This window comes from Lucilia sericata, unplaced genomic scaffold, assembly GCF_015586225.1.
Source record: "Lucilia sericata isolate MDLA Ls3-8-SP2 unplaced genomic scaffold, ASM1558622v1 Contig000615F_arrow, whole genome shotgun sequence".
Taxonomy (NCBI): Eukaryota; Metazoa; Arthropoda; class Insecta; order Diptera; family Calliphoridae; genus Lucilia; species Lucilia sericata.
Window position 1 is genome coordinate 715 of NW_023994621.1, and position 144179 is coordinate 144893.

Below are 144179 nucleotides of genomic sequence, written 5' to 3' on the forward strand. Positions count from 1 at the left end.
GTATGTGCCAAATTTCATTAAAGCTTTTTGATGACACACATAGATGGACATAGCTAAATCGACTCAGTAAGTGATTCTGAGTCGATTGATATACCTTAAGGTGGGTGTATGGTCATTATTTTTGGGTGTTACAAACATCAGCATCAACGCATAATACTCTCCCCATCATAGTGATGTAGAATATAATGACGTTTGTTATCAACTTTGTCATAACGATACTATAACGCTAATAAATGTCATCTGCTAGTTTTTTATCATGATAAAAATTTAACGTTTTGCATGACAACTATTTATCTAGTATAGACATATGGGCATATGGGAAAGATAATCATTCCTATCGCCAATAGAAGTGAAATTTTTGTTCCCTTGAAATTTTCATTTTCCTCGAAGGGAAAATTGCTATCTTGAACTTGTTGTGAACAATTCATTCACAATAGTTGATTTTGTATGGAACAGCTGTTCAATGTTTACAAAATTCCATCAATAAATTTCACAACAGGGGAATTTTTTCAAGACAAAAAAGTTAGTGAACGAAATGGGAACATATTTCACATGAAATGATGATTGGGGATAGGTGTGAATAGCAATTAAAGGTCCCTTCACACGATCACACTTTACGTACGTAAAGTCTAATGAAAATTAAATTCCATCCGTATAACAAAAAGAGAATAAAAATCGTATGATTTATATATATTGTGTTTACACGATTGGTATAAAACAATAACAAAGTAAAATGGAAACTGCCGTTTCAATTTTTCTTAATGCTACTTGATTGTTTTTTTTTTTTAATCATTTCAAAAACTTAAAGGTCCAAACGCATACAATACTTTGCGACGAACTGCGACTGACAGCTACGCAACGTAAAAAATATCGATGCGTTGCCGAAGTATGAAAAACATGTGATTGTTTTTTTTTTTTTGTTTTAATTGTAATAATTTATTTATTCAAATAGAACAAAAATATGAAATAACTTAATATAAAAAATAAACAATTTTAAAATGGTGTTTTCCCACAAAAAAATCTCAATTAAACAAAACAAAAAAGAATAACAATTATTTTGACAGTTTGTTTCTGTTCTCATTTTCTTTTTCTCTTCTTTTTCGTACGCCAAAGTTAAGTTTTTCCCAACTTTTTCTACTTCGTGCACAAGTTTTGTGTATTGATTGTGACGGCTCTCATTTAAATACAGTAAATGCGAGCTGTCAGTTGCAGTTCGACGCAAAGTATTGTATGTGTTTGGTCATAAGAGAGCCATACGACTGTCAAATTCTCCATCCGTATTATCTCTCAATGTGTAATGATTTCATTACATATTGCGTTTAGACATATTTTGTGGTTTAGACGATCCCATCCGTATTCTTCTACATAAAATTTTGACAAATCATATTACTTGTGTGCTCGTGTAAAGGCGGCTCTATAGGGTATCTTTTAGTTGGAAATTATTCACTTATATTATTAATTGTTTTAAAACAAATGTTTGATAATGATGTCACATTTGTTTGCATAATTACTTCATCTTATTTTTTGCAAATAGAATAATCATTGCATCAGCGTATTGAAATTTTTTAAATTTATTTATTTTTCAGTTGTCGATTGCAAAAGTTGTTAAATTAAAAAAAATCTTATGAAATTCTACAAAAGTTTAAAATTTATTTAATACAAATTATAGAAAAAACAAGATTATTTAAAAAGACGCTTTTATTAAAAGCCTCTTTTTAATAATTTGTTAACTGTTTCAGTTTTTGTTTAGTTTGAGCACAAACTAAGAAAATTCAAAGAAATATTATTTTTTGCATTTTGCTTTGAAATTTTAATATCTGGCAATTCCATTTTTTTTTTTTTTTTTTTTTTTTTTGAAATTCACAAACCACTTTTCAATTCAAAAACCACAGGGTGTACATATATATTTTAAAATTATTTAAATTTAAATCTAGTTTAATTTAATTCTTCTTAATTCCGTTTTTAAACATAACATTGCATTGTGTTTAGGTGTCTCTATGTGTACCAAGTTTTAGCCAAATTACGGGAAATGGTCGAAAATTCAGTTACAAAATTTGTACCATCTGACAAAGCAAGTTAAAATTTAACTGTTAAATAAAAGCCTTTAAAAATAAGCTAATATGTATTACTATAATTTGAATACATGTCATCATTGGCAATGAAAGATTCATGATACAATTAATATATATAAGATAATATATTATTATTGTTTCTTTTTCATTGTCCGCATGCAGTTTATTTTGACAGATGGGATTATTTTACAATAACAAATCGCCTGTTGTTTTTGTATTGTTGTAGCGACGAGGCTTTTTAATTTATGCACGATAATCGAATATTTTACTTTAAGTCGTTTTTAAAAATATCGAAATTTTGTGGTTCGAAAATTCCAGACATTATGCTACAACCACCAATACTCTTAAACTTGCAACAAATAAACTTGTTACATGTAAACAAGATTTTTTTTCAACAAAGTTCCAATTGTTTGACTTTTCAAAATTCGAATCAAGATATATTAATTATAAGGTAGTGTCGTCGGCGAATTCAGAAATACGGAGCGAATTCATTTTATTTTTTATATATGGAGTTTGACAGCATGCCTACACTTCAAAGTGCCAGCACACTGTCAAACTACATATAAAAAAAATCAAAAGTGTATTAGCAAAAAATAATCAGCTGCTCTGTTAACACTACCTTATAATTAATATACCTTGATTCGAATTATTTTTACTCAATTTTAAATATTTTTTCTGGCAACACTGTTGTACAGACATTTCCTTTGTAAATTTGCTGGCAACTCTAAAAGGAGCATATTTTTTATTAATGCAAAAAATCTTATTTGGCGGAAATAGTTTGAATTTCTGCGGAATTTATGTGAAATCCAATGTAAAAATAAATGCTTAAGGTATTAAAATGTTATAAATTCTTTTCGTCTAAAAGATGCTACGCTAAAAAGGACCTAAACATCGAAATGAAGTACCTAAATGTGGCAGAGAAAAATGATGCGGCGAAGACAATTGCTGGTCAATTGTCCAATGGAACTGCCAGAAGAGTAAGTTTGTGCCAAAGAATCTAAGTTAATTTTAAGCTAAATTATTTTAATCAATTTCAGCGTGAAGGCCTTTCGGTTTACAATAAAATTTATGAATTTGAAGCAACAGTTCTGGGTAGGAAGAGTAAAATGGTTATGACTTCGGTGTCGGGACATTTGCTGACATTCGAATTTCTAAGTTCTTATCGAAATTGGAATCATGTTGATCCACAAAGTCTATTCGATGCCCCCGTACGTAAAGCTTGCAGTGAAAATTTCGCAGCTATTAAACGCACTCTGGAACGAGAGGTACGCAGTTGTAATGGTTTAATCGTCTGGACAGATTGTGATCGTGAGGGCGAGAATATTGGTTTTGAGATTATAGATGTATGTCGAGCTGTTAAACCGAATATTACGGTTTATAGGGCAATTTTTTCCGAAATTACTAAAGCTTCGGTTAATAGAGCCCTACAAAACTTAACACAGCCGGACAAACGTCAAAGTGATGCAGTGGATGTGCGATCCGAATTGGATTTAAGGACAGGAGCCGCTATAACACGTTTCCAAACGATGCGTTTACAAAGATTATTTCCCGAGAAAATATCTGATAAGTTGATTTCTTATGGCAGTTGTCAAATACCCACATTGGGTTTTGTAGCCGAACGTTATAAGGAAATTGAGGCATTTGTGTCGGAACCTTTTTGGAAGATTAAAGGTAGATATATTTTATCTATACTCATCTTAAAATTTATTAATTTTTTATTTATTTGACAGTAACTCATACCATAGAAGACTTAACGGTAGAATTCCTTTGGGCCCGCAATCGTCTCTTCGACAAACAGGCATGTGAAGACTATTATCTTCTGGTTATAGCGAATCCAACTGCTACTGTAGAAAGTGTAACGGTGAAACCCAAAAGTAAATGGCGACCCACACCTTTGGATACGGTGGAATTGGAAAAATTAGGTTCCCGAAAATTGAAATTATCGGCCAAGGAGGTTATGACTATAGCGGAAAAGCTATATACCAAGGGTATTATCAGTTATCCACGTACGGAAACGAATATGTTTTCCAAGGAAATTGATTTGAAGTAATGAAATAGAAAATCAATAAGAACAAATTTTAATATGATTATTATCTTAATAGATCTTTAGTAGAGCAGCAAACAGGTCATGGAGTTTGGGGTTCATTTGCTCAACGTGTGGCGGAATGGGGACCAAATCCAAGAAACGGCAATAAATCTGATCAGGCTCATCCACCGATACATCCCACTAAAATGGTGCCAAGTAAGTTAAATTTTTAGCGCAATTAATAAACTCAGGACCATTTAGAAAATTTAGGAGCCTTTCCGACAATCTGTTGAAGATCGATACTGAACTAATGAGAAATAAACCGTTCAAATTTTTTTTGGTTAGTTCAGTTTTTTTTCAGTTTTAATTCTAGTACAGTTCATTGTTCAGTTCTACTTTAGTTCTAGTTCAGTTCTAGTTTAGTTCAAGTTCAATTTTAGTTCAGTTCTACTTTAGTTCTAGTTCAGTTCCAGTTTAGCTCTAGTTCAGTTCTGTTCTTTCTGTTCTAGTCCAGTTAAAGTTCAGTTCTAGCTTAGTTCTGTTCTAGTTCAGTTCTAGTTCTGTTCTGGTTCAGTTCTGGTTCTGTTCTAGTTCTGAGTTGAGTTCTAGTTCAGTTCTAGATCAGTTCTAGTTCAGTTCTAGTTTAGTTCTAGTTCAGTTCTAGTTCAGTTCTAGTCCTGTTCTGGTTCAGTTCTGATTCTGTTCTAGTTCTGAGTTGAGTTCTAGTTCAGTTCTAGTTTAGTTCTAGTTTAGTTCTAGTTCAGTTCTAGTTCAGTTCTAGTTCAGTTCTAGTTCAGTTCTAGTTCAGTTCTAGTTCAGTTCTAGTTCAGTTCTAGTTCAGTTCTAGTTCAGTTCTAGTTCAGTTCTAGTTCAGTTCTAGTTCAGTTCTAGTTCAGTACTAGTTCAGTACTAGTTCAGTTCTGGTTCAGTTCTAGTTCAGTTCTATTTTAGTTCTAGTTCAGTTCTAGTTTAGTTCTAGTTCAGTTCTAGTTCAGTTCTAGTTCAGTTCTAGTTCAGTTCTAGTTCAGTTCTAGTTCAGTTCTAGTTCAGTTCTAGTTCAGTTCTACTTTAGTTCTAGTTCAGTTCCAGTTTAGCTCTAGTTCAGTTCTGTTCTTTCTGTTCTAGTCCAGTTAAAGTTCAGTTCTAGCTTAGTTCTGTTCTAGTTCAGTTCTAGTTCTGTTCTGGTTCAGTTCTGGTTCTGTTCTAGTTCTGAGTTGAGTTCTAGTTCAGTTCTAGATCAGTTCTAGTTCAGTTCTAGTTTAGTTCTAGTTCAGTTCTAGTTCAGTTCTAGTCCTGTTCTGGTTCAGTTCTGATTCTGTTCTAGTTCTGAGTTGAGTTCTAGTTCAGTTCTAGTTTAGTTCTAGTTTAGTTCTAGTTCAGTTCTAGTTCAGTTCTAGTTCAGTTCTAGTTCAGTTCTAGTTCAGTTCTAGTTCAGTTCTAGTTCAGTTCTAGTTCAGTTCTAGTTCAGTTCTAGTTCAGTTCTAGTTCAGTTCTAGTTCAGTACTAGTTCAGTTCTGGTTCAGTTCTAGTTCAGTTCTATTTTAGTTCTAGTACAGTTCTAGTTTAGTTCTAGTTCAGTTCTAGTTCAGTTCTAGTTCAGTTCTAGTTCAGTTCTAGTTCAGTTCTAGTTCAGTTCTAGTTCAGTTCTAGTTCAGTTCTAGTTCAGTTCTAGTTCAGTTCTAGTTCAGTTCTAGTTCAGTTCTAGTTCAGTTCTAGTTCAGTTCTAGTTCAGTTCCAGTTCAGTTCTAGTTCGGTTCTAGTTCGGTTCTAGTTCAGTTCTAGTTCAGTTCTAGTTCAGTTCTAGTTCAGTTCTAGTTCAGTTCTAGTTCAGTTCTAGTTCAGTTCTAGTTCAGTTTAGTTTAGTTCTAGTTCAGTTCTAGTTCAGTTCTAGTTCAGTTCTAGTTCAGTTCTAGTTCAGTTCTAGTTCAGTTCTAGTTCAGTTCTAGTTCAGTTCTAGTTCAGTACTAGTTCAGTTCTAGTTCCGTTCTATTTTAGTTCTAGTTGAATTCAAGTTAATTCTAATTCAGTTTTAGTTCTAGTTCAAATCTTATTCAACTCAGCTCAGTTCCTGTTCTATTCAGTTCTTTTCCCCAGAAACCAATTTGTTATCAAATACATTTTTTTACTTTATGCAGATTTAGATGGCAACGAGGGTCGTGTGTATGAATTAATTTGCCGACATTTTTTGGCATGTGTCAGTAAGGATGCTACCGGTTCCGAAACGATAGTGACAATTTCCATTGAAGGTGAAAAGTTCACAGCTACAGGTTTAGTTATTTATGAACGCAACTACCTCGACGTTTATATATACGATAAATGGAATGCCAAACAAATACATAAATACGAACAGGGACAAAAGTTTGAACCAACGGAAATAACAATGCCAGAAGGTGCTACCACAGCTCCACCGCTCCTAACAGAAGCTGATTTAATAGCACTGATGGAAAAACATGGCATTGGTACAGATGCCACGCATGCGGAACATATTAATACTATTAAAGAAAGAGGTTATATTGGAGTGGTGGATAAGGGCTGTCTAGTGCCAGGAGTTATAGGCATGGGTCTCTATGAGGGATATGATGCTATGGAATTGGCTTTAGCTAAACCCATGTTAAGAGCTGAATTCGAACAAGATTTAAAGAAGATTTGTTTAGGTGAAAAGGATCCAAAAACAGTATTACGTGAGCAAATTGTTAAATATAAAGAAGCCTATAAACAAATTATGGACAAAATTAGTGCAATGGATGAAAAAATGGCACAACGTATTTTAGAAACCCCAAACCAGCATAATACCAATACCAACAACAACAACACTACCTCTAATAGCAACACTGAAAGCCGACCAGGAGCCTCAGAAAATCAAAATCGTTTGCAAGAAATATTCAAATGTCCCAAATGTTCCATTGCTCCCATGGCTTTAAAACCTAAAAAGAATCAAACCGGTTTTCTTATCGGTTGTCTAAATTTTCCCGATTGTAAAAATTGCATTTGGTGGCCAGATGAATGTAAAGAACCTCATGCTCTAGATGAAACCTGCAATAAATGCGGTTCTGAAATGAAATTAATAAAATTTAAATTTTCAAATCCCTATCATAAAGCCATGTTTAATTGTCCTTCTGGTTGGTATAAAATCTGTCTACGATGTGATGAACAATTTCGTAATATATTCAATATAAATTTGGATAGTGTTAAAAGAGTTGGTCCGATAGTAGCAGACATTTCATCTATACCTATTAATTATGGTATAACAACTCAACCAGTTCCCGCGGCAGGATCAAACAATAATACAGGTGGTAAAAAATCTAAAAGCACAACTACTAAAACAAAGAAAACTGATGATACTGGCGGGGAAACTGAAACTAAAGCTAAGAAAACGCGTAAACCTTCCACAAAAACAACAACTACAAGTGCTAATCAAAAGAAACAAACTGGAAATACGAATATACGTTCCTATTTTACGGCAGGTGAGTTTAAATGCTTTTTTATATTAGTTATAATTGATTAAAGTTTATTAAAAGCTATTAAAAAACACCATCATGATCCCCTTCAAAAAGGTTTAATTAAAGATATGAAAAAGTTTAGCTAAGAAAATTGTGAACGTGAATCTAATGTCACTTAGAAGTTGAAACAGTTGGTCCTTCTGTTCATAGTCTGATTGAATTCACTATTATTGCATCAATAAAGCCATTTTTCTTATACCGGTACCGTTCGGGATATACAAATCTAGGGCCTCTTTACGAGATATTTATAATATTAGTCGAACGAAGATGATTTAAAAGCACAAAGGAATCTCTGGCTATGATAGCAAACATACATTTCGCAATATTCGATTGATTAAGGGACTTTTTTGATAGGATCCTCTGTCGGAAAACAGTAGGTGGATGCTGCCGTCAACCCGGTAAGTACTTTAAGTCGTCGAACTGATCCACAAACTTTTTAGTTTGTTAGAGTGAAAGTAATGTTGCAATTGCGAAAGCACTTTAATTCGCCCATGCATTCCTCCAACAATGCTTATTTACGCAGTCACCTCGGGAATTGCTCTGGAGCATCATACGCTACACCACCGCCCTGCCCAATACAATATCTGTGTCTCCGGTTTGTTTGAGGGAAGCCAAATTACACCACTATAATATTTCCGCCGGCAGCCTGTTGTCTCTCAAACTACCGTCTCGATATTAGGAACTCACTAGTACCTATGGCACTCTTGTTTAGGGAAGTCCACCTTCTATCAACAGCCTCTAGTATCAGACCACTGACGAGTATCGATCTATGACAGATTGAAATATTCAAGATTCATTCACCATAGGTCTATGGGACGCAAATCTGTAGACTTTGTGGGACAAGAATATCGAAGTGCTTTACATGAACACCTCCATTGACGGCCTTATTTCACTGTGGTCTTTTTTATCCAGACGGTGAGCTGATTCGATTTGAGTCCGACCAAGAGGTGCCAACTACAGTGTGCATGTCGTTGATCAGCATCGTGTGATCGACTGCATTAAATGTCTTGGATAAATCCAGTTTCGTTGTTGATTGAGGTCATTGGAGATCTGGGAGGTTATCAGTGTTAGGGCTGTGCGTTTCCCCGAATCTTTGATTTTCTTTGGCGAGCGGGAAATGCGCTTTAAAGGCTGGTTGTAGTAGAGATTCTAAAATGTTTCTATTGATGATAATTAGGAGATGATTCTCCTTGTAATCACTGATTGATGGATCGAGAGGAACAAAAGGCGTGCGAAACAATAATGTCGTTGCTGTTTAAGGAAGTAATTCCACTTAAATCACGAAGAAATGTGTTGAGCGAAATGTGCCACAAAATAGTTGGTTTTCTAAAACTTCGCTTCAGCTTATAATTATGAGATGGATGATATGTCTGGTTTTGAATGTAGGAAAATAGGGCAACTTTAATTGACATTGTTCCGAGTATCATCAATACTTACAATCCATCCGGACCTAGAACATTCGAGAGGCTTGTTTTGGAGATAATGTTCTCGATTTAATTAATCGATTAAGAAGTGGGGATGAGAATCACGGGTGAGATTCTTAGTTCTCATAAACTAAGTTTTGTTTGTTAGCTTTTATGTAGCACAGAATTTTCTAGAGGGTTGAGTACTACAAAATATTAGGAACCTAAACCATAATTCCAATGTTAGTTAAAGCTTTTCAAAAACTAAAACAAGTTTTCAATTTGTACTCTTGACATGACCAAATTTTTCAAAAATTCCCTTAGCTCGTCAACAAACTGCCGATGAAATTGCTGCCTCTGAGCTACATGATATGCCAATTGATGCCTTTTTCGATAGTAATGATGGATTCGATGATTTAATATTATCGGCCGAAGCAAATATACCAGTAACCACATCCACGACGACGAGCAGAACAACACCACAAACCCGCACCGAAACCGTATTAAGCGATGATTTAGCAGCGGCATTTAATGATGACGATGATGATATGTTTGCGGATTTTCAATGGGGTTCTGGTAATCAAAATGCCAATCAACCAAAGACTCAAAGGACAAATAATGCTACGACAACAACGTCTGCATCATCGGCTTCAGCTAGAAGTAGAGCACAAATAGATGAAAGTTTTAGCGAATGGCTGCAGGATGATAATGATCCCAATGACGATGATTATGTATGGGGTAGTGCTGCAAAAAGTGCTAGACTTTCAGAAGTAGGTCCTTCAGCGAAAAAACTAAAATTACAAAATACGGAAACAACAAATGAAGATAGCTATGGCTGGGGTTCAGCTAGTCGAGTAGTTTCTGAGGAGACTGCGCTTAATGTTAAATGCACGGGATGTCATCAGCCGGCCAAAGAGTATGAATTAAGGACTTATATATTAATGGAAATATTGAGTGATTATATATATATTTTTCAGGTTATCGGTTAAAAAAGATGGTCCCAATAAGGGGAGAATATTTTACTTGTGTGCCAAAAGTAGTAACCCTTGTAAGTTTTTCCAGTGGGCCGACGAAATTGAACAAGAAAGCCATTCATCTACTGCACAAACCTCTACAAGTAGCACTAGCAACTGGGGTTCTAGTGCTAACAATAGAACAAGCATTACTAACAATAATAGCAGTTGGGGTACAGACAATAACAGCAATTGGGGTTCTAGTAGCAGTAATAATAGAACCAATACCACTAGCACTAATTGGGGTTCTAGAGACGCGGACATTCCGGTTAGTAAAGAACAAGTAAATTGTAATTGCAATAAACCGGCCAGTAGCTTGACGGTACGCAAAGAAGGCCCTAATAAGGGTAGAGATTTTTATGCTTGTGCTAATCGTGACAAATCTTGTGGTTTCTTTCAATGGGCCGATCAAACTGAAAATACTGAACAATCAAGTACACATCCTAGAGCAGATACTACCTCAACAAATTGGGGATCAAGTGGTACTAGCAGCAGTAGTGCTAATGCTGCCAGCTCCAGTGGCTGGGGTTCAAGAGAATTTGATGCTCCTGATAATGCAGAAAAAGTAAATTGTAATTGCAATAAACCTGCCAGTAGCTTGACGGTAAGAAAAGAAGGCCCTAATAAGGGGCGAAATTTTTATGCCTGCTCCAATCGTGATCAATCATGTGGTTTCTTTCAATGGGCTGAACAAACTGAAGGTAAACATTTCTTGGAATTTTGTTTCCTAAATAGTTAAACATTTTTGTTTTATAAATTCATGTAGATGACAGTCAACGTTCTTGGGGCAGTACCTCATCTGCCTCCACCAGCACTAATTTTAAACCAGTAGCAAGTAAGTTACATATGGATTTTACTTTTCTTTTAAAAATGTTTACAAAATTTTATTTTATTTAAGATAAAAAAGATGATTCTAAAGCAGCTCCAAAGGGTCGTAAGTGTGGTTTGTGTCGCCAGGAAGGTCACTCGCGCCAAAAATGTCCTCGCAAAGGAGAATTTGAATTTTAAGTTTTTTTGTTTTATTTTATTTTTGTAAATTTTTTTTAAACATATCCTTTGAATTATGTTATGTTTATAAAAAAAATATTAATAAAAGTTGCATATAAGTTTTGTTATATGAAATTATTGATAAATGATAAACTTCCACAGGGTCAATATCTAATGCGGACAACTCTACAATAATGGCGACTGGCCACAATATTGATAAGCTATGTGATCTCAACGAAATACTTTAGGTCTTCATTGCGTGAAACCTGTAATTATTACCACCTGCACGAAAGAAGTAAATCTGTGGAAGTGGTGTCGTAATCGATGGGCCACAAATTCCGACTGAGCATCACACTGAAATATTGGTGGTCACCTTTTTAGAACGTTTTTACTTTGCCAGCTCAAGCCACCCGCAATCGCGTACAAATTGCGAAGTAGAAACAAGGTCCTTTTTTACTACGTATAAAACGGTAAGTGATTAATTGTGATTAATATTGTTGGTTGTTTTCAAACAATTTGATTAAACATGATCTCGAAACTTTATTGGATCTAGTTTTGCTATTTATTTTTTTAACCTCACCAAAAACAAAATTTTTTTTTACAAAAAAACACATATTTATTTATTTATTTATTTATTTACGAAAAACCAACCGAGCCCATAGGGCCACATGTATAGTTGGTTGACAACTTAAATCAATATTACAGATAATTTCATTAATACGTAAAAGGCTGACCACAAAAATATTTTAACTTAATACTAGATTTTTTCAACAAAAACACGTATTTTTACAAAAAAAAAAAAAAGAACTAGACTTTCCACCAAAAACTCGTGCTTTGAATGAAAATTATTATTTTTCACCAAAAACTACATTTTTACTAAAAAAAAGTATTTTTTTTACCAAAAACCCGTATTTTGACCAGAACCAGTATTTTTCTTCAAAATATGTATTTTGACAACTAATATTCCTGATGTTGAAATACAAATAAAATTTGGTTGTTTTACATTCTGGGACATTTTTGGCCAACAAAATGGATCATATGATTGAGTACACCGAACAGAACAACTTACTTTATTGCCATTCCCCGACAGCCGGTTCTACGTACCGGAATGACCCGAATTATTCGGCCAAGGGCTGTCAACCCCAGCAACAACAATACAATTTTCTGCAGCGAAGCAACATCTTCCGGCATTGCTGCTCCGCATTCTTTTGGTCCGTGCCGGAATTGAATTAAATCCCGGACCATGGTTCTGCACAGTTTGCCAGAACCGACTGCACCATATGTCCATCCAATTAAGTTGCAACTCTTGTTTGGGCTGGTGTCATCTCAGGAACTGCTCCGGACTTAATGATCATCGAGAGTGGTCGGAAAATTTCGTCGCCCCATGCTGCTTCGTCGACAACAACATCGCCATCTTCATACGCTACCCCTCCGCCCTCTCCCTTGCAATCACAACAACAGCAGCAGCAACAACAATTACCGTCGCCGCTAACACCCTCGATTGCACTCCGGAGACCTGGGATGATATCCATATTGCAGTTCAACTGCAATGGCCTCCAAAACAAAATTTCAGAGATAACCTGATATATGCAGCACAACAACATCGTGGTCGCTGCGGTCCAGGAGACTAAACTGACGAACAATTCCAGTCTGCAAAGTTGTAACGGATACAACATTCTCCGAAAAGACCGCACCGGAAGTAACGGTGGGGGCATTGCTTTCATCATTCACAACACCGTACAGTATAGAGCTCTTTCTCTCGATTCTAACTCAGGAGACCAATATCTTGAAGTTGAAGGTATTGCAGTTAGATCGGGAGAAACTGACTTAGAGCTCTATAATGTCTATATTCCGCTAGTAGCCAGCTGTCCTGCAGCCTACCGTCCCGACATCAGGACTTTGTTAGACGGCGATATGCGTCTTGTCCTAGGGGACTTCAACGCCCACCATCAACTCTGGCACTCTTCTTTAGGGGAAGACCAGAGAGGTGCGTTGCTGGCGGAACAGATTGACGAGTCCACCTTCTGCACCCTGAATGATGATGCCCCCACGCGGATTATGGGTACCTGCACTAGCTCGCCCGACATCACCATAGCGAGTGCTGGTTTGATCAACTACGCCACGTAGTTGCCGTAGTTTCTCTGGAATCAGACCACTTACCCATAATCGTTTGTCTGGATCGACCTAACGATTTTATCGTCTCTGAACGCCGTCAATACGTAAACCGAAAGAAAGCAGACTGGCACGGCTTCAGAGAATTCACCGAACGCATCTTCAGTGATCTAAATTTTCCCTCCAACGTACACCATTCAGAGAGGAAGTTCCGTGAAACTGTCATCTCAGCAGCTGCTCGCTTTATACCTGCTGGTCGTATATCCGTAGTGCGCCCGCACTTCCCAGCAGAAGCAGCCAGGCTTGCAGATGAAAGAGATGACATCCAAAATACCAACCCAGGTGATCCAAGACTCACCCAGCTGAATATTGAAATCAGCAGGTTGGTAAATGAGGACAAGCGGGAAAGATGGCTAGATCACTTGAAGAACTGCAACCTGAGTTCGGGTGTTAGTAAGTTGTGGTCTACAGTTCGCTCTCTCTCTCTATCTCGACGAAGAAGGATGACAGGGTCGCTATTAAGTTTGCAGATATCCCCATTTCCGACCCTGAAGGGTGCTCGCGCGCATTTTGCCGGCAATTCATTGAGCACCCTGAGAGAGACAAGGCGAAACGAAGTGTTGTTCGTAAACTTCACAACCTTCCAGTCACGGACATACCACAACCCTTCACCCCAGCTGAAGTTGCAGACGTCATCAACAACGCCAAACCATCTAAGGCGATTGGCCCCGACGGAATATCCATGCTGATGTTAAAACATCTTGGCGAGCGGGGAGTTGAGTACCTGACTATGGTCTTCAACAAGTCAGTGAGCAGCCTCCTAATACCCGAAAAAGGGTAGAGTCATTCCCATTTTAAAACCTGGGAAAGACGCGACAGAGGGACAATCATACAGGCCGATTTCCCTCCTATCACCAGTCGCGAAGACTCTTGAGGTGCTTCTCCTCCCCCAGCTGTCCAGCCACCTAACAGCAGCTCGTCACCAGCATGGCTTCCGCAAAATGCACAGCACCACTACAGCATTAACCGCCATTGTTACTCAGATCTCACAAGGCTTAAATCAGCAGAGGCCCTGTGAAAGGACGGTCCTAGTGGCTCTTGACCTGTCGAAGGCCTTCGACACTGTCAGTCACGCCACACTCTTCGAGGATATCCTGCAATCCACAATGCCCAACAACACGAAGAAATGGATCGTAAATTATCTGAGTGGCCGTCAGTCGTTCGTGGAGTTTAGAGACAGACGCTCCAAACCCCGTAGAGTTAAACAAGGCGTACCTCAAGGTGGAGTACTATCGCCACTTTTGTTTAACTTCTACCTCTCTAAGCTCCCCGCACCTCCACAAGGCGTGGAAGTGATTTCATATGCGGACGACTGTAGAATCATGGCGACGGGTCACAACATTGATGAATTATGCGTTCTGGTGAATGGTTGTCTTCACTGCGCGTAACCTGCAATTATAACCAGCGAAGTCGTCAACAACACTTTTTACCACCTGGACGAAGGAAGTAAACCTAAACCTTGGCATCGTGGTCGATGAAGTCCAAATTCCGAACGTGCACCACTCAAAAATATTGGGGGTCACATTTGATAGCCTCTTTACTTCCTCAGCTCACGCCACTGCAATCACGCACAAATTGCGATGTAGAAACAAGGTCCTCAAAGCGCTAGCCGGCAGCACTTGGGGTATGAATAAAGAAACCTTGTTGGCTACATATAAAACGATTGGTCGGTCAGTGGTTAACTATGCTGCTCCAGTGTGGTCACCATCGCTAAGTGATACCCAGTGGAGGAACATTCAAAGCTGCCAAAATGCCGCACTAAGGACTGTAACGGGCTGCCTACAAATTACCTCGGAGCATCACCTGCACGAGGAAACGAAGGTCCTTCCAGTCAAGGAACACAATGTCATGTTGACTAAACAGTTCCTCCTGGGATGTCATCGGAGAAGTCATCCCAATTTTAACATCATACAATTGGATACTCCCCCGAGGCATGTCAGGAAGGATCTTCGTATATACGAGGAAAACATATGCAGATATGTGCGGGATCCACTGGATCAGTCCTCGTATTCGGCAGCTTTGAACGACATTCATAGAGACGCCATAAATTCCGCGGTCGCAGGATACCGCATGAATGTCGTACTTGGAGGTCGCCCACCGCCCATAGCAGACACGGAAGAAAACCTGCCGCGGAAAACAAGAGTAGTTCTGGCACAACTAAGATCGGGATGGAGCAACAGGCTCAATGCCTACTGGTCACGTATAGACCGTGCCGTCCCCAACGAATGTCCTGCATGTGGTCTGGGTCCTCATGACACCCACCACATATTTAACTGCTCAGCCAACCCTACTTCACTCTGTCCAATGGATTTATGGACGCATCCAGTTGAAGTAGCCCAATTTTTAGGCCTGGACATTGATGTAGAACCCCCCAACTAAATTATTGTATAGTTTTAGCTGTTACAACAACAACAACTTACTTTATTGCGATTTTCAGTATGATAATGAACCAAAACCTTTGTCAAAGTTGATCTAAGAATAGTTACCGGGTAATAGAACCCCAATTCTATGATTGTCCATCAAAATCACCTGACTCAAATCCCTTAGAGATGCTGTTCGGCGTTTTGAAGCGCTGGGTCGAAATTCGCCATTATAGAAAACATTGGAGCTGGAGAATAGTTTAAATTGGGATTCATTACACTAGTAACTAATCTATTCCATAAAGGTGTTTGGAACGGAGGGCGAAGTCGACCGGCTAACATGGCTATACCATCCAATTTCTTCATTAAGATTCAAACTTTCGAGCGTTTGTTATAAATCATTTATTATTAATATTTTAAGCAAAGAGACTTCATCCTCTCAGTCTTTAAATTTTGATATTTTCATTCTGGTTTTGAACTCATAAGGACCAACGATTTTCATAAGAAGATCAAAAAGTTGCTTAAGTTTCGAACATCGACTTATGGAGTTAATCAAGTTTGAAATAATCTTATACCGAAAATTATAATTACTCATAAAGCCGGCGTTTAAAAAACACAATCGCACTATTTTCACTGTAATTACTTTTCTTTAAACTCGTCCGGTAAATTAAAACTAGACAAAGACCTTTACTCATCGAAGGCATAAAGCAAATTAATTTTTATTAATGCAACCTACGCGGCTTTTATACTATTTCCAATACGTAGTTGTAGTACAAAAGCAATGACTATAATACATTAACATGGTTGTATAAACATGTAACATTTAATAAATCATAGAGTTGTACCTTAGAAAGGTAGTTAAATTCAAAAATTAAGCGTTAAATTCAAAATGTTGTGATCATATAAACAGTGTTGTATTAAAATGTATAAAAGTAAATTATAGAGTCTCATTTGATAAAAATCAGTTAGTTTTGAAAAAAAAAAAAAAACGTTAAAAGTTAATAATTTAAAAGAAATGATATTAAATGGTATACTTCATGTGTAAAATAAATAAAAAAGGTAAATAAAAATAATGAACTTTTTCAAGTTATTTTCTTGCAACTCTGGCCACAACAAGTTAGACCATTATTATTGAACCGGGACTAGGGCTGGAGAGTGGTTCCTCCATATGGCAAGGCCCTCCCTTTTTATGATTTTTTATGAGGGACTCGAGGCAAATATTGAAAATTTGACCTCCTCCCGATGCTTTTTCAAATGGGGCTTCTACCCAAATTTTTTTTTTTGGCCCCGACTTGAAAATATTCTGCGATCCCACCGCAACAAGTGTTTGCTGTTGAGGTACTGAGTGATGAATGACAACTGCTCTGTTTTTTCTTATACATTCAATAAATGTACGTCGGATCTCTTTGGTATCAGAGAATTGTGATCCAATTGTAATCCAATCGGAGGGTCTTACCATATTATTGGCTATTATTATTGCTTATAATGTCATGTATTTGGTTAATACAATATTGACTACTTCGAATTTCCGATTATTTTGGAAGATTGTTAAGATTGTTCCCATTAAGAAGAATATTGGTGTGGCTGGTGATGATGAGTTTAGAACTAATAAATATATTGCCATTTTTTTTTTTCGAAAATGGTTTAACATGTTCATGGTTGAACAGCGTTTGACTCAAATCATTAATATTTAAATTCTGCATGATTGTCAATCTTGTTTTATTGAGTTAGACAAATGGACAAAAATCTTTCCGGGATCAGCGGTAAGTATCTTCAAGTGCCTAAAAAATAATAAAAAAAAAATAAAAGCATAATTGAACAAGTGTTAAGGGAAAACTTAAAAGTATACTAACGTGAAGTTAGTGGGCGAACAACATTTCATCCTACTGACGCCCGTTAACACCAACTCCGGTTATCGTTTAACCGGTTGTTAATTTAACCTTACGATAAAATATAACCAGACATTGAGATAATGGTGGTGAGTCTAAAAAGGATTTTATTTGCGACAAGATTCCACAGGAGTGAAGAGATGACACCACCTTGTGGTGTGCCCAACTTTCCTTGTTTTGCCAATACCCATATTAGAGTTGTTAAACGCAACCTCTATGTCCAAGAAAGATGACATCTAGTCTCTATAGTTCCGACAACGTGATGCAAGACTGTTTTTACCGAGCTCTTATTAAGGTATGCGTGTTGTGCCCCACAGAAGTGATCAGGAGTCCTAATGATATTTTTCCAGTGTTTTCAATAAAAAAACGATGACAGATTGATTGGTCTATAGTCTTTGGCGGTACTATGATTCACTTTCCCGCTTTGGGGATAAATACCACGGTAACCTCCCTCTATACTTTAGGAATGTATCCTGTTTCCAGGCTGCTCTAAATATCAGAATTAGCCATGGCATGATGGTGGTAATCGGTTTTTGGAGTATGCATTCTGGCCTTGAAGAAATTTTCTCAATACTAATAATGGAGCTGACTAATTCACTTATGTGGATTTGAGAAGTGGATCCTTCATTTTCATCATCCCTGCAACCCGGAAAGTGTGTCCACATAAGCAGTTCCAGAGTTTCGAAGTTACTTTAGGTAAAGTTACCATCCGATCTCACCGTACCGGGGTCTTTGGATAGCACCTTACGCAGATGTGATGTCTCCATGGTACTCTACAGTTCCTCACAGAAGTGCTTCCAAGATTCCTTCTTAGCTTGTCTGGTTTCCCTCCTGAAAGCTTCGACGATAATCGTCCCATTAGTTCCTCTTCGTTTTATTTAAAAGTTTCCTACATTCTTTCCTTAGCTGTATTAGTTTAGGATTCTGCCTTGGTTGTCGGAATTTCTTAGATCCCAGCCGCTCCCTACATGCTGCATAGTAGGTATCGCTTAAAGTCCTGGATAGATAATCTACTGAGTGTTCCAAGTCATGTGTATCATGTAGTCCATCCATTTCTGAAGGTGGTGTGGTATCAATAAGATTACTGAGTTCGACCCGGTCGGTTTTCCTAAGATTTCGAAAGGGGTTTTGCCTATCCATCGTAAGCTGTATCGTAAAAATTATTCTGTGATGATCGGAGAATGAGCACTCGAGTCATAGCTAATCAAAAATTCTGAGTCAGTGTTCCCTACCAAAGTAATATCAGTGATCTGCTCCCTGATCCTATTGATGAACTGTCATTTACATCCGAGCTAAACTAACAAAACTTATAAGTGCGGAAAATGCCTTGATAATATTTCTAAAACTCAGGCTAGTGTACAGTATAATCGATGTGCTCTTTTTATTCATATTAAGGAAGTGTTCCAGGTCTCTCAGTTGGAATCTTGTGAATCTCTTTTTATTGAGATTGATAACAATGGATCAAAGTTGTTATTCAGGGTTGTTTATTTGCCTTCGGGTGAATTTCTTTCATTTGAAAATATTCATAGGAATTTATTTTTGAGGTATATTAATATAGTTGTAATTGGTGACTTCAATACCAACTTGTTTGACTGTAATAAATCAGCATAGGGTCTACTTCACTTATTGACTTTTGTTTGGTTAGTGTTTATTCAATGGTGAGTTTTTCTGATCAATTGCAATGTGATTTAATCTCACATCATGTATTATTATTATTTGCTTATTTCCTGATACTCTCAGATTCGTAGTTCGGAAGAATTTATTGAATATTGGGATTATAACTGTATTGATTGGGAAGGTATTTTATCTTGTGTATCTGATTTTGAATCCGATTTTTATACTGATTGTACTGACGGTAAATGTTGTCGTCTTTCCCCACTTTTTCATTCTATGATGACATTTGTTCCTATTGTAAGGAAGAAAATCTGCCATGGTAATTATAGTAGGTATAACTGCCTTGCTTATCGGTTTTATAAATCTTGCCGTTCTGCAGAACGTATTGTATTTACCCTAATAGAGCCAAAAGTACTGTACGTAGAATTAAGCGGAATTATTATTTGAAGTTTTTCTCAGTAATGGATACTAAAGGCATGTTTTCTGCTCTTAAAGGATGTCAAGGATGATTCTTCAGTTATTGAGGGTGATGTTAATCGTATTAATGATTATGTCGTCGGTAAGGGCAATGATGATCATTCTGATGATATTAATTTCGAAGCCTTTTATTGTGTTGACGAGCTTGAGGTATTGGATGCTTTGAGTAAAATTAGATCACAGTCTCTTGACGTTGATAATATTCCCATTCGGTTTATAAAGTTGGGTTTTCCATTTGTATCTAGCTACATTTTACAATTTCTTAAACTAATTTTAACCACTTCATTGTCTCCATCTTGTTAGAAAACTGCTCGAGTGGTTCCTATACCGAAGCCAACTGTAATTCATGGGCTGGACGACTTAAGATCTGTTTATATTCTTCCTGCTTTATCAAAGGTACTTGAGCATATTATGAAAGAACAGATGATTTCCTTTACGCTATCAATGTTATATGAGGGTCAATATGCTTTTCGAAAAGGCTATAACACAACATTGTTACTTCTTAGCCTCACTGATCATATTAGAAATAATGTTAATGCTGATGAACTAAGTGTGTTTGTTTCTCTAGATCTCTCCAAAGCCTTTAATTCTATTTGTTTCGGTAGTCTATTGGAAATTTAACTTTTCATCGTCAGCTTATAAACCGATACTATCTTATCTTAAAGGTAGTTATCACAGTTCGTAGTATATAATGGTCTCAGCTCATCTTTACGTTTTATTTCTTTATGTGCCACACGTAATAACAAAAACAAAAAATACATATTTCATAATATTTTATTGAAATAAATTATTTTTCTTAACAATTTAAATTTTTTCTTTTATTTTTTTTTTATTTTTTTTTTTTTTTTTGTATAATAAACAAACAATTGATTACGTGTGCTGTGCTGTCAGTATCGCTCTTAGCTTAAGTTATAGTTTGTCACATACATACGTTTTATATGTATTTGCTCAGTTGCTTAAGGTGACTTCAGCTTGTGTAAGCATATTATAGTTAGGTCTTAATAGTTTTTATTGATGCAACTCTGTTTTTCCATAAATAATACTAAAAAATACGACGCAACAAAGAAAGAAGCGAAAAACAAACAAAAAAAAACTGAAATGTCGACAAAATTTTTATAAATTTAAAAACATGAATGAAAAGTTAAGCTAAAATAAAAGGTATTGTTATATTTAAATATCTATTTTTTTATTATATATAAAAATTTAATAAATATCCCATTTTCCTTCTTATTTTTCATATCACACACTTTTTCGAGAAATATTAGGAAAAGTGATATCTTCCTAAATGTTCAGAAGAACAAGTGTAAACGGTCTAGTTTTCGAAAAGATTTTAAATGAAATCTACTAGATTTTGTGTATGTGTAAATGGGGTATTGACCAGTATGGCTTGATATTACTAATAATAAATAAATAATTAAATAAATAACTTTCTTCTCCATAAAGTTTCAAATAATGTATCAATTTATTTGCATAGTTGTATAATCTAATATTTAATTTATTTATTTGCATTTTTGGAAATTATATATATTTACCTTTTCTTTTAAAATTTTATAGATATTAAAAATATATTGTTAAATTTTTATACCCTACACCCCTTTTGGTGGGGAGGGTATATTGGGTTTGTGCTGATGTTTGTAAGGCACAATAATATTGGCTCTATATCACCCTTAAAGTTTACCAATCGATATAGAATTATTTTCTGAGTTGATATTCGTCCGCCTGGCCGACCGTCCATGTAAATTTGAAGATAATTCAATGAAATTTGGCACATGATCTTCTATTGTGCCAGAGACAAAGCCTATTGAAAATGGTTAACATCGGTCCATTATTTCACCTAAACCCATACAACTGAACCCGACGATTAGGGCTTTTAAGTTCATAATTATGTTTAATATACTCGTATCTCGACAAAAAGCTGCAAAACCATATTCTATACTAGCTTTGATGTACCTCATTTGGCCCTAGCCCCTATACAAAGCCCTTTTCAAAATATGACTTAAATGTCCACAATTTTATTTAACAATAAATGGCTTAAGTATATCTTAGGCAAGGTACAATTCCACTTAAATGCTTTATTATGAAAACTAATTCACATTTTATTTTTATAACTGGTGTAGAATATTATATGGTCGGCCTCACCCGACTGCAATTTTTATACCCTACACCACTATAGTGGGGAGGGTATTATACGTTTGTGCTGATGTTTGTAACACACAAAATATTGGTCCTACACCCACCTTTAAGTATACCGATCGACTCAGAAACACATTTTGAGTCGATTAAGACATGTCCGTCCGTCCGTCTGTCCGGCTGGCTGGCTGGCTGTCCATGTAAACCTTGTGCGCAAGGTACAGGCCGCAATTTTCAAGATAATTTGATGAAATTTGGACCAAGCATGTTTTTTGGCACAAGGACGAAGCCTATTGAAAATGGTTGAAATCGGTCCATTATTTCACATAGCCCCCATGCAACCGTACCTCCCGATTTGGGCTTTTTATGCCCTAATTACGTCAAATATGCTATTATCTCTCTAAAAATTGGCACAAATAAGTTTTATATAAGTATACTGCAGATTTTCGTAATGATCGGCCCTTATTTGACCCTAGCCCCCATACAAACCCCCCTTCAAAAAATGTCTAAAATTGACTTGTAACCATTTGTATCGCAATGAAACTCAACATAATTAACTATTATTTAAAAATACATCCTGTTCCCAAATTTAATGAGGATCGGCCCATGTTTTACCTATACTCCTATATAAAGCTTCATTTAGAAAATTTGTTTTTTATCAATAAATTGCGTAAATACTTTGGAATTAAGGTAAAATTCAACATAAAAGTTTCTTGTGAAAAATAAAAATTTTTAAAATATACTCATGGTGTAGGGTATTATATGGTCGGCCATGCCCGACTATACTTTCCTACTTGTTTATTTGTTAAGTTTTTTTTTTTTTTTTTTGTATTGTATTTTCTATATTATAAGAAAATTTTGATGTATTTTAGTATAAATTTGTTGCCGCCTATGGCCTTATAAATGCTAGGATATGGTAATAAAATAAATAAATAAAATAAAAATCCATTACGAATGTCAAACAATAATGAAACAGAAACGAACGCAGCTGATTTCATAGTTATAGGGTGTGTCCTAAAGTAACAAACTTTTTTTTTTTAAATTTTATTATGGCTGTTTTATCAAATGGTTGTTTTATTAACCGTTATATTTTTATATAATTTGGCAAATAACTTTTTCAACATAGTAAAATCGAAAATTTTCAACAAAATTCCAATTGGATTATTCAAATTCGAATCAAAAAATAATTTTTCCTTCCACTTTTGCTAAAATATCAAATAATTTATTCTGGCAACACTGATGTGCAAATATTTTATGTTTATGCAAAAATATTATTATTCTTGTTTGATCGTTCGTGGTGTTTGGACGTGTTGCATTATAGTTGTCGTTGCATTTTCTGTCTCGTTCTTACAAGTGCCTTTTATCATATACTTTTTTTTTTGTGCGAAATACCGTTGATTGTGAGCTGTTATTTTGTAGTTTTTGTATAAAAAAACTGAGTCACTCAAAGTCATAAAATTTATTTGGAATTTCATCATTTTGGAATTTCATCATTTTATCATCTCATTATTTTTCATCATTGGGACATAAAATTTTTGTTGATGATGAACATGGGAAGCGAAGAAAGATCTTGGAAGATGAAACTAATCAGATGTGGATTTGGCGGGTAAGTCGGATATGGCCTTGACACAAATTCGGATAGATAAAAGGAATGTTATTATGATGCAGAACACAAGGGCCCGTTCATAGATTTTATTGTTCTTTACGATGAAAAAGGTATAAGGAAATACCTGGTTTTGGCAGATCTAAGGTCACATTTAAAAACTTTTCAGCGGCTAACGATATTGCGCAAGACAAAGGAATTACTGAAAAGGATTCAGATCCCAAAGATTGGTATGATATTTGACATACCTTTAGATATTTCGGAGAAATAATCCTTAGACTCAGTATACTCTTCAATTGAGATTAATAAGGTTATAAAAATAACACCTAAAAGGGAAAACCCTGAATGCCGTACTGAGCAGATTTTGTCGAGAAATATGAAAATTAGTTTTAAGGGAACACTGAACTCGAAGGAAATCAGTTATGGCTATACGAAAATTAAAGTTAGCTATTATATCCCGTTTGGTCAATGTTTTCGTTGTAACAGATTCAACCACTTTTCAGAACACTGCAAGCAAAGTTTCAAACTATGTCGTAAATGTTGTAATCAACATGCTGATGAAGATAATTGTTTTAAAGTAAGACGCACAAACTGTAAGGATAATCATCCACCTAACTTTAAGGATTAAACGGAAAGGTCAAAGGCGTATGTCATTAAAAAAAACTTATGACCATAGAAAATCTTACCATTCAGGAACCCAGAAAAGTTTCAAATAAGTTTGCAAACAACAATCTGGGCAAACATCAAGACAAACATCAAGATCAAAGGCCACAAACTTAAACATGATTGGAGAACGGGAGGAAGTTAATTCACGTAAAACTAACAAGGAGTATCGAAAAGTTTTCATTTTCATTATGATCGCCAGTCGAACTCACAGTCAAAACCATGTACCAGCAAAAGATGCGAACACGAACATTCCATTTTGGATTCGGCAGATCTATTGGCAAACCATGAGAAAACTGAAGACATTTTATCGAAAGTCTACAGGGACACTACAAATATAATCACTTAATAGGAGGCTTAACCCAGATCAAATAATATTTTTTTTTTTTTTACAAATATGAGGAAATATAAGGGGTTGAAACTTATTGATGCTGAAAGGATAATAAAAGAAACATTTTAAATTATTGGTCAACAAAATTAAACTACAAGTTAACGTACAAAGCTTAAGGAAAAAGGGAACAAAGAACTATTGGAAATCTATATAAGAAATAATAATATCGATATCCTATTAGAAACGTGACTATATACATATATAATTTTGTCTGAAAGAATAGAAACGATGGCTTTTGGAGGTGTAGGGTTCTACATCAAAAAATCCATCAAATATATTGTGAATGTCTGAACTTTGATACTCTCTCAATCTCTGCTATTAACTTGAAACACAAGGTCACAATTATAGTCCTCCTAAGTTGAATATGGAAGATTTCGCCTTCGAAATGAGACTTTCTGTTTGGTCACGTTCAAAGGAACTTAACATTAATATGCGGAGATTTGAACTCAAAATCCAACCTCTTGGATACAAACTGAGGACCGCAAGTGTAAAATTTTGGAAGATTTAATGAATATAACAAACTTTAACTGAATCAATGACGGATCCTTTAAATAGCCACTACGAACTGAAATTCCTCAGCACTATATGTAACATTTTGTAACAGGATTGACGACAAGCATTAAGCATTTCCCTATAATTATCGAACTAAAATTCTCACCCGATTTGACAAAAAATGAATAAAATACTGGATAGAACAAACCTTTACAAGGATATATGTAAGCAAATTGCAAATTAAAGGGGACATAGATGATTTCCAAAAGAGCGTTGGGAGACTAAGATCTAAGAACACGATTAACATTTCCTACAGAAAGAAGCCAAAATGTTGGTGGAAAATAGAGGCGAACATACTTTTTAGTCCAAGAAACAGATTTTTTAAATGTAAGAAAATTGAAGACTATAATAAATATCAAGAAGTAGATAAACAGTTATACCTATATATATCAAGGAAAAAAAAAGAAAGCGTGCACTGAATTATTAGATGAGATTTCCAATCCTACATCTATTAAAGAGATGTGGAAAAAGCTGTCGAATTTAATAAAGTATAAGCAACCCCAAAAAAGAAGAAATTCCTCAACATGGAAGCCATTCAGGACAACCCTACGACTGCAAATACAGCCATAATCTATAATGAGCAAGACATTGCTAATTCCAATATCCATATCTTATCGTTTGACGTTTTTGAAGATTACATTAACTAATCTGGATAAAACTTAGACATAACTAAAAGAAAAAAAACTGTTTGATCTATTGAATAAGAATTGGGAAAATTATACTATAATATATAAATGAAGAAAGATAAAAATCTGCCATGTTCCCAAGAGAAATAAAGATTTTACCCTGATTCAAAATCATAGACCGATCTGTCTGCTATCAGTGCTATTTAAATGTCTGGAGGCTATGATATATTGAAGAACATATTGAAATCAACAACATCTTGCCTGATAGATCATATGCTTTTCGCAAGAAAAGATCAACTGCGCAATGTATCAACGAGTTATAAATTCTGTAAATAAGGCGTTTAACCAGCGTATAGTTAAATAACTATACGCTGGTTAAGCGCATCTTGGTACTAGGTGAAGAGAATATGAAAACGTGCAACGGTCTAGCTGAAGGCAGCTCTTTATTCCCGGTCGTTTTTAACATATTTATGTCCAAATTACATAATATTGACGATGATAAAACGTACTCTCAGATAAACTAAGTGAATTTATGTTAAAAAGTAATAATCTGGGATTTTCATTTAACTTCGAGAAGATAAATCTATCCAAATCTATACTGGATGTCAACACAATTAAGTATTTGGGACGAACAATCTCTCACAACAACTCCTCCATGAACCATATTAAGTCGACATTTAACGATATAAAACGAACCTGTAATTTGTATCGTTTACTGAATCATCGGAACAAAGGAATTCAAAACTCGAAAAGCTCTTCAGACCTAGACCTCGGATAAAGTATGCAGTTTTTACATTTGCCGATCTCGAGAAAACGGCCTTAAAATTTGTCTCGACGAAAATCAACATACATATTTTTGAGACAAGCTCCAGGTTTATTGAAATCCACACCTATATAGTTTATATAATCACTCTGCTGAACTTCCTCCTAAATATCGTTTTGTCCTAGCAACAGGTAGAGAAATACTCAGAGCTATTGTCTACAAATTACCAATTTCTGATTACCCGAATAAATTAGAAGAATATAAATTCATCTTTGATGGTATTAGAATCCCAACTGGAAGGAACGTGCGACAAGAAAGAGCAAGCCAACACCGAAATCGTGAACAGTATCTTTTCGCAGAAATTATTTACCCTCGAACAGAACGACTATGAGATCTTATTCACCGATGGCTCAGTGACTATCAATTTAACCGGATTTGCATATTTTCATCTGGGATCCAATACAACAGGATCGGGACTTAGCCACAAATTATTCTCTTCTACTTCAGCTGAACTAATTGCCATAGAATTGGCGACTGATTTTGCGATACGAAATTGTTTTAGGAAATTGCCATTTTTACTGATTCAAAAACCAGCATGTTTTCACTGAAAAAAAAACGAAATTCTAATAATTATATCATTGGAAGAATTCTGTACAAGATGAACAAGAACTCATTCGATAAACTATATTCCCATTCTTACAGGCATTTACGATAATAAAAAAGCGTATGATGCAGCATACAATGCAAGGAGAACAGGAGAATAGGACAGTCATTGAAAGATGACTTGTTGGTTAAAGAATCTATGCTTAAAGGTGAATGGAGCACGGAATATGATGGAATAAAACTCACAAAGTGCATTGCATTTGGAAGACATTTCCCTAGGACATTGAATGACTTATGGACTAATGTCAATGACACACAACGTACACAATGGCCTCCGACTTGAGAATGCCGAACACAGTGGTCAAATATTAAATAAAATAGGTGTCGCAATCTCTGCTGAGTGCAACCTTTGTAGAGTGTTGGACGATTCTTCTCATGTCATCTTTTCATGTCTAAAACACTCATTTCATAAGGTAAAATTTCCGAAAATAGTATAATATGATCATCTGAATTTCATCTCAATCATTAGCTATTTATAATTTAGTAATTCTTAGTGGAGCTAAGTAACTTAAACAAAAACAAAAATATTTTTATTTGGCGGAAATATTATAATTTCTCTTTGTCTAAAAGATACTACGCTAAAAAAGACCTAAACGTGGATATGAAGTACTTAAATGTGGCGGAGAAAAACCGTGCAGCTAAGGAAATAGCTGATAAATTGTACTATCCTGGAACGGTCAGAAGAGTAAGTTTGCAGCAATAAAATAATTCCGGAATAAGTAGGTAAACATTATTTTTAAAATCTTTTAGAGTGAAGGCTTTTCGGTTTATAATAAAATTTATGAATTTGAAGCAACAGTTCAGGGTATCAAAAGTGAAATGATAATGACATCGGTGTCAGGACATTTGATGTCATTCGAATTTCCTAGTAATTATTCTACTTGGGATGACGTTGATCCACAAAGCCTATTCGATGCACCCGTACACAAAGCTTGCAGTGAAAAATATATAAAACACACTCTGGAACAGGTGGTACGCAGTTGCAATGGTTTAATCGTATGGACAGATTGTGATCGTGAGGGCGAGAATATTGGTTTTGAAATTATAGATGTATGTCGTGCTATTAATCCTAATATTACCGTATATAGGGCGAAATTCTCGGAAATTACTAACGCTGCGGTTAATAGTGCCCTACAGAACTTAACACAGCCGGACAAACGTCAAAGTGATGCAGTGGATGTGCGTAGAGAATTGGATTTAAGGTCAGGAGCGGCTATAACACGTTTACAAACAATGCACTTAAGAAGATTATTTCCCATAAAAATATCTAATAACCAATTAATATCTTATGGCAGCTGTCAAATACCCACATTGGGTTTTGTGGCCGAACGCTATAAGGAAATTGAAGCATTTGTGTCGGAACCTTTTTGGAAGATTAAGGGTAGATATATTTTCTCTATCCCAATCCTATAATTTATATTTTTTATACCCTCCACCACCATCAGTGGTGATAGAGGGTATATATAACTTTGTCATTCCGTGCGTAACACCAAGAAATATTCATCTGAGACCCAACAAAGTATATATATTCTGGGTCCTTATGAAATTCTGAGTCGATTTAGCTATGTCCGTCTGTCCGTCCGTCTGTGTAAAACACGCTCACGTTAAAACGAAGCAATATAATTTAACCAAATTCACCCAAAATATTCACTATTATCCGGTACAGTTTGGTATTGAAAATGAGCAAAATCGGTTCACATCGGGAAAAGTTATGAATCAAAATTTAAAACAACCTCGAAAAAAATAAGCATTTTTTACACATTCTAATGTAATTTTCTCAAAAACTATGCAAGATAATTCCATGAAAATCACCATACATTCGTTTCTACACAAGATCTTGATCCGTGCAGAAAATTGCCAGAATCGGTCCACAATTTCATATACCTCCCATACAAAAGTACATATTCCCGGAAAATGGGTTTTTCGTTAATAACTTCCATCACAATGTCGATATCTTCACAAAATTTTACAAATTAAAATCTTATGTCAATAGAATTCTTTCAGAGAAAAATTTTCTGGATCGGTCCATAATTGGACATAGCTCCCATACAAGGTCCCCTCCCGAAAATCACTTAAACGCGCATAACTCATTACTAAATTAAGATATCCATATAAAATTTGGTATAAGTATTGCCCATATGCATAGAAATATAACTGTGAAATTTTTTTCCGATCGGTTCAAAATTGGTCATAGCTCCCATACAAGATCCCCTCCCGAAAATCACTTAAACGCGCATAACTCATTACTAAATTAAGATATCCATACAAGATTTGGTATAAATATTGCCCATATACATAGAAATATTACTGTGAAAGTTTTTTCCGATCGGTCCATAATTAGTCATAGCTCCCATACAAGGTCCCCTCCCGAAAATCACTTAAACGCGCATAACTCATTACTTAATTAAGATATCCATATAAAATTTGGTATAAGTATTGCCCATATGCATAGAAATATAACTGTGAAAGTTTTTTCCGATCGGTCCAAAATTGGTCATAGCTCCCATACAAGGTCCCATCCCGAAAATCACTTAAACGCACGTAAATCGTTACTTAATTAAGATATCCATATAAAATTTGGTATAAAAATTGCACACATGCATAGAAATATTACTGTGAAAATTTTTTTTGATCGGTTCAAAATTGGTCATAGCTCCCATACAAGGTCCCCTCCCGAAAATCACTTAAAGGCGCATAACTCATTACTAAATTAAGATATCCATACAAAATTTGGTATAAGTATTGCCCATATGCATAAAAATATTACTGTGAAAGTTTTTTCCGATCGGTCCATAATTGGTCATAGCTCCCATACAAGGTCCCCTCCCGAAAATCACTCAAACGCGCATAACTCATTACTAAATTAAGATATCCATATTTGGAATAAGTATTACTCATATGCACAGAAATATTACTGTGAAATTTTTTTCCGATCGGTCCATAATTGGTCATAGCTCCCATACAAGGTCCCCTCCCGAAAATCACTTAAACGCACATAACTCATTACTAAATCAAGATATCCATATAAAATTTGGTACAAGTATTGCTCACATATACAGAAATATTACTATGAAATTTTTTTCCGATCGGTCCATAATTGGTCATAGCTCCCATACGAGGTCCCCTCCCGAAAATCACTTAAACACACATAACTCATTACTAAATTAAAATATCCATATAAAGTTTGGTACAAGTTTTGCTCATATGCACAGAAATATTACTGTGAATTTTTTTCCGATCGGTCCATAATTGGTCATAGCTCCCATACAAGATCCCTTCCCGAAAATCACTTAAACACACATAACTCATTACTAAATTAAAATATCCATATAAAATTTGGTACATGTTTTGCTCTCACATATATAAATATTACTATGAAATTTTTTTCCGATCGGTCCATAATTGGTCATAGCTCCGTACAAGGTCCAATCCCGAAAATCACTTAAACACACATAACTCATTACTAAATTAAAATATCCATATAAAGTTTGGTACAAGTATTGCTCTCACATATAGAAATATTACTATGGAATTTTTTTCCGATCGGTCCATAATTGGTCATAGCTCCCGTACAAGGTCCAATCCCGAAAATCACTTAAACGCACATAACTCATTACTAAATTAAAATATCCATATAAAATTTGGTACAAGTATTGCTCACATATACAGAAATGTTATTATGGAAGTTTTTTTCGGATCGGTCCATAATTGGTCATAGTTCCCATACAAGGTCCCCTCCCGAAAATCAATTCAACGCACATAACTCATTACAAAATATTGATATATAAACATTTAGCACAAATATTGCTCTTATATACATAAATTACACTATAGAATTGTTTTGCAATCGGTCCATATTTGGTCATAGCTCTCATACTAGGTCCCCTCCAGAAAATCACTTAAATGCACAATATTCATTACCAAATAATTATATAGATACAGAATTTTGAAATTTTGTCTTTATATACATAATTGGTCATAGCTCCCATACATGGTCCTTTTACGAAAATCTCTTAAACGCACATTACTCATTACCAAATAAAGCTATTGATACACAATTTGGCACAAATATTAGTTTTGTATACAAAAATTATATTTCAAGATTTTTTCACGATCGGTTCATAACATGGGTGCGGTCGGTCCTATACATGTTTCCCTTCAGAAAATCACATAAATACTCATAACTTATTACAAAATTAAATAAATCTTGGGATTTTTTCTATTTAAGACATGAGAAAACTTATTTCTACAAATATTTGATCAATTAGAAAAGTATTAATATAAAAGTAGCTGGTGGAGGGTATTTAAGATTCGGCTTAGCCGAATATAGCACTCTAACTTGTTTTTATTTAACTCAGTAACGCATACCATAGACGATGTTACGGTAGAATTCGTTTGGGCCCGCAATCGTCTCTTTGATAAACAGGCCTGTGAAGACTATTATCTTTCGGTTATATCAAACCCCATCGCGACTGTGGAAAGTGTTACTATAGAACAAAAAACCAAATGGCGACCCACACCTTTGAATACGGTGGAATTGGAGAAATTAGGTTCCCGTATATTGAAATTATCCGCCAAAGAAGTTATGACTATAGCGCAAGATTTATATAACGAGGGTATCATAAGTTATCCACGTACGGAAACTAATATGTTTTCCCAGGCAATTGATTTGGAGTTAGTAACAAAATAAAAAAATCTATTAGAAAAACTTTAACGTAATAAAATTTATATAGTTATTTAGTTAAGCAGCAAACGGGTCATGCAGTTTGGGGTTCATTTGCTCAGCGTGTGGCAGAATGGAGACCTAATCCTAGAAATGGCGATAAATCTGATCAGGCCCATCCTCCGATATACCCCATCAAAATGGTGACACGTAAGTCAAAATTTTACTACATTTAATAAAGTTAAGTCGCTTAGAGCCAACTTTATACTTATCGTTCTTTCCATTAGAATAATACCGATTAATGACATAATCATGATGGTATATATTCGTGCTAAAAGTTTACTTCAACTTCTTAGTTGCTTTCTAATTAGGGATTTACCAGACTTGTTTAATGAAAACGTTCTCTTTGGTGTTATAATATTGAATATTGCTTTAGTTCAGTTGTAGCTAGATCTGTCCATGAGAAACCCTGGGTAAGTCGGGAGATCCGGAACTTTGGAAAGACTCTTCGCAAACTATTTAACCGTTCGAAAAGCCAAACGAGACTCCTGGAAACTCTTCAGTGAACAGGTAGATTGCGTCAATGAGGTATCGAAGATAAAAAGTTCATATCCAAAACTCATGTCCAGCCGGAATCTATGATCGATGACACGGGCAAGAGGCTGGAGGATATGGACGACACACTGAAACTCCTAATAAACCCTCATTTTCCATCCGGTATATCGAATAGCATAAATGAGCCGATATTGGAGGAAGGGGAGGCTAATACGGAAATAGTTATTACATCTGACATGGTTAAAGGGGCAATCAAGAGCTTTGCTCCCTATAAAGCTGCATGGCTGGATGGCATTTTCCCGGCGCTTTTGCAGATGGAGGCGGGACTGGTTTCCGTACATCTGTCACAGATGTTTACTGCATGCTTGAAATTAGCATATACCCAGTTAAATGGCAGGATGCAAGGTAATATGCATACCCAAACCTAAGTCCTAACGACAGATAAGTCTTACGTCTTTCCTACTTAAAACCTTGGAACGGATAGTCGATAGTATGGTTAAAAGCAGTATACCAGACAAAGACCTTACATATAAGCACCATGCTTATGTAAAGGGACGACCGGTGCAAACCGCTTTAAACGAAGTTGTCCACTACATAGGTGAATCCTTTGATAGCAAACTGTATACATTGGCGTTATGCATTGACATCGAAGGCGCCTTCAATAACGTGCACACTGATACTCTTATCCATTCCCTAGACCAGCTTTATGTTGACCTGGTACTCCGTAACTGGATCAAGTACATGCTAAGGAACAGATGGATAAGCTGCCAGATGTAAGATATAACTATCAGGAAAAAGGTTATACCACAGGGTGGCATTTTGTTACCTTTACTCTGGGTTACCACGATTAATAGTCTCCTAAGGACCCTAAATGATAAAGGACTTAGTCCTGTCTGTTATGCAGACGATGACGTAATACTTTTAAAGGAAAAGGATCCAAATTACTTGTGTAGAAGAGCAGAGGAGGCCTTGAGCTGGGCTCAACCGAGAAGCCTCAATGTTAACCTGGCGAACACGGAAATCTGCCTTTTCACACGAATGATAAAAATTTCTACGTATACTGAACCCTGAATCCTTTGCAAGAAGATACCGTTGACGGACAAAGTTAAGTACTTAGGTGTAATCCTTGACAGGAAATTAAAATGGAGACACCATATAGAGGATACAATCAACAAGGCACTTAGGCGCTGGGCGATATGTAGGAGAACTATACGCATGAAATGGGGTCTTAGTCCTACTATGACAAATTGGCTTTAAAAAAGTGAAATTAGACTAATTCTTGCTTATGCTTCAATAATCTGGTGGACTGTTTTGGACAAAAAGTGTAATATCAATCTACTACAGGGAGTTCAGCGTACATGCTACTTGGGTATAAGTGGTGGCATATGTACTACTTCAACCAAAGCTAGAAAAGTTGATAGATATTCCACCCATGTAAACATATTTAAGATATGAGGCGGCGCTCACAGCCGAACGGCTCTTTACTTTGGGCGAACTGGCCAAAAGCGGTTATAGGTTATACTGGACACATTGGAAGGTTATACACAATCATCGAACATGCCTGATCGCATACCAGACACAGAATATGTCGGAAACTTTGAAACGCTGATCCCAGATAGAATGTCTTGATAATGAGGAACACTAGAGCAAATAGCAGCAGAAATCCGTTGTTACACGGAAGGCTCTAAATTAGGGGATAAAGTGGGCCTCGGGTTCTATATTGAACACCCAGAAACAGAAATATACCATCGTTTACCTAATCATAACATAAGCTTCCAGGCAGGAGTCCGAACAATAAATATGGCGCCCACAGCCCAGTAGGCAATTAGGGCGATATCAGGTGATAGAATTAAATCTAAGACCGTATTGGGTTGTAAGAAAGCTTTAACTGAATACTCACCCAGAGGTAATGTTTACATCATATGGGTACTAGGCCACTCGAAAGTTGGCAACGAAAGGGCGAATGTAATAGCTTTAAAGGGAAGGGAGCTCGAGGTAGTTAACCTGACAAAAGCAAAATCATTTGACGCAACAAAAGCTGAATTAAAAATATGAGTGAGAGAATCCTTTAAGGCCTCTTGGTAGGTAGAACCACAAACATCCTATGGATGACCCTGATGAGAACAAGACGAGAAATCTCCTCAAAATGAGAAAGTCTGAAGTTAGTATGATGGTACGAATTCTGAATGGACACACATGATTACGAGCACATTTATACAAAATTGGCCGTGCGGATTCAGACGAATGTAGAGCATGTGGAGAGGACAGTGAAACTCTGGACCACTTTCTTTGCCACTGTCAGGAATTATTCGAAGATAGATCCAAGTATCTTGGAAGTGATGTTATTCCGGATATAACATTCCTGACTAACACTGATTGGAAAATTCTTAGGAATTAGGTCCAGGAAACTGAGTTTCTGAACATTAAAAAATGATATACTCGGTCAACAATTGTCTATATTAGACAAATATTTATTATGCTAAACGTCAAATTGTTATCATGATACAAAATTAACAGGTAGAGACGGCATTTATTAGCGTTATAACGTCGTTATAACAGTGTTGTCTAAACAATTGTTTAGACAACGTTGTCTTGATAACAAACGTCATTGTTTTTGTAAAATTTGTTTAGAATTTTATTTGTGTACAATTAGAATTAATTTTAAACATAAGTTTTAGTGAAATTAGCGTTTATTTAAAAAATTTACATTTAATTTTAATTGTTTTTATAAAATATAGCATTATTTCAATAAAATTATCTGTGAGTTGTCGTGATAAAATCAGCATTTTGTTACCCCTATGCATTAACATAAACAAAAAACTGAAAATGTTACTGCCTACGTTTTTTCAAGTGCCGTGATAAATATTTATCTAATATAGACACGGGGATATAGGAGCTCTGACGTCACACAATCTTTGTTTCTATTGGTTAATAATTTAACAGTGGGACAATTTATTATTTTTATTTAAAAATTAATGGATAGTATTTTACATACATATGTCCACTGTTCACTCCATGTTTATGTTTTTACCTCTAAATTTTGTTTTCGTTTTTCTATGTTCTGGAATTTTTACCTCACTTCACTACCAGGGCTGCCAGATAATTTTTTGAAAAAATCGTCAATTTTCCGATAAATTTTTAAATAATCGTCATTTTGGTTTTCAGAAATCGTCAAAAAAAAATCGGAAAATATGAAAAACTTAAAATTTTTATAAAAAATTAAAAATATTGCAATATTTTAAGATGAAATATATTAAAAAATTTATAATATTTATAATAATTTATGTAAAATACGGAAAATACGGAATATTATTGCTCAAAATTCAATAAACTTTAAGTTTTGAAGAATATTCGACAGTAATGTTAATTCTTTTCTAATGTTCTCTTAATGTTTTCAACGTTCTGGCGTCTGCTTCTGAGGAAGCACTATTTTTTGCTGTGTATATATAAAAAGATTAAACTTGGTGAGATTTATTCCTAAAATTTAGTTCTTTTACAAAACTTGTTTGTACTGGATTTAACTTATACAGTGTAAAAATTTGGTTCAGATATGTCGACCTCTTCAAAAGTTATAAGAAATAATGTAGATACACTGAAAAAAATCCATGCCTAATATATACGAAAAATGTCGTACATTGTACGAATCGCTCGTTGTTTCGCACCACGAAATTCTTTCGTAATATATAAGAAATTGTACGAAATATTTTAGTATAATACAAAATAATCTTGGAAAAATTAATTTACATACATAAATTGAAAAAAGTGAATTTTGAATAAATATGGTAAAATTTACGAAATATTAATTTATGCAAACATTTTTGTTCATTTTAAAATAATTTTTCTAATTTTAGTTCAAAATTATTCTCCACACGAATTTTTAATTTTTTTTTTAAGAAAATAATTCGTGAATAATATTATACTTTTTCTTAAATTTTATAAAAATGTAGTTTTATTTAATGGTAATATAATTAATATCATTATGTTTAATTTCGCTTAAATTTAAGAAAAAAATATTACGAAAGGTTTTCGTACTTTCGTAAAAATAGAAAAGAGTTTTATGAAATAATATTTCGTATTATACACGAAATTTTTGTAAATATTACAAAAATAGAAGTTAGGAAATTTTTTTCGTAAAGTTGATCATGGATTATTTTCAGTGTAGCATACACATTTAGAATGTTTTATAATAGCTCTTCTAGAATTTAATTTCTAGTTTTCATTATAATATAAATTTTTACTGAATTCCAAGTTTAATATTAATTTCCTTTTTTCACTGTAAAATAAAAAAAAATATAAATCTTTAATTTTTTTAATTTTTAAAAAATCGTCATTTTCAATTAAAAAATCGTCAAATCGTCACTTTGCTATTTTTGAAACGAAGAATCGTCAAATCTGGCAGCTATGTTCACTACACTTATTTATCATTTTATATTTTTTAATGTTATACACATGATAAAAATATGAAGGTAGTGTCATTCCTCTCTCTCAAAAAACTTTTGAAAGTTTGCTGCAAAGAATAAATAAGAAATGAAACTGTTGTCAGAAGTACCTAAGTCTACTGTCATCCGGTACCTAACTCTAAGAATGTATTAGTAGAATTCTCAAGTCAACATAGTTGCAAAAAATCGTATTGAAAAATATTGAAAAAAAATATTACATTTCAATTTATACTTTGAAAGGTTTCTTAAGATATTTTCCACATATTTTATCTACAAACATTTTATAAACACGTCTATTTGTTTTTTAATCTATAATATTGAACAAATAAATTATTTATTTATTTGAAATATCTTTTTCGTTCGAATTGACCTCTATTTTCCATTTTCTGCAAATAAAATTTCCATTTACTGAAAATACAATTACCATTTAAAAGAATTTTAAAAACATTTTTCTTGATGGTGTTACAGTTAGCACAGGTGCATGTCTTAGCATCCTTTCTCTTGGCCAATTATCTTTTTTTAAGGATATGAAAATACAGGATCACTAAATTTTAACCTTTTTTAGAAAATATTATCATATTTATATTATTATTTTAACATAGGCCTAGTTAAAATATTAAAAACCTCGCACAAAATTTAGAAATTTTGGATCTATCAAGGAAATATTCAAAAAATAACATTGACTAAATTGTTATCAAATGTTTATAAATTATATAATGATTGATTGATTATCGATTCATGTCTTCAGAATTGAAAATAGCTGCATAAATTGATTGTAAAATGCTAAAAAATGAATTTGGTAAAAAAAAACCCAAAGTGTTCGCTACACTTTGGCAACTCAATACCAGGGCAGTAGTATTTTATCATCCCGAGATCCAATATTGAAAAACATTTCATATAAGAATATATTATTGCCAATTTGATTATAAATGCGCTATAATTTTGAATCAATAATTAAGGACTTGCTATTTTAAATATAAATTTCAATATTATTTTAATAAACTGGTCTATATGCTTTAATTTACCATATACAAAATTTTTTTTGTCTTAAGTTTTTTTAATGGTATAAAAAGACAAAATAATAAATAGAAAGTGCGCTATATTTTTGAGCAGTACTTTATTTGGAAACCTTTTTAATAAGTTCAAGTTCAGTCCTCGTTCAGTCCTCGTTCAGTTCTAGTTCAGTTCTAGTTCAGTTCTAGTTCAATTCTAGTTCAATTCTAGTTCAGTTCTAGTCCAGTTCTAGTTCAGTTCTAGTTCAGTTCTAGTTCAGTTATAGTTCAGTTCTAGTTCAGTTCTAGTTCAGTTCTAGTTCAGTTCTAGTTCAGTTCTAGTTCAGTTCTAGTTCAGTTCTAGTTCAGTTCTAGTTCAGTTCTAGTTCAGTTCTAGTTCAGTTCTAGTTCAGTTCTAGTTCAATTCTAGTTCAGTTCTAGTCCAGTTCTAGTTCAGTTCTAGTTAAGTTCTAGTTCAGTTCTAGTTCAGTTATAGTTCAGTTCTAGTTCAGTTCTAGTTCAGTTCTAGTTCAGTTCTAGTTCAGTTCTAGTTCAGTTCTAGTTCAGTTCTAGTTCAGTTCTAGTTCAGTTCTAGTTCAGTTCTAGTTCAGTTCTAGTTCAGTTCTAGTTCAGTTCTAGTTCAATTCTAGTTCAATTCTAGTTCAGTTCTAGTTCAGTTCTAGTTCAGTTCTAGTTCAGTTCTAGTTCAGTTCTAGTTCAGTTCTAGTTCAGTTCTAGTTCAGTTCTAGTTCAGTTCTAGTTCAGTTCTAGTTCAGTTCTAGTTCAGTTCTAGTTCAGTTCTAGTTCAGTTCTAGTTCAGTTCTAGTTCAGTTCTAGTTCAGTTCTAGTTCAGTTCTAGTTCAGTTCTAGTTCAGTTCTAGTTCAGTCCTCGTTCGGTTCTAGTTCCAGTCTAGTTCTGGTTCAGTTCTATTTCAATTCTATGTAGTTTAATTCTAGTTCAATTTTAGTTCAGTTTTTTACTTAAAGTTTTTTTTTTTCCACCAGATTTAAAAGGCAACACGGGTCGAGTGTATGAATTAATTTGCCGGCATTTTTTAGCTTGCGTCAGTAAGGATGCTGCCGGCTCCGAAACGATAGTGACAATATCCATTGCAGGTGAAAAGTTCACAGCTACATGTTTAGTGTCTTGCGTACACTACTACCTAGACGTTTATATATACGATACATGGAATACCGAACAAATACATATGTACGAACAGGGACAAACATTTGAACCAGAAGAAATAACCATGCCAGAAGATGTGACTACAGCACCGCCGCTCTTAATAGAAGCCGATTTAATAGAGCTTATGGACATAAATGGTATTGGTACAGATGCCACGCAAGCCGAACATATTAATACCATTAAAATAAGAGATTATATTAGAGTGTTGGATAATGGTTGTCTAATGCCTACATCTATAGGCATGGGCCTATATGAAGGTTATAATGCTATGGAATTAGCTTTAGCTAAGCCCATGTTAAGAGCTGAATTTGAGCAGGATTTAAAAAAGATTTGCTTAGGTGAAAAGGATCCGAAAACAGTATTACGTGAGCAAATTGTTAAATATAAAGAAGCTTATAATCATATTAAGGGCAACATAAGTGTACTAGTTGCAAAAATGATAGAACGTTTAAACTGTGATGAATTGGATAGTATTAATTATGGTATAACAACTCAACCTGCGCCTGAATGTGGATCAAATAATAATACAGAAGGTAAAATAATAATACATAAGGTAAAAATGCTAAACTATACAAAATTATATTAAGAACTGCTGATTACTGCATAATTATCATCAAGAAGGTTTGTTAAAATATTACTAAATAGGTCCTCCTTTAAGCGATATGCCGACATTCTCATCCACAAGCTATTAAGGTTGTTAGAGTAAGAGCGATGTCGCAACTACTAAAGGTCTTGGGAACAAGTTGTAGAAATACATAAACTAGTTTCCGACAGGGCTATTCATTCCATAACGGTCTGCATTGAGCGCAAATATTAGTATTACCCTCCATAGTGTGTATTTTCCCTAGGGGCTATCATACGCTCCCATGGCTATTTCTCTCTCAATGAGGCGGCCATGGTGAGCTGGTGTACTCTTAGGTCATAGATTTTAATGTGTTTGAATCCGTTTGAATCCACCAGCGTGGACTGCGTCTGCAGATTAGCGGTACCTGCTATTCGAATTTTGAGGATTTCGGAGAAAACACATTTTTGGTAATATTTTTGTAAAACAGGCTTTATTTCTTTATAGAATATGTTAACCCATAAACTGTGAATGTCAAGATCAAGCTTTGTAATATTGGGCAATTTACTTGAAATCATAGTGAAATATTATTTTGTTATCAACCGATTTAAATGAAACTTAGGAAAAATTTATAATGAAGCCCCGTATTTATGATGGCATCGAAAAAATCGAAATTGACCCTTAAACGTAAATATATTTTTATAATTATATAAAATGTCCGTAATATATGCACAAAATAATAGAGAAAACCCGATGTCAGATTCGGTTTCAGCAGCTAAAACATTTAAATCAGTCGAATTGTTTTCAAAAGATTTTACAGACCTTCATTTCTTTAACCTGAGTTATCAATTTCAATTTGTTACCACGACAATCATCGCTCCAGAGTAAGATCGAGGGAAAGCAACTGATTACACTACAATATCTACATTCCGAAAGTTGTCTATCAGGCTACCGTCCTGATATCAGAAGCCTACTAGGCGATAATATACATACGTCTGGTAAACTCTAACTCTTTAGCCTAGGGGAACACTAGAGAGGAGCATTACATGATATATCTTCTACATTCTTAATCTATATATATATAAAATTCTAACGTTACTGACTGACTGACTGATTCATCATCGCACAGCCTAAACGGTTAAAGCTAAAGAGCTGAAATTTGGACAGGGGGTTGGTCTCCCACCAAATAGATCCACTAAGACGGGATTTTTGGAAATTCGAATGTTTAGGGGGTAAAAAAGGGTAAAAACGGGTAAAATCGGTAACATAGCTTAAAGCTTCTCGTCGTTCATTTAAAAAATAAGCGGACAGGTGTCTGGTACTTTTTTCAATTTCGGCCCCTTTAGGGAATAAACGGGTAAAAACTGTATTTTGGTACTTTTTTGCACCCCATGTATCTTTTAAACCAGTGAACATTCAAACAATATTTTTAACTCCTTCATAACTTGACGAAAAAATATAAATTAAGTACTTTTTGGTTATTCGGATGTTTAAGGGGTGAAAATTGTACCTATTTTTGGTACTTTTTTCATAAAACATTGATTTCGGTTTATTAACTTATACATATAAATACATAATAACGGGCTCCCACTACGATGTTGCAACATTTTGGAATAGAATTTTTATTTCGTTAATGGGTAGAAAAAAAAGTACCAAAAGGGGTAAAAACGGGAAATTTGATTTTATTCAACCACAATGATCCAATTTAGATAAAATTTTTAGATTTAGAAACACTAAATATGCTAATGAGGTGTTATTTGGAACCCCGGTACCAAGTGATATTTTTTGGTACTTTTTCATTCTCCATCTGGTACTTTTTGAGTTTTCTTTGATATTGAAATCGAAACATGAAATTAATAATAAAGGGACTTTTCGGTACTTTTTCGTTCTACAAAAGGTACTTTTTGAGTTTTCTATAAAATTTAAATTTAAAGGGGGACTTTTTGGAACTTTTTCGTTCTTCAAAAGGTACTTTTTGAATTTCCTATAATATTGAACCTAGAAACATGAAATTAAGTATGTAGAGCCTGGATTAAGTGAGAACCTATAAAAGGGGACTTTTTTGTACTTTTTCGTTCTTCAAAAGGTACTTTTTGGATTTTTGTATAATATTGAACCTAGAAACATGAAATTAAGCATATAGAGCCCGGATTAAGTGAGGACCTATAAAAGGGGACTTTTTGGTACTTTTTCGTTCTTTAAAAGGTACATTTTGAATTTTCTATAATATTGAACCTAAAAACATGAAATTACGCATTTAGAGCCTGGATTAAGTGAGATCCTATAATAGGGCACTTTTTGGTACTTTTTCGTTCTTCAAAAGGTACTTTTTGTGTTTTTTATAATATTGATCCTAGAAACATGAAATTAAGCATGTGGAGTTAATTAGAATCTATAAAAGTGGGCCCTTTGGTAGACATAAAACTAAGCAATCAGGGACTTGAGTGAATGAAAATTTAAACTGGAATATTTTCTGGTACTTTTTCGGTCTTTAATTGGTACTTTTTGAATTTTCTATAATATTGAACTTAGGAACATGAAATTAAATAAAATAGGTCTTTTGGTACTTTTTCGTACTTCACACGCAGTATCCTAAAAGGATAGAATTGAAGGGATACTTTGGTACTTTTTTTGTTCTTTTACTAATACTTTTCTATAATATTGAACCTAAAAACATAAAATTGGACATGCAGCTTCCTGATTGTATAAAAATCTGTATGCGATTTTTTTAGTTTCCGGTTGCAAATTAAGCATGCGTCATCCTGATTTAATGAAAATATATAAAAAGGCACTGTCTGGTACTTTTTCGTTCTTCAACTGTTTTTTTTTTTAATTTTCTGTAATATTGAGACTAGAATCATAAAATCAAACTTAAAGATATTTATTATATTCCATTGAGGGTAGCGAAGCACACTGGGTATAGCTAGTTAATGATAAACCTGCACGGATTATGGGTAGCTTTGACTTCTTTTCGCTACGACATTGACTTCTTTTCGCTACGACATCAGAATCTGGTGGTTAGGGTAACTACGTCAACAAGAGGCGTTTAGTCAACAACACATTATGTTGTCTTTCCTGAAGTCATATACGTAAATAGATGCTCATATGCATAGCTACTCTATATTCAGTATCTTCGGCCATTAGTTTGGAATTGGCACTGTATGACCATTGGTGCTCATACTGGTATTACGTGATCTTACATAGATTATGTTATCGGAATCATGAACTGTTTTTAATCAACAATATATTATGTTGTTTGAACTGCAGCCAGACCACATATAGAAACTTTACATTGTAATGATGTAACTTTCTTCGACATTGATAATAAGGAGTTAGACGATATATACTTCCGAGTTCCATCAATACATACATTTCGAATAATAATCTAACTGTGTGAGATTGTGATTCGGCTGGTTCCTAATATAGATTCTATATAACTGCAATTTTAAAGCTTATCGAAAATAAAAACCATTTTCAAATCAATGTTACTTTATTTGAATAAATTTTTTAACATTTTTTATGCATCTCAACAAACAGCCGATGAAATTGCTGCCTCCGAACAGCAAGATATTGCTGCTAAAAGTTCTATACTTGGAGAGGTAGGTTCTTCAGCTAAAAAACCAAAATTAGAAAATACGGAAACAATAAATGAAGATTGTTCAGCTATTCGAGTATATACTGGGGAATCCAATTGGTATTCTGGAGACATGTACATTTCGGATAGTGAAGAAGAAGTAAATTGCAATTGCGATATACCTGCCATTAGGTTGACTGTAAGAAAAGAAAACCATAATAAGGGGCGAAAGTTTTATAAATGTTCTAATCGTGAATGTAATTTCTTTCGATGGGCTGATTAAACTGAAGGTAAACATTTCTGGTAAAAAAATATGGAATTTTGTGTCCTTAATATTTAAACTTTTTTTTATTAATTCATGTAGATTGCAGTCAATTTTCTTAGGGCAGTGCCTCCTCATCTGCCTTAGCCAGTTTAATCAAAAAAACGTTTTTTAACGAGAAACCTACCCGTTTCTAATTTTCCACAAAAAGCTGAATATCTAAAAACTAGTTTTATCAACACAACTACTTCTTTTTAATATTATACTCATATTTTAATCAAAATTTAATTTATATTTGTAAGAATATATGTATGTATTTTCATATTGTATTTTATATTTAATTTTTAAGAAAATAATATAAAACTTAATAAAAAATTTTATATTTCAAACAAAAATATAAAACTAAAAAAAATTACTATTTTATTTTTCAATAAAAAAAAATAATTAACCAAAAACCCGTATTTTTTTACCAAAAACCCATAATTTGACTAAAAACCTTTTTTTCATTAAAAACTAGTATATTTTTCAACAAAAACCAGTATATTGCTCAAATACTAAAAACTGTTTTGTTTCACCAAAAACCACTATTTCACAAAAACCTGTATTTTCATTTAAAACTGCTTTACGCAATTTTCTTTCTTATTTCTTGTTGTTATTTCAAACACTTGTTTTTAATTTATGTTACAAATTTATATATTTGTTGTTGGTTTTATTTCTTTTTTACATTATTTCTTGGTTTATTTATCATTATTCTCATCTTAACTTAGCAATTATAGATGTGACCTAAGATTAAAAGTGTTATAAACTAAAAACAAAAAAAGCCAATTTTTCATTTTTAAATTCAGCTTTTATGTTTAAATATTGAGAATTTTCTTTTTTTTAATTTTTTTTATAAATAAAACAAACAGAGGAATACGCTTAAAGTTAGAAAGAATAGGAAGAGATAGAAAGAGAGATTAGAATAGTAAATTAAATTAATATTAAATAATAATTAAATTAAAATAATTATAGTTAAACAATTAATTAAAGTAATTAATTTACTTAAACATAAAGTTAGGTATAAATTTAAAAAGAAACTAATTTATAAAACTAAAAATTGTAGAAGAAATATTGTATAAAATACAAGAGTTTTATATGTTGTATTCAATTGCATTTGGATTGGATTTAAGTTGTTTGTTTTTTTTTTTTTGGTTACATTAGAATACCGTAGAATTTGTTGTTGTTATGTATGTAGTGTTGAAAATTTAAATGTTTTTGTAGTTTATGTTGGCGGGTTGTATGATGAATTTTATAATGAAATCAATCAATTTTTACAGCACTATAGATTTTACGTATAAAACTATAGGCGGCAAAGAAACCAATTGTCCCTGTCAAAAGCCAAAATGTTAAAACCATAAGACCTGTAGAAAGTAAAACAAAACAATTAAAATAAATTGTTTACATTTTAAATCATTAGAAATACTTACTGGTATAACCAAAATACAATAATGTGGGTATAAATTCGGTAATTTCCAGTTTAGTAAAGAAATAGAATATACTATAGAATAGCACATAAACGGCGGAGCCACCCGAAACAATAAAACTACGCCACCACCAACGATAATCCTGTTACAAAAAGAAACATTTTATTTATTTAAAAAAAACATTTAGGTTTCTTTAAGATTTCTTACCTCTCCACACAATTGAAAATAGGTCATGACTATGGAAATTTGGGCACAGCTTACTACCAGTATACAAAATACCAAAAATAGAAAACCAAATAAGTAATAAAATTGATTCTGCCAAATGGCAGTGAAAACAAAAAATAATTCTATAAATACAGCACCAAATGGTAAAATACCAGCCATTAGAGTACTGAAAAAATGGAAAGAGTAAAGAAAAGATTATTTTTTTGTAATTAATTCCAGTTTGTTTTTTTCTTTTATACCTTAATATTGCATTCATATACCAATGCTGTGTTGGTACTTGTCTTGGTATCATATTTGTGCGTACTGGATGCTGATACGGTTGCTTGCGATAACCGAAATAGTAGCCCAAATACACAAGAGGCACTGAAATGCCAAACCATAATAAAAGTAAAGATATCATAGTCTTAAAGGGTACAGCTCCACTTGATTCTTTGTCCCATATAAAGAAGTTTAGGAAAAAGCCAGTTCTATAGAAAATCAAAGGTTTCAATGTATAAATATATTTAAATACATTGTTGTAAAAAATTTACTCACCCAAATACTATGCTGGGATATAAAGTGGCTGTTAAGAAGGCCGATCTCTTCCATTCACGTCCTTTCATAGTTTTATAGAGACGAGCAGCAAAGTAACCAGCAATAATGCCCATAAAAACATACATGAAAATGCCAGAAGTCATGAGAGCACCTCGGGAAGAGGGTGACAACATACCCAACATAGCAAAAACTAAAATGAAAATAAAAGTAAGTAAGTACAATCGTTGCAAAATATGTCATGTTGATCTGATAAAAGATCTCTTTATCTTTTATCAGACCAGCAATTTTCTGAGGTGAGGTAACTTACATATTGTTATTAAAGCCATAAAAAAGATTTGTATGCCACTGCCAATAACAGCAGAAAAGAAGCGGGTATTTTTCGGTGGACGGAATACATCACCATGTACCAATTTCCAACCAGTCTCCTCCAAAGTATCTTCGATATTATCATCGGTATTATAGCGAGCTATATCACGTCTTAAAGTTCGTATCATAATCATAGTTAAAATACCTAAAAAATAAAAACGAATAGAAAATGTAAAAAATAAACAAAATAACAAAAAAAAAAAAAAAAAGAAACTTACCCGATAGGAAGAAAACCACTACCAAAGAATTGATAATGCTAAACCAGTGAATTTGTACATCTTTCATACCCAAATAGATGTCCCAACGTGAAGCCCAACTAACTTTGGACTCTTTCCACTCCACCGAATAGGTAAAGTATAGCTGAGTATTGGAATTACCATTAACCAACTGAGGACGAGCATTATCGGGGAAATTACAATTGTCGCCCTCAAATTTAATATCCTTATAGTTAACAGAAGCTGTTTCTACTTCAAAACCCACCACACGATATTTATCTCTAAAGAAACAAATAGATTTAAATGAAAATACATAAAAATACCACAACTCAACTTACTTGGTGTGCATGTGATATGATAAAATGAATTTCAAATGATTGTTTATATACACATTATCACCATCAACTTGACCCAAACGATAACCATGCTCGTACGTCACTTCATTGGGATTATTTAGATTGACAATGCGCGTTGCCACTGGCAAGTTATCGACCAATAAATGCACGAAATACTCATGTTTTATACGTTCGGCCACCATGGCCGACTGTGGTTGCTCCCAATTCAGCGGGCTATTGTCCTTTTTGTTGCACAGCAATTTACAATTAATATTCACTGCCATTTGTACTTCATAGGGGGTATTAACAATACGATCACCCCGCAAGACTTCACCCAGATTCTCAGATTTATAGATTAAAGTACCATTTTTGGGTAAACAAAATTGCAGTGAATAGTACTGATAAGGTAATTGGGTACGACTACTGGTCATTTTCACTGCTTTAACGTCAATTTTCTGTCCCTTGACAAATTCTACCGGCGCCACTCCGGGTACATAAAAGCAATGAGTCCCACACACTGAAAACACACATACACATAAATATTAGTCTTTGTCCTTTTAACTTACAACTTCTAACTTACCCACTGCCAGCAGGATGGCAAACGCCAGCGTGTAGTACTGTAATAATAAGAGGAAAACGTTTTATTTTAATATTAGTCATCTTAATATCTTATCCACTATATTTTTTCTTGCGTGTGGAAAAAAAAATCAGCTTGCGTGGCGGAGTAGTATCCCTTTTCGCAATTTCCTTTTTTATTTAAAGGATTTTCAATGAACAAACATTTGCTAAGGGAAAAAACATACCTGCATTGTTATGGCTGCTTTAGATGACTATTAATTATTTAATTTTTATGTTTTATTATGGAAAAATTATGCTAAAAACACTAGCTGAAAAATATAATTTCTTTTCTTCTGTCACCGTCAGAGCCCTGCGCCGACAAATATTAACGGCGGCGGCGACTGAATCAAAATATGTCGGCGGCGGCTTAAAATCGACTGTAAGCCGGCTAAGTTTTCAACTACGTTTAGTTTTTAAATTTTCAACGATTTTAAATAAAAACGGATTCCGAGAGATCAGAAAGTGGGATTTTGGAAGCAAATATATTGTTTATAACAACAAAACAGAGCAAGCATAAAAGTTGTGTGAGAAATTATGCAGGGATGGATAAAAAATTCTTAAAAATTAAAAACAAATCCTTTCTCCAAGTTTTACGAGGATCGGCCTATATTTGACCCTATCCTCCATATAAAACATCTTGTAGAAAATCAGTTTTATTCAGTATATTCAGTATATATTCAATATTTTAGAAAACTCAAAAAGTACCAGTTGAAGTACGAAAAAGTACCAAAATACCTATTTTAATTAATTTCATGTTCCTAAGTTCAATATGATAGAAAATTAAAAAAGTACCAATTTAAATTTTCATTTCCTCAAGTCCCTGATTGCTTACACCCAATTTACATGATGATTTTTTTCATGTTTGCCCAGACGTCTGTTTTCATGTTTGTCGATGATTGGTGGTGAGCGGGGTAGAGAAGAATGGGGGGTAAGAAAACAAACATGATTTGGGATTTTTATGATTGTTTTTGACATTCCTCTTTAAACTCATTCGTACTGTTGATATTATGCTCATGTAAAAAAATAATTATGTCTTTTTTTACATGAAAACATTAAAATTTGCATTAAAAAAATACTATAGCGTGTAATTAAATTTTTTTAAATCAAATTAAATGGTTTTTATGTTAAAAATTTCATTTTATTTTTATTACGAATAAGTAATTAAAAAGGATTATACAATTAAACATCAAAAAGAGACATGCATATTGCATGTAAAAAATCACCGTATAAATGTTCATGATTTTTTGGAAGATTCTCAAAAGAGAATTGGAAAAAACAGACGTCTGAAAAGTCTTCATGTAAATTGCGCCTTAGTTTTATATTTCTAGGTTCATTATTATAGAAAACTCAAAAAGTACCATTTGAAGAACGAAAAATTACCATAGGGCGCCCTTCTTATGTATGAGTTAATAAACCAAAAACAATGTTTTATGAAAAAAGTACCAAAACTAGGTACAATTTTAATCCCTTAAATGTCCGAATATCCAAAGTGCTAAATTCATATTTTTATTTTTTCGTAAAGTTATGAAGGTGTCAAAAATATTGTTTAAATGTACCAGACACCTTTCCGATAATTTTTAAATGAACGATGATAAGCTTTAAGCTACACGGCCACTCATCAAATTTGTTTGACTCAAACGGTATGTTTTTTGATTGTGCTAGTGAAGAAACTCACATGTATATATGCGGTGTGAGTTTTTTTAATAACACAACCAAAAAACTTACCGTTTGAGTCAAACAATTTGATGTGTCGCCAAGGCGCTTTAAACTGTTTTTGTATCTTTTCTAGTTTAGAAGATATGAGGTTACCGAATTTACCCGTTTTTACCCTTTTTTACCCCCTAAACATTCGAATTTCCAAAAATCCCGTCTTAGTGGTTCTATTTGGTGGGAGACCAACCTCCTGTCCAAATTTTAGCTCTTTAGCTGCAACCGTTTAGGCTGTGCGATGATGAATCAGTCAGTAACGTTAGAATTTTATATATATATATATATATATATATATATATATATATATATATATATATATATATATATATATATATATATATATATATATGTAGATGTAGATAGATTTCGTGCCTTGAATTATACTGTAAAAACATTGTAATGTTCGACTTGAATTCAAGTTTCCTTTTCACTGGAGAATGCTATTGAATTAAAGTGTAATGAAAGTGTATTTCAACAATTGAAATTTGAATGTTTGACTGGAATTAAACTTGTTTTAAACTTTAATTCCAGCAAGAATGCATATTGGGTATAGTGTGACAATTATAAGGGATCTAAAGTCGACATAAAGCCCACAATGGTTAGTACCGATATTTTGCCCAAACAACATCTACATACATATATAAGACGACAACCTAGCTAGGTTATATCCTCTAGGTCCGGGAAGACATTCTATACAAAGCTATAAATTCGTATAAAAGGCGGATTACCAATTGTTTCTTGTAAATATTCGGCCACCATAGTGTTTGGAGACAACAAGAGCATCACTGAAAGGCACACCAGACAGACATCGCGCTCTATTATAATAATAAGTATGTATCCTTGTGGTAACTCCTGGATACGGCAATCAGCGTCCGTCCATTGCCTCTAGGTGATAATATACCATATCACCACTAGCCGACCGACCACCACCCGCCTAGGTGACTAGGTAGGTATACAATTGCCACTCTCTTGTGGGCATTCTTCCAGGAGACCATCATGATGCCCCCTCTTTCTTAAAAAGAAAGACGTTCTTTAGAGACAAATAAATAATTAATTAACATCATTACTTACATTTTTTAATCTTCTAGATCTCACAAACATGCCAAATCAATCAATATTTTTAGTATTTACACAAAACTAAAATTACATATATTTTATAACTTTAAAAAAAAATTCAAACAATTTCCAAACTCAACACGTTCTACACTTGTTACAAAATTCTTTAATTTTTGGGTTATTGGAAACACTATTTTACGAATTTTCATTTCCACACAATACAAAATCGCTCTAATTTATAATATTGATGTTTTAAACATCAATGAATGTATGATATGAAATCGCTGATTTACCATCATTGCATTTGTGGCTTAAATAGTGCTGCCACATGATTTGTTATAAATCCCACAGGGAAAATATTTTTTCCCGTATAAAATGTGAAAATATATTTTTACTTTTTAGCAGGACTTTAGCCGCGACAGCTTTTATCAATCGAGGTAAAATTAATCCAACGAGTTATCAAAACATTCTTCAGATACACAAACTACTAAAATACAAGGAAATAAATTCCAAAATATGTACACTAACCCAAGCAAAGTTTTGTTTATAGTAAATATACCAAGATCGTAAAACTTATAGAACAACAAAAGTTCTAAATAAATATGACTAAGCAAAGCTTAATCATTTACTTATTCAATTAATATCACTAAAATTCCTCCACCAAAATCAGTCATACATTTTTAAAGTGCCATAAATGGAAAACACAACTCTCCTAAAAAAGCAGGCATCACTGTTAAAAACTGCTTGCACTTGTTGTTTGTTTGTGTGTTTGTGTACAACGGAATGAAGTAACGAAGAAGAAGAGCAAAAAAATTTGTGAGCCGTACAAAAAAAGAACAGATTAATTATCTAGACAATATTTAATTAGATTACCTTAAATCAAAGTTTTATAAACAAAAATTAAAACAATAAAATGTATTTCAAGTGTCTGACACTGAAAATATAAAATGCAAAAGAGCATAAAGTGAAAAATTCTAAAACTAAAAAAGAAAAACTCATAATGAATAGAGAAATTTTAATGAATTGAAAAAACAAGAAAAAAACAAAATTTTTCACCTTTTGATTTTTTTTTATAATTTTGCAAACAGCCGTATAGACAAAGTAAAAGAAAAATTTAATTGATATTACAATATTAAAAATTCAACATAATACGGTTTATTTTTATAAAAAGTTTTTGACCATTTTTGTAAATTGGCAAAAAAAATTAAAAAAGAAATAATTGAAAGTTGTGGGTTGTTGGAATTTGTTGGACGTATCTTTTTATGTGAGTGCGTTTGCTTGTGCAGTTCCTCCTCTCGTCGTTTGCGATTTTTGTTTGTGGTGTGTAAATGTATGTAAATGTGTGTGCGTTATGGAAGCAACAAATGCCAATTTAAGAAATTAACAAAAAAGAAAAGAATTGAAGACACCACACAACAAAAAAAGGGAAGTCAAGTCAGTCAATCGTCATTATATTTGTATTCAGTACTACAATAACTAATATAAAGTAGAATAAAACAAAAGAAACAGGTGAGTTGTTTTTTGGAAAACAATTTTGTTACGAGGGTTGTTCCTAGTATATAAAAGATACATTTGTATCTTTAAAATTTTCTTATTTGTTGTATTTAGCGGTTTATTTTAAGAAGAGTGTCTGGTACAAAGACACTTATTCTTCCCTATATTAATTAATTTATTGGTGAAGTTATTATGCATTTCGGTAAATGTTTTGTACTCCAAAGTTTGGGGTTATTTTTTTTTAATTGTTTAATTTTTACTAATTTTTATCTATTAGCTCTGCTAATAGAAAGTTATAGGGAGAGATGTACATACATATAATTTGATCAGCAGCAATAATAACACAATTTCGACCTTTGAATCTCCACTCCACAACGAACCGATTCTTAATCGGCCAAAGATTGTCAACTCAGCAATAGCTGTATCAGCCGGAAGTTTTTCTCCCAGGGAACAACATCCAGTCACAGCCAATCTGTTCCAACAACACAATTTCGATGTAAATGGTAATAATATACCCTACATTACTGTATTGCGGAGCAATTGGAATCGATTAGTGAAGGTGAATCCATATAGGGATTAGTTACTCTAGCGAATTTAGAAAAACAGAAGCGAATTGGTTTTCTTTTTTTTTTTTTTATAAATTTACAATAAGAGAAAAACGGTCAATGAAATTACTTTATAACCGATTCGCTGATTTTCACACTACAATTATATTATTTTCTTCCTTCTACCTGCCATTTGTATCTTCATTATTATGTTTAAAAACAAAAATAATGGTATCTAAAATACAAGACTACATTATAGACTAGACTACAGACTAGACTATAGACTAGACTATAGACTAGACTATAGACTAAACTATAGACTAGACTAGACTATAGACTAGACTAGACTATAGACTAGACTATAGACTAGACTATAGACTAGACTATAGACTAGACTATAGACTAGACTATAGACTAGACTATAGACTAGACTATAGACTAGACTATAGACTAGACTATAGACTAGACTATAGACTAGACTATAGACTAGACTATAGACTAGACTATAGACTAGACTATAGACTAGACTATAGACTAGACTATAGACTAGACTATAGACTAGACTATAGACTAGACTATAGACAAGACTATAGACTAGACTATAGACTAGACTATAGACTAGACTATAGACTAGACTATAGACTAGACTATAGACTAGACTATAGACTAGACTATAGACTAGACTATAGACTAGACTATAGACTAGACTAGACTATAGACTAGACTATAGACTAGACTATAGACTAGACTATAGACTAGACTATAGACTAGACTATAGACTAGACTATAGACTAGACTATAGACTAGACTATAGACTAGACTATAGACTAGACTATAGACTAGACTATAGACTAGACTATAGACTAGACTATAGACTAGACTATAGACTAGACTATAGACTAGACTATAGACTAGACTATAGACTAGACTATAGACTAGACTATAGACTATAGACTAGACTATAGACTAGACTATAGACTAGACTATAGACTAGACTATAGACTAGACTATAGACTAGACTATAGACTAGACTATAGACTAGACTATAGACTAGACTATAGACTAGACTATAGACTAGACTATAGACTAGACTATAGACTAGACTATAGACTAGACTATAGACTAGACTATAGACTAGACTATAGACTAGACTATAGACTAGACTATAGACTAGACTATAGACTAGACTATAGACTAGACTATAGACTAGACTATAGACTAGACTATAGACTAGACTATAGACTAGACTATAGACTAGACTATAGACTAGACTATAGACTAGACTATAGACTAGACTATAGACTAGACTATAGACTAGACTATAGACTAGACTATAGACTAGACTATAGACTAGACTATAGACTAGACTATAGACTAGACTATAGACTAGACTATAGACTAGACTATAGACTAGACTATAGACTAGACTATAGACTAGACTATAGACTAGACTATAGGACTAGACTATAGACTAGACTATAGACTAGACTATAGACTAGACTATAGACTAGACTAGACTAGATATAGACTAGACTATAGACTAGACTATAGACTAGACTATAGACTAGACTATAACTAGGCTATAGACTAGACTATAGACTAGACTATAGACTAGACTATAGACTAGACTATAGACTAGGACTATAGACTAGACTATAGACTAGACTATAGACTAGACTATAGACTAGACTATAGACTAGACTATAGACTAGACTCTAGACTAGACTATAGACTAGACTATAGACTAGACTATAGACTAGACTATAGACTAGACTATAAGACTAGACTATAGACTAGACTATAGACTATAGACTAGACTATAGACTAGACTATAGACTAGACTATAGACTAGACTATAGACTAGACTATAGACTAGACTATAGACTAGACTATAGACAAGACTATAGACTAGACTATAGACTAGACTATAGACTAGACTATAGACTAGACTATAGACTAGACTATAGACAAGACTATAGACTAGACTATAGACTAGACTATAGACTAGACTATAGACTAGACTATAGACTAGACTATAGACTAGACTATAGACTAGACTATAGACTAGACTATAGACTAGACTATAGACTAGACTATAGACTAGACTATAGACTAGACTATAGACTAGACTATAGACTAGACTATAGACTAGACTATAGACTAGACTATAGACTAGACTATAGACTAGACTATAGACTAGACTATAGACTAGACTATAGACTAGACTATAGACTAGACTATAGACTAGACTATAGACTAGACTATAGACTAGACTATAGACTAGACTATAGACTAGACTATAGACTAGACTATAGACTAGACTATAGACTAGACTATAGACTAGACTATAGACTAGACTATAGACTAGACTATAGACTAGACTATAGGACTAGACTATAGACTAGACTTATAGACTAAGACTATAGACTAGCACTATAGACTAGACTATAGACGAGACTATAGACTAGACTATAGGACTAGACTATAGACTAAGACTATAGACTAGACTATAGACTAGACTATAGACTAGACTAAGCTAGACTATAGACTAGACTATAGACTAGACTATAGACTAGACTATAGACTAGACTATAGACTAGACTATAGACTAGACTATAGACTAGACTATAGACTAGACTATAGACTAGACTATAGACTAGACTATAGACTAGACTATAGACTAGACTATAGACTAGACTATAGACTAGACTATAGACTAGACTATAGACTAGACCTATAGACTAGACTATAGACGAACTATAGACTAGACTAGACTACTATAGACTAGACTATAGACTAGACTATAGACTAGACTATAGACTAGACTATAGACTAGACTATAGACTAGACTAAGACTAGACTATAGACTAGACTATAGACTAGACTATAGACTAGACTATAGACTAGACTATAGACTAGACTATAGACTAGACTATAGACTAGACTATAGACTAGACTATAGACTAGACTATAGACTAGACTATAGACTAGACTATAGACTAGACTATAGACTAGACTATAGACTAGACTATAGACTAGACTATAGACTAGACTATAGACTAGACTATAGACTAGACTATAGACTAGACTATAGACTAGACTATAGACTAGACTATAGACTAGACTATAGACTAGACTATAGACTAGACTATAGACTAGACTATAGACTAGACTATAGACTAGACTATAGACTAGACTATAGACTAGACTATAGACTAGACTATAGACTAGACTATAGACTAGACTATAGACTAGACTATAGACTAGACTATAGACTAGACTATAGACTAGACTATAGACTAGACTATAGACTAGACTATAGACTAGACTATAGACTAGACTATAGACTAGACTATAGACTAGACTATAGACTAGACTATAGACTAGACTATAGACTATAGAATAGAATTTATGCAAAGCTTATATAATGACTTCTAAAGAAGTTGTGATCATGAATATGAGTTCGAGAGACGGTATCTCATTTTCTATGTAATTACCAAACTCTTTCGAGAGCATTCTTAGATTTGCCAAATTGGGGTTGATTATACAATCCTTGTTCTTTTATCTTCTTTTCGTTACCAGTCGCTTTTTCTTGTTTTTTTTTCCATTCTTTGTATTTCTACTTTTTTCTTTGTCTTTCGTCACTTTCTTTCCTTTTTCTTGTAGATCTTTTTGAATCCAAGTTGAGCTGTAGTACTCATTGTACATTAATTGCATGTGACACATAATTTTATTACATTTTTCACAACATTCTGTTTATTTGGGAACGATTTAGTTATAGAAGATATGTCATTTGTTGTTCATACATTTTAAGTTATAACTTCATAGTATGTAATTTATTACAATGTACTAATTACGATTTTAGAAAACATTTAGATGAATTCTGCAAATGTAATTAATGTCCATATTGGAAAATAAGCCCCCTGCTTTTGCCAGTTCTGTTGGTATTATATATTATTATAGGTTTTAATTTCATAAATCAATATATTTATGTTTCCTAATCTTAACTTGACGTTCATAGTATCACTTTTCATATTTGAAATTAGTATTTAGAACATTTCTAATACTCGAAAGATTTTGTGTCCCATTACTTTCTTAAATATGTGTGTTAAGTAGTCTACTCTCTCCACTATTAGCTAGTACCTAAGGAGAAATATAAACTATATGTTAGTACGATTCTGGATTGGTATTAAGTACATATTAGAATTAATTACTAATAAGTATATTTTAAATTTACAATTGGCATTTTATTACCATTGACTTTGAAAAGGAACTTCTTCTCTTTTTTTGGGAATTAAAAAACCTAGAGTTATGCTAATATTTTAGGTTGTTCTATTCTAGGTAATCTGCTACAAGAGCTTAATTCTCAACAACATTTTTTTTCAAAAAGTATGACCTAAAAAAGGAATCATTAGCACAAAGAAAACTGAAGGGTTAACACTTTATATGTATGAATATTATTTACCAAAACCTATTTATTTTTTTTTAATATAAACACAATACATATATATGTCTGTACATACATACATATGTATACGATCTACATGCAACATATAAAATCAGCCAGACAGCAATTCTGCTGTTTAGCTGCCTGAGAGCTTCGAAATCAAACCACAGTTGAGTATTTTGTTTCATAGACAAAAGACGTGTTTGTCGAACTCTCTTAAACATTTTAGATAATAACAAAAGTGCTACAAAAATTAAGATTAATCAAAACTAACAAAATGAGCAGAAATAAAATACAAATATTTATTAAAAATTTTTATGGAAATAGAAAATTTATTAATTGCAAAAAGAAACGTTAGATGTTTAAAAATGAAATTTTTTGTAAAAATTATTTAAGTGAATATTTCTTTTACAAAAATTGTTTTTTGAAGTGGTAAGTTTAAGTTGAATTTAGAAGATAAAATATCTTTTTTTTTATAAAGCGGATTAATTGTATCATTGTAGAAAAAAATTAAAGGTTTAAATTCGTTTTACAAAATGAAGTACAGTCCTTATAAAAGTTTGGCAGACGGAGCGGGCTCCAACAAATTTATTCTATTCTGCTTATGTAAGGTTTAGCTAAATAAGGGTTTGGATCATAAATAAGTGCAACTTCACTCGAAAACCATAAGGTCCATTGTGAATCCCTACGTAGAAACACTAAGAAAAACAAGAATGAACATAGTAGAGGTTTCAAAGCAAAAGATTTATCAAGTCGACTGCATAAAGAAAGAAATGTGAGAGAATCGTAGTCTCTTTATAAAACCTAGTGGAAGAAATGACTATCTTGGCAGCATACCACAGTCAAATTCAAAACATGCTTATTCCTCTTTTCATGCTTTGTAATAAAAAAATACATTTTGACACTATATGCCTCAAATTACTTTCTAAGGGTTAAAGCACTAAAATTTTGAGTAGTTTTTATGTATAACAATTTTTTATTGATATTTTATATATTGATATTGAAATCGCCCAAACACAATAACTAATGCTTTGTTTATAATTTGCGGTACATGCTTTTAAATGGTAAAGCATTTACTGCTTAAATCAGCAATTTATGCTTTTTAACTTAAAACTAATATACATATGTAATCTCTTTTAAAAATAATAAGCGAAATTCATGTTTTAAGAGTAAAGTAATAAAAGACAAGAGTAATAAAAACATATAAGAGTCCAGAGAGAATGTTTACTTTATTTTATACTATAATAGCGTTTCTTCAGTAACCCCAAAGATTTGGTGACGATCTGTAGAGTACATCAAAGACTTGTTTATTAACTTATCCATTTATTAAATAGTCCATAGACTAGTCCATACTCTAGTCTGTCAACTAGAACTAAACTAGAACTAAACTAGAACTGAACTAGAACTGAACTAGAACTGAACTAGAACTGAACTAGAACTGAGAACTGAACTAGAACTGAACTAGAACTGAACTAGAACTGAACTAGAACTGAACTAGAACTGAACTAGAACTGAACTAGAACTGAACTAGAACTGAACTAGAACTGAACTAGAACTGAACTAGAACTGAACTAGAACTGAACTAGAACTGAACTAGAACTGAACTAGAACTGAACTAGAACTGAACTAGAACTGAACTAGAACTGAACTAGAACTGAACTAGAACTGAACTAGAACTGAACTAGAACTGAACTAGAACTGAACTAGAACTGAACTAGAACTGAACTAGAACTGAACTAGAACTGAACTAGAACTGAACTAGAACTGAACTAGAACTGAACTAGAACTGAACTAGAACTGAACTAGAACTGAACTAGAACTGAACTAGAACTGAACTAGAACTGAACTAGAACTGAACTAGAACTGAACTAGAACTGAACTAGAACTGAACTAGAACTGAACTAGAACTGAACTAGAACTGAACTAGAACTGAACTAGAACTGAACTAGAACTGAACTAGAACTGAACTAGAACTGAACTAGAACTAGAACTGAACTAGAACTAGAACTGAACTAGAACTGAACTAGAACTGAACTAGAACTGAACTAGAACTGAACTAGAACTGAACTAGAACTGAACTAGAACTGAACTAGAACTGAACTAGAACTGAACTAGAACTGAACTAGAACTGAACTATAACTGAAATAGAGTATTAACTTTCTCATAATCTAGTCCTCAATCTTGCCCATAGACTAATTCGTAGACTTGTATATGGGCTGGTATACAGGCTAGACCGTAGTTTATAACATATTTCTATTCTACAACAAATTAAGAATTTATTAAACATTTAATAAAATTATATTAACACTTTTCTTTTCATTTCAGCGAAGAAAACGAAAAAGGAAAAAAAAACTATTTAACTTATTGTTTTATAGCATTAAACTGTTAAGTTGTAACTCTTAACTTAATATGGACAACAATGCTGTACAATGCATTAGTACAACAACGGCAGTGGCAGATGATAGTGACAATGATGAAGTAACGGATTTCTTAAATTCCAATTCTTCCCCAAATGCTCTTACACCCTTAAGTACTGTTGCTACTTCTATAACTACTACTACTACTTCTTCGATAGCAACTGCAAACATTACAACTGAAACTGCTACCTTAAATACTACAACAACAAGCTTTAATAATATTGTGGAAAATTCTAAAGCTAATTTGAATAATATAAATCGTACTAATACCGTAGAAAGTCAAAATTATTGTATACCTGTTATCAATACACCGCCACCCAATAATAATCAACAACATTCCACTCAATCTCGTCAATCTGCTTTAACCTCATCTTCTTTCACCTCCTCGAACAATAACAATAATAACAACAATAATAATACTTTTAATTCTCAACAATTGTTAGCAACTAAAAACGACAATAACATGATACCCATTATAAATGTTACACCTCATAGTCCTGCCAATGTCTCGAAATACAATAACATTTTCGAGGACACTCTCTCACAATTGCAGAATATACGCGAAAGTGTAGTGCAAATGAAAAATTCTTCAACTCACATGAATGATAGCCTTTCCAATTATGGTTTAGTTAATGCCACCATACTTAGTGCTTCTCTGCCGGATCTTTCGGCTACGGGAAATGGTGGTGTGGGTTCATCGGGTGTTGGTCCTTATGGACCATTGGCTGCTCACTTTGTTATGTGGTCGCCGCAGCAACAACAACAGTATTTATTAAATGCTGATCGCCGTAAATCATGGACTGGCATTGATGACTTAACAGCTGGTGGTGATTGCACGAATAAAAGTGTTAGTCTGTCGAGTTTGGATAGTGAGGAGCAGGAAACGATAAGGGTTACTGAGCAACGAAGACGTTCCGCTAGGAATAGCACTGGTGGTAAGTTAATGTTTTTTTTAATTGTAGTTGTATATGAAGTGATTTAAACTTTGTGAGAAATGTATTAAAAAATAATTCGAAAAGTTTTAAATTATAATTTTTCTAATACTGTTATTAAATTATAGTCCAGCATGAAGCATCAATCGCAATCCAAAACGATAAATAAGAAACTAAGGATAAAAATCAAACTTAACTAGAACTGAACTAGAACTGAACTAGAATTGAACTAGAACTGAACTAGACTGAACTAGAACTGAACTAGAACTGAACTAGAACTGAACTAGAACTGAACTAGAACTGAACTAGAACTGAACTAGAACTGAACTAGAAACTGAACTAGAACTGAACTAGAACTGAACTAGAACTGAACTAGAACTGAACTAGAACTGAACTAGAACTGAACTAGAACTGAACTAGAACTGAACTAGAACTGAACTAGAACTGAACTAGAACTGAACTAGAACTGAACTAGAACTGAACTAGAACTGAAACTAGAACTGAACTAGAACTGAACTAGAACTGAAACTAGAACTGAACTAGAACTGAACTAGAACTAGAACTGAACTGGAACTAGAACTGAACTAGAACTGAACTAGAACTGAACTAGAACTGAACTAGAACTGAACTATAACTGAACTAGAACTGAACTAGAACTGAACTAGAACTGAACTAGACTGAACTAGAACTGAACTAGAACTGAAACTAGAACTGAACTAGGAACTGAACTAGAACTGAACTAGAACTGAACTAGAACTGAACTAGAACTGAACTAGAACTGAACTAGAACTGAACTAGACTGAACTAGAACTGAACTAGAACTGAACTAGAACTGAACTAGAACTGACTAGAACTGAACTAGAACTGAACTAGAACTGAACTAGAACTGAACTAGAACTGAACTAGAACTGAACTAGAACTGAACTAGAACTGAACTAGAACTGAACTAGAACTGAACTAGAACTGAACTAGAACTGAACTAGAACTGAACTAGACTGGAACTAGAACTGAACTAGAACTGAACTAGAACTGAACTAGAACTGAACTAGAACTGAACTAGAACTGAACTAGAACTGAACTAGAACTGAACTAGAACTGAACTAGAACTGAACTAGAACTGAACTAGAACTGAACTAGAACTGAACTAGAACTGAACTAGAACTGAACTAGAACTGAACTAGAACTGAACTAGAACTGAACTAACTGAACTAGAACTGAACTAGAACTGAACTAGAACTGAACTAGAACTGAACTAGAACTGAACTAGAACTGAACTAGAACTGAACTAGAACTGAACTAGAACTAAACTAGAACTGAACTAGAACTGAACTAGAACTGAACTAGAACTGAACTAGAACTGAACTAGAACTGAACTAGAACTGAACTAGAACTGAACTAGAACTGAACTAGAACTGAACTAGAACTGAACTAGAACTGAACTAGAACTGAACTAGAACTGAACTAGAACTGAACTAGAACTGAACTAGAACTGAACTAGAACTGAACTAGAACTGAACTAGAACTGAACTAGAACTGAACTAGAACTGAACTAGAACTGAACTAGAACTGAACTAGAACTGAACTAGAACTGAACTAGAACTGAACTAGAACTGAACTAGAACTGAACTAGAACTGAACTAGAACTGAACTAGAACTGAACTAGAACTGAACTAGAACTGAACTAGAACTGAACTAGAACTGAACTAGAACTGAACTAGAACTGAACTAGAACTGAACTAGAACTGAACTAGAACTGAACTAGGACTGAACTAGAACTGAATTAGAACTGAACTAGAACCGAACTAGAACTGAACTAGAACTGAACTAGAACCGAACTAGAAGTGAACTAGAACTGAATTATAATTATAAACATTTGTCTTATAAAACTGATCGTTTGCTGATATTAGATCTTTCGTTATTTATCAACTATTTAATTTTCTTACATTTATTTGCCCTTTAAACGTACGTGCTTTCCTTTTACATTATTATCGAAATCAAACATTTAATAAAAATTTGAAGCACCAGGCCCCTCAAAGATAAAATATACTTACATACCATACAAACTGAGTTTAGTCACCCATATAAAACTCAATGTCTGTTCCACTATAAACACTCAAAAATTATACACATTATCTACTATTTCGTCACCAGTATTTATTTAGTTTTTTTAATCAATGCTTTTAAAGAATTATCATTATCAAATAAATTAGCAATATTTTAAACAAAAGAAAGAAAACGAAACTGAGTGAAAATGTTTTTTTCATATCATTATTACTTACAGGTATTTCGACGCATTCTTTGAATGAGGCAGAGCTAGCAAGAGATTTTGAACGCATTGCCGCTAAAAGAAGTTTGGCCACCGAAATTATTAGCCGCATACCTTTGCAGAAAAGTATTTCCACGTCTTCGATAGTAGCTAAGGAAGATATTAAGGCTATAGCTAGACATCTAACCGATAGTGAAGATGAAAATCAAAGTCTTTTGAGGGCACATGCTAAAATTGAAGTATACGATAACGTAGAGAAGAGACGTAAACGTGGTTCATTGTTTTTCCGCAAGAAAAAAGATAAAACAAAAATGAAATCAATTGGTGGTCAGGTGGCCAATTGTGATGTTTGTGGTGTTAGTTTGTCCTTGGGAACTCTAAAAGATCATCAGCTGGAGTGTAAGGGTGGTGGTAGCGGCAGTGGCGGTAAAAAGGGAAGTACTGCTGGCCTAGTAGGCGGTTTAAACAAAAAATCGGATAAAAATGAAATGGGTCAAGATTTCTATGATGGTACGGAACAAAATTCCAATTATAATGATGATAATACACCTTTAATAAGATCCGAGTTTCTAAATGATGCCCCCATAGAAGCTCATGATCTAAAAGCCGATCCTGCTTTGGGTATATGCTTAAAAGAGCATGATTCTTGGTCTCCCGGTATACCCAAGGATATATTGAAAACCCTTAAGGATACACAAATCAAAAGACAAGAACATATTTATGAATTTATAATGACTGAAAAGCATCACTGTCAAACGTTGTTGGTCATGCAAAAGGTGTTTGTAGAGAGTATGGAACGTTATTTTCCAGCACTTAATTGCAATAAAATGTTTCCTAGACTGCAGGAGTTAACGGAATTGCATTGTGGTTTCCTGAAAAAGTTGAGGTTAAAACAAAAGGAACATTTTGTGGTGGATTCCATAGCTGATATTTTATTGGAATTTTTCTCCTTGGAAAAGGCGCAACATTTGCGTCTGGCTTATGGCGAATTCTGCGCTAATCATCGTTCTGCTTTGGAACAATTTAAATCCTGCATGACTAGCCGTGATCCCACATTCTCTGAGTGGTATAAACACTGTCTAACTAATCCTCTACTGAAAAAGAAGGGCATACCCGAGTGTATATTGTTTGTAACACAACGTTTAACTAAATATCCCCTGCTAATAGAGCCTTTATTGAAAAGTGCCCGTGAAGATAAATTAGAATGTGATAAACTGCAGCATGCTTTGGCTTTAGTTAAGGAACTGCTGGTCGATGTAGATGCCTGTGTGGCCGAAAAAGAGCTAAGAGAACGCCAAATCGATATCTACAATCGCATAGATAATAAATCATTTGCTATTTACAAAAATAAACCTTTCCGCAAAACAGATGTGGGTGTCGAATCAAAACGTAGACTTAAATTTGAGGGTTTGGCCACTTTAATGCAGGGCAGATCGAAAATGCAATTGGTGCTTGTGGTGGTGCTGACAGATTGTTTATGTTTCTTAAATGAAAATTCGGCTCATAATAAATACATGTTTTTCACACCAGAACACAAGGCGGGTGTAGTGCCTCTACAGAAACTATTGATAAGAGAAAAAGCGGGTACAGAATCTCGAGGCATTTATATTATCTCATCGAATCCTTTGTTTCCCGAAATGTACGAATTAAAAGTACAAACTCCCAAAGATAAAAATGTTTGGATACAATCCATACGCCAAGCAGTACTTGACTGTCCCTCTTCCGATGTCATAGAATCGGAAGATCTAACTCATGAGGAGAAATTGCGTATAGGTGTTAATAAAAGAGAAATAATAGAGAAAATAAGACAAAAGGACATAGAGCAGGCTATATTGCTAGAGGAAAAGATACTCTTGCAATTGAATCTAATACAAAAAGATCAAAAACTTTTTGCCGAACAACAGCCCCAAGAACAACAACAGCAGCAGCAAATTAATAATGCCAGCAACATGAGTGCTGCTCAATTTCTAACTACATTTGGTTCTTATAAAGATCTGTCAGTGGGAGCCGATTGTGATACTGGCGAATTGTGGAAAAAGGTATTGAATACCGTACAGGATATAACACAATTGGCTTCCACTGTTTATACAGCTGCCACAGGACAACCAGTCTCAAGATCTGTTAGTTCGGTGGGTGAGAAGCACAGTGATACCTACAACTCTCCTACCCTACCTAAAAGAGCAGAAACTTTTGCCGGTTTCGATGAGAAAAGAGCAAAAAACAATTTCCCCTGTAGAGCCGACAAATTGGGCACATTACAAGTATTATCGCCACGTTTACAAGAACTAGAGGAAACTAAAAAAGAAACCAAAAACTCTTCAATAATATCCACACTTCTAGCAACGGCTGGTGGGGAAATGGACTCGCAAATATGTGATACATTAAACCCCAGTGGTGGTAGCCTAGCTGTAACCAAAGATAATAATTTAGCTTTACTACAAGTTACCCACAATCTACACACTCTGCTGTGTATCATTTCACAGCAAATGACCACCATACAATCGCTGCAGCTGCAGTTAGCTCTTTACCGTGAAAGTCCCCGAGCCTCGTACACCCACAATGATCAGTTGGAGGAATTGAGAAATTTACAAGATAAACTGCAAGAAGAAAAGACAGCTTGGATGCGTCAGAGGGAGCAGCAAGAACAGGAATTGAATGAGAAAAAAGAAGCACTCGATAAAATGCAAGAACAAATCAACACCCAGCAGGAAGATATCAAACAGCAGCGTGAACAGTTGTATAGAAAAATGGAAGTGTTGTCAAGTCAAGGTCTGCTCATTTCACCCAATACACCACTCAATATATCTACACAACTTTTACAAAGCTCGACAGCAAATAATGCCAATGAATTGGATAATGATGTACATGACTCGAATAGTGCGTCAAATGTACATGATTTAACAGCTATGACAAATACCGGCTCTTCTAATGCAAATGCATGCAACACCCCTACGCTAACCTCTGTGGCAAGTACAGTGGACAGACGTAAAGATAAATGGCGTACTGCTTCGACAATATCAAAAACTCCACCTGTTAATCTGTTAAGTGCTACAAATGCTCCAAAAACTCAAGCCAATGTGGTAAAACAAAAAATACCCATGAAACTATCATCCCTATCATCGACCACATCGAATTCTTCATCTAATGCGGGTGCAGCAAATAAAGTGGATAAATCTAATAGTTTTACCACCAATAATCATTACAACTCTTCCTCAGCGGCGGGTATAACACAAATGTTTCCCCTTAAATTGGCCGATAAACGTAATAATTCCTCAACTCCCTTAGCCTCTCAACTAATACCACAACATTCACGTACTGGCAGTTCTCCGGCCATTATACAACACCCACAAACGCCCCATAATAGTGCTGCAAATTTAACCTCACCCACACCACCCTCCTCGGCAGGAGTAACACGCACCGATTCTTCGGCCACTTTCACATATGGTCAACGTTATTCTTTGGGTTCAGCCAACGCGGCAGTCACTTCTACTCCCACCTCCAGTCGCATAATTTCCCATACTTCAGCGGCACAAACAAAAATACCTCATATGTCAACTGTAACAGCAGCAGCATCAACAACATCTTTACCATCTTCCACAAATCCAGCAACTTCCTCTTCAACAGCAGCAACATCAAATCGTCCAAATGTTCAAACAAAACCCGAGGAAGAAGAAATCTATTTTTGACGTAAGTTTTCTAAAGAAGTGGAAATATAAAATTAATAATAATCTAACAGCTTATCATAATACTAAGAAGGGCTTAATTGATATGTTTAAATAAGTAAATATCTTAATTTATACATCATATACATACATACATATTAGTTTATGTATAGACTCAGTATTGACTTAAAAGTATTATTAAAAATTTTTATTTTTTTTTAACAAAAAATTTTTGCAAACTTTGGATTTTTAAAGATTTATGGTTTTTTAAAGTTTTATCATTTATTAGTTCGTTGTGATCTTTTACAAATTTTGCATTTAGTAAAATAAAAACTATTTCTATAAAATTTTATAATTTTCAGTTAATTTATTAGTAGAATATAGTCGGAATTTGAAACCGAATCACCGTATACATGATCATAACGTTAACACTTTTCGAAAACGAAAATTGGGTAAAAAGTGCTAGTATTTCTTCTAGATATCGAATGCCATCCATCGTCTCAAAAAGGAACATTAAGATAAATTTTACTAGATCAAGAATGCGATAATTTAGCCCCAGAGTTTTGTTCTCTTAACACAGAATGTGTGAGTTGTATCAGGATATTTTAAATTCTTAGTTCTTATAAAATTAATAAATAAGTCAGACAGGACTAGCCTTATTTCAATAATTTCCGACTTCTTATTGAATAAGAGATGCATATGTATATAGAAAGTCTGGCATCGTTCAGTAGAAGATGGTTTAGATTGAAGAAGATGATCTATCCGCTTACTATGCAGATCGTTTTTCTAATTGTTTTTGTATATTTGGTCACATTTTAAAACAAATTGATTGAATCATCGATAGAAAAGGAGCTGGTTAAAGAGTTTTTTTATTTTATGTTTTGTTTACGTTTTTCATATGTGGAATCTGTCTGATGTTTAAAGATCCTGATTAATATTACAGCTGTATTTTTCAAATAGTTTCTTTAATTCAGTTGATGATATCATTGATGTTCTCTGTATGATGATTAAAGTATAACTAATTAAAATTTATAAAGACAAGGGTATTATCTTCTGTCTCTTTCTGTTTTACCTGTGTACTTCACTGCACATCTTTTTCTCAGCTTGTTTGGGCGCTTCCTTATTGAGTTTGCCCTTCCTCTTTAAGTATTCTTCAACGGTTAAAGTTTGAGGTCCTACTTTCATGTTGGGTTCTCCTTTTAAGCACTCCAAACTTCTAAAGTTCGAATTATTTAAACACTTCTTTAAATAGGCAGAATCGACATGTGTTATAACAGAAACGATTTTGTCCTCATGATCTTCATTAAGGTATTAAGCCCCGTTCTTTATTCTTATATACTGGATGACATCGTCAGGCATAAAACTGTACTTCTCTGGTAAGAAAATAACATTGTTTTCTAACTCCAACATTGTCTTAACTCCAAATGTTGTTATCTTCCTTTCACATTTCCATATTATCAACTTCTTGTTTATGGATAAAACTGTACTTCTCGGGTATTGTTTTCTAACTCCAAATGTTGTTATCTTCCTTTCACTTTTCCATAATCTCAACTTCTCGTTCATAGGAATATCCTTTAAGGATAAAACTGCAATTCTCTGGCAAGAAGAATAACATTGTTTTCTAACTCCGACATTGTCCTCCAAATGTTGTTATCTTCCTTTCCTTTTCCATAATCTTAACTTCTCGTTCATAGGAATATCCTTTAAGGATAAAACTGCAATTCTCTGGCAAGTAGAATAACATTGTTTTCTAACTCCAACATTGTTTTAACTCCAAATGTTGTTATCTTCCTTTCACTTTTCCATAATCTCAACTTCTCGTTTATAGGAATATCCTTTAAGGATAAAACTGCAATTCTCTGGCAAGAAAAATAACATTGTTTTCTAACCCCAACATTGTTTTAACTCCAAATGTTGTTATTTTCCTTTAACAATTTCATAATCTCAACTTCTTATAGGAATATCCTTTAAGGATATAACTGTACTTCTTTGTTTTCTAACTCCGACATTGTCTTAACTCCAAATGTTGTTATCTTCCTTTCACTTTTCCATAATCTCAACTTCTCGTTCATAGGAATATCATTTAAGGATAAAACTGTATTTCTCTGGCAAGAAAATAACTTTGTTTTCTAACTCCAACATTGTTTTAACTCCAAATGTTGTTATCTTCCTTTCACTTTTCCATAATCTCAACTTCTCGTTTATAGGAATATCCTTTAAGGATAAAACTGCAATTCTCTGACAAGAAAATAACATTGTTTTCTAACTCCAACATTGTCTTAACTCCAAATGTTGTTATCTTCCTTTCACTTTTCCATAATCTCAACTTCTCGTTTATAGGAATATCCTTTAAGGATAAAACTGTACTTCTTTGGCAAGAAAATAACATTGTTTTCTAACTTTAATATTGTCGTAATTCCAAACTTTGTTATATTTCTTTCTTTAAACTCTTAAGAAATAGTACTTTAATTCAGAAACTTTAATATCAGGCTGATGATATTTCTATTTCGATTCTCCAATTTATACTAAAAATTGTAGATGAAGAGATGTTAAAATAAGCTGTTAGTTAGCGCTATATTTTATAATTTTTACATTTTATTAAAATGTAGTGGTAAAAATGTTTTTATATAAGTGAAAAAAAAATAGGATTTAGTTTTGTAACCGGCAGTGTTTGCCGTTGGTTACGCTAACACTTTTGCCGATCTTACCTTGATAAGGGCAAAAGGAGATTTATGAAATAAAATTCAAGGCAATGTAGCTGCCGATTTGAGTCTTAGTTTCAATCTGCTTTATTTGTGGCCAAGGGGCTCTTTTTATATAAAATTTACATATGTTCTATACTATTCTAACTTATTCTAATTTACATTCTATCTTACTTAATCCTATTCCATACATGTACTTATTGTAATTTCGATAGTCGCAACTTGAAGAATTGACCAATCATATTGTCTTCAAATTGGGGAATTGAGTGACTTTATCAATGTCACTCAAACACCAATATGATCCCTTTAAGCATTCGTCACATTTCATTCAAGTGCAGCTTGATCGATTCATAATACCATCTGTTTCAATTGGAAAATCTGTATCTACCAGTTGAAATGTATGTTTACATTCTATGTTTGTTAAATTTAGATTAAGGTCAATAGTTCCTATTGAATTGATTTCCTGATTTGTGATACCTGTTAATTTACATCTTTCTTCTGGAAAATATTCTTCATTTTCGAAATATTTGTTCATACGGCATAGGGATATGTCGGCACCTGTGTCGACAAGAAATGTTAATGTTTTATTTTTGTATGTGACAGTAATGAAATTTGTATTATTTTCAGTTAATTTAAAAATCCTTAATTTTGGCTTTCCGGAATATTCTCGTATTCTGAGCCTTCTATGTTTCCCGTGTCGTTTATTGTACGTATATATCTTCTGTCTATGTTAGTGCTATTATTATTATTCCTATGTGTATAACTGTTATTTCTGTTGTTAAAATCGTTGTTCCTAACATTTGTGTTACTGTTATTATTTGACCTAAAACTGTTGTTTCCAGCATTATTGTTACTTGTCCTGAAATTATTGTTTTGTCCTGAAATTGTTGTTATTTAGTCTGCAATTGTTGTTATTCTGTCTATAATTGTTGTTAATTGGTTTATAATTATTATTACTATTAGACCTATAATTGTTATTATTAAAATTTTGTCTATTCGGTCTAAAGTTATTGGTTTGCCTATAACCTCTTTCAAAATGCATAATAGAGCTTGGGTTTGCTTTTTGCTCATTTTCTAATTCAAGAGCAAGTTCTGTTGCTTCTTGAAGATTTTTGGGACGTGCAGCAAAAATTGCTGTTTTTAAATTGTCATTTATGCCTCTTTTAAATGATTCAAGGGCTAGTTTATTATTCAGGGTAATTATAACATTTTCTCCGGCTCTGTGGCATTATTTCCCAATTCTTCTATTCCCAATTTATTAAGGTTATCTATTATATCAGTTAATCTGTTCCTATAGTTATTTACTGTTAAATTTCTTTGGTACAAATTGTTTAACCTATCCTGTAGTTGTGGAATTGTCTTGTTACTTCTGTATCTTTGCTGTAATGCATTCTTCAACGCGTCAAAAGTATCAGGCACAGCAACAACACCAATAGCCGTTCTAACATTTGAAGTTAGTTTAGCATGAAAAACGTACTGAAGGAAATCCTTTTTAGCTATTTCTGATAAGGTCTTATATATGAGGTCACCTGTCACCATAAAACATTCTAGTTCGTTGACATTTCCAGAGAATAATGGGAGAGTTTTGGAAGTTGTTTCCAAACTAAATGCCGCCATGATGAATTCCTTATCTTCTTGCATTTGGGCCTTGTTCAAAAATTCTATTATTGTTTTACATAAATTATTAAATTCAATTTTCAGTGCAACTGTATTCTCAGTGTCACCTTCTATTTCTAATGCTGTCTGGAAACCTTCTTTAATATCTTCTATAATATCTAATTTTTCCTTTATGGTCTTTTTTGTATATTTTCTATTGGGACTTTTCTTTAAATTTGCCCAAATATCTTTTAATTTTTTTACAAATTCCTCCATATATAATTTTTATCTTATTTTTCTATAAGTCATACTATTACATATATATATATATTTTATTTTTTTATTTATTTATTTATTTTTTTTTTTTTACATATATAATTTTATATATAAAATTAATTTTTATACCTCTGTTATAGCATTACTATTAACAGGGTTATTATTAATACCAGCCACCCTTTTCCGGACATAATCCTTGAAATATTTGTTAATTTTGTATATGATAAATACAATAATTGCAATTATTATTATTATAAATTCTTTGTCAATTTCCTGTTTATTTTCTAATTGGCTATTATTATTTACTATATTTTCTTCTACCACCACCTCTTTACTTTGAGGTCTTCCCATTTTTTATTTCCTCTTTCAGCTTTTCTATTTCCACCCAGATTTCTTGAGCTCTTTCCCATTGGATTGGGTTTTGCTCGTCTTTTACAATTCTTATATTCTCCGCTAGTTTTCTTCTTAATTTAACTAGTCGTCCACCTCTTTATTTATTTATTTTCGTATCTATTTTTGGGATCGCTGTTAGTTTTTCCTCATTTAATCTTCCTTGCCTTCTTTTGTATTCTTCTATAGTTAATTTTTTAGGTCCTAATTTGGCCGGTACGTATTTTGGAATGTCTTCTTTTATTCCTGTAGGTTCATATTCTTCCATCTAAAGAAAGAATATGAACCTACAGGAACATTGTCTGCTTCCAATCCAAAAACTTTGAGGCTGATGTCGTGGTTATTTTCTTCAAATATCTTTATCATATTAACGGCTAACGAAAATTTTAAATTTTTAAAATTTAAAGCCCTCCCATTTTATCCTTAATTATAAAAAAAGACTACCGACATTATTATACATTCTTAAATCATTGATCATTTTTAGAATAAAGTCTTTATGAACCTGATCTATATTACAGCTGTATTTATCCAAATATTCGAAAATATTACGCTTCGAATTCTTCATATTCAGCTTCACGGTCAGTCATTTGTTCATCTACAGCAGACATTGTATGTCTAATGAGTGAAATTGGTCATAAATGTTCTCTAGTTTTTCTAGACGCGACTTATGTATCTTGTTTTTTTTATTTAAATAAAAAACAAAATTATCATTTTTATTTTCTGGTGTTCTTCAGAACATCCTCTTTTATTTAATTGAATCTTAAGATTAAAAAACTTAATATTTAATTTTTATTTAAATTAAGCTAAGCAACGAAGACTTTTTATGCTTACGTAAACAAAAGTGTAATTTAAAACTATTAAACTAGCCTACACTACTAACTAGCCGTTATTATTAATCTAGGGAGTGGGTATGTAACTCGCGCGCTTTAATCTAATAGGAAGGTTTGTTCATTAGCTTGCGATACGAAATATAATTAAGATTTTCAAGATTGAAAGATCAGTAACAATTTTTACATCTTTCCTCTTGTCAACATTTTCCATTGTTTTTTCATATACTGCGTTGTTGAGCAATTTAAAGAAATTTTGTTCAAATTTGAAATTTTGTTCAAATTTGAAATTTTGTTCAAATTTATTTTTTGCTACAGATCTATACATTGTATTCAAATCAATATATATATTTTTTAAGCCATGTCGACTACTTAAATGTTAAAATTCTATGAATCTTTTTTAAAATTAATCCATTTTTCAAACATTGTTTTAGTACTCTATAATGGATTACATAGGAATATTCTATAGAAAAATCTGCAATTAACTTTTTATATTTCGACTTTTCTACTTATCCTATTTCCTGTGCAAAATGGTAAATCATTGTGTGAATCATGTAAACTACTAGGATATACTTAACCAATTTCATACATATATCCATCATCAGAATTATCTTCAATATTTGTAATATCAATGTCAAATTTATCTTTTGACAACCATCTAAAACCTCCATAAGGAAGATATTTGGACATTGCCCAACCGTATAGGTTATTAGCATCTAAATATATTAAAAAGGAGGAAGGAGTACTATTGTCACCGTCAGCTAAATATTTATTGTTGGCTTTTGAATATCTATACACATTGTACTAGTCCTTTACGTATGCCTTTCTTTGTTAAAGAAATTATACATATATGAGTTAGCAACTCCAACTCTGTATTTGTATACTTCAATATATCCCAGGAGAGGCCAGGCGCAGTATAATGCTGACAGGGATCTAAATTATAAATATTTTTACAGACTTTTCTAAAGTTTTTAAATATGTTACATATTAAAAGAACATTTACCTTCAAATATAATTTCATATAATCTTCTAAAGTTAAACACTTAAATGGTATTCCATATTTCTTTAGCATGTGCATAATCTTCATCACTACATTCTTTATTATTTAATTTACTAAAGAATTCATTTTTATTTAGATGTTATTTGCAATTAAGTTTTTCAAACGAATTTAAATGATCATATGGAAAAACTCCCTTTCTTTTCATAAGACGAAATTCGTTTTCAGTCTTAAAATATCGTTGTCCGTAAGGTTCTAATATAATATTTGCCATAAAAGGCATTTTATCTAGAAATTAATTTCTAAATATTGATTTTCACCCTTTTCAGAAAAATGCGATAAGGAAAGATATAGAGTAGCACTTACGTTTACGGAGAACAACTTTTATTTTGGAAGAATATTTTCCTAGTTCTTTTACGAAAAGATGTGAATCATATGATGAGTAGTTATGGAGATTAATTGAAGCAGCTTCTCTAAATTTACCACTTATAGGACAATTACCACTTATAGGACAATGATCTGTGAATCGTTCATTTTGTAAAATTTTACTGCTTCTATGATAATTTAAAGGCTTTTCATAATTTTCCTTTTCCTTGTCAGTCAAAGGGGCCTTAGAAATACAATTTTTTCTTAAATAATTGCTAAAAATATCCGCACAATCTTTAATTTAAAAATTTTCCAGCATCTGTTCCACAATAACTTTTAAACTTATTTAAAACATCTAGACATAACGATGATTTTATATAGTAACTAAATGCATATGGAATATGTTTTGAAATAAATTTGATATTTCCACTTACATTTGTATATATTGTCTAATATGAAGAAATTTCTATTACAACATTATTCTGTAGCCTTATTATTTCTCTATGCATGTTATTAATGTTGTAGAAGGATCCATTTACCAGCATTATAATCTATTTAAATCAATATATCTGACCCTTGTCCTTGGATGACACCACAAATTTTACGGCTACTATTATAGGATAATAGTTAATCGAGCCTCTGGTTGCCGGCAATTAGCTCCCAATATGAGATCTATACATAATGAAGTATGTCATTTAGGATCGGCGAATACGACAAATCGCTTATTTCACCATATTCAATCATCACATATTGTGGAGGAAAATGTTTTTATATAAAAATAAGTAAAAAAGGAGTTTATTTTATAACCGACAGTGTTTGCCGTTGTTTATGCTAACACTTTTGCCGATCTTACCTTGATCCTTGTAGTTGCCGATTTGAGTCTTAGTTTTAATCTGATTTATTCAAGGCCAAGAGCCTCTTTTTATACATAAATTTTGAATACATTCTAACTTATTCTAGTTTACACTTTTGCTTTACTTACTCCTATTCTAAACATGTACTTACTTCAACTTTACAGTCTCAGCTGGAAGATAATGTTACTTACTGGATAATGTTACTTCCGGCATTTAATGCAAACAGCTTATGAATTAAGGTTCAAGTTGTGTTTCATTTCTGTTTCTTAACTTTTGGCTGTCGTAGTTATTTTTGCATTACTTTGCTCTTGTTTCTTTATATTTTGTTGTTGTTTTGTTTCTTATTGGTTATTGTTCATCTTCATCTTAATTGTTTTTTGCATTCACTTCTTTGCACTTCATTGATTTGGAAGGAGAAGATTAGATGACATCTTCATTCATAAAACTGTATTTCTCTTGTAAGAAAATAACATTGTTTTCTAACTCCAACATTGTCTTAACACCAAATGTTGTTATCTTCCTTTAACAACTTCATATTCTTAACTTATCGTTCATAGGAATATCCTTTAAATATAAAACTGTACTTCTCTGGTAAGAAAATAACATTGTTTTCTAACTCCAACATTGTCTTAACACCAAATGTTGTTATCTTCCTTTCACATTTAGGATAAAACTGTACTTCTCTGCTAATAAAATATCCATGTTTTCTAACTCCAACATTGTCTTAACTCCAAACGTTGTTATCTTTCTTTAAACTTTTAGGGAATAGTACTTTAATTCAGAAACTTTAATATCAGGCTGATGTTATTTCTATTTCGATCCTTCAATTTATACTAAAAATTGTAGATGAAATGATGTTGAAATAATTCACTATAGGGCTCTACGTATATTTAATTAAAAATGCTGAAGTGTTTGTGAATAACCGATTAATAAAACGGATTTCTTATCATTTTCTAAACTAAAATATATAAATATTTTTGGAATGACGATTACTACATTGCTTAATATCTCCTTTCATTCCTTGTACGATAATATTGTACATTATTAATGTCAGTCTTTAACATTTCAATAGCAATATTGACAAGAATTCAAGTTGTAAATGTTTTTTACAAACTTTTTTAAAATGTTCAAAGATATCAGAAAATAATATGTACAGTATTATAGAAAGATTGGTAGGATCGCTATATAATGTAAGAGGAATTTTGTCTTCAATCGGCTCTGAATTTCATGTCTGTCCTCGTCATCAAGAGTTCTAAACAAAAATTTAATTCCACTACCTAATGCGTTGAAAAGTCCGCATTTGTGTCTAATGTTGAACAATTTCCTTTCAGTGTCAGCTATTTTAAGGTATCTCCTAATCATAGTTGTCTACAAAAATTCATTTTCATTAAATTCTGTTTCAATTAGCATATGAATGCTAATTGAATTTCTGTTTTATTACTTTTTATTATGAGTTCATTATACTTATCAGGTATGTCTATTGTTCCTTTCTGCAGCAGTATTACGTAACCCCTGTCCTGGATTTGTATCGTCTGAGTAGCTACTGTCGTTACTAGTAAAATATATATCAGGATCGTGATTCCAAATTCTTCTATTAGTAGCTGTTTTAAAGTGATCCAATCCGTTGGTTGTTCTCTTCTTAATACGTCTAAAGCGGGTCCCCTTAGAGTAGTTTTTATGCAATTGAAGTAGAATCTCCTTTCCTCAGGATTTGTGGCTTCTGATGGTATCATTGCGGAAACACTGTCTACAAATAGTGCCAAATAGGTCTTGTTCCCATCAAACGGTTGCAACAGTTTATAGAGCTTTTCAATTAAAAGAAGTTTATGTTATATTTTAATTCTTCGCAAGAGCTAAATTACAGCTCTCTTGGTGTTAAGCGAAGTGTGTCTTTATTGAAAAAGTTCTTAGATTATATAGCAATTAATTGCTTACACAGCATTATTCATAAAGTGGATAGTGTAACAATTGGACAGAACATTGAACGCAAGAAATACATACAAACAAAGCCACGATCAATAAAATATTAAAAGTATTGACTGATTTATCGACTTTGTAATATGATATTATTTTTAATTACTAATTTTTTCAATATTCTGTCGGCATAAGCGATGCCTGTTTTGGCAAGTTGACAAGCCCGTACGATTTCCGAAATGTCCTCCTTTATTGTCATCACCTGGTTGAGTGCTTTATGAACAAAACTTGGTCCGGAAAATTTATTACTTGCTGGTAATTGAAACGTTTAGACCAGTTGAAAGAATGTCTGACGGTTTTCTTTTAATGACCGAGTGTTTTAATGGCCGAGTGTTGTTATACCGATCTACTGCAAGATTTATTAAGTTTTTTGTAGCATGATTTCGTATTTCTCTTGATAAACACCTGTAAATTTCAATAAGATCATGGAATGGAATCTTTCCATTTGCTCAATTACTTCACTTTTTTGCACGAGCATAATATATACCTCTATATTTAGGGATCTTATAAAGTTTAGAATAATCGGACTCATAAATCCTCTTTCATTATCGGACACTATCATTCGAGGTACAATGAAATAATGACATTACAGCCCATTTTTTGGCTCTGCGGTCACCACAAAATCAAGAGTAAAATAGAATAATGTTAAATGCAATGCAAGCACTTCCTTGGATAAATCCACCGTACAAATTGTTTCCTGAGAAATGTCTTCTGACATTGTTGTTTGTTTATTTGAAACACTTTAACTTTTTTAGTTCCTAAAGACATTCAGAAGAGCTTCATCACGTAGAATGAGATCACTACTATCTTGATCGGCACTGTGCATTGTGGCATCAGACCGAAATGTTTCCTCCTTCAAGCCTTCCTCAGCTTTCACTATCCCAGATCCAATTTCTGAAGCTGTAAATGTACCTGAAGCCGTTAGAGTACCTTCTTCGCTATGCGCATCGATTTGATGTAAACCCGAAAGTCTGGAAAGAGCATCTGCTACTACATCCGACTTACCAGTTTTATATACAAGTTCATAATTATACTCTTCTATCCTTCCTTTTTTAGCCTTCCACTTTTTTAGTTTGGCATTAGGGTCTTGGTTTCCAAGAGCGTAGGTTAGCGTTTGATGGTCGGTGAACATTGTAAATTATCAAGAGTCAAAACGATGGCTAGGATTTCTTTCTCATTAGTTGAATAATTTTCTTCCGTGTTACTAAGAGAACGGGAGATATATGATATTGGTTTATCAACTTAGCCCTTCTGGTTTCCCTCTTGAAAGTATTGAAGCTTTGACGATAATCGTCCCAGCTTAACGGGTTCTGATCCCTCTTCGCTTTATTAAATAGTTTCCTACATTCTTTCCTTAGCTGCATTAGTTTAGGATTCCACCATGATTGCCAGAATTTCCTAGGTACCTGCCGCACCCTACATGAAGCATAGTAGGCTTCCCTTAAAGTCCTGGATAGATAATCTACTGAGTCGTCCAAGTCTTATGTACCATGTAGTCCATCCGTTTCCGGAGGTGGTATGGTATCAATCAGATTACTGAATTTGACCCAGTCGGTTTTCCTAGGATTTCTAAAGGGGTTTTCCCTAGCCATCGTAAGCTGTATCGTAAAGATTATTCTGTGATGATCGGAGAATGAGCATTCGAGTGATACTCTCCAATCAAGAATTCTGACTGAGTCAGTGTTCCCTACCAAAGTAATATCAATGACCTGTTCTCTGATCCTATTGAAAAACGTTGGTCTATTATCCCTATTGCAAACACTAAGGTTAGTAGTTAGAAGGTATTGAAGTAAGCACTTACCCCTGTCATTAATATCCGAGCTCCCCCACAGAGTATGATGGGCATTAGCATTAGCATCACATCCCATGACAAGATCATGGCCCCTTGTATTACACCATTCTATTAGTGTGCGTACGGCACGTGAGGTCGGATTGTCTTCGTCGTACGGTAGATACGCAGATGATATAATTAGAGTTGGTAGCCCTTGTCGCTCTAATGCAACTACCGTTAAATCACTAGAACTGTAATTAGATAGAAGAAAAACTTTAATGTCTTTCCTGACCAAAATACAGCTCCTTATTTTACCTTCAGGGATTGGAGAGAGGAGCACATAGTTTCGCGACCGGACGCCTCGAACTTTACTGACTGCAAGCCAGGGTTCTTGGATAAAGGCCACGTGGATAACTTCCTTCTCCATAAAGCGCAGCAAGTCGTCCGTTGCTGCTTCGGAGTGGTGTAGATTAATCTGTACCACCCTCAGGCAGCTTGGATTCATCACTGCGTTTCTCTGTGGGCGAGATCAACCGAAGTTGGTTGAGCACGTATTTTATGACGCCTTGAGAGGAACGAAGGAGTCGGAGGGATTCTGAACCAATTTGGATCCAGAGATCCTTACCTTCTCCCTTGTCCCAGTCGTCAGTACCAAGTTCCTTATTCTGACGCTTAATTGGTGTTAGTATGGATTTGTCCTCCAGAATAGGAGGAGGAACCCACACTCTTTCCTTTAAATCGGGAAAAAATCCCTCTGCCGCAGTTTGATGTGCTTTATAATTTACGTTAAGTATTACTCTTATATCCTCAAAACAACGTAGCAAAGTTTGCATATGGTGGTGAATTGTTTCTTCCTTAGTTGGTCTATCAATATTCAAACATTTGTAAGATCGGTCAAATTCATCTCTAATTATTCTAACCCTATTTACTATATCCGACCACTCCATCTATGCTCTATCCAAATCGTTAGCTCGGCTTGTATATTTCTTCTTTAATCTTTTATTATGTAAGGCGTAAAGACGCAACATTGTATTTGAACCTATTAAAACAGTTGTTATTATTAAACAACATTCAATTAATTCAAGATTTGTATTTCCCTGTACTACCTCTACTTCATTGACCACATTGGCCGAAGGATTTTCTATTTTGGATTGGTGTTTTCCCATTACAAAGGACCTTAAAAAATTTTAATTGTGCTTAAATATTCTCTATATTATTTTATTATTCATTATTCTTATTTATATGTATAAAGTAAAAAAAAATCTTTGTCAAATGGCGGTTAACGCCTACTGACCTAAATGTGCAACTGAATGCACAATTATTTTTTTTTTTTATTATTTTTTTGTTTTTAATAGAAGATCGATTCTACCGATCTTTTCCCACATGGCCGACGCCTGGTTCCAAGGAGGTGGTGGATCCTGGTTTATCAGCCGGATCAGGACTGCCCTTTCTCGTCTTAAAACCACCCCTTCGTTTTGGTTTTGTTGTTGGTGGTATCTTTGTTAGGTCTTCTACTAGTTTATTTTTCCTTTTAAAATACTCATCCAGTGTTATAGCTCTTGGGCCTGGTGTACCCATTCTATACCTTGGCCGTACAGACTTCTGACGGAGACTTAGCTGTCCGCCAGGAACCACAATTTTGCTTTTGGGTGTCCTTTTATTTTCTGGCACTCCAAAAGACTTTTTATAATAAAACAATTGCCTTTAGGTGCTTTAGAACAGCACTCCCAAGGTCTTTTTTTTTTTTGGGTGCTTATTACTTTTTTTTAGCACTCCAAAAAGGCTGGCAGGATCGCCATATAGTATTTTGCAAATTAAAAGATGTTTTAAGTTCTTTTATTTCTTCGCAAGAGCTAAGTTACAGCTCCCTTGTGTTAAGCGAAGTGTGTCTTTATTGAAAAAGTTCTTAGATTATATAGTAATTAATTGCTTACACAGCATTATTCATAAAGTGGATAGTGTAACAATTGGACAGAACATTGAACGCAAGAAATACATACAAACAAAGCCACGATCAGTAAAATATTTAAAGTATTGACTGTTTAATCGACTTTGTAATATGATATTATTTTTTATTGCTTTTTCAATATTCTGTCGGCATAAGCGATACATGTTTTATGCTACACCATGTCCTGTCCTTTGTTTGTCTGTTTTTGGTCTCCTTTAACAGAGTTTCCCTTTGCAGGGTCTCCTTTTACAGGGTCATGGGCCTCCGGATTTTGTCCGTTTTCCTCCGCGTTTTGCGGCTCAGAAGACAACTTGCGCACATCCTCCTCATCAGTCTCATAAAGATTTAAATCTTTCAGACCTGAGAGGTTGTCGTCACTGTCGTCCGAGGTTACTTTGTCCTGTCTAGTAAGAAACTTGTCCGTTTTGTCTACCCGACTACATGGGGTACTTGTCCGTTTCGTCGCAGTCACAGTAGCTCCAGTGGCACTCAGACCTGTGGCTTCCACCTGAGTACTCACGTTACCCTTGGAGATTTTAGCACCATTGACCAAGGACATAGGGCCGTCTTTATATTCTGACATTTCATGGGGGGTTTGGTAGTTTATACCTCTACCACAGGTGTGAAAAAAGACACTGCCGCCCCTCTGGAGTCAGACGCAGACCAGGATGCCGCTCAATATGAGTCAGACGCACCCTGGATTTTGTTACGACCAAAAACATTCAGACTGACAGAACCAGATTGTACCTTCCAGCCGCCCTTAACATAGGGAACAAACGCTAGAAAGATACGGTTATGTTGCCTAGGTAACAAAAACCACAGTCCCGGACCGACATCAAAAAAGAAGGGGGGAGATTTGGTAGCCGCCCTAACTAAGGGAACAGACGCTACCAATTTGAGGTCGTGATCGCTAGGCGACCGAAGATGGTCATTACCCCACAGCCGCTCTTAACATAGAGGACAGACGCTGTGAGGTATGGGGAGGGTAGTTCTTAGTTCACATCCTTAGGATCAATTTTCTCGGAAAAAGCATTCTTTACAATAATTGTTTTTTCGTCAAGATCAAATACAGAAGTAATATTATTAAATTCAAACTTACAAGTACTGTAATAACTACAATGATTACTTTTTTTTAAAAATTTTCTTTATATAATTCTTTTCGATTTTTGTAAAACAAAAAAAAAAAAAAAAAACATTTTAAACTATTTTTTTCCGACTGCGCCACTTATGTATCTTGTTTTTTTTGGTGTTCTTCAGAACAACCTTTCTTTATTCAAATGAATCTTAAGACTAAAAACTTAATGTTTAATTTTTATTTAAATTAAGCTAAGCAACGAAGACATTTTATGCTTACGTTGCATGTAAACACACTTTTGACATATGATACAACTCTGTTACAGAGTTGAAATTATACAGAACAAATCATTCATAATAGACCACTATTTGAATTTAACGGACAAACACATTAAATTAAATAAAAGTTTATAATTTTAATTATTTTGGTGGAACCAAAACGATAGTACCAACTTTGGTCCTCACAAAGTGATACATGGTTTATCACTAGGTCTAGAGGGAATATTCATAATTAACTTAATTTGTGTTAACTGACATGTTCGCCTTAATTTGTGCGTTTTCACCTCTGGTGAGGTTTGTCAGTGGCTAAGCGACTTTTGCATAATCTTTTATAAATTTCCTGTAATAGGCTGTCATACGGAGAAAACTATTCAAGTCTTTAAGTGTTGCAGGTGGAGTTAAAACTTCTGTATCAGTGATTATATATCCGAGAAACGATACTTCCGTTTTTTAACTTATCAAGTAAAGCAAAATCTAAAGGATTTCACTTTGTGGACTTTTCCAACTTTTACTATATTACCAGTCAAAAAGAATTAGCTCCAACCCCACTAAGATAGTTTTATGGAGTGCTCTTTAGCCCTGTGTAATCTCCTAAATTAAGGAAAGGGTATTTTGAAGGAAAGTCGCACATTTTTTCAGAGGTCTCGGTATTTATCGGACAGAATTTTTTCTTTTCGTTTGCGTTTTTTAATTTCCTCTTTATTTAGGACGCTTTTGTTAGAACATCTTGGTTATATGTGACCTTAAATTTTTATTTATAATAGTATATTTTGAACCCACATTGTGTTCACTACCTTTTATCCCACATTTTAGGGAGGCTTTTTTGGAACATTTAAACAATGCATGTACTTCAAAATATCCCTACTATAATTATTTTTCAGGGTTTTCTTCTCGAAGGATTTACCACTTTTTGTCTTGCCTTCAAAGACTTGTTTCCCTTTTTTTCTCGAAGGATTTACCAAAGCTTTGGCTTGCCTCAGAGACCTTTTCTCTAAGGATTTACCACGTTTTGGCTTGCTTTCAAAGACCTTTGACATGAACCTTGAGGATTTACCAGTTTATTATCACCCTTTGTGAAATATTGGCGTACCTCCAAAGTCTTCGTCTTACTCCTAGAATATTTATTATTCCTTAATCACCCATTGTGGTATCTTGGATTACCTCTAAGGAGTACTTAATTTTGTTAAAGAACTTAAATTTGACGACCTACTTATGGACGATTTTTTCACGCTTAGTTTCCCATCCTTTGATGGTAACTTTAAAAATTTCCTCTCCTATCAATTTTGCTTTTCAAAATAAATGAGTATATAAAAAAACGGATATTGATGAACCAAATACATAAAACATGAGGAGTTCACAACATCCCCAATAATTAAGGTTCCACTTATTGAACCTCACTGTCTCTGAAGGAAGTGAATTCCCTATCCTTTCTTACCCAATATCCGGTTCAGTCCACGCTGCGTCTCCGTACTCCGATTCTCTTCTGAATGTTTTGACATCTTCCAAGGCATTGTGTCATATCCACCAGTGAGTATTACAAGTTCCTTACCACTGGTGGGGGGAAACTTGAAATTTCACTGGTGTTTTTAGGGGTCACCAAATGTTTAACTAATCACATAGAAAAACTCCCTTTCTTTTCATAGGACGAAATTCGTTTTCAGTTTTAAAATATTTTCTTATGATAATGAAATCGTTGTCCGTAAGGTTCTAATATAATATCTGCCGTAAAACGAATTAATTTCTAAATATTAATTTTTACCCTTTTCAGAAAAATGTGATAAGGAAAGATATAGAGTAGCACTTACGTTTACGTAGAACAACTTTTATTTTGAAAGAATATTTTCCTAGTTCTTTTACGAAAAGATGTGAATCATATGATGAGTAGTTATGGACATTAATTGAAGTAGCTCCTCTAAATTTACCACTTATAGGACAATGATCTGTGAATCGTTCATTTTGTAAAATTTTACTGCTTCTATGATAATTTAAAGGCTTTTCATAATTTTCCTTTTCCTTGTCAGTCAAAGGGGCCTTAGAAATACAATTTTTTCTTAAATAATTGCTAAAAATATCCGTTATAAGCTTTAATTATAAATTCTCCAACATCTGTTCCACAATAATTTTTAAACTTATTTAAAACATCTAGACATAACGATGATTTTATATAGTAACTAAATGCATATGGAATATGTTTTTGAATAAATTTGGTTTTTCCACTTACATTTGTTTGTCTTTATTGTCTAATATGAAGAAATTTCTATTACAACATGATTCTGTAGCCTTATTATTTCTCTATGCATGTTATTAATGTTGTAGAAGGATCCATTTACCAGCATTATACTCTATGTAAATCAATATGTCTGACCCTTGTCCTTGGATGACACCACAAATTTTCCGGCTACTATTCCAGGATAATAGTTAATCGAGCCTCTGGTTGCCGGCAATTAGCTCCCAATATGAGATCTATACATAATGAAGTATGTCATTTAGGATCGGCGAATACGACAAATCGCTTATATCACCATATTCAATCATCCCATATTGTGGTGAAAAATGTTTTTATATAAAAATAAGTAAAAAAGGAGTTTATTTTATAACCGACAGTGTTTGCAGTTGTTTATGCTAACACTTTTGCCGATCTTACCTTGATCCTTGTAGTTGCCGATTTGAGTCTTAGTTTTAATCTGATTTATTCAAGGCCAAGAGCCTCTTTTTATACATAAATTTTGAATACATTCTAACTTATTCTAGTTTACACTTTTGCTTTACTTACTCCTATTCTAAACATGTACTTACTTCAACTTTACAGTCTCAGCTGGAAGATAATGTTACTTACTGGATAATGTTACTTCCGAAATTTTTTGCAAACACCTTATGAATTAAGGTTCAAGCTGCGTTTCATTTCTGTTTCTTAACTTTTGACTGTCGTAGTTATTTTGCTTTACTTTACTCTTGTTTCTTTATATTTTGTTGATGTTTTGTTTCTTATTGGTTATTCTTCATCTTAATTTTTTTTTGCATTCACTTCTTTGCACTTCATTGTTTTGGAATGAATAGATTGGGTGACATCATCATTCATAAAACTGTGTTTCTCTGGTAAGAAAATAACATTGTTTTCCAACTCCAACATTGTCTTTACTCCAAATATTGTTATCTTCCTTAAACAGTTTCATATTCTTGACTTATCGTTCATAGGAATATCCTTTAAGGATAAAACTGTACTTCTCTGGCAAGAAAATAACATTGTTTTCTAACTCCAACATTGTCTTAACATCAAATATTGTTATCTTCCTTTCACATTTAGGATAAAACTGTACTTCTCTGCTAATAAAATATCCATGTTTTCTAACTCCAACATTGTCTTAACTCCAAACGTTGTTATCTTTCTTTAAACTTTTAGGGAATAGTACTTTAATTCAGAAACTTTAATATCAGGCTGATGTTATTTCTATTTCGATCCTTCAATTTATACTAAAAATTGTAGATGAAATGATGTTGAAATAATTCACTATAGGGCTCTATGTATATTTAATTAAAAATGCTGAAGTGTTTGTGAATAACCGATTAATAAAACGGATTTCTTATCATTTTCTAAACTAAAATATATAAATATTTTTGGAATGACGATTACTACATTGCTTAATATCTTCTTTCATTCCTTGTACGATAATATTGTACATTATTAATGTCAGTCTTTAACATTTCAATAGCAATATTGACAATAATTCAAGTTGTAAATGTCTTTTACAAACTTTTCTAAAATGTTCAAAGATATCAGAAAATAATATGTACAGTATTATAGAAAGATTGGTAGGATCGCTATATAATGTAAGAGGAATTTTGTCTTCAATCGGCTCTGAATTTCATGTCTGTCCTCGTCATCAAGAGTTCTAAACAAAAATTTAATTCCACTACCTAATGCGTTGAAAAGTCCGCATTTGTGTCTAATGTTGAACAATTTCCTTTCAGTGTCAGCTATTTTAAGGTATCTCCTAATCATAGTTGTCTACAAAAATTCATTTTCATTAAATTCTGTTTCAATTAGCATATGAATGCTAATTGAATTTCTGTTTTATTACTTTTTATTATGAGTTCATTATACTTATCAGGTATGTCTATTGTTCCTTTCTGCAGCAGTATTACGTAACCCCTGTCCTGGATTTGTATCGTCTGAGTAGCTACTGTCGTTACTAGTAAAATATATATCAGGATCGTGATTCCAAATTCTTCTATTAGTAGCTGTTTTAAAGTGATCCAATCCGTTGGTTGTTCTCTTCTTAATACGTCTAAAGCGGGTCCCCTTAGAGTAGTTTTTATGCAATTGAAGTAGAATCTCCTTTCCTCAGGATTTGTGGCTTCTGATGGTATCATTGCGGAAACACTGTCTACAAATAGTGCCAAATAGGTCTTGTTCCCATCAAACGGTTGCAACAGTTTATAGAGCTTTTCAATTAAAAGAAGTTTATGTTATATTTTAATTCTTCGCAAGAGCTAAATTACAGCTCTCTTGGTGTTAAGCGAAGTGTGTCTTTATTGAAAAAGTTCTTAGATTATATAGCAATTAATTGCTTACACAGCATTATTCATAAAGTGGATAGTGTAACAATTGGACAGAACATTGAACGCAAGAAATACATACAAACAAAGCCACGATCAATAAAATATTAAAAGTATTGACTGATTTATCGACTTTGTAATATGATATTATTTTTAATTACTAATTTTTTCAATATTCTGTCGGCATAAGCGATGCCTGTTTTGGCAAGTTGACAAGCCCGTACGATTTCCGAAATGTCCTCCTTTATTGTCATCACCTGGTTGAGTGCTTTATGAACAAAACTTGGTCCGGAAAATTTATTACTTGCTGGTAATTGAAACGTTTAGACCAGTTGAAAGAATGTCTGACGGTTTTCTTTTAATGACCGAGTGTTTTAATGGCCGAGTGTTGTTATACCGATCTACTGCAAGATTTATTAAGTTTTTTGTAGCATGATTTCGTATTTCTCTTGATAAACACCTGTAAATTTCAATAAGATCATGGAATGGAATCTTTCCATTTGCTCAATTACTTCACTTTTTTGCACGAGCATAATATATACCTCTATATTTAGGGATCTTATAAAGTTTAGAATAATCGGACTCATAAATCCTCTTTCATTATCGGACACTATCATTCGAGGTACAATGAAATAATGACATTACAGCCCATTTTTTGGCTCTGCGGTCACCACAAAATCAAGAGTAAAATAGAATAATGTTAAATGCAATGCAAGCACTTCCTTGGATAAATCCACCGTACAAATTGTTTCCTGAGAAATGTCTTCTGACATTGTTGTTTGTTTATTTGAAACACTTTAACTTTTTTAGTTCCTAAAGACATTCAGAAGAGCTTCATCACGTAGAATGAGATCACTACTATCTTGATCGGCACTGTGCATTGTGGCATCAGACCGAAATGTTTCCTCCTTCAAGCCTTCCTCAGCTTTCACTATCCCAGATCCAATTTCTGAAGCTGTAAATGTACCTGAAGCCGTTAGAGTACCTTCTTCGCTATGCGCATCGATTTGATGTAAACCCGAAAGTCTGGAAAGAGCATCTGCTACTACATCCGACTTACCAGTTTTATATACAAGTTCATAATTATACTCTTCTATCCTTCCTTTTTTAGCCTTCCACTTTTTTAGTTTGGCATTAGGGTCTTGGTTTCCAAGAGCGTAGGTTAGCGTTTGATGGTCGGTGAACATTGTAAATTATCAAGAGTCAAAACGATGGCTAGGATTTCTTTCTCATTAGTTGAATAATTTTCTTCCGTGTTACTAAGAGAACGGGAGATATATGATATTGGTTTATCAACTTAGCCCTTCTGGTTTCCCTCTTGAAAGTATTGAAGCTTTGACGATAATCGTCCCAGCTTAACGGGTTCTGATCCCTCTTCGCTTTATTAAATAGTTTCCTACATTCTTTCCTTAGCTGCATTAGTTTAGGATTCCACCATGATTGCCAGAATTTCCTAGGTACCTGCCGCACCCTACATGAAGCATAGTAGGCTTCCCTTAAAGTCCTGGATAGATAATCTACTGAGTCGTCCAAGTCTTATGTACCATGTAGTCCATCCGTTTCCGGAGGTGGTATGGTATCAATCAGATTACTGAATTTGACCCAGTCGGTTTTCCTAGGATTTCTAAAGGGGTTTTCCCTAGCCATCGTAAGCTGTATCGTAAAGATTATTCTGTGATGATCGGAGAATGAGCATTCGAGTGATACTCTCCAATCAAGAATTCTGACTGAGTCAGTGTTCCCTACCAAAGTAATATCAATGACCTGTTCTCTGATCCTATTGAAAAACGTTGGTCTATTATCCCTATTGCAAACACTAAGGTTAGTAGTTAGAAGGTATTGAAGTAAGCACTTACCCCTGTCATTAATATCCGAGCTCCCCCACAGAGTATGATGGGCATTAGCATTAGCATCACATCCCATGACAAGATCATGGCCCCTTGTATTACACCATTCTATTAGTGTGCGTACGGCACGTGAGGTCGGATTGTCTTCGTCGTACGGTAGATACGCAGATGATATAATTAGAGTTGGTAGCCCTTGTCGCTCTAATGCAACTACCGTTAAATCACTAGAACTGTAATTAGATAGAAGAAAAACTTTAATGTCTTTCCTGACCAAAATACAGCTCCTTATTTTACCTTCAGGGATTGGAGAGAGGAGCACATAGTTTCGCGACCGGACGCCTCGAACTTTACTGACTGCAAGCCAGGGTTCTTGGATAAAGGCCACGTGGATAACTTCCTTCTCCATAAAGCGCAGCAAGTCGTCCGTTGCTGCTTCGGAGTGGTGTAGATTAATCTGTACCACCCTCAGGCAGCTTGGATTCATCACTGCGTTTCTCTGTGGGCGAGATCAACCGAAGTTGGTTGAGCACGTATTTTATGACGCCTTGAGAGGAACGAAGGAGTCGGAGGGATTCTGAACCAATTTGGATCCAGAGATCCTTACCTTCTCCCTTGTCCCAGTCGTCAGTACCAAGTTCCTTATTCTGACGCTTAATTGGTGTTAGTATGGATTTGTCCTCCAGAATAGGAGGAGGAACCCACACTCTTTCCTTTAAATCGGGAAAAAATCCCTCTGCCGCAGTTTGATGTGCTTTATAATTTACGTTAAGTATTACTCTTATATCCTCAAAACAACGTAGCAAAGTTTGCATATGGTGGTGAATTGTTTCTTCCTTAGTTGGTCTATCAATATTCAAACATTTGTAAGATCGGTCAAATTCATCTCTAATTATTCTAACCCTATTTACTATATCCGACCACTCCATCTATGCTCTATCCAAATCGTTAGCTCGGCTTGTATATTTCTTCTTTAATCTTTTATTATGTAAGGCGTAAAGACGCAACATTGTATTTGAACCTATTAAAACAGTTGTTATTATTAAACAACATTCAATTAATTCAAGATTTGTATTTCCCTGTACTACCTCTACTTCATTGACCACATTGGCCGAAGGATTTTCTATTTTGGATTGGTGTTTTCCCATTACAAAGGACCTTAAAAAATTTTAATTGTGCTTAAATATTCTCTATATTATTTTATTATTCATTATTCTTATTTATATGTATAAAGTAAAAAAAAATCTTTGTCAAATGGCGGTTAACGCCTACTGACCTAAATGTGCAACTGAATGCACAATTATTTTTTTTTTTTATTATTTTTTTGTTTTTAATAGAAGATCGATTCTACCGATCTTTTCCCACATGGCCGACGCCTGGTTCCAAGGAGGTGGTGGATCCTGGTTTATCAGCCGGATCAGGACTGCCCTTTCTCGTCTTAAAACCACCCCTTCGTTTTGGTTTTGTTGTTGGTGGTATCTTTGTTAGGTCTTCTACTAGTTTATTTTTCCTTTTAAAATACTCATCCAGTGTTATAGCTCTTGGGCCTGGTGTACCCATTCTATACCTTGGCCGTACAGACTTCTGACGGAGACTTAGCTGTCCGCCAGGAACCACAATTTTGCTTTTGGGTGTCCTTTTATTTTCTGGCACTCCAAAAGACTTTTTATAATAAAACAATTGCCTTTAGGTGCTTTAGAACAGCACTCCCAAGGTCTTTTTTTTTTTTGGGTGCTTATTACTTTTTTTTAGCACTCCAAAAAGGCTGGCAGGATCGCCATATAGTATTTTGCAAATTAAAAGATGTTTTAAGTTCTTTTATTTCTTCGCAAGAGCTAAGTTACAGCTCCCTTGTGTTAAGCGAAGTGTGTCTTTATTGAAAAAGTTCTTAGATTATATAGTAATTAATTGCTTACACAGCATTATTCATAAAGTGGATAGTGTAACAATTGGACAGAACATTGAACGCAAGAAATACATACAAACAAAGCCACGATCAGTAAAATATTTAAAGTATTGACTGTTTAATCGACTTTGTAATATGATATTATTTTTTATTGCTTTTTCAATATTCTGTCGGCATAAGCGATACATGTTTTATGCTACACCATGTCCTGTCCTTTGTTTGTCTGTTTTTGGTCTCCTTTAACAGAGTTTCCCTTTGCAGGGTCTCCTTTTACAGGGTCATGGGCCTCCGGATTTTGTCCGTTTTCCTCCGCGTTTTGCGGCTCAGAAGACAACTTGCGCACATCCTCCTCATCAGTCTCATAAAGATTTAAATCTTTCAGACCTGAGAGGTTGTCGTCACTGTCGTCCGAGGTTACTTTGTCCTGTCTAGTAAGAAACTTGTCCGTTTTGTCTACCCGACTACATGGGGTACTTGTCCGTTTCGTCGCAGTCACAGTAGCTCCAGTGGCACTCAGACCTGTGGCTTCCACCTGAGTACTCACGTTACCCTTGGAGATTTTAGCACCATTGACCAAGGACATAGGGCCGTCTTTATATTCTGACATTTCATGGGGGGTTTGGTAGTTTATACCTCTACCACAGGTGTGAAAAAAGACACTGCCGCTCCTCTGGAGTCAGACGCAGACCAGGATGCCGCTCAATATGAGTCAGACGCACCCTGGATTTTGTTACGACCAAAAACATTCAGACTGACAGAACCAGATTGTACCTTCCAGCCGCCCTTAACATAGGGAACAAACGCTAGAAAGATACGGTTATGTTGCCTAGGTAACAAAAACCACAGTCCCGGACCGACATCAAAAAAGAAGGGGGGAGATTTGGTAGCCGCCCTAACTAAGGGAACAGACGCTACCAATTTGAGGTCGTGATCGCTAGGCGACCGAAGATGGTCATTACCCCACAGCCGCTCTTAACATAGAGGACAGACGCTGTGAGGTATGGGGAGGGTAGTTCTTAGTTCACATCCTTAGGATCAATTTTCTCGGAAAAAGCATTCTTTACAATAATTGTTTTTTCGTCAAGATCAAATACAGAAGTAATATTATTAAATTCAAACTTACAAGTACTGTAATAACTACAATGATTACTTTTTTTTAAAAATTTTCTTTATATAATTCTTTTCGATTTTTGTAAAACAAAAAAAAAAAAAAAAACATTTTAAACTATTTTTTTCCGACTGCGCCACTTATGTATCTTGTTTTTTTTGGTGTTCTTCAGAACAACCTTTCTTTATTCAAATGAATCTTAAGACTAAAAACTTAATGTTTAATTTTTATTTAAATTAAGCTAAGCAACGAAGACATTTTATGCTTACGTTGCATGTAAACACACTTTTGACATATGATACAACTCTGTTACAGAGTTGAAATTATACAGAACAAATCATTCATAATAGACCACTATTTGAATTTAACGGACAAACACATTAAATTAAATAAAAGTTTATAATTTTAATTATTTTGGTGGAACCAAAACGATAGTACCAACTTTGGTCCTCACAAAGTGATACATGGTTTATCACTAGGTCTAGAGGGAATATTCATAATTAACTTAATTTGTGTTAACTGACATGTTCGCCTTAATTTGTGCGTTTTCACCTCTGGTGAGGTTTGTCAGTGGCTAAGCGACTTTTGCATAATCTTTTATAAATTTCCTGTAATAGGCTGTCATACGGAGAAAACTATTCAAGTCTTTAAGTGTTGCAGGTGAAGTTAAAACTTCTGTATCAGTGATTATATATCCGAGAAACGATACTTCCGTTTTTTAACTTATCAAGTAAAGCAAAATCTAAAGGATTTCACTTTGTGGACTTTTCCAACTTTTACTATATTACCAGTCAAAAAGAATTAGCTCCAACCCCACTAAGGTAGTTTTATGGAGTGCTCTTGTGTAATCTCCTAAATTAAGGAAAGGGTATTTTGAAGGAAAGTCGCACATTTTTTCAGAGGTCTCGGTATTTATCGGACAGAATTTTTTCTTTTCGTTTGCGTTTTTTAATTTCCTCTTTATTTAGGACACCCATTATGCTCCCAATCTTTATCCTACATCTTATGGATGCTTTTGTTAGAACATCTTGGTTATATGTGACCTTAAATGTTTATTTATAATAGTATATTTTGAACCCACATTGTGTTCACTACCTTTTATCCCACATTTTAGGGAGGCTTTTTTGGAACATTTAAACAATGCATGTACTTCAAAATATCCCTACTATAATTATTTTTCAGGGTTTTCTTCTCGAAGGATTTATCACGCTTTGGCTTGCCTCAGAGACCTTTTCTCTAAGGATTTACCACGTTTTGGCTTGCTTTCAAAGACCTTTGACATGAACCTTGAGGATTTACCAGTTTATTATCACCCTTTGTGAAATATTGGCGTGCCTCCAAAGTCTTCGTCTTACTCCTAGAAGATTTATTATTCCTTAATCACCCATTGTGGTATCTTGGATTACCTCTAAGGACTACTTAATTTTGTTAAAGAACTTAAATTTGACGACCTACTTATGGACGATCTTTTCACGCTTAGTTTCCCATCCTTTGATGGTAACTTTAAAAATTTCATATTGTCCTCTCCTATCAATGTTGCTTTTCAAAATAAATGAGTATATAAAAAAACGGATATTGATGAACCAAATACATAAAAAACATGAGGAGTTTACAACATCCCCAATAATTAAGGTTCCACTTATTGAACCTCACTGTCTCTGAAGGAAGTGAATTCCCTATCCTTTCTTACCCAATATCCGCTTCAGTCCACGCTGCGTCTCCGTACTCCGATTCTCTTCTGAATGTTTTGACATCTTCCAAGGCATTGTGTCATATCCACCAGTGAGTATTACAAGTTCCTTACCACTGGTGGGGGGAAACTTGAAATTTCACTGGTGTTTTTAGGGGTCACCAAATGTTTAACTAATCACATTGAAAAACTCCCTTTCTTTTCATAGGACGAAATTCGTTTTCAGTTTTAAAATATTTTCTTATGATAATGAAATCGTTGTCCGTAAGGTTCTAATATAATATCTGCCATAAAACGCATTTTATCTAGAAATTTATTTCTAAATATTGATTTTCACCCTTTTCAGAAAAATGCGATAAGGAAAGATATAGAGTAGCACTTACGTTTACGGAGAACAACTTTTATTTTGAAAGAATATTTTCCTAGTTCTTTTACGAAAAGATGTGAATCATATGATGAGTAGTTATGGACATTAATTGAAGCAGCTCCTCTTAATTTACCACTTATAGGACAATGATCTGTGAATCGTTCATTTTGTAAAATTTTACTGCTTCTATGATAATTTAAAGGCTTTTCATAATTTTCCTTTTCCTCGTCAGTCAAAGGGGCCATAGAAATACAATTTTTTTTTAAATAATTGCTAAAAATATCCTTTACAATCTTTAATTATAAATTCTCCAACATCTGTTTCACAATAACTTTTAAACTTATTTAAAACATCTAGACATAACGATGATTTTATATAGTAACTAAATGCATATGGAATATGTTTTGAAATATAATTGGTATTTCCACTTACATTTGTATATATTGTCTAATATGAAGAAATTTCTATTACAACATTATTCTGTAGCCTTATTATTTCTCTATGCATGTTATTAATGTTGTAGAAGGATCCATTTACCAGCATTATAATCTATTTAAATCAATATATCTGACCCTTGTCCTTGGATGACACCACAAATTTTACGGCTACTATTATAGGATAATAGTTAATCGAGCCTCTGGTTGCCGGCAATTAGCTCCCAATATGAGATCTATACATAATGAAGTATGTCATTTAGGATCGGCGAATACGACAAATCGCTTATTTCACCATATTCAATCATCACAAATTGTGGAGGAAAATGTTTTTATATAAAAATAAGTAAAAAAGGACTTTTGCCGATCTTACCTTGATCCTTGTAGTTGCCGATTTGAGCGTTAGTTTTAATCTGATTTATTCAAGGCCAAGAGCCTCTTTTTATACATACATTTTGAATACATTCTAACTTATTCTAGTTTACACTTTTGCTTTACTTACTCCTATTCTAAACATGTACTTACTCCAACTTTACAGTCTCAGCGGGAAGAGCTGACCAATCATATCATTCTTCAATTGGGGTTGAGTAACTTTTTGTATTTTGGATAATGTTACTTCCGGCATTTTTTATCCTTAATACTTGTCAATAATATTATTCATTGGAATTGCTGGATTTTTTTGCATAAGTTCAATTTATGAAAACTATTATACAAATTTATAAAAAGACTACTAACATTATTATACATTCTTAAATCATTAATCATTTTTAGAAAAAAGGCTTTATGAACCTGATCAACATTATAGCTGTATTTATTCAAATATTCCAAAATATTTTGCTTCGAATTCTTTATATTCAGCTTCACGGTCAGGCATTTGTTCATCTTCAGCAGACATTTGTATGTCCAATGATTGAAATTGGTCATAAATGTTCTCTAGTTTTTATAGACCTTGGAGGGTCCCGTGGAATTCGCAGGATTTACTTTAGTTATTTCTTTTTATTTTTTTATTTTTAGGTACGTTTCACTAGATCCCGTTCACTGACATTGGGATCCTACCGACTATTGTATATAATTGCTTACATTGCATTTTTTCCTAAAGTGGATAGTGTTACAGTTGGACAGAACATTGAAAGCAAGAATTACATATATGGTCTCCTTTTTTCTGAAACAATTGACAGAATTTTCATTTCACTTCCATAGGCTTTAAGTGAGGTTGTGGATACAGAATTCTCAATATTGTGAACGAATTGTCTGTAAAGAGCATCGGCGATTACATTGTCTTTGCCGGGTTTATAGAAAAATGTTGGAGAGTACTGTTCAATGAAAGCCCTCCAACGTTTCATATTTTGAACCTTATTGGAACTTGGACTTTTTTCTGGCTATTGACGGAGTGCAAGGAGATCTGTCTCCTGTAATTTGTATATCTTAATTCTGGACATTGTGAGTATGCTTCAGGGAGTGTCATGTGCTTCAGGAGCATTATCATTTTTGACAGCTCGCCGGTAAGAACCCTTATGAAGACTTCTAGAGTCCTGTTCCTGTAGGTCTCTATTAAGACGTTAGTTGTCTCCTCAGAGTAGGTTTCTGTCTTTAGTTTATTTATAATCAGTGAGAACTAATGATTGACCGTTGCGTAGAACTCATCTACGCTTATACCCTTCTGGTTTAGTTGGGTTAATTGATGTGCTAAGGTAATTGATTGGGTTGTTTTCTTCTGCCTTCTGGTATATTCCTCTATGGTTATCGCCTTTGGGCCCGGCATGCCCATTCTGAACTTTGGTAGAGACTGTCTTATTCTAACCAGACGTTTTGGCTGTCTCGTCAGGATTTTTTCCAATATATTTGATGGGTGCTCCTTTTTAGTACCCCTCTTTTTATTTTATTTTTGTACTGGCGGTATCCATAAATAAATTTGCTTTTGGGTACTTTTGAGGCAGCACTCCAAAAGCCTGGCAGGATCGCCATATAGAATACAATGCGAAAGACTTTAATATGCATTCACACACTGTTGAGTATTTACAACTGTTTTCGTTCTCGTTGGCTCAAAACAACTCAAATATCTTCACTCATTCTTATTCTGATGAAATATGTATCAGTGGAGTTTTTTTTCTCTCTCTCATTTATCCTATTACAATTTCACTAAGTGTTTAAAATGTAATTACAAAACAACACTCACATTATCACAAATTCTCTCTTTTGTGTCTCAGCAAAAGTTTCACTCATTTATCTTGAGGAATATGTGTGGAGCTTATGTCACTTCTTATATCTCCCTGCTCGTTATCGTCCATTCGGGACTAGTCCCCATTTGTAGGTTTATTTACCCATTAATCCATTTATTTTAAAAGAAAACTTAAATTGATCTGTTATGTTGATGGACCTTCTTTGTTGTGTACAAGCAATTTCATCACTTCATGACACTTACATGAGTTGCTTTGGTTCTAGGAGTTCCGTATCTTCGTTGTTATACAAAGATATTCATGGACGACTATTCAACCTAAATAGTATCTAAAGAACTGCATATTATCCTTATCATCTGATGGTCCCTCTTCATCGTGTATTTTGACATATTGTTGATAACTCCAGAAGTTCCGTTGTTACTCAAAGATGATGATGTTTGACTATCCAACCTAAGTTGTATCTAAAAAACGATCACCCTGGTTATCCCTATCGTCGATTATGTTGATGTTATTTCTACTCATTGATGTTGATGGTCCCTCTTCGCTAATATTAGGGCAAAATTCACAAGTAAACGTATTTGAATTCATTTTTATATTAAAAATTAATTATTTGCTAAATATTCTAAGCTGGAGGCCATAAAATGAAAAGAGTCTAAAAACCGTATTTTAAATCTCTCATTTTCATTGACTGTTATAAACTTTAATAATGATATACATACATATATAATTGCTTATTGAGGGGGATAATCTTTATAATACCCTCAAATTTTGAAAGTATTGGAATGAATTTCAACTACTTTATAATTAATATTACATGAGCTATGGGCTGTTCCTCTAAATGTACCAGTTAAATGACAATGGTCTCGTACTTCAGTTCCTAAATTTTTCACATATATGACAAGTTGTCGAGAGATTATATAAAACTGCCTTATCATAGGTGAGTGCTGTCATTGATACGATCTTATTTAAATAGTTGTTGTAAATTTCTTTTGCTTAATTAAATTTTCTATGAATAGAGTAGGAGCATCATTACCAAAATATATATTAAAATTATCTAAGTTATCGTTAAAATTTCACTTGATATAATAGCTAAATGCACAAGCAATATGCTTTTGAATACCTAATTGCTTTTGGTAGTTTTTAAAATACAGTATGCATTCATCATTCTTCGATATTTTTAGAACAACTTTTTGGCAATTAACAGCATGGTCTTGCATTATCTTCTCATTTAAGGAGTACTGAAAACATGCATTTCATATACATATGTAATTTTTGAAATATTTTAATAATAACTGTTTGCGGCCAAATCGGTAATCAGGGCCAAATGTGTTTTAAATCCGAGAGCGTGTAGAAAAAACGACTTATTCCTTCTTGTATAATGTATTGGCTGAACCAATACATTCTTATTTTCTATGAAGATGTCGATTGTGCATTTTTAAACAAAAGCATCTTTGGTGAGTATATTGTGACAAATCTTATTTTCTATAAAGATGCCGATTGTGCATTTTTAAATAAAGGCATCTTTGGTGAGTATATTGTGACAAATCGTACGATCAATCCAAATCAACAGTATGCAAACGTTTTGTTTACATTAACCATCTTGGTGGTCTTTGATAATACTAGTTAAAGGATTTTAAACGGAATGAATTAAAAAAAATTTATTTTGAGAGCGAACCACGGCTCCTTATTTTAAATAAATAAAAATTCAGACACTCACAATTTGATTTACACAATTTTTTATTTTATTCAATTCAAACATTCACAGGATTTTTGATATTAAAAACTTATTACTTTTATTAACTTTAAAATTGACAAAATATTAATTATTAATTCAAGAGTTAAAATTCAGCTCGACGTTCGATTAGATTCGCACCGCAACCAAGACTGCTCATTTCAGGCCAGCTTTGTTGGCTCATTCTCATGAATCGATCACGTTGCACCTACATGTGCAAGTATGCAGACGCTGACTGTGCAAAATTAGTTTCTTACAGAATTATTGCAAGAAGACAATTTTGTAATCGGATCGGATGCGCGTGTAAAAGTAAAAATATAGAAAGAGCTGACAATTAATTATTTTTTAGGCGGCAGCGTTGCCAGCGGTGTTAACTCCTCCCTCCTTAAATGTCTGCGTCCCGCAGATCTCGGAATCTACTGTTGATAGTTGGACTCGTACTTTTGGGAGATTCAATTTTTTTGTTTGTTGGTACCAAAGCCATCCAACGCAAAAGATTATGAAGGCAGTAATAATTACGTTGATTCCAATAGTGCTTTCAAATTTTGTTCCTAGCTGGTTTAATCGGTTTATATTGTTCAGGCTCACTCCATGGACGTATTTGATGTCCAGCAGCAGGTCGTCATGAGTTACGTTCGCTAGTACGGGTGGTAGGGCTTGAATCTTTGTAATAGAACTGCTTGAATACGTATGGTTCCTTATCACTATTGACTCATTAGAAAACTGCAGGAGATAGCTACCATTCAGATATTCAGTTTTGTCATTTGACTCAACCAAACCCTTAAAGTTCGTTAAAAAGATAACATCGTCACTCAGCAATTCGACAATTTCCTCCTGGGTAAGTCTATATTTGCACCTTGCTGATCCTCCCTTAAGAATACGGCTTAAGCAGTCCTCGTCTTCTAATTTAGTTAGAGATGATCTTTTGCAAACTGTTGAATTATTAATTAAAAGGCAGTTACCCTTGATGCCATAAGTCTCGGCTTCATTGACAAGCACCTTTTCAAACGGCAATTCTACTTGCTTTCCTTCAACAATAGTGGCTCTAGTAAGAAGTAAATTATAGAAGCTTCTTTCAAGCTTTGGAATAGATAGGATGTATAAAAGCGATGAGCCGTTCGTATAAATTGATGGCGTTCCGTACTCCACTGCTTCTATCGCATTGCTGTAAGGCAAGGTTTCCAATTCGTCAATTATTCTATTTATTTCTGATTGATCCAGTAGATTAGTGTTGACAATTCCGCTCTTAGCCAACTGACAAGCTCGAACAATTTCGTTTATTTCGTCCTTTAAGATAATTATTTCATTGATGGTACTCTGCTCTAATAAGGTGTAGTCTTTTCCGCTCGTAATGTTATTTAATCTAGAGGCAATTTCATTAATCTTTTTCACTGCTTGATTTGTAGTTTGTTGAAGCTCTTTGTTAATTTTATATTGCTCATTGTTGTTCGCGATGATATTCTCTTGGCTCTCAAGTACCCTGTTCCAATCTGTAGCATCAGGGCTTCCAGCTACCCATTTCCAGGCCGATCCGATCCAATCGATTGATCTTTGCGATCTTCTTTTTGCATTTGTCAGTTCATCAAGGCGTTCTTGCATTTGCGACATGTGGTGCAAAATGAATTCTTTATTTTTACTCGGTGGAATGTTCTTCAGTATAAGAGATGATATATTGGTTGTCATTTCCCTATACTCCTCCAAATTAATAACGTGAATTAACTTAAAGTTTCCATCGACTATCCATCCCTTTCCAACCTTGAGTGAAACCACAGGTGTTTTGTATTGGTAGATTTGTAAGCTGCTCACAAAAGCAATCAGGTTGAGTATGGTCAAAAGAAACTTGAAATGCATGATTAAAATAAATGTAATTTCTGGAAAAAATATAAATTTAATATGTAATTGAAAATGGGGTGATGTCATGACAATGAAATGTTTAAATGTTGTTTAATATGGCTTAATTTTAGTAGTAGTTTTTTATAAAAGTACCCTTCCCCTTTTTTTCTTTTATTTATTTTTATATTGTTGTTATTGTTTTATTATTTTTTTTATTATTTTTCTTCCACTCCTTGTCAGCACAGTTACCCTATTATCTTTTACGACTACTTCCTTTCTATATAAAGCTTTGTTTTTACCCTTAATAGTTTTAATAGCTACGTAAATTCTATCGCCCTTCCTATATTTTTTAGGGCTTTGTCTTTTTCTATTCATTTTTGCATTGCGAACTGCCAAGTTTCTTTTAAGCAAATGTCTGAGATCGGTATTAACTCTCTTTTGTTCTGATAATAACCTTTCAAAGTTTGCACCGTTGATTCTATTAAAAAATAAGTCACGAGGTCTTTTCTTTGTTGTCGAATGAATGGTATTATTGTACCTATCAAGACAGATTTCAATTAGTTCTTTTACTGATAGATCTGGGTATTCAACTCTTAAACATCTATAGATTTCGATAATTGTTGAATGTAGCCTCTCCACCTGTCCGTTCACCTCGCTTCGTTGTGTTGGCGTGAGATATAATTTTATACCTAATGACTCAATGAAAGTTTTAACCAAAGGACTTAAAAAGCTACGTTCATTGTCAGTGACAAGAATTTTAGGCACTGTAAAATAATGCAAAACTTTTATTAGTTTTTTCCTGATTTGAAATAAAGATCTATCCTTGATACTAAAAAATTTGGCAAACTTTGTAAACTTGTCTATACATGTTATAAATTTCTGTCCCTGAATCTCCATAATGTCCATATGAAGAATCTCGCATGGATATTTAGGATCAGGCGTCTGTTGACCTTGTATCTGAGGAGGTTTCCTATCGTATTTGCATTTATTACAGACATCGCAACCGGCAACGTATTTCCTAATACTAGAGTGCATATACGGAAAATAATATTGTTCTAGAATTTGTTCTCCATTTTCTCTAGGATTACGGTGTGCTCTTCTATGCTCAGTTTCTATTATTTCAAATTGGCGTTCTTTTGAAGTAATGTCTGCGACTAGTTTTCGCGCAATTCTAATTTTATACCCGGAAAAATTATCAATGCAAAAGTTAAGGGTTGATGATCAGTATAAATCCTGATCTTTTTCACACCATATAAATAGTTTCTGAGATTGTCTAAAGCCCACACAATGGCGAGCATTTCTTTCTCATTCGTGGCGTAATTTTCCTCAGTTTTGCTGAGCGATCGAGAAATGTAAGCTATTGGTCTGTCTTTGCCAAGTTCGCCTTGAGACAAAACGGCACCTAGCGCAGTGTTAGACGCATCCGTTGTCAAATTAAACGGTTTTTCGAAGTCTGGGAAAGAAAGAATTTCGGCTGTAGTCAACATAGATTTGAGTTTGTTAAATGACTTTAAGGATTCATTATTTAAAGTAATTGGCACTTTCTTGGACTGGGTGGCTTTAACCTGTGCATATTCTCCTCTTGTGAGATTTGTTAAAGGTTTGGCTACCTTTGCATAATCACGAATGAACCTCCTATAGTAAGAGGTCATCCCCAAAAAACTCTTCAATTCCTTCAAGTTTGTAGGTGACAATAAATTTTCGATGGATTTAACTTTAGCAGGATCTGGTTTAATTCCTTCAGACCCCACAATATAACCAAGAAATTCTACCTCAATTTTCATAAAATGAGTTTTATCGAGGTTAACCTTAAGATTTGCTTCCCGCAGCCGTGCAAAGATTGTATCTATGTTCATCAAATGATTATCTATACTTTCGCCGATTACGATGATGTCGTCAATGTAGACGAAACAAATTCTTCCTATGAACTCGCGGAGGACATCGTCTATCATCCTCTGAAATATTGCAGGAGCGTTCTTCAGTCCAGACGGCAACCTCAAGAATTCAAACTTACCATTCGCTGTGGAAAAGGCAGTTTTTGGGATTTCCTTTGGCTTCATCGCTATTTGATGAAAGCCCGATGTAAGGTCTATTGTTGTAAAAAACTTCGCTTTCCCTAAACTTGCTAAAGTGGACGTAATGTCTGGAATGGGATAGGTATCTGCGATTGTTACGGCGTTCAAACGCTTAAAGTCTACTACCATTCGATATTGCTTTTCGCCGTTGGGTTTCGGTTTTTTGGGCACGACCCAAATAGGGGAATTATATGGACTTTTGGACGGTCGGATTACTCCCTCCGAAAGGAGTTCGTTGATCTGTTTTTCTACTTCTTCCCTCATACAAACTGGGTAAGGGTAACTTTTTGTATAAATTGGTTCTTCAGTACTTGTTCTTATTTCTGCCTGAACATTTGTAGAGGCAAGTTCACTACCATCAAGTGGTCCAAAAAGTGGAGTGTATTTTTTAACAAGCTCTTCAATTCTCGTCCTAACTTTTGGAACATGTTCATCACCTAATATATAATTTGACTCTGTAGCTTCTTTTTCTTTTAACGGAATCTTATATCTATTTTTCAAAACAAAAATATTTTCTTTTCTATCCACTAAAGCATCTAACTCCTTGAGGGTGTCGTCACCAATTATTCCATCAAATGCCTTTAATTCAGGCAATACATAAAACTGAATAGGTTCATCTATTCCTAAAAATTTAAAGAATGGCCCAATCACATTCCTATCTATATTTACATCTCCTCCAACTGATCGCACTTTTATTGGATTTACTAAATTTATGCTACCATGTGATAACATTGGGCCGCCAAAGGTTTTGTTAGAGCCAGTGTCGATCAAAAAACATAAAAGATCACCAGTAGCCGAAGGATATTCTATATAGGGTAGGCTTGAGGGCCTTCTCCCATAAAATTTACTTCACCTACGGTTTCCTCTTGACGAGTATCATTTTCCAAACCATTCTCAGCTATGTGGTCATCATCAGAAAAGGTTTCTATGTGGTAAAGCTTGGGCTGTTTATTCCTCGTGTTCATTTCATATAAACCTCTTTTTTCGGCTGTCCTTGGATTGTTGATGTAGTTTACTTGCCGCGATTGAATGGATCTGTCCACCATCATCGGTTCATGCTTAATGGCTGGATACCGTGGTGGTAACGCGGGCCTATTATAATTGGAATACTTGTTCACTTGGAAATTAGGACCGTTATTGTAGTTTTGGAAATTTCTAGGGCGAGAGCTTTGATTCTGCCAGATTCTGCTTGATCGTGGTGGAAATGATTTAGGTGGTCTTGAAGGACCGGGACGATAAGTTGGCTCTGTTGTTTCGCATAGTTAAGTTTTGTAGTTCTAAACAAGCGGAATATGCTTCCGGGAGCGTTCCTGGACGCTGAATAATAATCATTCGCGAAAGGTCTGGTTTTAGTCCGCGTATAAAGATGTCCAATGACCTATTCCTGTAAGTTCCAACTAGAGCTTTTATAGTTTCTTCGCTGTAAGACTCCGTCTTAAGCTTATTAATGATTAGGGATAGTTGGTGATTGACCGTTGAATAGAACTCATCAACGGTCGAGTTTCCTTGGGAGAGTTGGTTCAGCTGATGTTCCAGAGTCTGTATATCACGCTTATCTGCGTAATGCAGCGAAAGTATTCTTTTAATCTCAGCCCAATCACTGTCAAATACGTTGTAAGACACAAGAGCTGTGTCCGCAGCACCAACAATTTTTTGGCGCACGCTTTGAATAATAGCGCGGTATTTGGGTTTTTCTTTTACTATTTCAAAATCTTTTAGGATTGTTTCTACTGAGTGTACCCATGAAACGTACTGAGTTGGGTTACCCTCAAATGTTCTTAGCTCCTTAACGCTGTCTGGCAACCTGCTTATATCTTTCAAATCTGTTTCCTTACGTGGTCGCTGGAGAGATCCTTCTTCCGACACATATGTCACATCCTGTCTATTTTCCAGATGCTCCAACCTACTCAAAACTTGTCCAAGTGCATTATTGCTTAGACTCGCTTCTATTGCCCCTATCCTAGCTTCTACTGACTTGATCTGTTCCATAAATCTGTTTATGGCTCCAGTCATAGTGATCACTGTTGTTTTTAATTCTTCCATTCTACCTTAGGTCTTATGCTATTAACTGACTGACAAGGAAAAAGAAATTTCACTCACCTTAAGTACCCGAAGTTCTGGCTGAAAATCCTTGATCGTCGCACTATTCACTTCACCTAACTTCTTTTTCAATATTTTTTAATATATTTTAAATACTTTCTTTATTTAACAATTTTTTATTCTTTTCCCCTTTGCGGCATTTAAATTTTTTCAAAATTTTAATAAATTTCAATAAATTCTTTATTTCCGATTCTTTATTATATTATATTTTCTTTTTTTTTCTTTTCGACAATTATTTATTTATTTAACAATTTCTTTTTGGACAATTATTTATTCTTTAAACTTTTCTTTAACAATTTATTTTTGGACAATTATTTATTGTTTAAACTTCTCTTTTGTACAACAATTATTTCACTTTCAATTTTGTATTTTATTTTTTCTCTTTTTTAGTTACTTTTTCTTTTGTTGAAAATTTTGTATTTATATATATTTTTTTTATTTCAATTATTATATTTGGGATGAAAGGTAAATAAATTACCCTTTTACAATGAGTCTTGGCTACGTTTCGCGGCGCGACGCGTCCGTTTAAAACCCTTTGCTCCTCGCGAAAGCTCCGTATGATTCCAGTTTGGAACTCCACCACTATATTCCGTGGATTCCTACTATGGTACGGTTCACTTCACGTTCGCCTCGGTAACCTTCTGTGATTCTTTTATTTTTACCACCAGGAATACCGGATTAGCGAAGGAGGAGTTAACCTTTAATATTTATAAAAACTTTTTTGTTTTATAAGCCCTGGAGGGATACGTATATTTCGCAGGACTGTTATTACTTTATAAATATATTTCCCGAGGGAAATATTTCTTACTTTTTATTTCAAGGACTCCGTACCTTTAAACAGGGTCCCTGCTCGGGCACCAGTTAAAGGATTTTAAACGGAATGAATTAAAAAAATTAATTTTGAGAGCGAACCACGGCTCCTTATTTTAAATAAATAAAAATTCAGACACTCACAATTTGATTTACACAATTTTTTATTTTATTCAATTCAAACATTCACAGGATTTTTGATATGAAAAACTTATTACTTTTATTAACTTTAAAATTGACAAAATATTAATTATTAATTCAAGAGTTAAAATTCAATGAGCAACCAAGACTGCTCATTTCAGGCCAGCTTTGTTGGCTCATTCTCATGAATCGATCACGTTGCACCTACATGTGCAAGTATGCAGACGCTGACTGTGCAAAATAAGTTTCTTACAGAATTATTGCAAGAAGACAATTTTGTAATCGGATCGGATGCGCGTGTAAAAGTAAAAATATAGAAAGAGCTGACAATTAATTATTTTTTAGGCGGCAGTGTTGCCAGCGGTGTTAACTTACTTATTAAATAAAAGAATTTGTTTACAAATTCGTCAATACAATATTTGGTTACAAACAAAAATTAAAGCAAAATAAAACAGTAGGGCAGCACTTAATGCTTCCCACTATGTTTTGTCAATTCATACCGGAATTGACATGGGAAAACTGGATATTGGATTGTCCGGAGGACTCGCACACATAACTAGCTTCACAAAAACAACCCTTATTTTTAGTCGTTTGGTTTTTCTTTTATCTATTTTAATTTCAACTTTAATTTGGTGTTAATATGGTTTTTTGTTTGTTTATTTTTAATTATGTTTCTTTTTATTTCACTTTTTTGTTTATTAATTTTTAAATTTAATTTATTTTGTGTGCCTCTTAAGTTTACAGCAGCCAAAAAAGTAATGAATGTGTCAAGCTCTTTTTCTTATTGAGCAACGCAAACTCACCACACTGAAGTGGGGAGTTGCCGTACAGTATTTTAATTGGAGGGATTTTACACGAAGGTCAAATGTAGTGTATGAGTACTAGATAGACACAAACAATAACAATAACTTAATTTATTAAATATAAGTTAAGAATTTCCAACCTTTTTAATCAAAAAATTAAATTTTAGGGCTCAACCGACAGCCTTTTAGTAAATTAAACAAAGATTAATTTTATATTAACTATAATTACTATTGACTTATACAAAGATTTATATATTTTGAACAATATTTAATCTATTTAATACCCAAACGTACGGCCTCGAATCGCAGCTAAAATTAACTTCACTCAATCAGCTTTACCACCAGCAGAGCTCCGATCGTCACGTTGCACCAGCATGTGTGTGCTTGCACAGCAATATCGATTTATTGAACTATTGTCTAATTAGACCGTATGCATATTTGGGAGTTTAGTTGAACTTCGCCTTATGCAGACTTTACCAAACGTTGTTTATTGGTAAAGTTAATTTAACTTAGTTTAATGCTGATTCTGGCAGTATCAGCGCTGTCATTAACTTGCGCATAACTATGTTATTGTTGTTTCAGCTGATGTACTTGCTATTTCAGAATATTTTAAAAATTCTACATAATCATTATCTATATTCATGAAAATATCATCGTCCTCGTCCTTAAAAAAGGTGTCAAAATTATGTTGAAGTTTATAATGTCCACGGGCATATGTATTTATTTCGTCGGCCGCAATAATTCTTTTGTCATCTGCATAACTCAAAACTTCTGTGTATACAGCTGGTGAAACTTTGATCTAAATGTATTCATTGAATCATAAATATTGTTTTTTCAAATAATGTTTTTTTTTTATAATCTTCAATTGACAAATTTTCCATACAAGACTTTTTACTCCTTTAGATTTTTTCACCTCTTAGACCGAAGTCCCACAAACTCTTTCATAATTTTTCCATTATTCTCATCTTTCACCATACCAATGACTTTTTTATTTAATAGAGGAATGTTAAATATATTATCAGGTTGGTACTCAGATGTATCAAACTTTAATGGAATGTCTTCACGGATATCACTATAGAAATCCTCCGTCTTTATGGAGTATACGAATGAGTCCGTGTACATATAATTCAGAGCTATATTTTTTTTGGAATTGCAAATCGTACATTTTCCATTTTGAGAGTTCCAACACAGCAAAGCCTAAATAAATAGGTTTATTATATGTTATTTGCATAATTTTGAGTTGGACTGCACAAATATTATCAGAAAATTGGCATAGGCATGAAAAATTTGGCTTTGAAATTAGTGCTCTAGCTTCTAAATGGTTCCGCCTGGTTGTTTCCCAGTCGGTTACAATTTTTACATCTTTCCCTTTGTGTACATTCTCCATGGTTTTTCCATAAACGGAATTATTTAATAATTTGAAAAAATCTTTTTCAAAATAATTTCTATGGTGAGTGTTAAGGTCTATGTACTCTTTTAGCCATGGGGATTGTCTAAATTTTAAAGCTTTATGATTTTTTTTTTTTAATATTAATCCATTCCTTAAACATTGTTTTAGAACACTATAATGAATTGGATATTTTGTTTTATATGTTAAAGTCTGCTATAAGCTTCTTACATTTAGAATTACCAACAATTTTGTTTTCTGGACAAAATGGAAGATCGTTGTGGGTTTCATGTAACTTTTGAGGATACTCTAAGTCTAGCTCCAGGATATATCCAATATTGGAAGTATTTGAAATATTATTCAAATCAAGATATTTTAGCGTGTCCTCATCGTATACCCATTCAAATTCTTCGTATGGGAGATATTCAGACATTGCCCAAACGTAAAGGTTATTAGCATCTAGGTATAATAAGAATTCCGAGGGTTTGGTTTGATCAAAATCGTCCATGTATTTATTATTTGCCTTGGAATATCGTTAAGAGCATTGGACTAGACCACCTCTGATACCATCTTGTATAAAGTTATACAAATTATACTTTTGTATTTTTATATTTTTATAATATTATATTTTTATTAAAGGCAAATCCAGTTTTGGATTTGTCTTATTTGAGCGCTGGTTACAGACTAACTAAAACTGACTACAATAATATAAAAGAATCAAACAATAATATAAAAAGAATCAAAAGTAAAGCAAGCTTATTGTTCCCATACTATTTACATTGCTGACCATGCATCTCGTGTGGAGAATCAGGTTACACCAAAAGTGTCTCGGATTTTTGCTCATATCTCCGGTATTAATATGGACCGATTTTGCTGATTTTAAATAGCGATCTTCTCGAAAGCATGTCTAACATAATTATTGAAGATTCGGATCTCGCCGATATATGGGGTCCTCTAAAAACTGATTTCAACAAACACACAGACGGACAGATAGACAGACGGGCAGACAGACGGACATAGCTTAATCAACTCCGCTACCTATAAGGATCCAGAATATATATACTTTATAAGGTCGGAAAATTATATTATAGAAATTACAAACGGAATGACAAACTTATATACATATACCCTTCTCACCAAGGTGAAGGGTATAAAAATTATGAAAGAGTACCGGTATAAATTTAGCTGTTCTATAAAGAAGATTACAAGAGTTATGGGTAAAATGACAATGGTCTCGTACTTTGTCAGTTCCTAAGTTTTTCTTACAAATCTGATAATTTGTTGAGGAGTCATATAAATGTTGTTCGTCACTGGAACGTGTTGTTATAGGTGTGTCTTTAACTAAATAATTTGTATAAATTTCTGTAGTATCATGTTACACGCTTGGTTTTCATTTATATGAATAATAAGACGACATCAATCTTGAAAGAAAATAATGCATTGGTTGAAGATATACAGAGTTAAAGAGGCATTTACATAGATTTTCCGACTAGCTATATTTGGCAGTTTGGCTCTTAACCCGTATAAAAGCGCATAAACATATAAATACTCTTAATACCTATCATTGCCAAAGAGTATCAAATTCGAATCAAAAAAGAAATACTGAAATGCAGAACCAAATCATGGTGAGGTGTGATACCATAAAGGGTAATTTAATTCCCATCCAAATGACTAACAGTCAACGCCTTGACAGACAACTTAACCTAGATTATATTTAATATCTGTTCCTAATATATAGACTGACAAACTACATTACATTTTGTTACAATTTACCTTTAGTTTTCCTTCCCTTTAAAGAAAAAAAGTTATAGTTGTATTTTACAATATCTAACAAAATAATTTATTGAATGTAAACAAAATATGTATAAAGCAAAATAAAGAAAATAAGAACAGGCTTAAGTCTAACTCTTGAACATTACACATAGGGTGATGATATGAAACTAAATCCAGACTCTTTTAAATATTATATTGAGAGAGAGTAACTAAGTGAACATACACTTTTACATAGATATGTACATATTTTTAAATTTTTACATAACTTCGGCAAAATAAACAGATTTAGGTGACCCAAATTCAAGAGAAAACACCACATATTCTTACGAATATATGGGTGTGGCGAGGTCCATATACCCTTGATTCATTCTGTAACTTATTCCTTTGGCACCAACTCTTCCCTATCTTGATGTTGTTGCAATCCGGTGTGCCGGGACTATTAACTGGTAATGTTAGGTGTATCCTCGGGCATTCCTTGAAATTATTTGAACAGCCTTATAATTTGATTCCACGGGGCTTAGTTTCCATCTTTGTCTTGTTGCGGTTATTGGAGTGTTTCCTTCGGGATGTACGTGTAGGCTGCGGTTTAAACCCATACTCGCGGGAAGAGAATATCGGCTAAAAGACTGGTGCACGATAAAGTCTATAATTCGGGATAGGTTCGGTGCTGTAGCTGAGACAGATACCACGAAGAGCGTTGGAAATGAGTTGTTGTCAAATGTATATCATACGGGATGGATGTAGAGTTAAACGGACCTTACTCACTCAGATGTTGTTCTCAATGAGTGTGTGTTGAGTTGAATGGTGATGTATGATAATTATCTTATAAATGTGATACCAATGAATTTGCCTTCCATGTAAGGGTATATTTAGGTTTTACTCTGTCCATACCAGACTTACCACAGTGTGTTCTCTGTGAGTAAGAACAATGTCTTTGGCTTATGTGATGGATTCGTATTTTGATTCACCGATTACGTCTCTAGGTGCTATCTCCGAAGTTAAGCAATGGTCAGAGATTAGGTAGCTTGAGTACATGAGCAAAGTGTAAGAAGCACAAAAGGGGCGGTGCTGAGTCGTCTAACAAGCTCACCCAGTGGTCGTATAAGGCGAACACGACAGGTGTTCACGTAAAGCAAATTCAATTACATATGTATCTGTTGTCTTTTCGGTAACAGCACCGAACTTATCCAGAAATATAGATTTAACTCGCAATTTTGTATTCAAACCACAGGCATCCCGAAGGGACCTCTGCAATAACCGGGACAAGACAAAAAATGGCAATCCAGACGAGCACGGGAACTTACATACATATTATAATTTTGATTTTTTTTATATAAAATTAAAAATATTTAATTTATTTACATTCAATTTGACAAATGACTGTGGGGAAACGTAACAGGTGGTATGTTGAATACACAGTACCCATATGTGTGAATAGCCTTCCTCTCTATGTTTCTCTATGATTTTAACTTTGAATACTTTTCAAAAAAAAGGAAATCGTAACAATCGTTAATTAAATTATCAATAAATATAGTAGGAGCATCATCTCCAAAATAAATATTAAACTTATCTAAACTATCGTCAAAACTACATTTAATATAATAGCTAAATGCACACGCTATATGTTTTTGAAAATTATTAGTTTCGGAGTTTTCAATTTTCTCCAAGTAAGCTTCAAAGTCAGCATACACTCCCGCTCACTTAAATAGGTTCATTGTTTTGTTTACATTCAAAATAATATTTTGCAAAAAATAATGGACTAATTGGTTATATTAAAATTTTAATTAATACCATGATGTATTATATATCACTAGATAGAAAAACATTAGTGCAATACTTAATAACCGATTTTTAATATTTTTTTTCTAAAATACTACGTTTTTGAACAATATTTTTTTGGCTCATTTGAATATGTTCGACATCTTTAATTGACAAAAACAACAACAAATTACATTCTTCATGAAACTTTTTTATTTTATAAACATTTTTACAAGGTTTTAGAAAAGATTTACTAAGGAAAATATCCGCCGTTACTTGATATAACTCCGAGAATTCGAGATGATAAACAGTTATAAAGATTCTTAAGTAACGGCAAGAAAATTTCGGTCCAATCCTTTTTAGTTCCTTCAATTTAGGTTTCTTTTATGTCATACTATCTGCCCGACCTATACACATTACGAGAAAGAATATCCGAAACCTTTTCAATAATAAATAGGTGAGAAGATTATGGAGGCCACTCGAAAATTTTTACATTTTGGCTTCAAATCCACCCTTTTACAGCCCTGGCGGTAGGGGCATTATATTTTTGAAATATCAAAGATATCCGAAAATGTAAAAAAACGGTTTCCAGTATGGTATTACAATTATTACAATTCTTACTAGATGAAAGAAATTTAAGCTCACATGTTTCATGATACGAAATTGCTCCCCCACTACATCCCATATCCTCAATAGCTATGCAAACGACTCAGGTAGAGCTCTTCCTTTCAAAAATCATAAAAATGATGATTATAGCGATCTGGACCTTCTAAATTAAACATTTTTCATCCGAAAAAACAAGATGTTGATATAGCTTTTTATAACCATGTGTTCACGTGCAAACTGAAGAAGATTTCTCTTTACGAGTGGCAATTGAAGTGGCTTTTATTAATTTTTTAATATTTCTAAAGCCTTGGCCCTTCTTACAATTCGTTTTACTGTAGCTAGGCTTGCTGTAACATCCACTTTTTCTCTAATTTTTGCTACAGAATCACTTGACTTGTAGGCAAATTTTATGAAATCTCTTCTGTCCGCTTTTGTTTTGACTCTATATGTAGTTCCATTTATGCTTTCTTAATATTCAAACTGTTTTCTTATACAATTGCGAATAACATTCTGAATTTGCCCATTTTTTTGCCAAATTCCTGTGATTTTGGACAGTTTCAAAAAACGCTTGAATTTTTTCATTTTATTCTTTAGTTAATGCCTTACCGCAACCTATTTGTTAAAAAATATATTGTCTATATTCACAGACACTAGAATATGAATGGATTTTACTCACTGCCAGCAGTAAACTGATTTTATTCTGATTGAACCTAATCAAGTGAGCCAAAAAAATATGGCTAAAAACGTAGTATGTCAGAAAAAAAATTATTAAAAATCCGCTATTAGGTATTGCGCAAATTTTTGTCTCACTAGTGATACCTAAGACATCATGTTATTATTTAAAATTTTAATATTACTAATTAGTCCATTAGTTTTAGCAAAAAATTAATTTGAGTGTAATCAAAACAGTGAACCTATTTAAATGAGCGGGAGTGTATATAACAAAAGGAACATCCAACTGTTTATGATGATTTTTAAAACGTAATATATTATCATCTACATTAGGCATATTTTCTTCACACATTAATACTAATGTTGGTGTTGTTTTTTTTTTTTCAAATTTGCTAATATCTTTTGATTTTAAAGGAAATTCCAGTCCTTCAAAATTAATTAATTGATCTTCTACTTGTATGCAGTTTTCAGCTATATTAATATTATTTATTATGTTCAGCTTGTTTCTTGAAAATGAAGCAATAACGCTCCATTTAAAGCATTAATCATCATCATCATCATTTAAAATATTGAAGCATGCTTGTTTTTTCATTAAACATTGAGGTAATAGGATGTATTTTGATTCTCGTATAAAAGAAGCCATATTAATGTTTTACTTCTAGCTTCTTTATCCGAATAAGTGACCATCCACTAACCCTTTCTTGAAATTCACTCATTTTGTTGATTATTTTATCATAATGTACTTTAAGAGATTCTTCAACATGGTCACTCAGTGGGTGGGTGATGGAGGTTAATTCTATATCTTCATCTCTTATTTTTATGTTGTCAATGTATATGTTTATATGAAAAATAATATAAGTATTTGATTTTGTAACCGGCAGTATTTGCCGTTAGTTACGCTAGCGCTTTTGCCGATCTTACCTTGATAAGGGCAAAAGGAGATTTTTTGAATAAAAATCAAGGCAATGTAGTTGCCGATTTGAGTTTTAGTCTTAATCTGGTTTATTTGTGGCCAAGGGGCTCTTTTTATATAAAATTTACATATGTTCTATACTATTCTAACTTATTCTAATTTACATTCTATCTTACTTAATCCTATTCCATACATTTACTTATTCTATGTTCGATAGTCGCAACTTAAAGAAATGACCAATCATATTGTCTTCAAATTGGGGAATTGAGTGACTTTAACAATGTCACTCAAACACCAATATGGCTATGTAGTTGCCAATTTGAGTCTTAGTCTTAATGTGGTTTAATTGTGACCAAGGGGCTCTTTTTATATAAAATTTACATATGTTCTATACTATTCTAACTTATTCTAATTTACATTCTATCTTACTTAATCCTATTCCATACATGTACTTATTCTAATTTCGATAGTCGCAACTTAAAGAATTGACCAATCATATTGCCTTCAAATTGGGGAATTGAGTGACTTTAACAATGTCACTCAAGCACCAATATGGCTATGTAGTTGCCGATTTCAGTCTTAGTCTTAATCTTGTTTAATTGTGGCCAAACGGCTCTTTTTATATAAAATTTACATATGTTCTACATTATTCTAACTTATTCTTATTTACATTCTATCATACTTAATCCTATTCCGTACATCTACTTATTCTAAGTTCGATAGTCGCAACTTAAAGAATTGACCAATCATATTGTCTTCAAATTGGGGAATTGAGTGACTTTAACAATGTCACTCAAACACCAATATGATCCCTTTAAGTATTCGTCACATTTCATTCAAATGCATTAGCTCCTCCAATTCCAAAACATATAAACCATTTTCTATCTTTCTCGTTAAAGTAAATTGTCCATTATTAACGCCATCTATTACTTTATCCTCCAAATTATTATATCTTTTTGGGAAGATAAAACATTCCCTCTTCAAGATCGACCATCACCACATTTATTCTTATGGCGGAACATAGTTAATACTTTATATGGCGTTGATGGTAGTAAATCCTTTGCTGCTAGATATGGTCTTGTTTTTAATTTATTGAAAACTGCAACAATATCAACATTTGTTATTTTATTAGATTCCATTTTTTTTTTGTTTTGTTCCACCTTTTAAGAACTAATAAAATATTTTTACTTCAGTCATTTATATTTATAGCTAATCTACAAAGAATGATTTTGAGTTTGAGTATTTAATTTAATATGAGTCAATATTGAGCCATATACTCTAATATTCTAGAGAAGAAAATGTTTACTGTAAATAGAATAGAATTTTGCTCTTATTGCTCTTATGAATGGGGAAGCAGAATTTCTCTGCCTTCATTTTCCTTATACATTGCTCTTATGAATGGGGAAGCAGAATTTCTCTGTCACCATTTACTCTTGTTTAGCTCTGAATGAATGGGGAGGCAGAGAAAATTCTGCCTCCCCACTTCCATACTACTTTTAAAGTAAAAGATTTTTCTAATTGTTTGTTTGTGCCCCCAGTTGAGTTTCCTGGGGGTCCTGTTGGTTTCCCTGAGCGTATCTTACTTGGTGGTGTCCCTGTTGTCTACCACGTTGGTTATAAGAATTTCGTCCATTATAGAAACCACCACGGTTATTACTACGATTATAACCTCGATTGTAATTCTGACCGTGACTGTAGCCTCGACCATGGCCATAATTATTTCGGTTACGTCGAGAACTATAATTCATTATACTGACAGTATTCGTATTATTGTCAGTACAAGCATTGACAAATTTGGATGCGGCCTTATTCATGTTATTGAAGGTAATAGCCTCCATGACAAGTTTTACCCTTTCATTTGAAACGTTCCTACACATTGCTTTTATGGCACTTTGTGAAGAATACTTCTCCGCAAATGGATTCGATAATCCGTCCAAAATATATGCATTTGTCAATGCTTTAGTTAAATTTTCCAGTTCCTCTATGAACTGGTTGGCAGACTTATTTGGTTTGCTTTACATTTAGGATCTTGGCAGTGAGAACTTCAGTCGATTCTCCCTTTACCGAGACCTTTAGTTTTTCTACTATAGCATTTATTGTCTGCTCAGTGGATATTAACGTTCTTGCGGTACCTTTCATGTGTTTCCTTAATGGAAACCATAAGTTGCAGTGCGTCTATAAATGCCTGTAAATGTTCGGATTTACCGTCAAACTCAGGAATAAGTTTAGCGGATAATCCTAAAAATTCAGTTACTGATAGTGTCATATTTTTTGTCTCGGAATCTAATTCAATTTTCTGTTTCTGTTCATGAGAAACAGTTTTACCAATTGGGTCTCTTGACACCAAGTTATATATTACTTCCTCGTAGAATGTCGAGCTCGAATCCTCTCTTTGACAGTACGGTAATTAATTTATCACGAACGTCTGTGAAAAAATAGTCAGCTGCCGATTTGTGGTATTGGGTCATCCGAGAGTAATTTGTATTAAATATTATTCTTATGTCTTCGAGGCGTTCGAATAGAATCCTATAATATCAATTTTTCATTCTCACTATACCTCTAGAGGGACTCGTAAGTATCGCAGTGGTTTAAAATGGGTCAAATTATCCTCCTTCTAACAAGTTATTATACTTTTCCTTTTATGCTAAATTTAGCAAGTGAAGCTGCTCTATCAAAATTTCATTTTCAGGATCCCCATGTAATTGAAACGTCCGCTTTGAGGGTTTAAAAACTATTGACTTTTTTTTAACGTGAGAACACAAAAATGTTGACCAAGTGATATTCAATGATAGCACATATAATATACACGTTACACTACAGTATATTATGTTCTTTTTTTTTCCATACAATGCGAAAAACTTTAATATGCACTCACAAAGTGTTGAGTATTGATTTCTGTTTTTGTTCTGACGTTGGCTCAAAACAACTCAAATAACTTCACTCATATCAGTGGAGTTCTTTTTCCCTCATTTATCATATTAACAATTTAATATAGTGTTTAAACTTTAACTACAACACTCACACTATTACAAATTCAGTCTTTTGTGTCCCAGCAAAAGTTTCACTCATTTATTTTGAGGAATATTGGGGGAGCTTAAGTCACATTCGCATCAACTCCTTTCGCTCTTGTTCAAGGACTATTGTCTCTTCATCAAAATTTCAAACATCTTATTGTTCTTCTTTAATTAAAATTTCTTCTGCCTCCATGATGGCTCGTTATCGCCCATTCCGGACTAGTCCCCATTTGTAGGTTTATTTAGCCACTCTTTTTCCTGGGATCTTAAACGATGCCACTCGTTAATATTAAAAAACGAACATTAAATTAAAGCGTCCGTTGTTCATTAATCAAGCAGGACTCTCCAACTCTAATATGTACTCTTAAGACTAAACTTAAAACTTCTTCTTAAACTATAATCGACGACCGTCTATGGCAAGTTACTCAACCTATTTCACTCAACTATATTTCTCTCTCTCTCTCTCACTTCTCTGTCTGGTTGACTTTCTTAACCCATTAAGACCCTTGATTTTTTTAATCTATTAGATAGTTCTTCTTTCATAAATTTTCTTGACTATCTAAACTAAATCGTATCTAAAGAACTATCGTCCTGATTATCCGTATCATTTGTTATGTTGATGGTGGTCCCTATTCATCATGTACATTGATAATGTTGTTGATTACTGATGCTGGTGGGGTTTGCATTAGTTCCAGGAGTTCCAGATCTTTGTTGTATTCAAAGATATTGATACCCTTAGGGGTATCTAAAAAAATATCATCCTTATTATCCTTATCATCGGTTATGTTGATGTTTTCGGCCCTCTTCGTCGTGTACATTGAGAATGTTGTTGATTACTCCAGGAGTTCCGTATCTTCGTTATTATTCAAAGTAGTGTCTAAAGAAATATCATCTTGATTATCCTTATCATCTGTTATGTTGATGTTATTTCTACCCAAGATGGTTATTGATAATATAACTGATGCTGATGAGTTGTGCATTAGTTCCAGTAGTTCCTGTTTCTTCGTTGTTATTCAAAGATGTTTATAGTTGACTATCCAACCTTTGTCCAGTTTCAAACATCTGGGTGGCTGTATGCATATTGTCTAGCTGCTTCTGTTACTCCCAAGATACCACTTAATTATTCAATCTATAACATATTTATTATACAATCTATGTAACCTATTTGTAAGAGCGTTTGTATTGAAGGTTACTCCCCTAAGTTCATTGAGTAATTCATTCCTATCTTCCTTTCTATGTCCAAAGTTGAACTCACTTTTAACCGATGATGAATTTTTTAGATCCTTAGTTGCTGTCACTTCACAACTTCACTGCAAGGTTGACACTTCACAGTTCACAGCTCTCGAACCTTGTTGCGACTTTCTTCGATAAGAACTTGTTTTTACTATTTTAATTTTTCTACCAGTTTTGACTTCATTGCTGTACAAATGTACAGCTTCTTTTGATTCCATAGCATGGCACGATCGGTGTTGTGTGTGTGGCTCGAAGGACCAAATGTAAAGAAAGTTTTAATTTTTCTATTTTCAGACTCCATTGTTCCAAAAATCACTCGTTAAAGTGATCCAACAAACACAAAGAATCTTTCGGGAATCTAGAAGAGATAGAGCCAAAATAGAGCACTCCTCAGGGGTTATTGAGTCTCATATTTCCTGGATTTTATCTTTAAATCCGCCAACGCTGTGGGTCATTTCGTAGCTTCTTTTTCATGATGGCCCAGAGATTTTCGAGGGCCAATCCAACACCTCTATTCCATTTTATTGCAGCCATTTTTTTTGTTGTTTTTGCTATATGGGAAGATGCACCATCATATTGGAATATATATTCGCCACAGTCGGCTAGTTTTGGTATTGATGGGAGTAGATTTTCTTGTAATATTTTAATATATTTTTCTGCATTTACTATTCCATCAATGAAGTGAAGCTGACCAACACCCTTTGAGGACATGCATCCCCACACCATAAGACTAGCTGGGAAATTAACAGTGCGCTTTAAGCTGTCTTTATTATATGCCTCTGTGTTTTTACGAATTACCCTTTTTCTAGCATCACCGACACATACTTAGATTCGTCGCTAAAAATAATGGTGTCTCGTAGAAGATATAGGGCCGAAACAATGATAATATGTAATCACTTACATTTTCAATCAAAACTCAATTTTTCTTGGAAACTAGAAGAGATAGAGCTTGGTGATCCTTCTGGCCCTCTCGTAAAGTTTCGGTTTCATTTACTTTCCTTATGACCGCTTTTTCGTGGATTGGTTCCTCCGTCTTCTTCGGAGTATACTCTAGCATTCTAGGAGCATTCTCTGGTTGTTATCGAACTCTTTTTGGCTTCTTTGAACTCTTTTAAAGGATTTTTTCTTTAAAGGATTTTCTAGTTCTTCTTAAGGGAAAAATTGCACTTTAATACTATACAGATCCGGCAAGAAGGACATTCTTTGAATGTTATAAGGTTTTAGCGAGAAGTTTTAAGGCACTCGTCCGTAGCCCATGAAACACTTAACTGAATCCGTGTTTTGAACATTAAGCAACGGCTTTTGACTTTCAAAGATAATTTTATAGTAAGAACTCTTAATACCTCTTTACCTTTTTGTGGACATCCAATCAGGCAGCTGTATTACCTTATACAGGAACGAGTAAAATTGTTCGTACTTTTCTTTTTTGATACATTGGCACTAAATACCGAGCAAAAGAAATCATCTACAATGTTTTAGAGTGCATTAGATATCAAAATTTGTTTTCGATCAAGTATATGGTAGTTCGGCCTGAGTTGGTCGTTGGCTGTTCTATGATCATTCCATTTTTAAGTATTTTTTCTTAAATTTAACAAAAACAGACTTTTAATTTCTTAAGCATTTATAGCAATTAATAATTTAATTTAGATGTATTAATAAACATAAAAAACATTTAAATTTATTAAAAATAATAAAGCTTAAAAAACTTATAAACATTTTACAAAAACTAAGAGATTTATTAAAAAAACAAAATTATGTTTAAGAAAATCTAAATTTATTTAATTTGCTTTTTTTTTTCTAAAAAACCTCAAACAACAGCAATTATTTTTAAAATTTAATTAAATAAAATAAATATATATTTAAACTTAAAAACACCATGTAAGTAATATGTTGACAAAAATTTAATATTAAAAAAAAACGAAAAATTAAATGTGATGATGTATATTATGGCTAAATATATTTAAATAAAAAAAACAAAAACATTTTATTAAAATTCTTATTTACAATTTAAATAAAATAAATATTTAAGTTTATTAATAATTTAAAAATATATATTATAAATAATAATAAAACATTTTAATTATATTTATGTATAAGTACATTTAAATGTATATGTATGTATACTTATTTATGTGTCTTTCCATAACTGAATTATTTCTAATAATAAATTAATTAATATAACAACTAAATAAAATAATATACTTTAAAAATTAAAAATAAATTGTTTCATTTATTTACGAAGAAAAAATTTTTTTGATTGAAAACATAAACGTCCATTTATCTTGGAAACTAGAAGAGAAATGATATTCTGTGATCACTTCTATTTCTTAAGAAAAATCCATTTGAGTGAAAACATAAAAGTCCATTTATTTTGAAAACTAGAAGAGATAGAGCCAAAACAATGGTAATCTGTGATCACTTTTATTTCCCAAGAAAAATCCATTTTTTGAGTGAAAACATAAAAGTCCATTTATCTTGGAAACTAGAACAGATAGAGCCAAAACAATGATAATCTGTGATCACTTCAATTTCCAAAGAAAAATTCATTGTTTGAGTGAAAACATAAAAGTCTATTTATCTTGGGTACTAGAAGGGATAGAGCCAAAGCAATGATAATCTGTAACCACTTCTATTTCTAAAGAAAAATCAATTTTTTGAGTGAAAACATAAAAGTCCATTTATCTTGGAAACTAGAAGAGATACAGCCGAAACAATGATAATCTGTGATCACTTCTATTTCTCAAGAAAAACCCACCATTTGAGTGAAAACGTCTATTTATCTTGGAAACTAGAAGAGATAGAGCCAAAACAATGATAATCTGTGATTACTTCTATTTCTTAAGAAAAATTCATTTTTTGAGTGAAAACATAAATATCCATTTATCTTAGAAACTAGAAGAGATAGAGCCAAAACAATGATAACCTGTGATCACTTCTATTTCACAAGAAAAATCAATTTTTTGAGTGAAAACATAAAAGTCCATTTATCTAGAAAACTAGAAGAGATACAGCCAAACCAATGATAATCTGTGATCACTTCTATTTCGAAAAATCCATTTTTTGAGTGAAAACATAAAAGAGCCAAAACAATGGTAATCTGTGATCACTTCTATTTCTAAAGAAAAATCAATATTTTAAGTGAAAACATAAAAGTCCATTTATCTAGAAAACTAGAAGAGATAGAGCCAAAACAATGATAATCTGTGATCACTTCTATTTCCAAAAAAAAAGTTTTGAGTGAAAACATAAAAAAAGTCTATCTATCATGGAAACTAGAAGAGATAGAGCCAAAACAATGATTATCTGTGATTACTTCTATTTCCCAAGAAAAATCTATTTTTTGAGTGAAAACATGAAAGTCCATTTATCTTGGAACCTAGAAGAGATACAGCCAAAACAATGATAATTGTGACCACTTCTATTTCCCAAGAAAAATCCATTTTTTGAGTGAAAACATAAAAGTCCATTTATCTTGGAAATTAGAAGAGATAAAGTCAAAACAATGATAATCTGTGATCACTTCTATTTCCCAAGAAAAATCCATTTTTTGAGTGAAAACATAAAAGTCCATTTATCTTGGAAACTACAAGAGATAGAGCGAAAACAATTTTAACCTATGACCACTTCTATTTCCAAAGAAAAATCCATTTTTTGAAAGAAAACATAAAAGTCCATTTATCTTGGAAACTAGAAGAGATAGAGCGAAAACAATGGTAATATGTGATCACTTCTATTGCCCAAGAAAAATTCATTTTTTGAGTGAAAACATAACAGTCCATTTATCTTGGAAACTGGAAGAGATAGAGCCAAAGCAATGATAATCTGTGATCACTTCTATTTCTAAAGAAAAAATCCATTTTTGAGTGAAAACATAAAAGTCCATTTATCTTGGAAACTAGAAGACATAGAGCCAAAGCAATGATAATCTGTGATCACTTTTATTTCTTAAGAAAAATTAATTTTTTGAGTGAAAACATAATTCCATTTATCTTGGAAACTAGAAGAGATAAAGCCAAAACAATGATAATCTGTGATCAGTTTTATTTTCCAAGAAAAATCCATTTTTTGAGTGAAAACATAAAAGTCCATTTATCTTGTAAACTAGAAGAGATAGAGCCAAAGCAATGATAATCTGTGATCACTTCTATTTCTAAAGAAAAATCCATCATTTGAGTGAAAACATAAAAGTCCATTTATCTTGGAAACTAGAAGAGATAGAGCCAAAGCAATGATAATATTAGATCACTTCTATTTCTAAAGAAAAATCCATCATTTGAGTGAAAACATAAAAGTCTATTTATCTTGGAAACTAGAAGAGATAAAGCCAAAACAATGATAATCTGTGATCAGTTTTATTTCCCAAGAAAAATCCATTTTTTGAGTGAAAACATAAAAGTCCATTTATCTTGGAAACTAGAAGAGAAAGAGCCAAAACAATGATTATCTGTGATCACTTCTATTTCTAAAGATAAATCCAACATTTGAGAGAAAACATAAAAGTCCATTTATCTTGGAAACTAGAAGAGATAGAGCCAAACCAATGATAATCTGTGATCACTTCTATTTCCCAAGAAAAATCCATTTTTTGAGTGAAAACACAAAAGTCCATTTATCTTGAAAACTAGAAGAGATAGAGCCAAACCAATGATAATCTGTGATCACTTCTATTTCTAAAGAAAAATCGATTTTTTGAGTGAAAACATAAAAGTCCATTTATCTTGGAAACTAGAAGAGATAGAGCGAAAACAATGGTAACCTGTGATCACTTCTATTTCCCAAGAAAAATCCATTTTTTGAGTGAAAACATAAAAGTCCATTTATCTTGGAAACTAGAAGAGATAGAGCAAACCAATGATAATCTGTGATCACTTCTATTTCCCAAGAAAAATCCATTTTTTGAGTAAAAACATAAAAGTCCATTTATCTTGGAAACTAGAAGAGATAGAGCCAAAACAATGGTAATCTCTGATCACTTCTATTTCCCAAGAAAAATCCATTTTTTGAGTGAAAACATAAAAGTCCATTTATCTTGGAAACTAGAAGAGATAGAGCCAAAAAAATGGTAACCTGTGATCACTTCTATTTCCCAAGAAAAATCCATTTTTTGAGTGAAAACATAAAAGTCCATTTATCTTGGAAAATAGAAGGGATAGAGGCAAAGCAATGATTATCTGTGATCACTTCTATTTCTAAAGAAAAAATCCATTTTTTGAGTGAAAACATAAAAGTCCATTTATTTTGGAAACTAGAAGGGATAGAGGCAAAGCAATAATTATCTGTGATCACTTCTATTTCTAAAGAAAAAATCCATTTTTTGAGTGAAAACATAAACGTCCATTTATCTTGGAAACTAGAAGAGATACAGCCAAACCAATGAAAATCTGTGATTACTTCTATTTCCCAAGAAAAATCCATTTTTTGTGTGAAAACATAAAAGTCCATTTATCTTGGAAACTAGAAGAGATAGAACCAAAACAATGGTGATTTGTGAATTCCCAAGAAAAATTCATTTTTTGAGTGAAAACATAAAAGTCCATTTATCTTGGAAACTAGAAGAGATAGAACCAAAGCAATGATAATCTGTGATCACTTCTATTTCTAAAGAAAAATCCATTTTTTGAGTGAAAACATAAATGTCCATTTATCTTGGAAACTAGAAGAGATACAGCCGAAACTAGGATACTAGAAGAGATAGAGGCAAAGCAATGATAATCTGTGATCACTTCTATTTCTAAAGAAAAATCAATTTTTTGAGTGAAAACATAAAAGTCCATTTATCTTGGAAACTAGAAGAGATAGAACCAAACCAATGATAATCTGTGATCACTTCTATTTCTAAAGAAAAATCCATTTTTTGAGTGAAAACATAAAAGTCCATTTATCTTGGAAACTAGAAGAGATACAGCCGAAACAATGATAATCTGTGATCACTTCTAATTCCCAAGAAAAATTCATTTTTTTAATGAAAACATAAAAGTACAATTATCTTGGAAACTAGAAGAGATAGAGCCAAAGCAACGATAATCTGTGATCACTTCTATTTCTAAAGAAAAATCCATTTTTTTAATGAAAACATAAAAGTATATTTATCTTGGAAACTAGAAGAGATAGAGCCAAAACAATGATAAATTGTGATCACGTTTCTTCCCCAAGAAAAATCCATTTTTTGAGTGAAAACATAAAAGTCCATTTATCTTGGAAATTAGAAGAGATGGAGCCAAAGCAATGATAATCTGTGATCACTTCTATTTCTAAACAAAAATCCATCATTTGAGTGAAAACATAAAAGTCCATTTATTTTGGAAACTAGAAGAGATACAGCCAAACCAATGAAAATCTGTGATCTATTTTTTGAGTGAAAACATAAAAGTCTATTTATCTTGGAAACTAGAAGAGATATACCCAAAGCAATGATAATCTGTGAACACTCCTATTTCTTAAGAAAAATCCATTTTTTGAGTGAAAACATAAAAGTCCATTTATCTTGTAAACTAGAAGAGATAGAGCCAAAGCAATGATAATCTGTGATCACTTCTATTTCTAAAGAAAAATCCATCATTTGAGTGAAAACATAAAAGTCCATTTATCTTGGAAACTAGAAGAGATAGAGCCAAAGCAATGATAATATTAGATCACTTCTATTTCTAAAGAAAAATCCATAATTTGAGTGAAAACATAAAAGTCTATTTATCTTGGGTACTAGAAGGGATAGAGCCAAAGCAATGATAATCTGTAACCACTTCTATTTCTAAAGAAAAATCAATTTTTTGAGTGAAAACATAAAAGTCCATTTATCTTGGAAACTAGAAGAGATAGAGTAAACAACAATGATTATCTGTGATCACTTCTATTTCCCAAGAAAAATCAATTCTTTGAGTGAAAACATAAAAATCCATTTATCTTGGAAACTAGAATAGATAGAGCCAAAACAATGATAATCTGTGATCACTTCTATTTCTTAAGAAAAATTCAGTTTTTGAGTGAAAACATAAAAGTCCATTTATCTTGGAGACTAGAAGAGATGGAGCCAAAGCAATGATAATCTGTGATCACTTCTATTTCTAAAGAAAAATCCATTTTTTGAGTGAAAACATAAAAGTCTATTTATCTTGGAATCTAGAAGAGATAGAGGCAAAGCAACGATAATCTGTGATCAGTTTTATTTCCCAAGAAAAATCCATTTTTTGAGTGAAACACAAAAGTCCATTTGTCTTGGAAACTAGAAGAGATAGACCCAAAACAATGATTATCTGTGATCACTTCTCTTTCCCAAGAAAAATCCATCATTTGAGTGAAAACATAAAAGTCAATTTATCTTTGAAACTAGAAGAGATAGAACCAAAAAAATGATTATCTGTGATCACTTCTATTTCACAAGAAAAATCAATTTTTTGAGTGAAAACATAAACGTCCATTTATCTTGGAAACTAGAAGAGATACAGCCAAAACAATGATAATCTGTGATCAGTTTTATTTCCCAAGAAAAATCCATCATCATTTGAGTGAAAACATAAAATTCCATTTATTTTAGAAACTAGAAGAGATAGAGCCAAACCAATAATAATCTGTGATCACTTCTATTTCCCAAGAAAAATACATAATTTGAGTGAAAACATAAAAGTCTATTTATCTTGGAAACTAGAAGAGATAGAGCCAAAACAATGATATTCTGTGATCACTTCTATTTCTTAAGAAAAATCCATTTTTTGAGTGAAAACATAAAAGTCCATTTGTTTTGGAAACTAGAAGAGATAGAGGCAAAGCAACGTTAATCTGTGATCACTTCTCTTTCCCAAGAAAAATGAATTTTTTGAGTGAAAACATAAACGTCCATTTATCTTGGAAACTAGAAGAGATAGAGCCAAAACAATGATTGTCTGTGATCAGTTTTATTTCCCAAGAAAAATCAATTTTTTGAGTGAAAACACAAAAGTCCATTTATCTTGGAAACTAGAAGAGATAGAGCCAAAACAATAATTTCTGTGATCACTTCTCTTTCCCAAGAGAAATCCATTTTTTTAGTGAAAACATAAAAGTCCATTTATCTTGGAAACTAGAAATTATAGAACCAAAACACTGGCAATCTATGATCACTTCTATTTCTAAAGAAAAAATCCATTTTTTGATTGAAACATAAAAGTCCATTTATCTTGGAAACTAGAAGTGATATACCCAAAACAATGATAATCTGTGATCACTTCTATTTCTTAAGAAAAATCCATGTTTTGAGTGAAAACCTAAAAGTCCATTTATTTTGGAAACTAGAAGAGATAGAGCCAAAACAATGATTATCTGTGATCACTTCTATTTCTAAAGAAAAATCCATTTTTTGAGTGAAAACATAAAAGTCCATTTATCTTGGAAACTAGAAGAGATACAGCCAAAACAATGCCGATTTGTGATCACTTCTAATTCCCAACAAAAACCCATTTTTTTAGTGAAAACATAAAAGTCCATTTATCTTGGAAACTAGAAGAGCTAAAACAATAATAATCTGTGATCAGTTCTAATTCCCAAGAAAAATCCATTATTTGAGTGAAAACATAAAAGTCCACTTATCTTGGAAACTAGAAGAGATAGAGCCAAAGCAATGATAATCTGTGATCACTTCTAATTCCCAAGAAAAATCCATTTTTTTAATGAAAACATTAAAGTCCATTTATCTTGAAAACTAGAAGAGATAGAGCCAAAACAATTATTATCTGTGATCAGCTAAATTTCCGAAAAAAAAAATAAATTTTTTGAGTGAAAACATAAAGGTCCATTTATCTTGGAAACTAGAAGAGATAGAGCCAAACCAATGATAATCTGTGATCACTTCTATTTCCCAAGAAAAATATATAATTTGAGTGAAAACATAAAAAGTTTATTTATCTTGGAAACTAGAAAAGATAGAGCCAAAACTATGGTAATCTGTGCTCACTTCTATTTCCCAAGAAAAATACGTAATTTGAGTGAAATCAAAAAAAGTCCATTTATCTTGGAAACTAAAAGAGATAGAGCCAGAACAATGGTAATCTGTGATCAATTCTATGTCCCAAGAAAAATCCATTTTTTGAGTGAAAACATAAAAGTCCATTTATCTTGGAAACTAGAGGAGATAAAGCCAAACCAATCAAAATCTGTGATCCATTTTTTGAGTGGAAACATAAAAGTCCTTTTTTCTTGGAAACTAGAAGAGATAGAGAAAAACCAATGATAATCTGTAATCACTACTATTTCTAAAGAAAAATCCTTGGAAACTAGAAGAGATAGAGCCAAAACAATGGTAATCTGTGCTCACTTCTATTTCCCAAAAAAAAAAACATAATTTGAGTGAAAGCAAAAAAAGTCCATTTATTTTGGAAACTAGAAGAAATAGAGCCAAAACAATGCTAATCTGTGATCACTTCTATTTCCCAAGAAAAATCCATCCTTTGAGTGGCAACCTAAAAGTCTATTTATCTTTGAAACTAGAAGAGATATAGCCAAAACAATGATAATCTGTGATCACTTCTATTTCCCAAGAAAAATCCATGTTTTGAGTGAAAACATAAAAGTCCATTTATCTTGAAAACTAGAAGAGATATAGCCAAAGCAATGATAATCTGTGATCACTTCTATTTCCTAAGAAAAATACATAATTTGAGTGAAAACATAAAAGTCTATAAGAGATAGAGCCAAAACAATCGTAATCTGTGATCACTTCTATTTCTCAAGAAAAATCCAGCATCATTTGAGTGAAAACATAAAATTCTATTTATTTTAGAAACTGGAAGAGATAGAGCCAAACCAATAATAATCTGCGATCACTTCTATTTCCCAAGAAAAATACATAATTTGAGTGAAAACATAAAAGTCCATTTATCTTGCAAACTAGAAGGGATAGAGCCAAAACACTGGCAATCTGTGATCGCTTCTATTTCTAAAGAAAAATTCATTTGTTGTGTGAAAACGTGAAAGTCCATTTATCTTGGAAACAAGATTACCAATGGTAATCTGTGATCACTTCTATTTCCCAAGATTAATACACTTTTTTAAGTAAAAACAAAAAAGTCCATTTATCTTGGAAACTAGAAGAGATAGAGCCAATACAATGGTAATCTGTGATCACTTCTATTTCCCAAGAAAAATTTTTGAGTGAAAACATAAAAGTCCATTTATCTTGGAAACTAGAAGAGGTAGGTCCAAACCTATGGTAATCTGTGATCACTTCTATCATTTCCCAAGATTAATCCATTTTTTGAGTGAAAACATAAAAGTCCATTTATCTTGGAAACTAGAAGAGATAGAGCCAAAACAATGGTAATCTGTGATCACTTCTAATTCCCAAGAAAAATCCATTTTTTGAGTGGAACCATAAAAGTCCATTTATCTTGGAAACTAGAAGATATATAGCCAAAATAATGATAATCTGTGATCACTTCTATTTCTCAAGAAAAATCCATCATCATTTCAGTGAAAACATAAAATTCCATTTATTTTAGAAACTAGAAGAGATAGGGCCAAACCAATAATAATCTGTGATCACTTCTATTTCCCAAGAAAAATACATAATTTGAGTGAAAACATAAAAGTCCATTTATCTTGGAAACTAGAAGAGATATAGCCAAAACAATGATAATCTGTGATCACTTCTATTTCCCAAGAAAAATTCATAATTTGAGTGAAAACATAAAAGTCCATTTCTGTGATCACTTGGAAACTAGAAGAGATAGAGCTAAAACAATCTGTGATCACTTCTATTTCCCAAGAAAAATTCATAACTTGAGTGAAAACCTAAAAGTCCATTTATCTTGGAAACTAGAAGAGATATAGCCAAAACAATGATAATCTGTGATCACTTCTATTTCCCAAGAAAAATCCATCATTAAATGAAAACATAAAAGTCCATTTGTCTTGGAAACTAGAAGAGATAGAGCTAAAACAATGGTAATCTGTGATCACTTCTATTTCCCAAGAAAAATTTTTGAGTGAAAACATAAAAGTCCATTTATCTTGGAAACTAGAAGAGGTAGAGCCAAAGCAATGATAATCTGTGATCACTTCTATTTCCCAAGAAAAATACATAATTTGAGTGAAAACATAAAAGTCCATTTATCTTGGAAACTAGAAGAGATAGAGCCAAAATAATGGTAATCTGTGATCACTTCTAATTCCCAAGAAAAATCCATTTTTTGAGTGGAACCATAAAAGTCCATTTATCTTGGAAACTAGAAGAGATATAGCCAAAATAATGATAATCTGTGATCACTCCTATTTCTCAAGAAAAATCCATCATCATTTGAGTGAAAACATAAAATTCCATTTATTTTAGAAACTAGAAGAGATAGAGCCAAACCAATGATAGTCTGTGATCACTTCTATTTCCCAAGAAAAACACATAATTTGAGTGAAAACTTAAAAGTCCATTTATCTTGGAAACTAGAAGGGATAGATCCAAAACAATGATAATCTGTGATCACTTCTATTTCCCAAGAAAAATCCATCATTAAATGACATAAAAGTCCATTTATCTTGGAAACTAGAAGAGATAGAGCCAAAACAATGATAATCTGTGATCACTTCTATTTCCCAAGAAAAATTCATAATTTGAGTGAAAACATAAAATTCCATTCATCTTGGAAACTAGAAGAGATATAGCCAAAACAATGATAATCTGCGATCACTTCTATTTCCCAAGGAAAATACATAATTTGAGTGAAAACATAAAAGTCCATTTATCTTGGAAACTAGAAGAGATAGAGCCAAAACAACGATATTCTGTGATCACTTCTATTTCTCAAGAAATATTCATAATTTGAGTGAAAACATATAAGTCCATTTATCTTGGAAACTAGAAGAGATATAGCCCAAACAATGATAATCTGTGATCACTTCTATTTCTTAAGAAAAATCCATTTTTTGAGTGAAAACATAAAAGTCCATTTATCTCGGAAACTAGAAGAGGTAGGTCCAAACCAATGGTAATCTGTGATCACTTCTATCACTTCCCAAGATTAATCCATTTTTTGAGTGAAAACATAAAAGTCCATTTATCTTGGAAACTAGAAGAGATAGAGCCAAAACACTGGCAATCTATGATCACTTCTATTTCTAAAGAAAAAATCCATTTTTTGATTGAAACATAAAAGTCCATTTATCTTGGAAACTAGAAGTGATATACCCAAAACAATGATAATCTGTGATCACTTCTATTTCTTAAGAAAAATCCATGTTTTGAGTGAAAACATAAAAGTCCATTTATTTTGGAAACTAGAAGAGATAGAGCCAAAACAATGATTATCTGTGATCACTTCTATTTCTAAAGAAAAATCCATTTTTTGAGTGAAAACATAAAAGTCCATTTATCTTGGAAACTAGAAGAGATACAGCCAAAACAATGCCGATTTGTGATCACTTCTAATTCCCAAGAAAAACCCATTTTTTGAGTGAAAACATAAAAGTCCATTTATCTTGGAAACTAGAAGAGCTAAAACAATAATAATCTGTGATCAGTTCTAATTCCCAAGAAAAATCCATTATTTGAGTGAAAACATAAAAGTCCATTTATCTTGGAAACTAGAAGAGATATAGCCAAAACAATGATAATCTGTGATCAGTTCTATTTCCCAAGAAAAATCAATTTTTTGAGTGAAAACATAAAGTACATTTATCTTGGAAACTAGAAGAGATATAGCCAAAACCATGATAGTCTGTGATCACTTCTATTTCTAAAGAAAAATCCATTTTTTGAGTGAAAACATAAAAGTCCATTTATCTTGGAAACTAGAAGAGATAGAGCCAAAACAATGATAATCTGTGATCACTTCTATTTCTTAAGAAAAATCCATTTTTTGAGTGAAAACATAAAAGTCCATTTATCTTGGAAACTAGAAGAGATAAAGCCAAAGCAATGATAATCTGTGATCACTTCTATTTCTAAAGAAAAATCCATTTTTTGAGTGAAATATTAAAGTCCATTTATCTTGGAAACTAGAAGAGATAGAGCCAAACCAATGATAATCTGTGATCAGTTCTACTTCCCAAGAAAAATCAATCTTTTGAGTGAAAACATAAAAGTCCATTTATCTTGGAAACTAGAAGAGATAGAGCCAAACCAATGATAATCTGTGATCACTGCTATTTCCCAAGAAAAATCCATCATTTGAGTGAAAACGTGAAAGTCCATTTATCTTGGAAACTAGAAGAGATAGAGCCAAACCAATGATAATCTGTGATCACTTCTATTTCTTAAGAAAAATACATAATTTGAGTGAAAACATAAAAGTCCATTTATCTTGGAAACTAGAAGAGATAGAGCAAAAACAATGGTAATCTGTGATCACTTCTATTTCCCAAGAAAAATCCATTTATTAAGTGAAACCATAAAAGTCCATTTATCTTGGAAACTAGAAGAGATTGAGCCAAAACAATGGTAATCTGTGATCACTTCTATTTCCCAAGAAAAATACATAATTTAAGTGAAAACATAAAAGTCCATTTATTTTGGAAACTAGAAGAGATAGAGCCAAAACAATTATAATATGTGATCACATCTATTTCTAAACAAAAAATCCATTTTTTGAGTGAAAACATAAAAGTCCATTTATCTTGGAAACTAGAAGAGATATAGCCAAAACAATGATAATCTGTGATCACTTCTATTTCAAAACAAAAAATCAATTTTTTGAGTGAAAACATAAAAGTCCATTTATCTTGGAAACTAGAAGAGATATAGCCAAAACAATGATAATCTGTGATAACTTCTATTTCCCTAGAAAAATACATAATTTGAGTGAAAACATAAAAGTCCGTTTATCTTGGAAACTAGAAGAGATAGAGCCAAACCAATGATAATCTGTGATCACTTCTATTTCCCAAGAAAAATCCATCATTTGAGTGAAAACGTGAAAGTCCATATATCTTGGAAACTAGAAGAGATAGAGCCAAACAAATGATAATCTGTGATCACTTCTATTTCTTAAGAAAAATCCATGTTTTGAATGAAAACATAAAAGTCCATTTAACTAGAAGAGATATAGCCAAAACAATGGTAATCTGTGATCACTTCTATTTCCCAAGAAAAAAAAAAATAATTTGAGTGAAAACATAAAAGTCCATTTATGTTGGAAACTAGAAGAGATAGAGTAAAAACAATGGTAATCTGTGATCACTTGTATCTCCCAAGAAAAATCCATTTATTAAGTGAAACCATAAAAGTCCATTTATCTTGGAAACTAGAAGAGATTGAGCCAAAACAATGGTAATCTGTGATCACTTCTATTTCCCAAGAAAAATACATAATTTGAGTGAAAACATAAAAGTCCATTTATTTTGGAAACTAGAAGAGATAGAGCCAAAACAATGATAATATGTGATCACTTCTATTTCTAAACAAAAAATCCATTTTTTGAGTGAAAACATAAAAGTCCATTTATCTTGGAAACTAGAAGAGATATAGCCAAAACAATGATAATCTGTGATCACTTCTATTTCCCTAGAAAAATACATAATTTGAGTGAAAACATAAAAGTCCATTTATCTTGGAAACTAGAAGAGATAGAGCCAAAACAATAGTAATATGTGATCACTTCAATTTCCCAAGAAAAATCCATCATTGGAGTGAAAACATAAAAGTCCATTTATCTTGGAAACTAGAAGAGATAGAGCCAAAACAATGATAATCTGTGATCACTTCTATTTCTTAAGAAAAATCCATGTTTTGAGTGAAAACATAAAAGTCCATTTATCTTGGAAACTAGAAGAGATAGAGCCAAACAAATGATAATATGTGATCACTTCTATTTCTTAAGAAAAATCCATGTTTTGAGTGAAAATATAAAAATCTATTTATCTTGGAAACTAGAAGAGATATAGCCAAAACAATGATAATCTGTGATCACTTCTATTTCCCAAAAAAATCCATAATTTGAGTGAAAACATAAACGTCCATTTATCTTAGAAACTAGAAGAGATAGAGCAAAACCAATGATAATCTGTGATCACATCCATTTTTTAAGAAAAATCCATGTTTTGAGTGAAAACATAAAAGTCCATTTATCTTGGAAACTAGAAGAGATATAGCCAAAACAATGGTAATCGGTGATCACTTCTATTTCCCAAGAAAAATCAATTTTTTGAGTGAAAACATAAAAGTCCATTTATCTTGGAAACTAGAAGAGATAGAGCCAAAACAATGATAATATGTGATCACTTCTATTTCTAAACAAAAAATCCATGTTTTGAGTGAAAACATAAAAGTCCATTTATCTTGGAAACTAGAAGAGATAGAGCAAAACCAATGATAATCTGTGATCACATCCATTTTTTAAGAAAAATCCATGTTTTGAGTGAAAACATAAAAGTCCATTTATCTTGGAAACTAGAAGAGATATAGCCAAAACAATGGTAATCGGTGATCACTTCTATTTCCCAAGAAAAATCAATTTTTTGAGTGAAAACATAAAAGTTCATTTATCTTGGAAACTAGAAGAGATACATCCAAAACAATGATAGCCTTTGATCACTTCTATTTCTTAAGAAAAATCCATTTTTTGAGTGAAAACATAAAAGTTCATTTATCTTGGAAACTAGAAGAGATACAGCCAAAACAATGGTAATCTGTGATAACTTCTATTTCCCAAGAAAAATCCATTTTTTGAGTGAAAACATAAAAGTCCATTTACCTTGTAAACTAGAAGAGATAGAGCCAAAACAATCTGTGATCACTTCTATTTCCCAAGAAAAGTCAAATTTTTGAGTGAAAACATAAACGTCCATTTATCTTGGAAACTAGAAGAGATAGAGCCAAAACAATGATTATCTGTGATCAGTTCTGTTTCCCAAGAAAAATCAAGTTTTTGAGTGAAAACATAAAAGTCCATTTATCTTGGAAACTAGAAGAGATAGAGCCAAAACAATGATAATCTGTGATCACTTCTACTTCCCTAGAAAAATCCATCATTTGAGTGAAAACATAAAAGTCCATTTATCTCGGAAACTTAAGGAGATAGAGCCAAAGCAATGATAATCTGTGATCGCTTCTATTTCTAAAGAAAGATCAATTTTTTGAGTGAAAACATAAAAGTCCATTTATCTTGGAAACTAGAAGCGATATAGCCAAAACAATGATAATCTCTGATCAGTCCTATTTCTTAAGAAAAGTCCATTTTTGAGTGAAAACATAAATGTCCATTTATTTTGAAAACTAGAAGCGATGGAGCCAAAACAATAATAATCTGTGATCACTTCTATTTCTTAAGAAAAATCCATTTTTTTAGTGAAAACATAAAAGTCCATTTATCTTGGAAACTAGAAGAGATAGAGCCAAAACAATGATTATCTGTGATCACTTCTATTTCCCAAGAAAAGTCAAATTTTTGAGTGAAAACATAAACGTCCATTTATCTTGGAAACTAGAAGAGATAGAGACAAAACAATGATTACCTGTGATCAGTTCTATTTCCCACGAAAAATCAATTTTTTGAGTGAAAACATAAAAGTCCATTTATCTTGGTAACTAGAAGAGATTCTATTTCTAAAGAAAAATCCATTTTTTGAGTGAAAACCTAAAAGTCCATTTATATTGGAAACAATGATAATCTGCGATCACTACTATTTCTTTAGAAAAATCCATTTTTTGAGTGAAAACATAAAAGTCCATTTATTTTGGAAACTAGAAGAGATAGAGCTAAACCAATGATAATCTGTGATCACTTCTATTTCTAAAGAAAGGTCCATTTTTTGAGTGAAAACATAAAAGTCCATTTATCTTGGAAACTAGAAGAGATAGAGCCAAAACAATGATAATCTATGATCACTTCTATTTTTTAAGAAAAATCCACTTTTTGAGTGAAAACATAAAAGTCAATTTATCTCGGAAACTTTAAGAGATAGAGCCAAAGCAAGAAAAATCAAGAAAAATCCATCATTTGAGTGAAAACGTGAAAGTCCATTTATCTTGGAAACTAGAAGAGATAGAGCCAAACAAATGATAATCTGTGATCACTTCTATTTCTTAAGAAAAATCCATGTTTTGAATGAAAACATAAAAGTCCATTTAACTAGAAGAGATATAGCCAAAACAATGGTAATCTGTGATCACTTCTATTTCCCAAGAAAAAAAAAATAATTTGAGTGAAAACATAAAAGTCCATTTATGTTGGAAACTAGAAGAGATAGAGTAAAAACAATGGTAATCTGTGATCACTTGTATCTCCCAAGAAAAATCCATTTATTAAGTGAAACCATAAAAGTCCATTTATCTTGGAAACTAGAAGAGATTGAGCCAAAACAATGGTAATCTGTGATCACTTCTATTTCCCAAGAAAAATACATAATTTGAGTGAAAACATAAAAGTCCATTTATTTTGGAAACTAGAAGAGATAGAGCCAAAACAATGATAATATGTGATCACTTTTATTTCTAAACAAAAAATCCATTTTTTGAGTGAAAACATAAAAGTCCATTTATCTTGGAAACTAGAAGAGATATAGCCAAAACAATGATAATCTGTGATCACTTCTATTTCCCTAGAAAAATACATAATTTGAGTGAAAACATAAAAGTCCATTTATCTTGGAAACTAGAAGAGATAGAGCCAAAACAATAGTAATATGTGATCACTTCAATTTCCCAAGAAAAATCCATCATTGGAGTGAAAACATAAAAGTCCATTTATCTTGGAAACTAGAAGAGATAGAGCCAAAACAATGATAATCTGTGATCACTTCTATTTCTTAAGAAAAATCCATGTTTTGAGTGAAAACATAAAAGTCCATTTATCTTGGAAACTAGAAGAGATAGAGCCAAACAAATGATAATATGTGATCACTTCTATTTCTTAAGAAAAATCCATGTTTTGAGTGAAAATATAAAAATCTATTTATCTTGGAAACTAGAAGAGATATAGCCAAAACAATGATAATCTGTGATCACTTCTATTTCCCAAAAAAATCCATAATTTGAGTGAAAACATAAACGTCCATTTATCTTGGAAACTAGAAGAGATAGAGCAAAACCAATGATAATCTGTGATCACATCCATTTTTTAAGAAAAATCCATGTTTTGAGTGAAAACATAAAAGTCCATTTATCTTGGAAACTAGAAGAGATATAGCCAAAACAATGGTAATCGGTGATCACTTCTATTTCCCAAGAAAAATCAATTTTTTGAGTGAAAACATAAAAGTCCATTTATCTTGGAAACTAGAAGAGATAGAGCCAAAACAATGATAATATGTGATCACTTCTATTTCTAAACAAAAAATCCATGTTTTGAGTGAAAACATAAAAGTCCATTTATCTTGGAAACTAGAAGAGATAGGGCCAAACAAATGATAATATGTGATCACTTCTATTTCTTAAGAAAAATCCATGTTTTGAGTGAAAATATAAAAATCTATTTATCTTGGAAACTAGAAGAGATATAGCCAAAACAATGATAATCTGTGATCACTTCTATTTCCCAAAAAAATCCATAATTTGAGTGAAAACATAAACGTCCATTTATCTTGGAAACTAGAAGAGATAGAGCAAAACCAATGATAATCTGTGATCACATCCATTTTTTAAGAAAAATCCATGTTTTGAGTGAAAACATAAAAGTCCATTTATCTTGGAAACTAGAAGAGATATAGCCAAAACAATGGTAATCGGTGATCACTTCTATTTCCCAAGAAAAATCAATTTTTTGAGTGAAAACATAAAAGTTCATTTATCTTGGAAACTAGAAGAGATACATCCAAAACAATGATAGCCTTTGATCACTTCTATTTCTTAAGAAAAATCCATTTTTTGAGTGAAAACATAAAAGTTCATTTATCTTGGAAACTAGAAGAGATACAGCCAAAACAATGGTAATCTGTGATAACTTCTATTTCCCAAGAAAAATCCATTTTTTGAGTGAAAACATAAAAGTCCATTTACCTTGTAAACTAGAAGAGATAGAGCCAAAACAATGATAATCTGTGATCACTTCTATTTCTAAAGGAAAATCCATCATTTGAGTGAAAAAATAAAAGTAGATTTATCTTGGAAACTAGAAGAGATATAGCCAAAACAATGATAATCTGTGATCAGTTCTAATTCCCAAGAAAAATCCATTCTTTGAGTGAAAACATAAAAGTCCATTTATCTTGGAAACTAGAGGAGTTAGAGCCAAAACAATGATAATCTGTGATCACTTCTATTTCTAAAGAAAAATCCATTTTTTTAGTGAAAACATAAAAGTCCATTTATCTTGGAAACTAGACGAGATACAGCCAAAACAATGGTAATCTGTGATCAGTTCTATTTCCCAAGAAAAACCTATCATTTGAGTGAAAACATAAAAGTCCATTTATCTTGGAAACTAGAAGAGATAGAGCCAATCCAACGATAATCTGTGATCACTTCTATTTCTAAAGAAAAATCCATTTTTTGAGTGAAAACATAAAAGTCCATTTATCTTGGAAACAAGAAGAGATATAGCCAAAACAATGATAATCTGTGATCAGTTTTATTTCCCAAGAAAAATCCATTTTTTTTAGTGAAAACATAAAAGTCCATTTATCTTAGAAATTAGAAGAGATAGAGCCAAAACAATAATTATCTGTGAACAGCTATATTTCCCAAGAAAAATCCGTAATTTGAGTGAAAACATAAAAGTCTATTTATCTTGGAAACCAGAAGAGATACAGCCAAAACAATGATTATCTGTGATCACTTCTATTTCCCAAGAAAAGTCAAATTTTTGAGTGAAAACATAAACGTCCATTTATCTTGGAAACTAGAAGAGATAGAGCCAAAACAATGATTATCTGTGATCAGTTCTGTTTCCCAAGAAAAATCAAGTTTTTGAGTGAAAACATAAAAGTCCATTTATCTTGGAAACTAGAAGAGATAGAGCCAAAACAATGATAATCTGTGATCACTTCTACTTCCCAAGAAAAATCCATCATTTGAGTGAAAACATAAAAGTCCATTTATCTCGGAAACTTAAGGAGATAGAGCCAAAGCAATGATAATCTGTGATCGCTTCTATTTCTAAAGAAAGATCAATTTTTTGAGTGAAAACATAAAAGTCCATTTATCTTGGAAACTAGAAGCGATATAGCCAAAACAATGATAATCTCTGATCAGTCCTATTTCTTAAGAAAAGTCCATTTTTGAGTGAAAACATAAATGTCCATTTATTTTGAAAACTAGAAGCGATAGAGCCAAAACAATAATAATCTGTGATCACTTCTATTTCTTAAGAAAAATCCATTTTTTTAGTGAAAACATAAAAGTCCATTTATCTTGGAAACTAGAAGAGATAGAGCCAAAACAATGATTATCTGTGATCACTTCTATTTCCCAAGAAAAGTCAAATTTTTGAGTGAAAACATAAACGTCCATTTATCTTGGAAACTAGAAGAGATAGAGACAAAACAATGATTACCTGTGATCAGTTCTATTTCCCACGAAAAATCAATTTTTTGAGTGAAAACATAAAAGTCCATTTATCTTGGTAACTAGAAGAGATTCTATTTCTAAAGAAAAATCCATTTTTTGAGTGAAAACCTAAAAGTCCATTTATATTGGAAACAATGATAATCTGCGATCACTACTATTTCTTTAGAAAAATCCATTTTTTGAGTGAAAACATAAAAGTCCATTTATTTTGGAAACTAGAAGAGATAGAGCTAAACCAATGATAATCTGTGATCACTTCTATTTCTAAAGAAAGGTCCATTTTTTGAGTGAAAACATAAAAGTCCATTTATCTTGGAAACTAGAAGAGATAGAGCCAAAACAATGATAATCTATGATCACTTCTATTTTTTAAGAAAAATCCACTTTTTGAGTGAAAACATAAAAGTCAATTTATCTCGGAAACTTTAAGAGATAGAGCCAAAGCAATGATAATCTGTGATCACTTCTATTTCTAAAGAAAGATCAATTTTTTGAGTGAAAACATAAAAGTCCATTTATCTTGGAAACTAGAAGCGATATAGCCAAAACAATGATAATCTCTGATTAGTCCTATTTCTTAAGAAAAGTCCATTTTTGAGTGAAAACATAAATGTCCATTTATTTTGAAAACTAGAAGCGATAGAGCCAAAACAATAATAATCTGTGATCACTCCTATTTCTTAAGAAAAATCCATTTTTTTAGTGAAAACATAAAAGTCCATTTATCTTGGAAACTAGAAGAGATAGAGCCAAAACAATGATTATCTGTGATCACTTCTATATCCCAAAAAAAATCAATTTTTTGAGTGAAAAAATAAACGTCCATTTATCTTGGAAACTAGAAGAGATACAGCCAAAACAATGATAATCTGTGATCACTTCTAATTCCCAAAAAAAATCTATTTTTCGAGTGAAAACATAAAGGTCCATTTATCTTGGAAACTAGAAGAGTTATAGCCAAACCAATAAAAATCTGTGATCACTTCTATTTCTAAAGATAAATCCATTTTTTTAATGAAAACATAAAAGTCCATTTATTTGGGAAACTACAAGAGATGGAGCCAAAACAATAGTAATCTCTGATCACTTCTATTTCTAAAGAAAAATCCATTTTTTGGGTATGATAATCTGTGATCATTTTCATTTCCCAAGAAAAATCCATTTTTTGAGTGAAAACATAAAAGTCCATTTATCTTGGAAACTAGGAGAGATGGAGCCAAAACAATGGTAATCTCTGATCACTTATATTTCTAAAGAAAAATCCATTTTTTGAGTGAAAACATAAAAGTCCATTAATTCTAATTCCCAAGAAAAATCCGTTTTATGAGTGAAAACATAAAAGTCCATTTATCTTGCAAACTAGAAGAGGTAGAGCCAAAACAATGATGATCTGTGATCACTTCAATTTCCAAAGAAAAATAAATTGTTTGAGTGAAAACATAAAAGTCCATTTTTCTTGGAAACTAGAAGAGATAGAGCCAAAACAATGGTAATCTGTGATCACTTCCATTTCTAAGGAAAAATCAATTGTTTGTGTGAAAACATAAAAGTCCATTTATCTTGGAAACTAGAAGAGATAGAGCCAAACCAGTGATAATCTGTGATGACTTCTATTTCCCAAGAAAAATCCATCATTTGAGTGAAAACATAAAAGTCCATTTATCTTAGAAAATAGAAGAGATAGAGCCAAAACAATGGTAATCTGTGATCACTTCTATTTCCCAAGAACAATCCATCATTTGAGTGAAGACATAAAAGTCCATTTAACTTGGAAACTAGAAGAGATACAGCAAAACAATGATAATCTGTGATTACTTATAATTCACAAGAAAAATACATAATTTGAGTGAAAACATAAAACATAAAAGTCAATTTATCTTGGAAACTAGAAGAGATGGTTAGGTTAGGTTTTCTCAGGTAGCCAATTTCGGCTTTACTTGGGTCCATGTTGATCCCTTTGTAAAAATACCTGTAGGAAAAAGAAAAGAGAAGAAGAAATAGGGAAGAGTGGAAGAACAGAGACAGTTGCAAAGAGAAGGAGATGATGAGAAATGAGAGAGCCGGGGCAGCTGCCGTGGATGAATAGTGTGAGTAATAGGATTCACACCCATTTTTACAAATTATTGAACTCTAGAAGACGTTCTAATTGAATGTTTGACAATTCGGATAGATCACCAAAATAGGTCGATACAATCCTACAGTAATCGTTGAACGGGAGACCAATGCGTCTGGCATGGTTCCCAAATTTACAGTGACCAGTGATTATCGATATTAGCCTACTTAACTGCGGTCTTTGGAGACCAAGAAGATATTTAGACCTTTGAGGATCCATTTGTGGCCACAGTACTCTACATATTGAGCACGTGTGTTCACGCGAACATTTGTCGCGAGCGATGCAGAGGCAGTTTTCACTGATTTGCCTCTTAATTGCAAGTAGTGGTATACCGCAGAACTGATCTATATCCATTCTGCTAAGCATAGTGCCAGCTCTTGCCAAGGTGTCAGCAATACCATTGCCATACGAAATCCCATGTCCCTTTACCCAAATTAGGGTGATGTTCGAATGTCTCGCCGTCTCATTGAGATACGTCCGGCATTCATGGACAATTTTGGATGTGGAGAACACACCAGTTAGGGATTTCATAGCAGCTTAACTATCGGTATAAATTCTGATATCCCTGTTAGATATCCGATAGTACCTTAGCCAATTTACCGCCCTCTTTATCGCCGATATTTCAGCCTGAAGGATACTACATTCATCATTAAGTCGGAAGGAGATTTTCGTTCCAAATTCCTCAATGAAAATGCCACCACCAACTCCTTTCGTCGTCTTTGATCCGTCTGTATACACCCGGAGCAATTATTTGGCGGAAGGAGAGATTCTTCAGACTCCGAAGAGATATAATATTGGAACTTTCTCACTAGAGACGGTACCGGAATACAATAATCAACAATGTACTGATTATTCGGTATAAGATCTATGATCCTAGCATGACCTATGGAGCATTGTTTCCACTTGCCAGTTACACTCAATCTGGCCGCAGTTGACATAGCCAATTTCCTTGCAAGGAGATCGACCGAGAGCCAGTTGAGCAACTAGAAGAGAAACAGCCAAAACAATGATAATCTGTGATCACCTCTTTTTCCTAAGAAATTCAATTTTTTGAGTGAAAACATAAACGTCCATTTTTCTTGGAAACTAGAAGATATATAGCCAAAACAATGGTAATCTGTGATCACTTCTATTTCCCAAGAAAAATTCATCATTTGAGTGAAAACATAAAAGTCCATTTACCTTGGAAACAAGAAGAGATATAGCAAAAACAATGAAAATCTGTGATCACTTCTATTTCTAAAGAAAAATCCATTTTTGGAGTGAAAACATAAAAGTCCATTTATCTTGGAAACTAGAAGAGATACAGCCAAACCAATGAAAATCTGTGATCACTTCTATTTCCCAAGAAAAATCCATTTTTTGAGTGAAAACTTAAAAGTCCATTTATCATGGAAACTACAAGAGATAGAGCCAAAACAATCATAATCTGTGATCACTTCTATTTCCCAAGAAAAATCCAGTTTTTGAGCGAAAACATAAAAGTCCATTTATCTTGGAAACTAGAAGAGATAGAGCCAAAGCAATGGTAATCTGTGATCGCTTCTATTTTTAAAGAAAAATCCATTTTTTGAGTGAAAACATAAAAGTCCATTTATCTTGGAACCCAGAAGAGATAGAGCCAAAGCAATGATAACCTGTGAACGCTTCTATTTCTAAAGAAAAATCCATTACTTGAGTGAAAACATAAAAGTCCATTTATCTTGGAAACTAGAAGAGATAGTGCCAAAGCAATGATAATCTGTGATCACTTCTATTTCTAAAGAAAAATCCATTTTTTGAGTAAAAACATAAAAGTCCAATTATCTTGGAAACTAGAAGAGATAGAGCCAAAGCAATGGTCATCAGTGATTACTTCTATTTCTAAAGAAATATTCATTTTTTGAGTGAAAACATGAAAGTCAATTTATCTTGGAAACTAGAAGCGAAAAAGCCAAAACAATGGTAATCTGTGATCCCTTCTAATTCCAAAGAAAAATCTATTTTTTGAGTGAAAACATAAAAGTCCATTTATCTTGGAAACTAAAAGAGATAGAGCCAAAACAATGGTAATCTGTGATCACTTCTATTTCCCAAGAAAAATCCATTTTTTGAGTGAAAACATAAAAGTCCATTTATCTTGGAAACTAGAAGGGATAGAGCCAAAACAATGATAATCTGTGATCACTTCTATTTCTAAAGAAAAATCCATTTTTGAGTGAAAACATAAAAGTCCATTTATCTTGGAAACTAGAAGAGATAGAGCCAAAACAATGATAATCTGTGATCACTTCTATTTCTTAAGAAAAATCCATTTTTTGAGTGAAAACATAAAAGTCCATTTATCTTGGAAACTAGAAGAGATAGAGTGAAAACAATGGTAATCTGTGATCACTTCTATTTGCCAAGAAAATTCCATCATTTGAGTGAAAACATAAACATCCATTTATCTTGGAAACTAGAAGTGATAGGGCCAAAACAATGATAATCTGTGATCACTTCTATTTCCCAAGAAAAATCAATTTTTTGAGTGAAAATATAAAAGTCCATTTATCTTGGAAACTAGAAGAGATAGAGCCAAACCAATGATAATATGTGATCAGTTCTACTTCCCAAGAAAAATCAATTTTTTGAGTGAAAACATAAAAGTCCATTTATCATGGAAACTAGAAGAGATAGAGCCAAACCAATGATAATCTGTGATCACTTCTATATCCAAAGAAAAATCCATCATTTGAGTGAAAACGTGAAAGTCCATTTATCTTGGAAATTAGAAGAGATAGAGCCAAACCAATGATAATCTGTGATCACTTCTATTTCTTAAGAAAAATCCATTTTTTGAGTAAAAACATAAAAGTCCAATTATCTTGGAAACTAGAAGAGATAGAGCCAAAGCAATGGTCATCAGTGATCACTTCTATTTCTAAAGAAAAATTCATTTTTTGAGTGAAAACATGAAAGTCAATTTATCTTGGAAACTAGAAGCGAAAAAGCCAAAACAATGGTAATCTGTGATCACTTCTAATTCCAAAGAAAAATCTATTTTTTGAGTGAAAACATAAAAGTCCATTTATCTTGGAAACTAAAAGAGATAGAGCCAAAACAATGGTAATCTGTGATCACTTCTATTTCCCAAGAAAAATCCATTTTTTGAGTGAAAACATAAAAGTCCATTTATCTTGGAAACTAGAAGGGATAGAGCCAAAACAATGATAATCTGTGATCACTTCTATTTCTAAAGAAAAATCCATTTTTTGAGTGAAAACATAAAAGTCCATTTATCTTGGAAACTAGAAGAGATAGAGCCAAAACAATGATAATCTGTGATCACTTCTATTTCTTAAGAAAAATTCATTTTTTGAGTGAAAACATGAAAGTCAATTTATCTTGGAAACTAGAAGCGAAAAAGCCAAAACAATGGTAATCTGTGATCACTTCTAATTCCAAAGAAAAATCTATTTTTTGAGTGAAAACATAAAAGTTCATTTATCTTGGAAACTAAAAGAGATAGAGCCAAAACAATGGTAATCTGTGATCACTTCTATTTCCCAAGAAAAATCCATTTTTTGAGTGAAAACGTGAAAGTCCATTTATCTTGGAAACTGGAAGGGATAGAGCCAAAACAATGATAATCTGTGATCACTTCTATTTCTAAAGAAAAATCCATTTTTTGAGTGAAAACATAAAAGTCCATTTATCTTGGAAACTAGAAGAGATAGAGCCAACACAATGATAATCTGTGATCACTTCTATTTCCCAAGAAAAATCAATTTTTTGAGTGAAAACATAAAAGTCCATTTATCTTGGAAACTAGAAGAGATAGCCATAACAATGATAATCTGTGATCACTTCTATTTCTAAAGAAAAATCCATTTTTTGAGTAAAAACATAAAAGTCCAATTATCTTGGAAACTAGAAGAGATAGAGCCAACGTAATGGTCATCAGTGATCACTTTTTTTCTAAAGAAAAATTCATTTTTTGAGTGAAAACATGAAAGTCAATTTATCTTGGAAACTAGAAGCGAAAAAGCCAAAACAATGGTAATCTGTGATCACTTCTAATTCCAAAGAAAAATCTATTTTTTGAGTGAAAACATAAAAGTCCATTTATCTTGGAAACTAAAAGAGATAGAGCCAAAACAATGGTAATCTGTGATCACTTCTATTTCCCAAGAAAAATTCATTTTTTGAGTGAAAACATAAAAGTCCATTTATCTTGGAAACTAGAAGGGATAGAGCCAAAACAATGATAATCTGTGATCACTTCTATTTCTAAAGAAAAATCCATTTTTTGAGTGAAAACATAAAAGTCCATTTATCTTGGAAACTAGAAGAGATAGAGCCAAAACAATGATAATCTGTGATCACTTCTATTTCTTAAGAAAAATTCATTTTTTGAGTGAAAACATGAAAGTCAATTTATCTTGGAAACTAGAAGCGAAAAAGCCAAAACAATGGTAATCTGTGATCACTTCTAATTCCAAAGAAAAATCAATTTTTTGAGTGAAAACATAAAAGTCCATTTATCTTGGAAACTAAAAGAGATAGAGCCAAAACAATGGTAATCTGTGATCACTTCTATTTCCCAAGAAAAATCCATTTTTTGAGTGAAGACATAAAAGTCCATTTATCTTGTAAACTAGAAGGGATAGAGCCAAAACAATGATAATCTGTGATCACTTCTATTTCTAAAGAAAAATCCATTTTTTGAGTGAAAACATAAAAGTCCATTTATCTTGGAAACTAGAAGAGATAGAGCCAAAACAATGATAATCTGTGATCACTTCTATTTCTAAAGAAAAATCCATTTTTCGAGTGAAAACATAAAAGTCCATTTATCTTGGAAACTAGAAGAGATAGAGCCAAAACAATGATAATCTGTGATCACTTCTATTTCTTAAGAAAAATCCATTTTTTGAGTGAAAACATAAAAGTCCATTTATCTTGGAAACTAGAAGAGATAAAGCCAAAGCAATGATAATCTGTGATCATTTTTATTTCTAAAGAAAAATCCATTTTTTGAGTGAAAACATAAAAGTCTATTTATCTTGGAAACTAGAAGAGATAGAGCCATAACAATGATAATCTGTGAACCTTCTATTTTTAAAGAAAAATCCATTTTTTGAGTGAAAATATAAAAGTCCATATATCTTGGAAACTAGAAGAGAATGATAATCTGTGATCAGTTCTATTTCCGAAGAAAAATCCATTTTTGAGTGAAAACATAAAAGTCTATTTATCTTGGAGACTAGAAGAGATATAGCCAAAACAATGGTAATCTGTGATCACTTCTATTTCCCAAGCAAAATGTATTTTTTGAGTGAAAGCATAAAGGTCCATTTATTTTGGAAACTAGAAGAGATAGAGCCAAAATAACGACCAGTTCTATTTCCCAAGAAAAAGAAAATATAAAAGTCCATTTATCTTGGAAACTAGAAGAGATAGATCCAAAACAATGATCATCTGTGATCACTTCTATTTCACAAGAAAAATCCATTATTTTAGTGAAAACATAAAAGTCCATTTATCTTGGAAACTAGAAGAGATAGAGCCAAAACAATGATAATCTGTGATCACTTCTGTTTCTAAAGAAAAATCCATTTTTTGAGTGAAAACATAAAAGTCCATTTATCTTGGAAACGAGAAGAGATAGAGCCAAAACAATGGTTATCTGTGATCACTTCTATTTCCCAAGAAAAATACATAATTTGAGTGAAAACATAAAAGTCCATTTATCTTGGAAACTAGAAGAGATAGAGCCAAAACAATGGTAATCTGTGATCACTTCTATTTCCCAAGAAAAATACATCATTTGAGTGAAAACATAAAAGTCCATTTATCTTGGAAACTAGAAGAGATATAGCCAAACCAATGATAATCTGTGATCACTTCTATTTCCCAAGAAAAATCCATCATTTGAGTGAAAACATAAAAGTGTATTTATCTTGGAAACTAGAAGAGATAGAACCAAAACAATGGTTATCTGTTATCACTTCTATTTCCCAAGAAAAATACATAATTTGAGTGAAAACATTAAAGTCCATTTATCTTGGAAACTAGAAGAGATATAGCGAGAACAATGATAATTTCTGATGACTTCTATTTCTTAAGAAAAATCCGCTTTTTGAGTGAAAACATAAAAGTCCATTTATCTTGGAAACTATAAGAGATAGAGCCAAAGCAATGATAATCTGTGATCAATTCTATTTCCCAAGAAAAATCCATTTTTTGAGTGAAAACATAAAAGTCCATTTATCTTGGAAACGAGAAGAGATAGAGC

The 144179-nt window shown here is 33.0% G+C and overlaps 4 protein-coding genes and 1 pseudogene across 4 annotated transcripts; 4 read left to right on the forward strand and 1 right to left on the reverse strand.

The window, feature by feature from the left end:
• The first annotated feature begins 2757 nt into the window (after positions 1–2757).
• Positions 2758–38684, forward strand: LOC119606705 (DNA topoisomerase 3-alpha). Its single transcript, XM_037960273.1, has 10 exons — positions 2758–3049; positions 3110–3743; positions 3803–4118; positions 4175–4314; positions 6234–7562; positions 9326–9917; positions 9979–10715; positions 10781–10849; positions 10913–11471; positions 38559–38684. The coding sequence occupies exons 1-9, from the start codon at positions 2894–2896 to the stop codon at positions 11020–11022; spliced, it is 4083 nt and encodes a 1360-aa protein (XP_037816201.1). The 5' UTR covers positions 2758–2893; the 3' UTR covers positions 11023–11471; positions 38559–38684.
• LOC119606709 lies at positions 12349–14561 on the forward strand (annotated as a pseudogene).
• Positions 22923–43455, forward strand: LOC119606706 (DNA topoisomerase 3-alpha-like). The gene is made up of 7 exons (XM_037960274.1): positions 22923–23043; positions 27475–27589; positions 27655–28285; positions 31263–31578; positions 31638–31777; positions 42839–43165; positions 43240–43455. Exons 2-6 carry the CDS (start codon positions 27506–27508, stop codon positions 43156–43158), a joined length of 1491 nt encoding a protein of 496 aa, XP_037816202.1. The 5' UTR covers positions 22923–23043; positions 27475–27505; the 3' UTR covers positions 43159–43165; positions 43240–43455.
• A 394-nt stretch (positions 43456–43849) lies between these two features.
• On the reverse strand, positions 43850–47223 carry LOC119606703 (transmembrane 9 superfamily member 4). Its single transcript, XM_037960272.1, has 10 exons — positions 47079–47223; positions 46856–46892; positions 46279–46792; positions 45944–46221; positions 45667–45870; positions 45360–45549; positions 45065–45292; positions 44808–44991; positions 44604–44742; positions 43850–44537 (listed from the first exon to the last, which is right to left on the reverse strand). The coding sequence occupies exons 1-10, from the start codon at positions 47082–47084 to the stop codon at positions 44437–44439; spliced, it is 1881 nt and encodes a 626-aa protein (XP_037816200.1). The 5' UTR covers positions 47085–47223; the 3' UTR covers positions 43850–44436.
• A 3507-nt stretch (positions 47224–50730) lies between these two features.
• On the forward strand, positions 50731–67109 carry LOC119606702 (rho guanine nucleotide exchange factor 18). Its single transcript, XM_037960271.1, has 3 exons — positions 50731–51168; positions 58471–59497; positions 61776–67109. The coding sequence occupies exons 2-3, from the start codon at positions 58555–58557 to the stop codon at positions 65444–65446; spliced, it is 4614 nt and encodes a 1537-aa protein (XP_037816199.1). The 5' UTR covers positions 50731–51168; positions 58471–58554; the 3' UTR covers positions 65447–67109.
• Positions 67110–144179: the final 77070 nt, after the last annotated feature.

Coding starts and splice junctions, on each gene's coding strand:
- LOC119606705 (XM_037960273.1), top strand. CDS start 2,894: ATGCTTAAGGTATTAAAATGTTATAAATTCTTTTCGTCTAAAAGATGC. Junction 4,119..4,174: donor TCCAAGGAAATTGATTTGAA/GTAATGAAATAG, acceptor TTATCTTAATAG/ATCTTTAGTAGAGCAGCAAA. Junction 10,850..10,912: donor TAATTTTAAACCAGTAGCAA/GTAAGTTACATA, acceptor ATTTTATTTAAG/ATAAAAAAGATGATTCTAAA.
- LOC119606706 (XM_037960274.1), top strand. CDS start 27,506: ATGAAGTACTTAAATGTGGCGGAGAAAAACCGTGCAGCTAAGGAAATA. Junction 31,579..31,637: donor TCCCAGGCAATTGATTTGGA/GTTAGTAACAAA, acceptor AAATTTATATAG/TTATTTAGTTAAGCAGCAAA. Junction 31,778..42,838: donor CCCCATCAAAATGGTGACAC/GTAAGTCAAAAT, acceptor CTCAACAAACAG/CCGATGAAATTGCTGCCTCC.
- LOC119606703 (XM_037960272.1), bottom strand. Junction 46,222..46,278: donor TCATATCACATGCACACCAA/GTAAGTTGAGTT, acceptor TTGTTTCTTTAG/AGATAAATATCGTGTGGTGG. Junction 45,871..45,943: donor AGTGGTTTTCTTCCTATCGG/GTAAGTTTCTTT, acceptor TTTATTTTTTAG/GTATTTTAACTATGATTATG.
- LOC119606702 (XM_037960271.1), top strand. CDS start 58,555: ATGGACAACAATGCTGTACAATGCATTAGTACAACAACGGCAGTGGCA. Junction 59,498..61,775: donor CGCTAGGAATAGCACTGGTG/GTAAGTTAATGT, acceptor TATTACTTACAG/GTATTTCGACGCATTCTTTG.